General features: G+C 38.5%; 5 protein-coding genes across 5 annotated transcripts; 3 read left to right on the top strand and 2 right to left on the bottom strand.

Annotated features, from left to right (window-relative positions):
- Positions 1-9993: 9993 nt before the first annotated feature.
- On the bottom strand, positions 9994-14089 carry LOC139721390 (protein transport protein Sec61 subunit beta-like). The gene is made up of 4 exons (XM_071632701.1): positions 14009-14089; positions 12370-12470; positions 11327-11422; positions 9994-10756 (listed from the first exon to the last, which is right to left on the bottom strand). Exons 1-4 carry the CDS (start codon positions 14009-14011, stop codon positions 10669-10671), a joined length of 288 nt encoding a protein of 95 aa, XP_071488802.1. The 5' UTR covers positions 14012-14089; the 3' UTR covers positions 9994-10668.
- Positions 14090-21900: 7811 nt separating this feature from the next.
- On the top strand, positions 21901-25163 carry LOC139721388 (transmembrane protein 41A-like). Its single transcript, XM_071632700.1, has 4 exons — positions 21901-22046; positions 23000-23159; positions 23929-24090; positions 24988-25163. The coding sequence occupies exons 1-4, from the start codon at positions 21940-21942 to the stop codon at positions 25138-25140; spliced, it is 582 nt and encodes a 193-aa protein (XP_071488801.1). The 5' UTR covers positions 21901-21939; the 3' UTR covers positions 25141-25163.
- Positions 25164-43161: 17998 nt separating this feature from the next.
- LOC139721382 (phosphatidylinositol N-acetylglucosaminyltransferase subunit A-like) lies at positions 43162-56334 on the bottom strand. The gene is made up of 12 exons (XM_071632696.1): positions 56245-56334; positions 54924-54989; positions 54141-54263; positions 53227-53402; positions 52681-52796; positions 51749-51856; positions 48891-48997; positions 47911-47993; positions 46333-46418; positions 45406-45533; positions 44238-44393; positions 43162-43344 (listed from the first exon to the last, which is right to left on the bottom strand). Exons 1-12 carry the CDS (start codon positions 56332-56334, stop codon positions 43162-43164), a joined length of 1422 nt encoding a protein of 473 aa, XP_071488797.1.
- Positions 56335-57625: 1291 nt separating this feature from the next.
- LOC139721387 (ubiquitin-like modifier-activating enzyme 5) lies at positions 57626-69204 on the top strand. Its single transcript, XM_071632699.1, has 12 exons — positions 57626-58016; positions 59246-59291; positions 59960-60049; positions 60829-60938; positions 61797-61883; positions 62596-62677; positions 63267-63371; positions 64105-64232; positions 64878-65013; positions 65847-65925; positions 66833-66942; positions 69121-69204. The coding sequence occupies exons 1-12, from the start codon at positions 57775-57777 to the stop codon at positions 69202-69204; spliced, it is 1299 nt and encodes a 432-aa protein (XP_071488800.1). The 5' UTR covers positions 57626-57774.
- A 19324-nt stretch (positions 69205-88528) lies between these two features.
- On the top strand, positions 88529-111326 carry LOC139721381 (islet cell autoantigen 1-like; the record flags this gene model as incomplete). Its single annotated transcript, XM_071632695.1, has 11 exons — positions 88529-88620; positions 96230-96338; positions 97139-97211; positions 97520-97643; positions 99022-99220; positions 100072-100296; positions 103632-103751; positions 107923-108053; positions 108480-108682; positions 109628-109870; positions 110908-111326. Coding segments are annotated over 11 exons (1827 nt in total), but the record flags the coding sequence as incomplete, so codon positions are not given.
- Between the last annotated feature and the right edge of the window lie 12748 nt (positions 111327-124074).

Raw genomic sequence — 124074 nt, 5'->3', positions numbered from 1 at the left:
CATAGCTTATAACCGAAGCTTATAACAGTGCCCACCCCCCCCCCCCCCCAAATCAACCGCTTTTTCACTTCGAATGCTTTGGGACAACTATACACCTTCATGCCTCGCCACGTACGAAAGTTTGTTCGATTCTATGACTACAAGTAAAACACGCCAACTGCGTGTATGTTTACCTCTCCGTCTCTCCCTCTCCCTCTCTCCTCTCTCCTCTCTCCTCCCCTTCTCCCTTAAAGGGGAAGGCTAGTAACTGATCAGTGGGAATCAGTGGAAATGCTGGGAGATGATTGTTCCAATCCTTATGGGATTCATTCAAGAGTTCATTGTATATCTATTGTTGTGTGAAAATGACTTGCTTCAGAACGGTCTCATATTCAAGTAATGTGCAGTTTAATGCTTCCAGGTTAGCGTCCCTGGTCAGTGACGGAGCATTAATCTGCACATTACTTGAATATGAGACCGTTCTGAAGCAAATCATTTTCACACAACAAATGACCGCACTGTTTGACAATGAATTCGCATTTAATGCCCTTGGAACGAATCCTCTCAAAACTCCCCAGGTATTTCCTTCCTTCTTCTTTTCCTCGTATAAGTACAGTTGTGTTTGATTAAAAAAAAATCAACAACAACATCATCATTGGCACCATGCATGTAATGTGACTAATATGAACGACGAAAATGAAAAAAAAATGAAGCCTGGAAAAGCGACAACGAATTCGGGAAGTAATGCAAAATTTCACTCCACCTTCAGGTTAAAATTTACCAGAAGAATAATGTCAAACAAGGAGAAAATTTTTCTGTACATGTGGGGTGGAGATGGAAGGTTATACACTGTATTACCTATATACGTGTTTTCGCAAAACCGATATATCGGTCATACATTGCACATTGCACACAAGGAGAGGTGATTATACTTATACAGTCACTTAAAGATAGGCAACATCATTTCTCGTCGACGAAATATGGTATGCTAGAAAATGTCCCCAACTCAACCCCAATCCCCCCCCCCAAAAAAAAAAATAATTACAATAGAAATAGAGAGAGGACAAAATTTATTGCAACTGTAGAACAATATGTTGGGGAGGATGATATACTTTTCTTTCATTCAAGACAAACTATAATGAAGACGCAAATAGGAATCTTGGAACTCCGGATGGAATATCATTATACTTCATCTGATTTGAATACGTGGCATTGTGATGCCGGTTACAATTCGGTATTTCGAAGGTTCGTTATTCTGAAGGTTCGTTAATCGGTCTGAATATGAAAAAAAAAAAGATCGCCATACCGAAGGTTCGATAATCCGAAAACGAAGTAAGTTTCGTGATTCCGATGGTTCGTTAATGCACACCTTCTCATTTTCGGATTTACGAACCTGTAGAAAAACGAATCTTTATACATTTTGGGCTGAACAAATCTTCGGAATAACGCCACAAATGATCAGATTAACGATTTTTTTTTTCATTTTCGAATTAAAGAACATATCGGTAGGTATTATAGGGAATTTGTGTGTCTCGGAATAACAAACATTATAAAATTTTTGGATTAAAGAACCGTAGTAATAACGAACATTACCCGCCATATCGATATCATTGCTTCATGAAATCAGGAACTTACAAACTTAGATATTTGGTGCTATTGTGATAAACTGTCACTGTTCTGTTTGTTGATCAAAATCAAAGTCTAATTTTGCCTTTTCAAAGAAAAAAAGTAATTAACCCCCCCCCCCCCAAAAAAAAAAAATTAGGAGAGGAAAAAGTTGAAAACAATCGTGAATTTCCGAAGGTTGTGTCCTTAAATTATCCCCGTCCGGGAGGGGGGGGGGGGGTGGTTGTACTCCCGAAGTCTCCCCACCCTCCGGCTCCAAAACGTTCAGCGGCGCACAGCGAAAGACGAACATTTCGAACGTTTTGGAGTTTTCATCTTTCGTTTGTAGTAAGCTAAACACGTAGGGGCCTACAGGGTCAAGTTTAACGTGTTTTAGCAAGTGCATTGTACTATTCACATGTAAATGACGCAGAATGTGGTACATTATATGGTTCGTGGGTTCATGTTCGAGCTACATGAACCGTGATGTCATATAGCCATTCATCGCCATAGAAACTGGTTCTAGACAACCTGACAACCTGGCCCAAGTGTTTATGCGCACACCCGTTTCCAACCCAAGCTATAACAAAAGACTACACACTTCGATACTCAATAGAATGCTTGAATGCCATTATAATAACGACAATGTTATAGATCTTTATCTGTATACGATTTGCAAAACCTATTCCACAATGTGCCACGAGCTATTTCACCGTAAGTGGCGCTATGCGCAATAGCTAATCGGAGCCCGAAGGGATCTGTCAAAGCTACTACGTGTACCTACCCAAACTGTTCGTTGTACCCGATGAAGATGTCCGTATCAGTAGGTCCTACACCACAGAACTCTTACACATAGAAGAATCACTCGCCACCCGTTTTGTCGCCGTCGCTCGACTCATTGTCACGTGACGTCCGCCATTTTGCTTAGCGGAACTTTTTTGCGTGCAAATCCCAGCAGACGCTATCCACGTACAGTGACTGCATGTTGTACCGTGTTTTTCTGACGTTCCGAGACCCTGAGCGAGGCATTAGAATGCCATATTGTGCGGCTGTAAACTGCACAAATCACTTGACAAAAGGATTTGGAAACAGGTAAGTTTGACACCAAGCCATGATGAGAATAAGAAGTAAATTAATTCCCCAAGTAACGTTTAATTAGGCGGATCGGTCGTATGTTGGCTTTCTTGTGAGCGCAGTAGCAAAGGTAGTCCCAGACACTGGATTTTGTGTTTGCCGTCGACATATCTGTTTACCACCAACTACTATGCAAAATAAAAAAGATCAAGTAGGCCTAATTTAGGCCCTGGGGCTATATTACACTCTATACGTTGTGTGTTGGGGCAAACAGCTTTGTACATGAAAAAAGTGTAAATTTATGTAAATTTGAGCTTATGGGTGTAAACTTTACACGTAGATTTATTCTTGTCTAGCTAGTTAGAGTCACAGTACCAGTGCAGTGGTGGGCCAGTGTCAGTGTCAGTGACAACACTACAGTCGTTTAGATACTAGATTGTCTAGACTGACTGTGTACTCTAGTATTAAAGTAACCCCGGGACATTGCTTTCGCAATATGCAATATTTGTCATACATGTATTTGCGAGACTTGTCTTGCCTACATATTGTTGCGACGTTAACATTTCGTACTATACCATATAGTATGTTTTCACACTCATAAGGATTTCATTTTGAATTGTGCTTGAAGCGAACAAGTGCAAGTGAAATCTTGGATTACTGTATACAGTATTGCCTTTGATATTTTTTTTAATATTCTTGCCAGTGTCCATTATTCATGGTTTTATTTTGCTGCCATATTGTATGCTAAGTGATTGTACATGCATTTGCTTTCATGATATACAATACATGTAGTTGTCTTATTTGTGACACTTGTTTTGCCTACATGTACATACTTTGAGATACAGTGTAGTATGTTTTCACACTCTTTAGATTTCACTTTGAATTTCGTTTGAAGCAAACGGGTGCGTGTGAAATCTTGCATTATACAGATGTTCATGTATTGCCTTTAGTTGATATTGTTATGCCAAGAATGCATTTGATATTCTTGCCCGACAGTGTTCATTGTTTATGGATTTTATGTTGTTGCTATATTGCATGATAGTTGATTATACAGGCATTTGCTTTCGTGATATACAACATTTGTTGTATATCTGTGATACTTTTTTTGCTTACATGTTGTTACCAAATTATGTTTTCATACTACACAGTGTATGGGATAGTGTTTGTTAAACTCATTACTAAGGATTTAATTTTGAATCATGCTGAGCTAAGTACAAGTGAAATCTTACATTTACAAATGTATTGCCTTTAATACTGTTGCCAGGAATGCCTTTGGTGTTCTTTTCAGTGTTCATAATTCGTAGATTTATATTGCCATAGTGCATGCGGATCAACACAATAGGCCTATGTTTTCATACTATACCATAGTGCGTTTTTACACTCATTAGGATTTTCTTTTTGAATCACGCTTGAAGCTATCAAGGGCAAGTGAAATTGTGCACTATATTGATGTACTGCCTTAGATAATCTTGCCAGACAGTGTTCATTATTCATGAATTTTATGTTGTCGCCCTATTGCATGTCCATTATAGATGTATATGCATTTGATTTTGTGATTACAATAGTTGTCACAAATTTGCGACACTGGTGGTCTTGCCTATCATTTGCATAATATGTTCCTGACGCATGTACTGCCTGTGATTATAGCCGCCGTATTAGGTTTGATAATGGTACGTGTACTTCAAGCAAATGGTATATCACTGTACTGTGGTTGATTCTCAGCAATCAACTTTGACCTTGATAAATGTCAAATAAATTGTAAAAAATCAGGAAAATTAACTCTGTCCAACTTAACTTTCTGTTTTTTGTGGGAAGACAATCTTGAAAGGAGTTCATGCTTGTAATGTGTGTGTGTGTGAGTGTGTGAATACATATATATATATATATATATATATACATAGAAAATTATATATATATATATATACATAGATAATTATATATATATATATATATATATATATATATATATATATATATATATATAAACATGCGCTTAATTTCCTCGCCAGGATATAGCGTTTTAATGCCATTTTAGGTTTTAATGTCATATATATATTATACAGATAATTGTATATATATATATATATATATATATATATATATATATGAATAATATTGATTGAGTACCAGGTAGTCTACATGTTGGTGCAGCAATATCATGATATCGAAAGTAAAACAGAAACCAATTTCATGTTGATCACCAACAATTTATTTACGGCACACAAATATTTGAGCGATTCGCTCTTTCTCAAGTGTTGTTGCAAATCGCTCAAAAATTGGTGTGGTGAAATAAATTGTCGGTGATTAGCATGAACTCGATTTCTGTTTTATTTCATGTATACAGATATACAGTGTATACATGCCTATAGGCATATTGCTTCCTATACCAATATGTGCAATAGTGGTAACTACATTGTACTACACACTACTAATGATAATGATAACAGCAGGAATATAGATAATTAAGGTGGTGTTGTCTTCCAAATTTCTAATATGTTGAACGAGTGTCAGATGGGGAAGATGTATTACATGATCATATCCACAAATCATTGATTTTTACAACTGGACTGACTGGAAATTTAATTTGACCTGTTTAATGGGAGAAAAATCAAAAGCACGAACACACATCTTCTTACAATATCACTGGAGGGGGGAAAATGCAAGACATAGGGTTGAGAGGGGTATCAGAAAAATGGCAGGACACAGACAAGGACAGGCGCGCGTCTTAGATTATTTTATACCAAAGCAGATCACGTCTCCGAAGTCAAAGAGATCTATCCGAAAGGGGAAAAAACACCTGTTTCAATACAGACAACTTTCAGGGAAGAGTGTGAAATAAATAACATAAATGAGTACGTGAATCTGTGGTCAACGCTGGATTGAGAAGTACCAGTTTGACAGTTTACAAGTTCAAGTAAATATCAAGGGCTATAGCGGCTGTCATACTGTCCGATCAGTGAGTTGACCGTACCGTACTCGCGAGGAGCTGCGGAGGTACCGCTAAGCAACATGGCGGCGTGTGCACTGAGGCGTCACATCCGGGGTGCGCGGTGGCGACACCGAGCTCAGCGGGTTGTGAATGGGTGTGATTCTTCTATGTGTAAGAGTTCTGTGTCCTACACAGTTTGTTACACTTCAGTGCATAGAAGCATCGATGAAGAAATTAGTATATGAAGAGTTTGTTTGCAAAAACCGATAAGTCCATATTTGCCAAATAGAGATATTTGCGATTAAAGGTCAAGAAAAATAAAGAGAATAATAAGAAATTGTGCTTCTTTTGACCATAACTTCAAAAATGTACCTTCATATATTAAGTGACCAATATATCATTTAAAAGGTATTATTTTGTACTTTATGACAGAGACCGTACTGAAAAATCTTTAAAAATGGACTTACCAGTTTTTGCAAACAAACTCTTCACATTGTATTTGAGTAGGCCTAATTGCGTTGATGATTGTGTTGCTAATCTTCATCATAACAGCTGACGCTATCCAAAAAATTGACACATGGAACGTACTTACGAGGCAGAGTATATTCTTTTCTGTAGATGTACTAATTCACAAAATGCAGATACTCGGACGCGGCGAGGGCCTACATGAAAACAGACCTAATATAAGACAGCTACGGAATCCTTTAGTTTCGAGTATTAACACTAATCAGTTGTTAGTTGTAGCCATGTATTCAAATTATTGGCTGAGGTGATGATTTCCTCACCTCAAATGTCTCCTGCTGAAGTATGCCCTTTTTCTATAAGTGTATTATTGGAGTCTTGTGAAAATTAGCAATGATTACTTTAACCCTATCTCTGTCACGGGCCGATTAAATCGGCCCAATAACTGCAGTAGAAATGCTTCGGCCGATATCATCGGCCCTATTTTGATTGACAGATAACTTCAAAGGCTACGACACTACCACTCTATAAACTCATTTGTGATTGGCTGACAGTGTAAGGAAACGACTTCCAGCGTGAAAAAAGCTTCCCCACCTTTAACCAATCAGGAAAGCTTTCTCAAAGTCCAAGAAATTGTAGTGGCCCCACCCATGTTCATTTGCATTCAGACTGCAATGTATTGTGTACAGTTTTGCCATGTGTGGAGAACTTACACGAATCTGTATATGTGGGACTGTAATGGAGATCGCCGCGAGCGATGAAAAGATCGTACACGTGGGTCAATTTTCATCTATTTCATCTAAGTCAAAATAGTAAAACATGAAGTGAAAACATTCAAATTAGGGATTTCAACATCTCTGAATTCTGTGAAGGGGTATAGTTTCAGTAATATCGGCCTCATAAATGATCTGAAGAATAGATGAACACTGCACATTCGGTGCAGCAGTTGCAACTGTTTACTCAGCACTAACAGCAGTGCAATGGGTCTCTAGTTAGCCGGAGCCAGCGGGGCAGGTGTAGGGAGCAATAGGGTTACAGTAGCTTCCTGCTGGCGGCCTGAAGCTGTACAGTCTTGATGTTGGGGTATGTTTGACTGTTTATTATTATTACATGATGAAACCGTCACTATGCGAAACTTCAGTTCAATGCAGGTTTATCATAAAGAAAATGACTGCTGTGATAGTTAATTCTGTTTCAATAAGGAAAGTGCAGAAAGTCGTAGACTAGCATATGATGATCAACTGGAATGCATGGACACTCCAGCGTTGATATTTTCAATAACATTTTTTATCCTTAGATTATCTTATCATTATGGCATTATCATAGGACAAGATTGATATAAATTTGAAAGAAAAAAGCACAATTCAATTTATATTTTCAGCTTGACAAGTTACAAACACGCTTTGTCTACTTTCAGGCCAACATCACTCACAAAATCAGAAATTACACAAAATGTGTGAAATCTAGGTTGTAATTGCCACAGACTTTTGTTCATAAAATGAAAAGTACTGATGCTATTGATAGAAAAATCATAGCATCTGAAAGCTGAATAAATTCTCTACAACATCTATGAGACCTTTTTGAGATGCAAGCTCATGGTGTATGGAAAAATGAGGTGGTAACATGTAGAAATAAGTCTGCATTGATAATTATGTGACATAAGAGGGCGTCCTACTTAAAATTGAAGTGCGCCCTCACTCAGATTATTATGGAAAATGAAAGTTTAGACCATAAGCTTTCAAATGATGTATAACATGACACATTAATGTCAATAATAATAATCAGAAATGGCCATCAACAATCTTGTGTCTGTGCACTGCAAAATGTCTGAGCAGTCTGGCTACGGCGTATGTGACAGATATAGGGTTAAGGGAAATTGCAATTGGTAAACATTATTCCAAAGACATTTGAATAATGTTTTGTAAGTGAACTAATAAAAAAAAAGATAGTTGATGATATGTCATTGGCTCTTCTGATTTGCGTTTATTCTGTGAAAACATTCAAAACTTTAACAAATTTCATTCTGTCTTACTTGAAGTGTGATTCTACTGAATTGCTAATGTCTGCCATGCTGTTTGTCCGAGTTTACTTAGTCATAGAAATGTAATAAAAAACACAAAATGTCTGTGTGAATACATGTAGTCATGTGCAGATTATGCCCCCCCCCCCCCATTCTTCGAGTGCTTCCAACAGGCCATGACCATATTGACAATTTTACTTTTCTCACATGTCTTGTCAGCAGATGTTATATCAGCAGTGACCACAAGTATTATGCACATAGATGAGGTGAAGACATTATCACCTCGTACTACCATTTGCATCATATTACTTTGGCATTTATACTGTGATAATGCAGCAGTGGTCTTCTAGGGGAAAGGGTCTAGTTGCTAACTACTGTACTCAACCCTCAAGATTATTAGAATGCTGGTGAACGTATGTACGTCTACAAACCAATGGGAGAGTTATGTTGCGAGATGATGCTATTGGTTCTTCAAATTTGTTTGTGTGGATGTACCCGATACATTGCATGTATTTGTTTGTTCATTTGTTTATTTTTGTCATTTTGTAGGCGCACTGAGCCTCGTAGGAAGAGTGTATCAAACATTGTATTGTATTTTATTGTATTGTATTGTATTGTATTGTATTGTATTGTATTGTATTGTATTGTATTGTATCGTATTGTATTGTATTGTATTTGACACACAAACCTATACAATTCAATAAATTTCTTATTCTATGCCAAATTACAATGAAACTTCTACAAACCATTCTGTTGGTCTAGATTTACTCTATTCATTTAGGCCAACCTTAAAAAAAGGTGTGAAATCACACCTTAACTATGCAATTTGTATTTGTGACACAATCGAGTTGATTTAACTGTTCATTACATGTACTTTCAAGAATGGAGCAATAAACCCTGCATTGGGATGTTGAATCCTTCAAACATGAGCAGTGCACATAATCATAAAAAAAAGACTAATGCATACATTCTCCCTCTCAGGTTTTGAAAAGCAAAGTCTCTAGGAATTTTTACACCTGTTACAAAATGGACAATATAATATGTACATGTATTTGATGTGGGTTTTTAATAACTATATGTCATACGTGTATGTCATGTTTCCTCTGTGACAAAACAACCAAAAGCATCCCATAACAGACTTCAGGCAATACTTGTTACTTGCTCAAACAACTCAAAAGATAAAAAAGGAAGATGCATGTATTCTAAAATGACAAATAACATCTACTTTATTCTACAATTATGTACGTCCCAATATCTTTTATCACTGATATACTACAGCATACCAGCTTAATCAATTTCACATCAAATGAAACAATACAGATTGAAGATATTAAAACAAAATAGGAGAAATAAGTAGTGAAATGAAAGGGAATGTCTTGCAATATAATTTGAAACTTCAATTCTTCTTCTTCTTTTTTTAAAAACTGAATTACACTTTTTGCACTTTTCATGAATGTGTTTCTACATGGAAATTTAGATTTTCTTCATAAGAGTTTAGAAGGAATTACATAGTATTTATTCAGTCCTGTATTATGTTAACTGTCTCTTCTGAATCTTTCCATCACCTCAAATCATCCAAACTTGATACAGTGGACTCCCATTATAACGAAGTCCTCGGGACCAGCAGTTTTCTTTCGTTATATAGAAATTTCGTTATAACCGAACGAATAAACGCTAAAAAAACATAGAGCTGGTAATTTTGCAACATGGATTTTTATTTCGTTGTAACCGGAATTTCGCTATAACCGTGTTTGTTATAATGGGAGTGCACTGTATCATGACTTCTGAGGTATGATGCATTAATTATGACACCATCCAACATGTTCAGAGCACAAGCACAGCCAAATACACAGTCATTCAATGGACAAGGTGTATAATTACATTAAATTTCATTCAAATGAGAAGGACAAAAAGAAGAAGAAAGTCAAATGAGGCATCATGTATAATTGTCGGAAAATGTCCACAACACAATAGAGTGAGAAAATAGCGAAGATGTAGAGGTGAATCCGAAATTGATGGCAATTTCATGACAAATTTTGTGATAGAGTGCTCGTAAAATGAAAAGACATGTTCTGTAAAAGTGGATATTTTCATGCTAGTATATATATATATTTTTTGTGCTTGGCCAGGTAAGATGAACTTTGTGTGTTTTTATTTCTGTGGAATCAAGACATTAATTTATTAGAGGACCATATAACAAGCAAGAATATCTATGTGCCATTATTTTTGTGCTAGTTTGTGGTCACGTGAAATGCATGAAAATTTCCACTTTTACAGTATGTTAATCAAAAGCCACGTAACATAGATCGGTGACAGGCGTAGTTGTCCAAGACCACTTTACACAAAGATTTAAGTTCTGTTCCTCGTTCTCTCTCTCTCTCTCTACGTAGTCCATTCAATTTCCAAAGTCATTACGGAGAGCCGACATGATTTCATATTTTCGATCTTGCTCCTTTCTGCGAGTCCCTCCAGAGGGCGGGCATCAACCCTCCTCACATTCTGCTCTGGATCCAAACAAACACACGAGGAGGCGAAAAAAATTGGTGTTTTGGCATGTATGGCTGTATTCCTGCAATGCCGTGGCAAAAGATCTGCTCCTTTAACTGCGGGTGTACTTTCCCCAGATGTGCAGCATGAAGACCGAGGCAATGAAGATGAGGCTCATGACGAGAACTGGAACAGGCCCACTGAAAAAAACAGAACAGAAACAAACAACAAACATATGAATATTCATAATTATACCATATACATGTATGCCATATATTTTGCAAACAGAATACAAGTCATATTTCTCAAATTGCGAGACAATTCCAAAAATGGTTGAATTCATGAGAAGTTATTGATTTTCCACCTTGGAGACAATAATATATATAGTCCATTTGTCAAAAGGGAGGCAATTTTTTTTATGCAAGTTATCAATTTCCCAAATATCAGTCGACTCTTGAAATATGGGGAAATAAAAACACCACAATACATCCTGCGTACAAACATACTATAAAGCTAGAAACATTTGCAGTATGAAACTTTCATGAAATGCAACTGGCATTTAATGCATTGTGTAGACAATGGCTTCTTGTGAAATTTGCACCAGTTTCATGCACGTGAAAATTTCTGGTTGAATACAATGCAGTATGCACTGCATATCTACAAACAGATATGCAAACATACATACAATATTACATAAAAATATCATACATTATGACTGACCAAATAATTGATTAATATGAAAAAAATAAGTAAATTTTGAGCACACTCACACTTTGAGTCCTGGGGAGTCCTCAGTGTAGAACCGCCACATGCCGCCACTGTTTCCTCCCGCAGCACGCCCTCTTGTGGTGGCACCCCCAGTTTTCCTAGTATCAACAAATAAACAAAGATGATAAATACATGCTACCAGCAGAGGAAAACAAACAACAAGTAATGGAACAGACCAAACAGGAGCATCATTTTGAAAGTGCCAGTCAAGGTGCTTCACAAAATAGGCCAGATTAATAATTAATTCAATGTATCCATGTTTCTTGATACGATTAAATATTGTTTCGTGGGAAAAAATAAATACTATGTGAATGAAACTGCTGTTTCGTATCAAGACTCTTCAGTATTTGAAATCCAGTTTGCATGCACTCAGTAATTGATAAATTTAAGCATGTTCATATATGCTATCCACTTGTCACAGAAATAATGCATGTATACATATGTTATGAAGATCTGCATAAAAAACAATCATCTTGAATGTATCAGTAATACTCATTAAAAACCTAGTAGAATCGATGCTTTCATGAATAGCTTTTCAATTTACATGTACACAGACAGCACATTAAAATCAAGTCTCTTTGCAGTTAGTAAGTTGGTGCAATGTCAAAAAACAAGTATTAACCTTACATACCATCTTTTTGTTATTGTTGTTGCTCTGAATTTAGAAGATGCAAATGTTTTATCAAGTAATCACAGTTTAAGTCAGCAATCTCTCTATTGGACCTTGTCTATTTGCATATCAGTGAATGAAATCAACTCTGCAAAAGACACAGTCACTGCGAGTAAGCAATCATAAATTCCATATGACATGAAACATTTGATGTGCATGACTGTCACTATGGAAAGAGCATAAAAAGAAATCATAATATTTCAGCTTATATCTGTTCAATGATGTTCTCACTTGAACTGGAAGTCTGACTCTGAGCACGCTTGGCTAGCAACCCCATTGTGAGTTGTCAACCAATGCAAAATTCAACGCATACCCACAGCACTAACAAGGGCCAGGCATTACTGAATAAATGTACCCTCTTGTATGTTGACCTACCTTTGTCTGACCTGTGACCCTCCACCTGACCTGGGCGAGACAGATTTGGAAGGAGCACGTCCCCCTCCTCCTACAGAGGTTGAGCTTGGAGATGAAAGAGCCTGCACACACAAAAAAGATAAGCAAATACTCTCTGATGAATGACAGAGGGTACAACATACATGTATATCGATTCAAGGACATTCAACCAATACGAAATAGCATTTTGTACGCATATCACTTATCGATATGACACAATGTGAAAACATGACAAAACTACATAGACAATGAATGTCACAGAAGGGTGAAATATCACTGACAAAATGTTAATGCAATGTCTCATCAGCGATACTTCTGTACCAAATGACTTTGAAAATCTACAAAGTCGAAATACACCTTCATATCAACTCTACCAAACACTTATGCTATTTTCAGACTCCGAACTACATTCTGACAAATTTGTTTCTAAAACCACAATTATTTCTCTGCCTTACTTTATTTTGCTTTCATTCCATGATAAATAAAAATTTGAGGATGATGCCTGTTCATCAATCAAAGCCTGTGAAAGTGTGATCTAAAATAATATATAATGTACATGTACTTACAGCTGTATAATGTACCTTGCACTTGGAAGTGGGTGTAAAGTTAAAAACCAAATGTATGTGCCCCTTGGTGTTTATACATTTTCTGAGAATTCAGTGACTTATCACATATCACATTCAAATTACGATGCAGGAGAGGACAAAAATGTGCGTAGAAGTCACATGGCCTATACTACCATGTACATGTATACTGGCACATAAACAAGATCATATTCATGGTTTTTATATTAGACCTGCACTTATACTCTAATTTTATTCTTAAAACAGGAGCAGGATAAGTTGCCAAGATGACAGACTTAGGGCCGGAAGACTAACCCATCTCATGACTACAATTAGATTACACAGCTGGACATCTGGAATCTAGGTACATGTACATTTTGTAAATCTATTTCATTGTCTGACCCGACACTAACCACTGTGTAAAATTTACACAAGGCTACACAAATCGGCAATTCTGTTGCTAAGTAAACATGCTAAAAAATTATTTCCTCAAATCAAGCCATGGCCATGAATAAATTTACTGTTAGTCCAGTTTCATATTGTCCAATAAAACAAACACTTGAATTCATGTAAAATCACTAAAACCACACCGAATTTATCCCATCGTGGCCATCATGGATGGCCGATGGCATGGCTTGTTCAGCTTAGACAGAAAGATCCGTCTGTCCGGAGGACTCTTTTATATTTTGCCATTAACGCTGTCCTTGGAGGGGATCCGTGAAGCTAGACGCAGTCTCCGCGAAACATTCCCCGACGGACAGATACAGACCGATCTTTCGGTCAAGTTCAGCTCAGCTTCACTGGCTCAGAATTGCAGAAAAGACATGACACGTATGCACTACAACTTACACCAATTTGAACACATGGGACATACACAGTAACAGCTGCTTGCAAGAACCCGTCTGTACTGAGAAGTATTCCGAAATATACATCGAATATACAACATCAAACACACCAATCCGTTGAAAAATATAAATTCACACACAATATTCTACGCTGAATCCGAGAACATTTTACTGCATTCCTCCACACTTAAAACAAAAGGCCATATTTCTTACCATATCGGAGTTGTTTTCAGAAGCGTCACGACCGCAAGCAAAGGAAATTGACACGTCGAGCTAATATATTTTTCTCGTAGATGGCGCTCTCGAGATTGCGACTACCGCAAGGATGTTCCACTGACCTACACCAACTAAACCCCAAACAAGAACAAGAACAAGAACAAGAACAAGAACAAGAACAAGAACAAGAACAAGAACAAGAACAAGAACAAGAACAAGAACAAGAACAAGAACAAGAACAAGAACAAGAACAAGAACAAGAACAAGAACAAGAACAAGAACAAGAACAAGAACAAGAACAAGAACAAGAACAAGAACAAGAACAAGAACAAGAACAAGAACAAGAACTAGAACTAGAACAAGAACAAAAACAAGAACAAGAACAAGAACAAGAACAAGAACTAGAACTAGAACTAGAACAAGAACAAGAACAACAAGAACAACAAAAACAACAAACCGCAAACAAGTCAAATATAAAAACAGATCCCACTTGTAGGGAATAAACAATAATCCAGAATCTACAAGTAGGGCCTATCATTCTAGCGCCGACGGAGGGGAGCTATCAGTGCAAGTGCAAAAAGTTCCACCTGCTTTCCATAAGATATTATTCATTGTGACGATTCAATATTCATTTCTGCATTACTTGAGTAGATGTCACCGATGAGATAATACGATTTGTAACTGCTTCAAATGTGGATTTTTGTGTTAAATGTGCACAGTCTATGACCAATTGATCGTTAGCCCCAGGCCCCTACCCCTCACTAAGGTGGTCAACCACACACATTATGCTTGTTTCAGATTCGAAATAGAACTAATACTCCTTTTAACCCTCTATGTGCTACGTTTATTTCCTGTCCATAGGTATATGTGTGAAATCTATCCACATTTTGGGTCAAAGCACAGAAAGGGTTAAGGATACATGGGGATGGGATTTTGACTCCTTATCACAAGCTTTTGGAAGGGAAGATATAGCAAAACAGCATGACGTAGGCATACGTGGTGACGAAATGTCCAGCGAAAAGAGAATTAGCCCAGAATGCTTTGCAGCAAAATATGCACAGTAAAATACATTCAGGAGAACCGGCGGGCAAACACAAGAAGATGGATTTGGATTTCCTTCGGCGTTTCGAAACTATGGAATCGAAATCTATTTCAGGATTGTTTGGGAAAAATTTGAAAGCTACCCCTAATAAAAACATTTCTGGAAAATACTGAAGAGATCTGCCCATTTCTACGATGACCACCTGGGGGGGGGGGGGGGGCGTTAGGCATGTCATCTCTCTTTCCCCCTCTCTACTCAATATTCAATTCATCTATTTATTCAATCATTTTTTTGGTTTTCAATTTTCACCAGGGAAACAGTAAATATATGATGTGCTTTATAACTCGCTTGAAACATTTTGCTCAGCGCTACTTATACCATTGTACGTGGAATGCGAGAACGTGGTACGCTGAACTCGCTCTTAAAAGTTGTATTAACAGTATTATCATGTCATAATGATGTAAACAGTTGTAGGAGCTGACTCTTGTTTGTTTATTTGTTTCGTTTATTTTAGTCATTCGACCTGTCTTAATAACCGTCCCAGACTGACATATAGGCTATTCATACCTGAAGAGGTATACTCCTCCATGTTTGGATTTTCCAGCCTGATAACTGTCAAGACACTGAAAACAGCTCGACTCTTGCCCATATGATATTGTAAACATCCTTTATCTCAACAAACGTCTCTTAAAAGTCCTGTTTACCTTTTGGAGCAGTGAAACATTTTCAAGATATCACATTTGATGCATATGTGTAGGTCTGTTTTATCACAAAACATCCTACCATATAAAATTTTCGCAATAAAGCCTAAAATATAAGGAGATATCAGTGTTTTTCTCAGTAAACCATAGCTATAGACGGTTTAGTCTGGAAACGTTTTTTATTGTAACTATTGTTCACATTTTGTGTATTTAACGGGTCTAGGAACAGTACCCCCTGGAAAACCACCCTCCGGATAACTACCACCCGGATAATTACCCCCCAGGACAATTCCCCCCTAGGGCAACTACCCCCCCCCCCCCCGACAACTATACCCTCAAAGGGCAATTACCCTCCAGGGTAATTACCCCCTAGGACAACTACCCCCCGGACAACTACCCTCCTAGAGCAATCACCCCCCAGGGCAATTACCCCTTAGGAAAACTACCCCCTGGATAACTACCCCTCGGATAACTACCCCTGGATAACTACCCCCGCGGATAACTACCCCCTGGATAATTACCCCCCGGAAAACTACCCCCTGGATAACTACCCCCCGGAACACTACCCCCTGGGTAACTACCCCCAGGAGAACTACCCCCTGGGTAACTACCCCCAGGATAACTACCCCCCGGATAACTACCCCTCGGATAACTACCCCCCGGATAATTACCCCCCGGATAATTACCCCCCGGCTAATTACCCCCGGATAATTACCCTCCGGATAACTACCCCCCCCCCGATAATTACCACCAGGATAATTATCCCCAGGTTAATTACCCCCTCCTCCGATAACTAGACCCAAGATAACTTCCACCCGATAACTACCCCCTCCGATAACTCCCCATGGATGATTACCCCGGATAAGTAGGCCTACAACTCCCCCTCCCCTATAACTATCAAGAGGAAAATTACCCCCAGGACAGTGCACCACGTAAATTACTCCCTGGGTAACTACCTCCCGGGTCACTGCCCCCACCCCCCCCCCCCCGACTCTTACTTTTAATAAAAAGGATATCATTACTACAGAAAACGAAGTTCTTTGTATTATTTGCCAGGAATCATAAAGATGCCATACTGAGACATCATCTTATGAAAACAACATCTTAAGGATTTACGATTTGTATCGTTTGCATTTAGGACGATTTATGTACAAGCTTAATTTCTCCCTCTGTATTTTGACTCTATGTTCATAAAACACGAAGCTGTCCCTTCATATCCTACACGGTCATCCAGTAAATGTCAATGCCTTTAACCAAAACTATTTTCGCTAAATCTGTATTTTCTTTTACTGTTCCGAAATTTCGGATTTCTCTTGATAGTATAGTATAAAAGAAGTTTTAAGTTTGAATGCCTTTACCATTGAATTAAAGACATTTTGAAGAAATGTTACACTTCAGAATGAGTTATACTTTTTGCAATATTTTTCTAACCACAATCGTCTATCGTTTACCACAACTCCATGTAACAATTCTTTATTTTGAGGAGCTTATATCTCATGCCTCACGTGCCCTAGTTTTGAACCATCATCTTCCTCTTCCCTCTCGCTTTTCTCTGTCCACCGTGAAGGTAGTCTATTCTTGTCATTCATTACTCACCTTTCCTCTTTCTCTCATTACAAGGGATTTATCTCGTGTGTGTTCATGTGCAATGCACTCCCGTTAAACCGAAATGCTCAGGACCGGCATTTTTTTTTTTTCGTTTTAACGAAATTTCATTATAACCGAACAAATATAATATGCAATGTATAAGGAAAAGAAGGAAACCACGCATAAAAATTCTATTTGTTGAATCCTCATCATACGCTGGAAAGCTATGTGAGATGGGAGAATACCTTTTTAATTTCGTTTAAATATCACATTTTAAAAAGAGCATAAAGTTGTTTGTGTTGTCACACATGTGTAGAAAATGACGGTGTAGGATTTGGTTACAGTTCGCTATTCCAAAGGTTCTTTTCTTACTAAAGTACGTTACTCCGAAGGCTCCTTATTCCGAAGTTTCGCCATTCCCGGGATTCCGATGGTTTGTTTATCTGAAGGTTCGCATTTCTGAAGAATCGTTATTCCGAAAGTTCATGATTTAGATCAAAATAATATATTGTTCATTTTCCGAAGGTTCGTTGATCTGAAAATGAAGTGAGGTTCGTCATTTTGAAGGTTTATAAATCAAAAAGTGAGAAAGGTTCACTATTCAGAAAGTCCGTTGTTCCGAAGGATTTTTCATCCGAAAATGAAATAAGGTTCGTTATTCCGAAGAAATTTTGCTAATGAAAAAAAATGAGAAAAGTTAGTTATTTCGAAGATTTACTTATCTTAAGACGATTATAAGGATTGCAGTTCTTAAGTTTTGTTAGTGTACTCTCCTTTTTTTCACCATGGATTAACGATATTTTTGTAATGTTCCGATTAACGAACGTTTTGAATTCCTATCATGTTCGGACTAACGAACCGTATAAGAATGAGAATAAGGACCATATTTTATTATCGGATTAACGAACCTTTGTTATGGAATAACTCCAAAATGTGCTTAATATATTATTTCCGAACTATTACGGACATTTAGTTGTATCAGAATCTGTGTGTTTTGCATTAAAGGACTTCGGAACAATGAAACAAACCTTATCTGAATTCAGATTATTGTATTACAATAATGCAAGTTCCCCTCGGAAACTGTGCGTGATATACGGAGTGAACATTCAATGATGCGTTCGCTCATGCGGAGACGCTTTAAAAATGCATGTTCCGCTACGCATTTTCGAATGCGATCCGCATCTCGTTATAACGGAGCACATTTCCTTTATTTTTCTTTGTCAGTGGTGCTCAGAAAATACTTCGTGATAACGAAAATTTTGTTATAACCGTCTTCGTTATAAGCGAATTTTGTACCATAGACTTTAATGGCGATAATTTTGGGACCAGAAGTTTTGCTTCGTTATAACGAAATTTCGTTATAACCGTGTTCGTTGTAACGGGAGTGTACTGTATCTTTATTTGTGTTCTTCGTCTCTGTCTTAATTTGCTTTCTTTGCATTGTTTCATCAATTTTGTGACTATTTCACTGTTATACCGTTAACGCTCATTTCAGAATTGCCCTACTGCATCATTGGGCATTAACAACTAGTATATCAAGAATGTGGGAAGAGATTGTCACCTCCTTGGTATGATCACCGCAGAGCATTACCTCCCTTGACAATTACTCCTTATTAAAATTAGGCTCCAAACAGTCACCCCTCTTACAATAACTCTCCCCCAGAAAATTACGTTTCTCATTGTTATTTTCGAACAACGTTTGCTATTTGAATTGAAAAAAACAACAACAACCAAACAAACATTTTTTCACTACATATCGTCTGGTTTTGGTCGAGACCTAACTTCAGGTTTTAAACATCTTTTGGGTGAGAAAATTAGAAACCCCTTACGAAATATTAAAGAGCATGTTATTCCAAGAAGGATTCAAGTTTTTGTGAAAAAAAAAATACTCTTGAAATGGCCGGGATAAAACAGGGCAGCCCTATAATATAAAAAGGATTCTGTCAACTACAACTCTCTATAGATCTATTTAAAAAGAGGGTGCAGGACAAAAGACTTCGTTAACAACTAGGGATGTTTTGTAAAAAAAAAAAAAAAATACCGTTAATATTTTACTCTTTCTAATCAGACTAACTTATATTTGAACTGGATTTCCCCTTAAAGTGTCGAGAACATTTAATTTGAAAACTAGCACAATTCTACTGGTATGTAAAACAAGCTGTAATCTTACTCTTATGACAGATAAGGGCACCGTTTGGTAAAAGTTGCCAGTTATGACATCTTGTTAGTCTCTAATAATTTCAATAAAACCATGGGTTCTGCTTGATTGATAAGCTCGAGTCACCGACTTGTTACCATGGACCTGCTTTGATCGACCTACAACGATTGGTAATTGTGTGGAACTGACAGCTTGTCAGGACTGACTTCATAAAACCGTGCCTGGATCCTATCAGAAATTATGGCTTTATATCGAAGGGTCCCTCGCTAATGTTAAGGAAATATGAATTGCAGTGAAATCAACTCTCCTTTTCTTATGTTTATCTTCTAATGTGTTATAACGGTAGAAAATGACAAGCCAAAAGAGTAAATGATGACAGTGTAAGAGAAAGGTGCATCTTCTGATATGGTGTTATGAACTTATGGAAAAATTACAAAGGGTGGTACTTCTTTCGGGGGGGGGGGGGGGAGGGAGGGTTGTCCAGTAGGTAAGTATCAGGAGGGGGCGGGGGGGGGGGGGTATGGTTATGGGGGGGGGTAGTAATCCGGGTGGTAGTTATCCGGGGGGTAGTTATCCGGGGGTAGTTATCCGGGGGGTAGTTATCCGGGTGGTAGTTATCCTGGGGGTAGTTATCCGGGTGGTAGTTACCCAGGGGGTAGTTCTCCGGGGGGTAGTTCTCCCGGATACGGTATTGAACAATACTTAACGTCGATTATATAGATTCAATTAAATTTCAGTTTTGTCAGTGTGACCGCAAACTTCCCGCAAAACTTCCCACTCAAACAAGGGATATTTTCCCTCCCCCGCCAAACTTCTCGATCTTTTGCCAGTCTCAGCGCTAGAAACTAAAAGTTTGCAAAGTTTGTCATGTGACCTGTCCAGTCCACCACCCGTTTTCGGGCGGTGCCTCAGAAGCGTACTGCTATTGTGTTCTATGCAGGGGTTCATTGTTACGTCACAATCGCTAGCCATGAGACGGTGCGCTCTTTCTTCTCTTTCTTCTGCGCACGTGCAAGATCAAGATTTTTGGTTCAGTGTGAACGGATGACAAAATATACTACTACTACTACTACTACTACTACTACTAATAATAATAATAACAATAATAATAATAATAATAATAATGGGTACTTGTATAGCGCACAGGTCCACTTTTCAGTGCTCATGGCGCTTCAAAAATGAAAAGATAATGCATACATGTTCAAACATGTCAACAAAGAAGAAATGGCAAACAAAAAAACATATATAATACATACCAAATAAAGAATACAACATACACCAATTAAAAATACAATATTTTTCGGAACATTAATGACATATCGCTAAGACCTCAAAATATTCAATTAACATCTCGATCTTTTGCCAGTCTGACCGCTCCTTTAGAGACACCTTTCTCAATTTCTCTTCTTAGAGCACACGCACAACTTTATCTACCAATTAAAATATTAATTTCAAATGTTGTCAAAGTTTATCACTGTCTATATCTGGAGGACATCCAATATTGTATTCTCATCCCGGAGCATATGAATGACATACATGTATTATCATAATTTTATTAGTCAGTTGTCGGAGGGATCGTTTGTGCGATATTAGATTTCCCGATTTTGTCCGATAAAGAAGTCAAGCCTATACAACATAGATAGACCCTGTTCGGTTTGGGTGTTTTTTTTTTTCTTTTTAAAATGTCAGTGTCTATTCAGTTCAGTCATAACGGACTAGCGGTTGATCACAGTAGCTAGTCGTTTTCTTCAAATTTGTTATGTGCTTGTAAATATCTGAAAATAAACTGTATTATCCTATAAATAACAGTCTGCAAGAATCATCAGCCTATAATTGAAGGAGGCAGACTTAACCTGAAGAAGAAGGAGGAGGAGGAGGAGGAGAAGAAGAAGAAGAAGAAGAAGAAGAAGAATTCAAGAAGAAGAAGAATTCAAGAAGAAAAAGAAGAAGAAGAAGAAGAAGAAGAAGAAGAAGAAGAAGAACTGGGGGCTTCGACAGTTTTTTTTTTGTTTTGGTATGCCTATGCCTAACGACCGTGACATATCAATGCACCTTACTCATTGTATAACCCATTGAATCATCTTTTCTTCTTATTTCAGAGGTCCCCATTTTTTTTTTTCGTTCGTTGTTGTTTAAAGTTTTTTTTTTTGTCTTCCGACATACTCGTCGAGTTATGGATGTTTCGAAACTGAATGCATGCATACGTACACACACTACTACTAAGTAGTTTTTTTTTGTAGGTCTTTATTCGTCTACGACAACGTGATCGGGGTCATGTGATGTGTCACAAAACACACGTCACAAGTGTCTGGGCAATCAGCTGCTGCATGCGATGCAGCAGCACGCATGTTTACACTGTACACACTGCTGAATGACAGACCGACTGTCGTCCGTCAACGACGACATCACTTGGGCCCAATGCAGTGAAAACACGGACAAAATGGGGATTCTAATCTCAATTTCTGCCATAGGTAGCATTTTCATGGTAGCAACGTCTTGGTTGTACATTCTATCTATCAATTACCCATCGCAGTCGTCAAATTCAAGGTAGAATCTTCGTTTATCTTTATTCGGAGTCCTTTGTCGCAAGAGTGCAGTAATAGTAGTCCCGTGTACTTCTTACTATGTAGGGATTGTAAGCAATTTCTGCTTAAATACGATATACAACTCAATTCATTATCATACTCATTTGAGTCATAGGCCCATTTACCATGGCCATGCTCACAAGAAGATAAATTCAAACTAGAAATTCTCGAAAGGATGGTCACCGAATAGAAATATATATTAAATATCATGCGTGATGTCTTGCTACGTAAAAGAATGTTTGGAATCCGAAATAAAGAGTGAAACTCTTCTCATCTCGAATAATTGTACCGGTAACAAAAGTTTAAATTGAATATCTTTTGTATGTTGTGTTAATACAGTACTGTACAGTAGTGTATAATAAAATCCATTTGATTGCCTAACAAGCCAGTTGCAGTTTCCACATTAGTCCTAGTCTAAAGTCAAGATGTATTTGGGCGACTAAGTTTGTCTAAACGTCCACCATAATAGGATACTTTGGTAGCCAAGTAAATTACACTGGATTTGACAAACTTGTTACTATTTGAATTTACTAGTCTAGACCTATAAATACAGCCAGGCGCAGGCTGCTGGGCATGCCTTATAAGTCATTTACCTAGTAGGGGCCTAAAGCACAGCACAGCATACCATTTATTGCAACGTCAAGACGCTGGTGATCAAGCTAGATATAAACAACAAGGCACAGAGATATCTAGCAAGTGGGTGTAGATTTTTACATTTTTTCCCCTGCAGGTGGGACGTGACCCCATGTTGGGGGAGGGGGGGGGGGGGGGGCATATGGACAAGATCACAGTGTCTGGTGTTGTGCTTCACGTACAGTACTGTTGTCTGTGATGTGAACGAGATATTCTTTGAATGTCGTTACACAGATTTTATTTTATAACCATCAATCTTCCTTTTTCCCTCATTGAATGCAGTCATGTTGAACTCGGCTTTCCAAGTAACCTGGAGGAGTTGAAGGACACGGTTGACTTGCTCCAGCAGTACAAGAGTGATAATGTTGCATACATCATGCTGCTCTTCTGCAGTGCCTATCTGTACAAACAGACTTTTGCCATTCCTGGATCAGTGTTCATGGTAAGTCATTTGAAGGGAAAGTTTTTACAAATCATATATGTGGATTTAGTGAATATATAAACCTTACTGAAATGCTCAGCAAAAAAACAAATCAAAACAAAACAAAGAGGTCCTAATAAAAGTTGGGTCCCACCTTTTATTAAGGATGTGAAAGGGCAACTTTGTTTTACTTTGTTCTTGAATATCTCAGCCATTTCAAAACTGATTTTCATCAAATAAACTTTGAATTCCTCTTCTATGCTCTTTAACATTTCATAAGGGATTTTTGATTATCTGGCAAAAAATTGTAATCTAACTCCGCCATCTCAATAAAAACTATACCATCCCTTTAAGCTGTGCAATGAATGTAGTGATTACCGTATGCCTAGATCAACGTTGACTTTCAGCAGACTTTTTGCCTCTTCCAGTTAGATTTGAGTAGACAGACATGGTTATGGGGGTATTTGACGAAGAATTTAAGTTGACATTTAAAGGTTAGATCAACTTAAAATCATAGTATGCCACTGTTTTTTTTTGTTCAGTTTTATTTCATTTTTTTTCCACTAATCCACTTCAATTGTTGTTGAAATTTACAGGCAAATTTCTCTATCCCCCTTTTTTCTTTTTAATTTTGTGTATCAATGGCTGCATGTAAAAGTCACCAAAATGATCATTTTTATTTGGAAGTTAGAATATCATTGAAGACACACACAGCATACCAAAATTCTGTATGAAACAATCTCCAGAAAATGATGTATCCAACCTCATTTCCACCTTGTGCCACCCTCAGAACCTGCTGGGCGGTGCCCTCTTTGGTACGTGGCTGGCGTTTCCGCTGTGCTGCCTCCTCTCTGCCTGCGGGGCCACCTTCTGCTACCTCCTCTCCCATTTCTTTGGCCGAACACTCATCATGACCTACTGTGCCGAACGGGTGAAGCCACTACAGAAGCTGGTAAGTGATGTTTTGTATGGGTCTAGTAATCTAGGGCAATTATCACCTGGGCAATTACCCCAGACCCTTCCCCTGACCCTAACCCTAACCCTAAACCTAACCCTTACCCTAATCTTTATTCTAACCTTTAAATTACTAACCAGTATTTAGCTGGGGGGTAATTGTCCTGATTCGGTTGTGTGTGTGTGTGTGTGTGTGTGTGTGTGTGTGTGTGTGTGTGTGTGTGTGTGTGTTTGGTTTATTTGTCTGTTTGCCTATTAACCATTCAATCTTTATTTGTCTAAAGGAATGAAAATTTTGCTTGGGCATTACTGGCAATTAAAAATGTTGTTAGAACGTGAGCAGTACTGGGTATTCTAATTATGGGACAAATTATAAGGTAAGAATGGACACGAATATGTACACAACAGGCAAAACAACACAGATTACTGTAATGAAATACATCAACATCAAGTGCTTAGTATGGATCAGTTATGCAACTTCATGAGTAAGGAAGCTGAAAAAATGTTTTCTCAATGTATATATTTATGTTAAAGGCACACTCACCACAAGTTTTTCGCTTCTAAAGACGTGCCTCAGCATGTTAAAAATGATAGCATTGTTTTTCGTACATATGTATATTGTTTGCTGGAAATAAATGTAATTGCACAAAACTGAATGGAACTGAAAGTATTTGAAAAAAAGAAGTAATGAGAGAGAAGGTGACAATGAAGAATAACAGAACAGTCATCAGGGCATGAAGAAATCCATTGTCTGTTAATGGTAATTAATTTCTAACGAGTATATGGCAGAGTATTGCATCTTTGTCATGCTATAGAAACTGGCAATTGAAAATAGTATCATTACTGAATAATCACATTTAATTTCTTTCTTTTCTCTCTCTCTCTTTCTGTGCAGGTGCAAGACAACCTGGAAGGACTGTTTTTCTTTCTCCTCTTCCTGCGTCTCTTCCCCATGTCACCGAATTGGTTTCTCAACATGGCCTCTCCAATCTTGGACGTTCCTGTAGTCCAATTTTTTCTGTCTGTGTTTGTAGGTAAGATGCCATGATGATAACATTTCATTCATTCTTTTCTCATTTTCCCCTTACTGTAAAAGTGGTTATTTTCGCGCGAGTAATTTTTCGCGTTCGGCTGGGTAAGATTGATTTCGTGTGTTTCTAATTCCGCGGAATCAGGACATTAACTACTGGAACATACAGCATGCAAAAATATTTGCGTACTTTTGTTTTCGCGCTAGCGTCAGGTTGCGCGAAATGCGTAGAAATTTCCACACCGTGAAAATTTTCACTTTTACAGTATCTTCATGCTGATTGGGAAGGTGGTTTGCATATTATTCATTTGCACATTGAATATGTATGAGCAGATTCTTGCACCAGTCGTACTGTCATAGTTGTGAATGGAATTTGTATTTTTGTTCTTTTTGTTTTTCATGTTCCCACCAGAAGACAGAATGTAAGCAAGAATCAGCATGACATATGAGCCCTGTATTTTGAAGACTTCCAGCTGCTTGTCTGTTTAATATCAAGCATAACTCATTGGAAATGTACATGCTGAACAAACTTTATAATTGGTTGCATTGTTGACTCAGGCAAGAATGAGGACCTAATGACAAGCTGGACATGCTAGTCAGATACTATGAAAAATTGGTTGTGTATGCATATCTTTGAGGAATATGTGTAACATTCACACTTCTGTGGTTCTTGGTAACTCTGTATAGACCAGTTTTTCAAAATTTTATTTTTTATTATTCATTGTGGTCTTACCTGTGCGTATGCTAGAGTTAATCTTTCAATACAAAATCAGGATATATCTATAGTGTAATGCAGTTGTATTGCTAGTTCAATGATTTAGTTTGTGGATGGTTGTAAACAGTAAACTGCTATATAGTAAAAGAAACCAAAGAAATGAAGTGAAATGAGATTTTATGAGAACAATAGTGAGAGCTCCAGATAATCACAAACATTGATGCATGAGGGAATTGCTGTAATTTTCATGTTTAACACAGTGTTTTTCTGCCCTCACAAATTATCTTACACTACAGGTCTGATGCCATACAACTTTATATGTGTCCAAACGGGGTCGCTGCTCTCCGAAATCTCTTCAATAAAGGACGTTCTAACAACGGCAACAATGCTGAAATTGGCAACAATGGCAATTGTCGCTCTCCTACCGGGCATTTTATTCCGGAAACAGAAAGCCAAGATGAACTAAGAGGGTCGGTCTGTGTGTAAAACAGGGTTTTAATAAATGAATTAAATCATTCCATTTCTATGCAAAAGTCTAGTACCATTGAATGAGAATATACTCTGAAGGTGGTTTCACTTCTGATGTGTACTCTGGTGTAGACTTCTGGACATGTGCTGTTTGTATATTTTGGAGAAGAACAAAAATCAGGTATTTTCTAGATTGTTACTGAGACAAAAGAATTAGGTGCCATTTTGTAACAAAAGAAAACACAAAACCCCATAAAATATGAAGCTGTTTACTCAAAGCAAACTGTGCTTTTATTCTAAATGTCCCCACTGCCAAAAGAGGTTAGGGATACACACGATTCCTGCACTTTGTCTGAAATGTACCATGAAAAGCTTCGTTATGGAAGTCTCTTGATCAGTTTTTGGCGGTAAGGCAGGACTTGCCTAAACTGATTTAGTCTCTTGCGCCATGGGTTTGGATTTTGACATCTCACATCTGCTTGGAGAAGGTCATGCAGTACACTCTGCTAATAGGAAGCAGGGGTCAAAGGTTAAGCATACCATTTTGTTCACAAAACTATGCACACTCAATTCTTTCTCAACATGGTCATGTCTCTATTTGTCTGTGTAGTGAGATGTTGTGTGCTGCCGATGAGTCCATTCAGAGCCCTATGTACCTTTTGAATTAAATTGTTAAAGCAAACTTGTACACTCTTATAATCTATGCACTTTTAAACCCGATCATGTAGATTGAGGACATTACAAATACCTCTATAAAGACTGCTACATTAATGTCATAGACATGGCCTGTAATATTTGGTATATGGTATGTGGTATTACTGAGAAACCAAGTATTCTTTTAACAGTTTTCATTTTAGGAAACTATTGTAGAGTTCATCCATTCTTTACACAAGAAATCAGCTAAAATGACATTTTCACAAGACATCTTTCCTGACTGTTTTCAAGCAAGTGGGTTTTTATTCCCTTTGAATCTTCATATTAGGGAGAAGCAAAGATTTCACATCATCACTGAATTGTTACAGATAGCACTCACAACAAAAGAAGTCATGTGCAAATTCCTGTGAAATGACTGTAACAGGGGAAAAAAATAATCTGTTATTGTTACCCTACCCTGTTACAAGCCTTCTTTAGGAGATGTGCTACAGGTAAGGAAATAATTAATCATATCTGGAGGGTTGTGTAAATTCTAATAGGCTTTTATTCAGGGACTTCTAACAGTTGCCCTACTTTGTAAAATGACCTAGTGCAAAGTTCAGTTTGGTACAAGCCTTTTAACGCAGTGGTTAAATTATATAAAAGCTATGCAATCACAAAATTGTAATGGCAGCATTTAAGCTGCAAAATTTCCTCTAGTTTGCAGGAAGTACCTTCAATAACAAAAGTAATGTGCAATGTATGTTTTGACATGCAGGTATTTCATTATCACAAATAGTTTAGTGTATACATGTGTAGGTAAGGTCTTGGTTTCAGGGAGCAGTTTATATGATGGCAAGTAGAATAGGAATAACAGCCGTCAATGTATCTCTGTGCATCTTGCTGTTATTTTGCTAATGTGCTTGCCAATAATATATGACAGCTTTGTGTTTGTAATGTCAAAATTCAATACAGTGCACTCCCGTTATAACAAACACGGTTATAACAAAATTCTGGTTACAACAAAGTACAAATTCAGGCCGCAACATTATCCGCTCTGTGTATTTCTGTTGTTTATTTGTTCAGTTATAATGAAATTTCGATATAACGAAAGAAAACTGCCGGTCCCGAGGACTTCGTTATAATGGGAGTCCACTGTACTTTACATGGTGCCAATTGAGGTGATGTATATCCGACAGGCTTTTGACTCGTATGAGTGAGTAAAAATCTAAGATTTTCCATATGAGAGCAGGGTAGTGTAGTCAAATGTAATGAAGATTTACAAACACTGGTAGTGTCAAGAGTATAAAGTTTTAAAACAGCTTTTTGTTTTGTAAAATGAATTGAAAATGTCCTTTTGTGCTCAGGATTTGTATCATGAGAACACTCAGGAAGAAAGGACTGGGTACTATAACATGTTTTCTTCATCCCTCACACACGTACACAGTAATATATTTTTCTCAGACAAGCCATGAAGTGCTAGAACCCTGCCAGTAGAGAATTACAAATACAGCTGTATCATGTCATTTCATAGGCCGTCTAGGGTTTGTTGCCTGTGCTGTTTATAATGCATACTGGTACAGTACATCACGCAAAATCTGTGTGTATTATATCATTCATTATTTATACATAATGATAATAACATAACATACATGTAGCAATGCGCTATTGTTACTTTTTATACACTTGCACAAATTTTCAAATTCCAGTGTTTTATGTAAAGAGTCTTGTGGTGAAGTCCTGATAGAGAGTGGTTACACGCAAAATATTTCTGCATTTATCATCAGTCAATTATAATTAGTATGATTTAATTAATGATTATTTCTTCTCTTTACACTCGGCACAAGTAAAGGTAAAATGATGTGGCAATTCAGTTTTAATCTCCTTTATCTTTTTAGAATTGTTCATTTTCAAAGATAAACTGTGTGAAGTCTGTCACTAATTCAGTTTAATTCAGTTTATTGCAATATGGTACCAAAGAGCATTGACTGTAAAAAATGCACAGAGAGAGAGAGAGAGAGAGAGGGGGGGGGGGGGGGAGGGAGAAAGAGAGGGAGAAAAAATATTGTTTAATCCTTTTCTGTTGGTAACATGGAAACTGTATAATGTTGGAAATGACAAGGTGACGGATTGATTTTTGTTGTTTTGAATGACTAACTTAGTATATGGTTGTGTTACCCCATACTGCTTATTCTGCAGTATTTTTCTCTTTTCTCTTATTTTTGTCCTTAGCTGCTGTGTGCCAATTCAAAATGATTAAGAAGAAAAATCCCTATTCTACCACAGGTGATGTAGCAATTCAAACACTGATGTTTGGACTGTCTGCATATATTTCAGCTAATTGAGTCAATATCTGTTTTATTGCATGGGTCAATCTGAATCAGAATACTTTGACTGTTTTGCATATGTTCAACTTACCACTGAATTTTCTGTGGTAGCCAGTTTTGTAACATCACCATGACTGTATTCTACAGCACGCAGAGAACAGCTTCAGGCATGTCATCATGCAGTGCATATCCAAATGTTATTATTCGCCACTTCTATTAATTGTGCGTCCGTGCCCGTTGCAAACGACTTAGTTTTGTATCCTTGTTTTGACTACAACAGTTAAAAGATAAAAGATATGTGATGAGTACTCTTTCCTTTTTACAAATATCAAGTGGTCAGTAATCATAAGTATTTGACTCAGATGAAGGCAATTATTATAGTTTACCATACCATAGAGGTGTATCATATTCAAAATGTAATATTATTATTGTAATATATCAAATGGTAGAGTGTTGTTGCTACAAACCCGAGCTCCAACTACTACAGACTTGAGGGAAAACTTCTTCATTGCTATTCTCAGAATTTTGTCCAACCCGACTGGTCATCACATCCTGTGGTCAGTCTACACACCCTACCTCCCTAGGAGCCTAACCTCTCCCATAAACATTTCTGGATAACCTGTCTCCCCATTGTCTACCAGTGCTAAGTTTCTCCCCCATCATCCCCATCATGTAATATGTGAGTCACTGGTGTCAGTGACCCATGGATTGACAGTGGTCATTATTAACCTACTCCTTTATTTTATTATGATTTGAATCCCTCTATTTTGAATATTTGAATGTTGTAGATTAAGCCCCTCCTTTGAGTATAGATGTACTATAAAAGTGACCATGTGCTTTTGGAAAAGAGTTCTCTCTTTCACCCTCTTCGGGTAAAGACACACAAAGCGTTGGTCTCCCTTGCCATTCCTCTTTAGGGGCGATACTGTAAAACGAGAAATTTTCGCGTGCATTTTAATTTTGCGAATTTCACGAGCGCCAAAATTCGCGAAATTAAAATGCACGCGAAAGTTTTTGTCTACACTACATGCATTGAACGCCAGTGGCAATTCGCGAAAATTTCATGCCGCGAAAAAGGCTGTCAGCTCCAATTCGCGAAAATTTCATGCCGCGAATATATCATGTTTTACAGTATATGGCCGTTGGATGGGGAGTACACTATTGATATATCATATCTCTGTTACGCGTTAAATCCTCCTGTGATTCAATAAAGAGCCTGGAGTTGTCTACTTTGTATGAACTGGTCTCATGGTCTCTTCTGTGGAGCTGTATGTCGAGATAACATTACCAATGTAACACCGTCAATACGCCATCGAACATCAACACTAAAATAAAGGCGTTACATTAGAATTATATGACATTGTACTCTTTTACTTGAATTAAAAGCAGTTATTATAATACACAAATATTTTGTCTCAACCGGAAGTAGTTAATACGATGGAGGCTGTACCATATTTGATGAAACCAAATGTTAGCTTTGACAAAACAAGGCAACATGAAACTACAGTTGAACTGGTATTTCATTGTATAAATAATAATAATAATAATGATAAACCATATTTATATGGGGCATATCACAAAAATAGATTAATGTCCCTATGCGCATTGAAGGAAAAGGAACTAATAAATAGAAATAAGGAAAATAGACATGTGTGAGAGAGAGAGGAGGCAAAACAAGATGAAAAGTGACAGAGCTGTGATAAACATTGCTTAGTTTTAAACCTGGTCCACGGACATGTTCAAGAGATATGTTTTCAACAAACGTTTAAAATCATGTACTGTGTTAGTTTGCTTAACCCTAATCAGGCTGGGCTTTTTTTGACTATGCTATATCTTGGGGGGTGCGGATTCCGCCCCCCCTTCAGATCTCGCCTATGGAACGCGTGATCGCGCCGAAAATCGGCACAAGCGACGCCCGCGATGTATACTATCAAAATGTATGGTTGCTTTCTCCGAAAAATTTTTCTTATATTTTATATTAATTAATTATTTTAATTTATGCATAAAATCAGTTTTAGGCTCTAAATCACTTATCAATGCTCTAATTAAGCTAATTTCTTTTTAAAAATGTTTCTTGTATCATTCTCCTGAGACATAGGATAAAAAAAAATCTGTATCGAAATTAATTTCTTATGTATTTGATTGTTTTTTGGAATTTCTTATGTATTTCTTTGTTTTTCGACCTTTTGTTTTTGTTTGTTTTTTGGCCTAAATTTGTCACAGACATTTTTCGAAGCTTTATTATGCTAAAATAAATTGATTTCGTCCATTCTAAGTAAAGATATGAATTTTTATGTGAATTAATTGAAAAAACACAATTTGCATTGGATTTGTACACAAAATCACGTTTTGGAGCAATTTTGGGGTTGACAAATCTTTTTCGAACGGGCGTCGCGTCAAAACGGTACGCGCGGGCGCAACAATTTTGGTCTCAAAAGTTGCGCGATACTTGAAAGAAAAAAAGTCATGAAACATCGCGGCGGGAGCTTATCGCGCTGCGAAGATATTGCGCGAAACGTCGAGGGGGGGGGGCGGATTCCGCCCCCCCAGCCTGATTAGGGTTAAGATACGTGGGTAATTTGTTTCATAACTCTGCTGCTGCCAGTTGAAAAGATCTTGCGCCATAAAATTGCGTTGATATTGTGGGGGTGTACAACAGAAGTTTGGACTGAGAGCGAAGATTCCTTGCTGGACGATATTTTGTTATGAGCTGTTGGAGGTAAGTAGGACCTAGTTCTTGCAAACACATAAATACCATGATTAAGATCTTGAAATCAATCCGTTGCTTTACTGGCAGCCAATGCAGTTGTCTTAAAATTGGACTTATATGTTCATTGAGTCGAGTACGTGTAACCAACCTAGCAGCAGAGTTTTGTATTCTCTGCAACTTTTGGATTTCATTGTTCGGTAAACCATACAAAATGCCATTGCAGAGATCAAGACGAGACATTATGTGAGTGTGAACAAGTTTCTCTGTCGACTTTTTGGAAAGGAAAGGACGAATTGTTCCAATCTTGCGCAAGGCAAACGAGGCTGTTTTACAAATTTGATTCACATGGGCTGACAATGTTATATGTTTATCCAGTCTTACACCAAGGTTCCTGGCAGAGTCAACTGTCTGTATACAATTGCTATCAAATGAAATGCTTTCAATCCTACCGTATTGCCTGAATTTGCTTGTAAAATGCAAAATTTCAGTCTTATCTTCATTGAGTTTAAGACCATTGTGAACCGACCAATTTTTTATGTCGACCATACAGGCTTGGAGTTGCAAAATTGCTTCAGACTGATCACCTCTCTTTACCAGAATATATACTTGTGTATCATCAGCGTAAATCATACTATTTAGCTTGTGTGCACAGATAATGTCATATAGTGGGGCAATATAAAGCATAGTAATCATTCACAACTAAAAAAACAAAAAACAAAACCAACAACCATAAAGTGCATTCAATATCTTAAGACAGAAATATTGCACCCTTTTTTTTTTTTTCTGTGGGGTAGGTGTTTCCACCTTAAAGTAAAGTCATCAGTACAGTATCATAAGTTGAATGAGTAAGACGTTCATCCTTTTTGGTACACATCACATGTATTCATCTATGCCACACTCATTCTGAAAACTATGGTCTAATTTTCAAGACAGTGATTGCAATATGCATGCTCTACTATAGGTTGGAGATAACGGGCCCTTCATAGACAGTATCACTGCAAAACACACACACACACACACACACACACACACACACACACACACACACTTTTTTTTCTCCTTGATATTTATTGATTTCATTCAAATCATTTGTGAATCAACCCATTCTGGGTGTAACATGAACAAAAACAATACAAATACAACTCAAAACACATCCATTTTTGAATTAATACTGCCAAAATTTCTCTTCAACATAAATAACTTGATTATGAATCAATCCCACTGATAATTCTTTACACATACACACACACACACACGCACACACACACACACACACACACACACACACACACACACACACACACACACGCACACTCCACTCCATGCCCAAAGGACTGTGATCTCATCATTAAGCCTGTCCCACTTCATATAAATGCCCTTTCCCCGAACACAAACCCGAGAAGATCAAGCGCTCAGTAAATGTTAGTGCAGAATGTTATGTTGGCAACAAACATGTCTCCGAGCAAATCGATAACTGAGACTCTTGAAGTGGACTCAAATTAAGTTACCCAGTATTGGGAAAAAGACAAACAAAAACAATGGAAACAAACAGACAAACAAAACTTGCATCTTGACAGGCACACAATATCACCTTTTTATAAACTTTATTTAATCTATTGTGTTTTTGTTTTTTCTCAAATACAAAACAACCTTAAGACAAATATCAAAGTTGGCTTTGATAAACAGATATGATTGCATTCCATTTGATATAGTCTGAAAATGGAACAGAATTGCACTTCAGATAACAACAACAACAACAAAATACACCTGTGCTATTCCCGGGGAATTTGATAGAACAGAATTCTCGTATTTTGTGACCTGACACAACGATAAACTGGATATTGTAAGGTATAATTGTCATGGATTGTTGGTCCTCATTATACATGCAATGAGATTTCCTGGTATGCTGTTTCAACTGATGGCAGTTGTAAGCAAACGTAAAACCATAGTTTATCATTTCAAACATGGCAGTAACCATTAATGGGGAATTACTCCCAATTATAGACATGTATGGAATGAACAATATTAGTAGAAAACATCAGTGAAGTTGGAGGAAAATTTCTTCTAAAAGTTATTAATTCTTAAAGTTTTGGCGCCACCATCCCCAGATAAGAAGGCTACATTGTTTGTCATAGTAGTTGAGCACTTTAAGGAAAATATTTAAAGAAAATTCCACATGAATATTCTTTTTTTTTAAACATAATAACAGAGCACTTGACTCATAATACTTCAAGTGGCAGAGGGGAATAATACTACCCTTAACATATATCAGTCATAAGTTGAGTGAATGAGTAGTATTTTTAATGAAAAATATGAAATGTTGTGGAATTCTCTATATGCTAAACTTTATATAGTTCCATAACTGTGACATCACAAATTGTTGTAGAATTCTTATTTAGCATAAATGAAGCAATCATCATGGATGTAATCAATAAAACTATGAAAATTCATAATACTTGAAAACAGATTGTTCCATTTTCTTCAAGCTTCACTGATGTGTTCTTCTAATATTTTCAAATTCACTGAATCTGCATAATGTTTGGGGTAGATTCCCCTTTAATACAAAATGTACATCAGTTTTCACCATTTCCACACAACCATTCCGATCAGTGTTTGCAATCGATATATGTTATAAATATTGACATGGTTATGAAAACCTATAATGAAGCTGAGTGTAAACAGTTACTACATGTAGCAATTGGTGTTTAATTAAGTCCATAGCAGATGTGGCAATATGTTGGCTTGGATACGATATCATGATGTAAATTTGGTCACCCTGCGGTGACATGGTGGCAAAGTTAAGCAGTTTACCTCTCAGGTGCAGCACATTATTACACTATCTGTGCCTCTGATGGTGTGTTTTTAATACATTTCATCAAAACTTGCTACTGTCACTAAAACAATTTGTGACAAGAAATTGCCACACAATCTATTCGTTCCATTACAAAGAACGCAATATGGTTCATATTTTGAAAAGACAGTCATTTTAAAGACACATTTGAATGTCATTTTGCACATTCTTTATAAGCCCATAAATGGAGCTGATGTACACACAATACAGTCATCAAGTGTAGTGACAGATTCTTTCACCCCTCAGCTATCATGATTCACAAAAATCTGGTTTTCGTTTTTCTTGCACAGCTCAGGAACCCTGACCAGGGAACAGGAAAGACACATTATTTGGGAGTTGTGGACAAGAAGAAACAATAAAGGACTACATTCCCGGTCGACTTCAGCTGTAAATCTTGTCACACAGATCTCGTTGCTATGACAATGATCCAGAGAGAGAATCAGAGACTCTAATTCTCCCACTTTCAGTGGGAGATTATCTGTTGCTTTACGACCATTTTCTCCAAATCTCCTGCCTTCCTGCTTGATTTTGAATTTCTCCCGCGCTAGCTAAGTATCTAGTCCCACTTAGAATTTCAATGTAGATTTCTCAAGCCCTGCTGTAGTTTTGTCATATAAAATGTTCAAAATAAGATTAAAATGGCACCAACACAGCATATACATGTATTTGGTATAATCCCAGAGCTTCCAAAACCCTGAAGTGAACCCTGGGTCTTGGTTGCATTAGCCTTATGACAAGGCCCTCTCACTGTATGATGGCTATAATAGGTGAGCGAGGGGAGGTCAGCCTAGCGCGACAGCGCGAGGGCCTTTTGAGATCTGATTTACACATCATTATTCATGATGTAAGATATGTGTGATGTCGGCGAACGTGATGGAATGGTCAGCGTAGACGATTGGATACAGGACATGGACTATTTGTTGGCTGCTACACCCCAGCCCACGGTTCAGCATTTTTGATTTTGAACATCAGTCCAAGTGAGCAAACCCAAGAAGCCGCCTTCCATGAACTCAGACTAGAGTATGCAGACGGGAGTTGCCATGGCGTACGAGCGAGCCCATCGACAACATGAGGAAGTCGCCTTTTTTTTTGCAATCGCACTCGAGGGCATACTGTCGAATATAGAAGAGGCGCTATACAACGGCATACTGATGGGGGATAGAGATACAAAACTGACCACGCAGTTTATATGAGGGGCCTGTGTGATAAGGAGGTCCGGGTGAGGCTGTCACCAATGCAGCCTTGACTCATGATGTTTTGAGCCCTGAAGGATGAGATATGTCACCTTGCCAGAGAGAGGGCAACCAGGCGACATCTTGGCCAGGCTCGTCAAGGTGTCAACATCCAGCAAGGAAAGGTTGCAGAGAAAGACAGACAGACTGGAGATCCGGTGATGAGGGAAGTTCTGGGTCTGTGCAAAGATATGTGGAAAAACCAACAAGCTCATCTGTTCAGAATGGCTGATCTGGAGAGACAAGTGACGGCCTTGGAAACTAGACCACTGTCACAAATACCTGCTCAGTCCAAGCTACATCCCCCTCCCCCACAGAGGTCAAATGCCTGTTACATATGTATATCTGTGGATAGGAGGGACATTCTGCTTTTGCCATCACTCTGGAGGCGCTGCTGAAGAAGATAGAACAGGAACACCCTCAGGCAATCTAGCCAAACCAACGTGATGGAGTGCTCTCCACTCAATTTATGAGAGGACTCCGGGACGAGGAACTTCACCTCCGACTGGCCCCGATGCGGCCTCAAAATATGACATTCCGAGAGGAAAGGGATGAAGTGAGGATTATAACAAAGGAAAGGCATGCAAAGGGGTGGAAGATAGGAAACAAATTTGTGCAACAACCCGAGCCAACCCTACCGCAGCAAGATACCCAGGCTCAACTCCTGCACATTAGCCGTACGTCGGAAAACGTGCTAAAACTTGTCAAAAATATCTCAGACAGGCAAGAAGCAGCAGAAGAGAAACTGACCAGCCTGGAGGAATGAGTAGTGGCACTGGAGGTCAAGGTACCGGCACCTCAGCCCCAACAAGCAAACTGCTGGCAGTGCAGGCAACCTGGTCACTTCCGCTACAGTTGCCCACAGAACAGAACTCCAGACCCGAATGATGTGGCGAGCAGCAGGACGGACGCCCTCCATCATGCCCAGAATCTAAACTGGAGGACTGACCCTAACCGCCCTGACTTGACCAGGACCGATCCGACCACCATGGACTCAATTAATGTTTCAACGACGTCAACCCCTGTGATGAGGACAAATGACTTGGGTGTTGTAGGGCCAGCCAATGAGACACTGGTTACAATCAATGGCAAGGAGGTCAACGTGCTCATCGACTCAGGCTCACAGGTCACCACCGTATCCAAGGAGTTTTGGCGTACCCAACCTGGCCTGTGTGAACAACCCCTCCGGGCTGCTGACATATCTGTCTGGGGTGCTGACAACCACGAGGTACGTGTACTGGGGGTGATCGAGTCCAACTTATCTGTCTTGGGTTTCGAATACACAAAGGTCCCGACACTTGTGACAGCTACTACTAAGTACAAGCGTGATGTCCATTTGGTTGTCGGAACCAATGTCATCAGAGCTTTGGAGGAGGCCTGCCTGAGGGTACATGGAAGAGAGTCTTTCCTACATGCTGTAGGAGAGAAGAACTCTATCTGGAAAGCAGCTCTCATGCGTCTGGGAATGGCAGACGTAAGTAGAAAGGGAGATTTCATCGGGCGTGTGACTCAGCATGGGCGGCCTGTCCAGCTGATGCTGGGAGAACAGAGGACTGTGAGGGGTCGTGTGCATGGAAGGACACCATTTCCAGACTGCTGCAGTTCAGCTAATGGAGACCTGTATCGTTTTTGTGACAGTCTGAAATATCAGCGGCATGCCCAACACCGCTAGTTCCAATACCTCACTGGCCATACTCAGCGCTGTGAAGGAAATTCACAGCATTGAGTCACCCAAAGAGCAGCACCCAAACTAGCAGGCACCGAGCCAGATGCCACACACAGACTGTGACACATCTGAAAGTATGTAACAGAAAGTTGTTTTTCTGTTTCCTATTGTCATACTGGTACGAAGTCAGTACGATGAGTCAAAGATTCTATACGAAAAGTGTTTTAAAAAAAAACAAACATCTTGCATACTAGTAACTCCAGGTGAATACTAGGAAGGTTATGGCATGGAAAAGATTGACTCATTACATGTGTTTAAAGCATTATTTTGTGTAGTGTATATTGATAGTATACATAGACAGCAGTATTTTCATGCATACAGAGAAGGTCATATTTCACAGAAGCAGATTGTGGAAAGTTTCATGTGTGCAAGGAAATGCCACAGTGAACCAGTTGTTCCAATGTATGTTTCACACTTTTCATGAATAATTATGTACAGTACATGTGTGAAAGTACAAGCTGTACATAACATACATGTGTACCTTTTTAGAGCAGTAAGTTTCAAGCATGATGCATGAAGTATAATTATCCTGTTTTAGTGCATTACCACTATGTATGCATGTTTTGTACAAATTTAAATTGTGATATACAGCTACAATATGTTTTATTGTATGTTTTATAGTTCAGTGCAGGATTGTGACATTGTTTTGCAACAGAATATACACTTAAGTTTTTTCAGAGTGAACATTACCAATGCTCACAATGCACTGGAAACCATACAGACGTTTGTCACCCCCTGTAAACCACCTGTAAAGCTTGTATTCATGTGTATAGGTAGGATGTTGATCCGTTTTCAGAGTGAGAACATATTTAATGAGGTACCCGCATTCCGACATAGGTAATGAGGTTGTTGCGTAGCAACGTAGCCAGTGCTAGGTCGTTCTCATTTGTTTTTATGCATATTCCTTGAGCAAATTGCATACACGTCGCGCACGTAGCATGGCACTGCTGTCATGAATATTCATATACATTAACATGTGAATGTCGTTACAATCAATGTTCGTCTGCACTAACCAGTGCAAGTTTAATGGTATCATTTGTATAAACATGTAAAGGCGGTACTATGAGTTTTGCGATTGTGAATAAATCGCAGATGTTAAAGTCGATCACGGTAGAATTGGAATAGAATGGGTGCAGTCGCCGGCTGATATAAAATCGATGTAAAGTGTTGATCGATCAACAAAATTAATCAATTTCAGCAAAGATTGATTCTATGTGTTTAATTGTTTGGTTGAAGTGTGCACAGCTTGATAGTTTAGCTAACGATTTTATTCATTTGAAAATCCGACTTGAAAGTACCAGTATACACATGCATACATTGCACGTTGTATTATAAGTAAGTAAATCAAATACAGTAGCGCATATTCATTTCTAGTTTGTTAGAAAGTGTTGACCATCAAAGATAGGCACAACTTTCTTCTGTGAGGGAGATATGTCATGAATATGCATGTCGGTAAAAAGTGGGTGTGGCCTGTTCGGCCCATGTTGGAAGACAAGATGGCTCGAGGCTGGGACCATGCTGTCTGAGGAGGCGATGGAAGAATAAAGTTTTCGTTACTTGACATCTGATAGTATTGGTGGTGTCAATGTCAAGGTTGGAGTCTAGCCTTCAATGGTCAAAACTGCATCCATGGATGAATCAGCTGGATTCTCAGGTAACAAGTCAGCATCTGAGAAACCTATGAGAGTGACATCAGCAGTAGATAGTGCTGCTGCCAACTCTGGTGGTAGTGATACTACCATTTCGTGTCCTGTGGAACCTCAGCGAACCTCTTCAACAACTAGTATGATGGACCATCACATCCTTCATCATCTACAGCAGGGTCAGAAACAACATCAACAACTGTTGGAGACTATCACGATTTCCAGTGCTAACATTATGACATTTGATGGCAACCTGTTAAAGTTCTTCGAGTTCATCAAGTCTTTTGGCAGCATTGTTGGCAAGTCATTCCTGGATTACAACAGCAAGCTACTGAAGTTGTACCGCCTTGTGTACTGGGCCAGCCAAAGACATCATTCAGTGTTGTCTTATGATGCATCCACATGATGGTTACCTCCATGCCAGAACACCGATTTGGAAACCGGTTTGCAGACCGGTTTGGCAACAACTACAAAGTCAGTGATGCCTGGATTAAGGAAGGTAACAGAGGGTCGTGCTGTCGAGAACAGTCCTGAACATCTGAGGGATTTTGCCAATCAGCTAAAGACTTGTGCTGAGACATTAACAGCACATGACCATCACATCTCTAGATTGTAGAAAGAGCTGTCAGACATAATGCTCTTATGGATACTGGACCAACCAACTCCATGTCTTCAAGAACTCGCAGACGGACTGCAGGTCAGAGGGAAGCACAGAGTTACTTCGATGTCTACTTTGGAAAGATCCAACAGCACAATAAGATGTGAAGCTGTCACCCCAAAGGTTAGGGTAATCACAGCGGACCAAGAGATGAAGGCTGAATATCTCACTAGTCCAACTTTGAACATTAGTGTAGTGAATATGGCCAAAGAAGGTGACATCTTGAGAAACCAACACCTCTCAGGTATTGATATTCCTCTCATCGATGACAAGCAAGTGACCATGCTTATTGGACGAAATGTGCCTGAAGCGCTGATGCCTCTAGAAATCAATGCAGGTGCTCCTGATGAAGTTTATGCAGTAAGGAAAATGCTTGGATGGACATTAAAATGGACCACTTCAAGAGGTGAATGTTTTACAGAGTTTCAAAGCTTCATCCGGTTTTGTCTCTGATGCTGGCAACATGGCACTGGAAGAACATAAGACCAAGTTCTGAAAGCATGAAAGAACTGACTTTCTTCATCATGATGAAAGGAGAAAGTCTGTTAATGCTAAAAAGGCCGTAAAGACCTGGGAAGAAAAGATCTCCAGAGATGATGATCATTATGAACTTCCCATTTGATTTTTGAGAAGGGCAACAAACCTGAAGGAGTCGGGATCAGATGAGCTCGAGGTGAGAACAGCCAAAGGAAATGCTGGTACATTCACTACCATGACACAGGAGGATGCAATGGAGAACTTGCTCAACCACTACTCTTCATGGTACAAATCAAAGAGGGCAGTGTGCTGGATGTTAAAGTTCATCAGATTGCTGAAAACAGGACAGAAATGTGTGAAAAATGATCAGAATTTCACAAAGATCATTCTTGTGATTTAAAGGAGGCAGAGCTGCAGATACTACAGTAAGAGCAGAGCCTAAGTTAAACCTACAGATGGAGGATGGCCGAATCAGAGTGGATGGAAGACTTTGTAGATCATCACTTCCACTTCGTGCAAAACACCCTGTCATCCTTTCCAGAGGAAGTCATGTATCAGATCTGATCCTGCGAGAGGTACATGAGAAATCAGGTCATGTGGGTAAAAACCACATCTTGGCAGTTCCACATGAGAGGTATTGGCTTCCCAAGGCTGGTGCTGCTGTCAGGAGAATGTTAAGCAGATGTGTTCCTTGCTGAAGACAGAGGGCAAAGGTCATGCAGCAATTCAGGTTGTAAAAATCGGTTATTCAAAGGGCAAACATAAGGATGCTAATCAGATCTCAATAGGCTCTCGTGCTGTTGCACTTGGCTGGGCTTGCTTCGGTCGCACCCATTCGCTCACCACTATACACAGTGAGAGGGCCTTACTTGTAGCTCTCTCCTACTACAGATGATGCAACCAGCATACCACAAGCTGCTGGACCAAATAAATCAAACAGCCTCCGAAACAGCCTCGTGCTCTGAGGTCATGACTTGCGGTATGATCACATAATATTTTGTGCATGTTCGGGTAATCAGAGTTTTCACTTCGCTTGGGGGTCCAGGCAGGAGACAAATCTCAAGTTTAAAAGAAGCTTGGGGGTGGAGTCTCTGGAAAATGATACATAAATGTGACGAACATTACAAAGATGAGAACTGGCAGGGCAGGGAATATACAGAGTATTCTATCTGAATGCTCGGACATGCCATTGACAGAGGTTACGAGACCTTGAGATGATTCTTGGATGCCTTAAACCTCCCTAACAGAGTACTTCAAGCCCTATAACTTTAATAGTCTAATTTGCCCATTGTTTGCATATATTTATACAGTTCTTCCATGAGAAAAAAAAGCAATATATAAAACTGTAAATATAACAAAGTAACACATATAAAATAGTTCCTCTATTGCATAATCAAGTTTATCAAGTCACTGACTGGTATTTGGCAAACCCAAATACTATCACACATAACATCACAAGCATGGCTACTAAAGGCCTTGAACCAGTATTCACAAGTCTATCCTTCCTACGAATTGTCAAAGCAATGACTTACTTTTGGATCTTCAGCTGCAATTTCAAATTTGCGAAGTTATCTTCTTCCACAGATTCCTTCTAAAGCTTGGCCATAATATACAGGCAAGCCTACCCATTCATCAGGGGCAACCCTACACAAAAGTATTACTGTGGAACCATAGGAATCTTAGGATCATGTACATGTACATGATTACCCCTTCTCAGTGAAATCACAAAAAGGTGGTTTAAAATTTAGTTCATGGTTCATGAACAATTTCCATACATAAATAGCTCGCAGGTTATCAGCAAGTAACAGGCATACCTTACCTCTACATGTATGTATGTGCAGACAATATTAATTTTCTTGTTTGCAAAATACATTATCAATCACATGTTGAAAATAACCATGGAGTGAATCTAAAGCTTTTGATATTCTGGGCTTTTCTCACAAAATATTTGCACTGCTTGTTGCACAGAGCACGACTGCAGATGGACCACATGATAAACAAAACATGGCAAGGGTTAATTTAGCGCAGTACCATACACATTAAACCTACTTCCAAGAACAACCAATATACCGTATGTCCCCCCCAAAAAAATCACAACAGGACCCTCCGCAATGATAACTTTAAAAATAGTGAATCAATTAAAATACAAATTCAGGGTATGAAACTATTACTCATTGCCCACATCTTAAAGAAAACCCCATTAGATTTGCTTCAGTGGTCAAAGAGAAATGAGGAATATTGTAGAGCATGTCAGGAATCTCTTCCCTCCAAGTTCTGTCTATCGTGTTTACACATTAATGTGCAGTCCAAAGAGCATTCAAGTGCTAAACTTGGAAGAATCGGACTCATGACATGCTTTACAACAAGCCACATTTCTCTGTGACCGCTTAACCAAATTGAATGGGGTTTTCTGCAAAATAGAGCTAAGATGTTATGCTTTAAGACCCTGAAGTAGCATTTGGACAGTTTAATTATATCGGGTGTTATCACTGTGAAAATCCTATTGTAATTTTTTTTGGGACATACTGTACAGAGAAACAGAAGGTCATGGGACAGACCGCGACAACATGGCGAAAGTGCTGTGGTATTAATTGCACTGTCAGCTCGAAGCGTGCTCCGTACGACTTCCTTCACGCACTCTCCGCGTCTGCGACCTTGTTACTCTCCTCGTCACTGAATGTGTTGGTACCGCTCTTGTTTCATCACTGTCATAATCATCGACAAGTGATGGCGCCCTTGTTGAAGCTGAGGATAATGGCACTTCTGGCACCATATCTATGCCCTGAGAATGAAGATGAATGAAAAAATAAAATTACACTCCAGATTACACCTTTACCATAAATATTAACTTTGATTTACTTCTATGTGATATCAAGTGCATTTATCTTTCTTTGCAAAAGCACTTCTATTTATTTGTCTCTTCTTCATTATATAAAGAAACAAATACCTCTTCTCTTCCATATACATCTTTACCCTCCAGTGTTTCACATGGACTATATAAAGATGCATAAAAATAAATGCCCAATAATGACAATGATATTGCTATGATATACTACTTTGAACCAAAACACAGAATGTCAGTAGGGATGAATAATAAAAGGGTGACCCAACTCCTGATTCTGAGGTATACAACTTGACACATACATTTCATCCTATTACCATGGTTCCACGAATGTCTGGATACATGTGCATGCAGAGTTGGTGCCCACAGAACCACAGAAGTTCTGTTCTATCTCAAATCATGAATACTTTGGGAAAGTTTGACCAAAAACTATTTGGGTATCATAATGAATGATGGCAAACTCGCTACATAGACATCTGGTCTATTTTCTTCACAAGCTTTGGACAATTACTTCATCAAGAAAAGGCCGCAATGGTTAAATAGTTTCTAGGGCATTGTTGCTAATGTGACCTCAATTCTTCGGAAGATGTTTCCTGCCCCCGTTTTGTACAATGAGGGCCTGCTCCAATCAACAATGAAATACTGGCAACACACTGAACCAAATGTTGACAATTGTTTTCATTCACTTTAATGGCAACCAGCACATACATTTCAGCAATGTCGATGAAGAACAATTGCTCAATCAGTCGCAACATTTCAGCAATGTTGTGTGTATGTGCATATCTATGTCTAATGTGCATCTGTGATATGTCTCATGAGCGTGGCACCCTCACCGTTCTAGGAAGGAACCATTCTAGAAAGCAGTAGAGGATGAAATTGATGGCTGCGATAAGGATGAAAAACTTCCCCGCCCATATCCCACACTTGGAGTAGCAGTGTAGCCTCTCTCCCACGCTCAGTTTAGGATCATCCACGATGCTGTCATACACCTGTTGCAAACAAAGAGACAAATATCCGTATATGGATCAATTAGAAAGGAAATGCACCCTGCCCATGCATAGCCACCTTTACAATTTAAACTGGTTCCATAGAAACACCTATATGATACTGTATATGGTCCAATAAAAACACCTATTACATGATTTAACTTGGTCCCCTGGAAACACCTCCAGGATCTCTATAGGTTTAATAGAAACACCTACGGATGCTGATATTTATTCCCCTCCCCCCCCATAGAAACACCTATAAGATTTCTACTGGTCTTGCAAAAACACGTATGATATTTCCTTTGGTCCCATGGAAACACCAATAGGATTTAGATTGGTCCCATAGAAACATATGTAGGATTTCTAAGGTCTCATAGAAACAACTAAAGGATTTTTGTAGGTCCAACAGAAGAACCTATACGATTTCTATTGGTCTCATAGAAACACCAAGAGAATTTCTATTTGTCCAAAAATTTAACTAGCAGACAGGATGGTTTTTTTCTACTGCCATCTTATTGATACAGACATAGAAATTCTATGTAGGCCATTGCATACTTTGTTTGATGATGAAAGCATACAGTACACAGGGGCGGATCCAGGAATTCCATAAAGAGGGGGTGCCTTTACAAAATTAAAGGGCGGGGGGGGGGGGGGGGGGGGCTGCACGCAACCCTTCCCCATTTTGTTACAAAAAAATAAAGGGGGGGGGGGGGGCACGCGCCCGGTGCACTCCCCCCTGGATCCGCCACTGGTACAAACAAGTAAAACAGGTATGTAGGCTACACATTATGTAATACATTGTAAGACTTGCCTGAAACCCCACTGAGAAACTAGAATTTAGCGTGATGAATGTTTCCAGAAGAATAAACGATAAGATTAAAGCAGATGATACAAATGGCATGCCACACACTGAAAGCTTAACTCCGACATCATTTAAAGACAACTCCAGTCATTGTCTTTTCCAATTTCCCTTTCACACTCTCGCTCCAAAAAGTAAGCATACACCATGCCTTACCCTTTCCGTTCTCTCGGCTACATTCTGCCATGTGTAGACGTTTGCCATGCGATGGTAGACCTCCTCTGGGCTGTGGTAGCTCCCTTGCCTGTGCCTCTCAATTGCCTTCTCCAGGGCATTGACTATTCCTGTATGACACAATGATGAGGGTAACACTCAATCTCTTACAACACAATTTTTTTTTTACAGTTCAATTTTTTAAGAAGGGTTTGCACTTAAAGGAGTAGTATAATGGGGTTGAATGGGCATCCATTGTTAAAATATCACTTGATATACTGGATGGTAAAGACGTATCTGTACCTTATGCCTGGCTTGAAAGAATTGTGACAATCTCTTCAATGCCTTCCCATGACAATTTACAATCAAAAGCTTATTTGTTTCACTCCATCTTGTTACCTCCGCCAAGGAAGGAGTGTTTTCATTACCGATAGTTTGTTTGTCCGTGTGCAAAATAACTCAAAATGTTGTGAATGGATTTAGATGAAACTTGCAGGAAAGGTTGAGAGTGACACACGGAACAGGTGATTAAATTCTGGTAGTGATCTGGAAAGTTTTATGGATTTTATGAAGGATTTTCAATATTTGGCAGGTAGGGTCAATGAACTTGGAAGTCCAAGCTGCACATTTTTCAGGTTTTCAAACACGCACTATACTGTGTGCTGTAGTTTTGGCTAGGGCGTGGTGCGCTGCGCAGCTGAGGGTTGATGACGTAACAAAAGGCTTCTATATTGGGAAATCGGGCGATTTTCAGCATGCATACGTATGGGTAGAAATCACTGATCTCAAGATCATTGGTGTGAAGTACAGCTGCTTGGCGGAGGTCTGCACTCTCAGAGTGCTTCTCTAGTTTTCTATGGTTTGGTTGTTGTTTTTTTTGGTCTATCTTGGTATTTTCTGTGACAGTGTGCAGTCACAAAGCAATCTCACCTTTGACACTTGGCTCTGTCAGGATGATGAGATCCGGTGGAAGGACCTCAGGGACACCTCCAACTTTGGTACTTACAACCTGAAGTCTGCCAATAAAATGAACCAGTGATTTACACTCAGCCTTAAAGAAGACTAGAGCAGATGATGTACACTTACTACATAGATTGTTAATGTTATCATGAATACACAGTACCCATACAGGCCCAAGTGTAAACAGACTCAAATGATGCAAAGTAATATCGCAGGTGGAGCACCTTAGGTCTAATGTCTGCCGTTATAATGAAAATGACTTTAAAGGGACTGTACAGTACTGGTTGAGGTGGGGATTCATGTTTTGCACATTCCTAAATGAGATAATGAGAAACCTCTTATGAAATATGAAAGAGCATGTAATTCTAAGAAGGGTTTAACGTTTATTTGATGAAAATTGGTTTTCAAATGGCTGAGATATCCAAAAAAGTGATAATAATAAAAGGCGACATGCCACAACTTTATTAGGATCTCTTTGTTTCACCTTGTTTTTGGATATCTCAGCCATTTCAAAACCGATTTTCATCAAATAAACTTTTGATACCCCATGGAATTGCATGCTCTTTGACATCTCATAGAGTGGTTTCTGAATATCTTGCAAAACATTAAAAGCTAAATCCTCACCTCAACCAGAACTGTACACACCCTTTAAACACAATCCAACCCCATGGCCTCAATATCCAGGAGGGAAATGACTAACATTTTCTTTTTAAAATTCTTTGTGCTTTTTTCCTATTGCACATCTTTTATTCCATAATGATTCCTTCCTCTTGTCAGAGTCTCTTGCTGTTGCCATTTCACTCTTTTTCTTTCTTTATCCCTCTGTTGTTCCTCATCTTGTTTCATGTTGCCTCCCTATTCATCCCTATCTTTCAAAGGTTGCCAATTTGGTCCTCGGGATCATCACTGACCCTCCTCTGCCTTTTGTCTGTCTACCCTCCTTTAATCCCCCTCCCTTTACCTGTTGGGCTCCTTGCCCATGACCTCCAACCCTTCCCTTTTGTTTTCTTTTTTCTGTGTCCCTAGCCCTCCCCTGACTGTTCTTGTTGTGTGACGTCCTTATATGTGATTGCTGTCCCTGCCTGTTTGTCATTTTGCCTCCGACAAAGATTCTGCTAGGATCAAAAGCTCAGGCCCCTTTTGACCCCAAGATGAAAAAAATGTTGCATTATATCAACCTTAACCTCTATCACATTTGAAGTTTTAGAGCTGATGCTACAGAAAAAAGTAATAAAAAAGAGGGAAAATATTCATTAAGAAAGAATGAATTCATAAATCTCAGTTATTTCTGCTCAAGAAATGTGATCCTGAGCGCAGGTAATAAAATGCATCATCGACTTGACTCAGCTGGTTATCACTGAGGTCTTGGTGATAAAGTGATACACTCATATCAGCCATCAACCTGTACATAAAGGTCATCAGTCTTTGAAGGACATCCTTTCATTTCCTTCAGTGGCTGTTATACACACAGGTTTGACTATACTTTTCGACTACAAAAGCACTCCCTCAATAATCAATATGCCTATCTACAAAGGCTGGAGGACATACCCACAAAGAGTGGCCTCCACAATGGCGATGCAGAAGGCTTCAGTCAGGGATGCATTGATGAATATATCCCCTTGGTTCAAGACCTGTGGGAAATGTTGGGAATTTAAGGGGGGGGGGGTGGACAGAAAATTTTACTGACCGGTTGAGAAATGATATGTACTATCTTCCTTCAAACATCAGCTTCAATCAAACACAATCTACGGCTGCTGGAAAATGGTTGCAAAAATTAGATGTATAATGCAGTGTGTTCCTAGAACATGCCCCTTGTGCTAATGCAATTATTAGTCTGTTGCTACATGTATATGCTGGTTTCTGCAATGCATATTTTGTACATTTCATCTGTATTTGCCATTGGTTCAAAGCCCTGTAACTGTTTCTGTATATGCATCACAAGGAAATTTTTGAAAGACATCAGTCCCTCATTAGCTACCACACAAATCTTTGCTGCATTTTTATTTTTGCACTGGATTAAATAATGAACATGTACATATACTCTTCGCCGCAAATTATTTTAGAGATGTCATAATTTATGTTTTTTTTTTTTTAAAAGGGAATCACAATTTCTTTATTATTGAGCAAAAACCAAAACAAAACCCACTTAATTTCTACAATGATTTACAGAAGTACCTGGAGACTAACAAAGGGATGACATCATCACTGCAGTTTGGTGAAAAATCATGGAAAACTTTAAATTCCACAATTCTCTTACTTTTCAATCTAATTTTTTCAAAGACATTTTTACAGTTGTGGGTGTTTGACTTTACTCCACTCAATAAACTGACTTTAAACAGAAAGGAGTTTCCTATTGAGATTTCAATTTCAAGCACAGCCGGAGAGAGACATTCACAGTGGGGTGAGTAATTATGTCAATTCTATAAACTTTCAAACGACGCCTTCACAGTGGGGTAATATTTGACCCAACAATTTCTTCCTGTGCATTGCAAAGTGGAATCTACTTGAGACTGGTGTATCAAACTCACGTTCTGGACATTGGAATGTTCGACGGCTCCAAGCATGGTCACTCTCTCCTGGAGCTGGTGTTTCTCTCTCACCTCCTCTATGTCAATCCTCTTTGGTCCATCACCACCTTCATAACATAACAACAATACAGCGCATCTCTGTTATAATAAACACAGTTATAACAAAATTCTTGATACAATGAAGGAAAAATTAATGCCCCCAAATTACTGCATACGCTGAATATTTCGCGAGGTTTTTATTTTCGCGAGTCAGGTACTTTTCGCAAAATTAAAGACACACGAAAATATTGACCCTGATCCCGATGTGGATGTGACATACGCATGTACATTTCTCCATTCAGTACAGGACTCCACGATCGCGAATTTAACCACTCGCGAAATTGTCGGGAATTCCTGATTCGCGAAAATTTAGACTCGCGAAATATATGGCGTATACAGTATCATATCTTTTATACTTTGCTATACTGTTTGCCTACAAGACATTTCATTATAACTGAAACTAGAAATGTCGCTATGGCGACTGGTATGCCTCCGCCATAATGCATGATTCTCCTAATAGGTCTATAGTACATGTGGACAATGTGTGATTACATTTTCACAAAATTGGCAAAATATTAAAATGACATGTTTGTCACAAATGTATTGAATATTTACCTTCCTTCCCCTATGTTTAACTGGATGAATAGGAGAGCATGTATTTGGGGATTTAAGAACGTTAACTTGACTTTGACCCTTTCATAAGTTTATGCACTGAGTAATTTTCAAGGTATGGAGAAAAAGTGCAATTTCTGCATTGAACAGTAATCATTTTCATCTCGCCTTTGATTTATAAGAGAATCACTGTCAGGCAGAACATACATAAATATGTATTAAGTTTCAAGATAACTTGAGCGACTTCTGAGATATGGAGAAAGAAGTAAGTTCAGCACTTTCACTTGATCTTTGACCTTTTGACCTTTGACCTTCTTGGCAAAAAAAATCCCAGAGAATCTCTATTGGGTTATACATGCATACATCAAGTTAAAAAAAAAATAATCCTGCTGGCATTGCATACATTGTAAATATAAGGAAAATAGTAAAATTTTGAAGTATTGCCCTTGACCTTTGACCCCTGACCTTTGACCCCATGAACCCTAAATTCCCTAGATAACCACTGCCAGTCAGTACATGCATATATACTATGTTCCATGAAGATACCTTGAACAATTTCCAAGATACAGAGAAAAAAGTGAAATTTTAACATTTTACTTGACCTTTTGACCTTTTGACTTCATGACCACAAACTTTCACCAGAGAATCTTAATTGGGTAATACATGTATACACTAAGTTTCAAGAAAATATCTTCAGGCATTGCATAGATATGGGGGAAATAGTGAAATTTTAAGCATTTGACCTTGACCTTTTGACCTTTGACCTTGAGCATGTGCACCCAAAAGTTGATAGGCACAACTTCACCCCCTAATACACATACATGCCAAGTTTCATTAGGATACCTCAAAAGGTTCTGGTAGTTACCCTGTCCACAAAATTCATTACGGACGGACGGACGGACGGAAGGACGGACGGACGGAAGGACGGACGGACGGACAACCCGAAAACATAATGCCTCCGGCACCACTTCGTGGCGGAGGCATAAAAAACCCAAACAAACAAACAAACAAAAAATGCAAGTCCAGAGGACTTACATTGTAGTTATAACACGAATTGCCTGTAATAGACAAAGACAAAACATTGCAGCACTTCCTAGGCCATATGACGTTCATGAAATTCATGACATTATTGAGAAACAATTCCAAGTCCTTGTCAATTTTTGTATGAATGTTAATTTTGCAGATGCGTGACTGTGACTCTGTGAGAGAGTCTTGAATGAGTTTAACAAACAGCATCACCTAATCTCTCAATGTGGACAATTAATTTTCCTTTGTCCTTTTTTTTCTTCTTCTATTTTGGTGGTGGGAAGAGGAAAAATTGTTGGTGAAATCTGTGCTTCAAATCATTAATCTGCACAACAATTCTTTATCCTTATTAATTTTGAATAGAATATTCTCATGGAGCACTGTGCACAAAATAATATACAAATGATGCGCAGGATAGAGTGCGTTAGTGGAGATGTAGCGCACTCCACTAACGCCACTGAATAATCCTGTGCATCATTTGTTTTATAAAATGGGTCGAAACCTAATGGCATTTTTCACGTACCTTTGTGGGTCAATACCAGTCAAAGAGTCAAGATGTCCGAAGATGTTCGTCCCAACATTTACGCACGTTGCACTCGAAAATCCCGCACATATAAGTACTGTACGTATAAGAAATACGTACGCCACACATGTTATGCACACAAGAAAGGCCGGCCGGCAGCCCGAACTAGAAGTTGTTTACCGGATTGACAGCGCGTATAGTAGCGCGCGACGCACTTGTAACAACTGATTGAGTGCGCACTGCTAGTGTAAACATTGTAAAGTCAGGCCACGCATGTTAGTGAGAAATTAATGCAGGCACACGTGACTCATTTCAGCGCTTCCAATTGGCTACATTCTTGAACCCATTTTATAATGTATATTACTTTATGTTTACTGCAAACACACAACTATGGTATTGCTGTGATACCAAACTTGAGGTGTTGATAGTGGTTTCCAACTTTCCACTTCCTCCAGTGAATCCACTTCAATTGTTAACAATGCCTTGCTCTTGGAGCTGTCGCCTTTAAATAAGGAAAATCAAAATTTTGCCATAGTTTCACCTACTTGTTGAGAGTCTCTTCAAGTTGCTTCAGGAAAAAAACTTTTTTTACCACAAAAATGCCATGATTAGCTGTGGTCATATTCATCAAAGAAAACTGATTAAATGCAGTGCTCACCTATCAAGAAATCCACATCACTGTGCGCCTGGCAGATAATGGGAATGATGCCAGCCAGAAGGTCCATTCCTTTCCTGTAGACAAGACGACTGACGACTACAATGGTAACTAAAAAACAAAAGAAGAATAAATCATACAGGAACAAAAAGTGTGCATAGCAGTTGATGCTACTGTATGTGCTCAAATGGAATAGGTATGACATGAAAAAGTACTACCAAACATCACATATATGTATACATATATACGCACTGACACACACACAACGTACATACACAGACAAACACAAACACACCCAAATCGTCGCTGGGGCGACAAGACCTCGTATAGATCTACAAAATGTCAAATGTTCAGGAGAGCAAAAGAACATGGCATCCAAAGCACTGTATCAAATGGGATAGACATTCCTTTGACATGCCATGGTGGCCTCACTTTTGGGGTAAGACATCTAGGATTTGGACAGGACATCACTTACCTGATTATCTGACCATTAATCCAAAAAAGTTATTTTCACCAAAATTGCAGATAGAAGGTCTTGTCACCCCAGCAATGAAATATATGTTTTTCTCTCTATTATCTCAGGATATGTATTTCACATCTCCCTCCTTCTTCTTCTGGTTTTGCCCATGACCTTCCCTTCTGAAGATTATCATGTGCATCCCCAAACTACCGGTAGGTTGCGGGTCAGTTGCATCAGTGCAAGAGAATGGCTTGTGTGTGAATAAAAATATGATGGGGATCCACCTCTTCATTTGATGTTATTTTTCTCACCTTTCAATATTATCTAGGAAAAGTACTCTAGCTATCTTTAGATTTCTCCCATAACATCATTCTATGACAGGCTGTCTGGTAGACTGTCTGTCTGTCTGCCTATCTGTCTGTCTAAGTATTTGTATGTCTTTTCGTGTCTGTCACTCTCTATTCCTCCGACTCACTTCTGTCCCGTCTCCTCTTGGATGTATCCGGTTTGAAAACGGTGGGATCCACTGCATTTGAGATGACCGAGACCAGCCGTGGGGGCATCGACGCTCTTAACACTGTGTTCTCTTTACTGCAAATGAATAGAATAACAAGAAAAGACATGAGAAAGGAGATATATCATCCAGGTGCCTCATGACTTTAAAAAACTGCAGTATATCTGAAAATACAAAATGTGTTGGAGAACATTCATAGAATAATACATCAAAAAAATATTATAAAGTCCTATACGCTTTAGAAAAAGTGATAATTGTCCCTTTAAAGTTTGCTAATCAGATGAGGCAATGAAATCGCTGACTATTTTTGTTTCCTGGGTGCTTGTTTGCACATTAAGCATTAAACAGATGTACTAATCACTCCTTTGTCTATTATCTATGGTCCCTCATTAAACAATACTCATCACCAAATCACCAAAACTCCATAATAGCTGGATGTGGGGGATGTAAGTTCTTCTCCTGAATCCATTTCAAGATGGGAAAATTCAACACAGATGCTCATCTCACCTTGTGTGCGAGACGCAGATCACATGATTTACATCAGCCAATGAAAACTGCAGGATTGCGTTGGTGAGGATAGAGCTGGCGTCGGCAAAGCCAAAGAGGGAGTGGTCCGTGAAGACGGTCTTAAGGCCCATTGTCTTGGCATGGAACATGGCTTCATGGGCCATGGTTGAGAAAGACTGCACCCAACATGGACAAAAGAACAATTAATCTACAAGCTAACTACAAATGTGTACGCAGATAAACATTTGAAGCTTTATATTACAGTATGTGCCGGCCTCGGTGACAAAGACATGGATGACACCAAGTGCTCAGCAACATTTGTCAAAAAAAGCTGTGAGTGGTATTTCTATGAGATAAACATTTTCACCCTCACCCTTATAAAGACAACCCTCATTTCAAATGAAAGAACAAATTACATCTCCATCTGCTACATGTAAAGTACTAGTCAACTGATGAAATGTGATAGCCATGATTGTGGTCTATGGTGAATCCATTAGCTGAAAAAAAAAACCCTTGTGGTAGAATTTAATGGACACAGAAAAATCTTAATATCTAGGTGCACTGTGGTACATTAATTCATTGGATTTGTTCAGGTTAGATTACTGATTTAATTTCAGCTTGCATTTTTAGTAGCAATACCATCGACTGGGACAGCATTGATGAAAACAGTCATTGAACAATCTAGACCCTGTACAACAAACATATAGCATATATTTTGCACAAAATTTCTGCATTCACAAAGTTCATCGTCGAACAGCACTAGATTGCTGTCTACCATCAAGCATATTAACCCATTGAAGACCAGTCCCGAGTATACTCGTGCAGGTGTCTATGGAAAATGTGTGTTATAACAAAATCAAGTTGTCGTGAATGAGTGGACAATTTCTTCCCCTGGTTTATGATAAAGTACTCACTGAATGGCCATGAACAATTGTGATATTTTCTCTGATGAGAATGTTCCGGATCAGGGGCAGTGTCGTAAACAAAGTTGGCAGAATGCACTGGTTGTAGAAAGGCCCAAATGGCAAATAGTAGACCTAGAGCAGAATGAAAGATATCAAGAGAGTAGGATTTCAATACCAGGCATTATCTATATCATATTCTGAAATGAGTACTTATCACACTTATTCTCTGTCGGTAATACACAAACCACTGGTTAGACACCATATGTGAACTGTCAATAATTTCCAATAATTGCAACACTCTGTCTGTTGCTCTCTCTTTTTATGTATTAGGCTTTAAATTTTTTTTAACATTGATGCAAATAACTAATATCTTGAAACATATAAATTGCTAAACATTAACTTACAAGATGACAGAAAAAATGAACACACAAACTGGACAGTCAAAATGCTGGAAATTTCCTGAACGGCTGATCATAACTGTTTCCCTTTTTCTAGTCCTCACATTTCAGTTGAAAACAAAAACAAAAACAAAAACAAAAACAAAATATCATGGTGAACCTTCATCTGACCTCTGCATTGACAGAACAAGAAATATCAGTGATTGTAATTATGTGCAATTTTCACATGAAGCAACAAGCAGAAATGAGTCATCATTACAAAACAACAAAACAAAACAACAAATGACGACAACAACAGCAACGACAACAACAACATTAACCATAAATAATAACAAAACACACACAAAAATAAACCAAACCTTGGATTACGCAACTACGCAAAATTGCCACTCACCTTGAGGTAGTTGGTAAGGTACCTGATACCGGTTCTTTCCCCGTATGCATGGGTAATTACAATCACCTGGAAACAATAAATCAAATGAGCACATGATATCAGTCCCACAATATGCAAAGCAACAGATTCTGTCAACATGTGAATCATTGCAGAATTCATTAATCCTCAGTATCAGACATATGGCTTTGCAAAAACAGTTTCGAAGCAAAAGTGGAAGTACATAAAATAGACTATAATGATGCTAAAACATATACAGGATCTGGTATATAATGTACTTTTGGTAACATCTAGAACATAGTTTCTTTTCTATCTGAAAGCACCAGAGACTCCAACTCTCCCGCTTTCTACGGGAGATCTCCCGCCAAAAGCCAATTTTTGCAAAATCTCCCGTTCTCCCGCTTGAGATTTAATTTCTCCTGCCCTGGCTCTGTGTCTCCCGCTTGAAATGATTTCTTACTTATTGTCATCGTATGTTGAAAAATTAGCCTTAGATAGCACGACAGAGCATCTAGAACCCTAGACCTAGACACCGGCCACAATGAACTTCACGCTTCGCGCACATCAATGCTGGAGTCTCCCGTTTGCTAGGGGTTTCAGGCAGGAGAATCTCCAGATCAGAAGGTGCTTGGGGTGGGAGTCTCTGAAGCACATACAGAAATTTTTCATTTAATTTGCTAAGAAAAGAGAGAGACTAAGTCTGCTCCTTCCTCATCAGCCACCCCCCCCCCCCACTTTTTTTTTTCCCATCTGTATTTTCCTTCCATAGATTGAGGATGCTGGAAATGCAGAGGATAATGACATAATGATATGACAGACTGATGTCATATTTCCTCTTTTAGGCTTCCTAGAAATTATAAAACCAGCTGTGCAGATCAGAGCACTAAAAATAAAAAACAAAACAAAGAATAAACAAACAAACAAACAAACAAACAAACAGACAAACAAACAAAGTCAAAACAAAACAAAGTTGAATAATAAACAGAATTTGAATAAGAAAACAAAAAATAATTAGCCTGGGCATGCAGTTTACAGGGGCGGATCCAGGAATTCCGTAAAGAGGGGGCGTGTTTACAAAATTAAAGGGGGGGGGGGGGTGCACGCACCCCTCCCCCCATTTTTTCTTTTTATTTCTTTTGTTTCAACAAAAAATAAAGGGGGGGGGGGGCGTGCGCCGGTTGCGGTCCTCCCTGGATCCGCCCCTGAGTTTAGCAAACACATTTTAACCCATTGAGGACGGACTGATTTTGCTCTAACACACATTTCCCATGGACACCTGCTCGAGTATTCTCGGGACTCATTTAGCATCTGCTGATTTACGTACCTTGTGACCTCTCTGAAGGAGACACTGTGACAGCTGGTATATGTGACTCTCAACACCTCCAGTATTTGGGAAGAAGAAATCTGAAACCATGCTAAGAATGTGAAAAAAAAGACATACGAAAAGGAAGAGAGAAGGAGATACAAGACACATTTGAGATAAACTGTTTGATTAACATTTTTGAAAAAAAAAAAAAACCTAGTAGAATATTACATTGGTCATTGCTAGCATCATTATCATTAGACAGAAAGATCCGTCTGTCCGGAGGACTCTTTTGTATTTTGCCATTAACGCTGTCCTCCGTAGACAGACGGAAGGTTGTAGTACCCATTGCTGTGTGGAGGTTCTTAACCACTGTCTCTATGGAAAATTGGGTGAGGTACCTCACCCTTCTCGATTGCGTCTAATTCACGGCCCTAGGTCGGCAAATTTAAGCTTGAATAGTTAAATCAACTATTCAAGAATAGACTACACTCACCAGATTAATGAATAATCCAATATTTCGGTAGAATTTTCAACGCAAAACACACATCAACCAGCCCGTCGCGTCGTCACGTTCAAACTGCAGAAACATACAGTATGAATCTATTAGCCAATCACATGCGAGGTAGTTTCTTCGTGTTTTTTTTACTAAATAAAGTACCTCGCATGTGATTGGTTTACAGATTCAAAATGGCGACCTACGGCTAGCGAACGGCGATGTTGCGATATGGATAAAATTTCTGCATTATAACCGCGTTACTGTGAGTATTTCGATTGCAAAATGTGAGAAATTAACCCCAAATATTGCGGCATAATATGTCATGTCATGTCAAACTTGTTTGAATGTAAAAAAGCTGTCTGAAATTTGGTTTATCGTAACGTTTGATCTGTGCGCTACTGCCACACAGGAGCTGGCATCATTGACTTCGGTCTGTATACGGAGGGGATCCGTGAAGCCAGACGCAGTCTCCGCGGAACATTCCCCGATGGACAGATACAGACCGATCTTTCGGTCAACATTATCATAAAAAAAGTGTTTACTGTCCGAGTGTTAGCATTCCATTATTGCCATTAACAGATAAATTTATTATGACCATGATCATGATAATGACAGTCAACATCAGGAAGGTTCAAGATGTAAGTGAATTTGTAAAATTTAAAAGTGCAAACAATTCACTTTTACTTTCTTTTTTAATGCCTTCACACATTTCTCCTCATTTCAGCTGTTCATTTCTGCTACTGTCATCATACACTAATTACAGTACACGGGACTACAACATTGGTCAAAACATGTATTTCAGTACCTGGGACTGAACTACAAAAGTCTAACTAGCTGCAACTCACCACACGTTATGCTTCATTTCTCTCAACTGAACGTTCAGTCCGTGAAAGGAACGAATCTGGATGAAACTGTTCAATAAACTTTCAAGGCTACAGCAAACCGTTTTATATTTTTTGCCGGCTTTCTTCTCTTTAGGGACATATTTCGAGGCAGAGTGGTGGTGACCGTGACTATTCGCTTTCCTTCCGGTGTGTGCGTGCGGTGTGTGCATGCACAGCAAAAATTGTAAAGGCAGCTGGAAAGTGGTAGAGCAACGAACATATGTTTTCTGTGGTTTGACCAAAAACAAAGTGATTTTAAGCACGAGCATGGCTTCCCTCGAAGAACTTAAAGCGAAAATTGAACAACTTGAATCGGAACTTAAAATAGAAAGGGAACGAAATGAAAACCTGGCGGGAAGAGGGAGGATAGAAACAATGAGCGCCGAAGTTGTTGACAGCAATCCCTACAGGCAAGTCTGGGATTTCAGTCCCACGTGTTTAAAAGTGTGTGAGTGAGGAGAAAATGTGCTAAACATAGACCTCTAATTGGGTCTAGTCTAAAATTTATAGCCACTGTCAATCATAGTTAGTCTCTACTGTGATCAGTGTTGAGTGTGCGACTTGAACGCAATTTTCAAATGTAGCTTTAATTTGTTGACAGAAGATATTTGTAAATTTAGAGACAGACCAGCTCAGTGTGATCCCGATGGCTATGCAGCGCGATGGACTAAAGATGGAGGAATGATCTCGACTCTCTAGGTTCTAGCTCTTCGGATCTTCAGATTTTTTTTTTTTTTTTTAAATCTTGTTTCCTCTCCCATGAATGGCATGATCCCCGCAGAATTCAGAACCCACAGACCCAGGCCCAGTTACTACGTAATGTGGGAAGGAGCAGTGCAGTTGCCAGAGGACAATATCATGTCAATGACAACAATGGATCAAATGTTGTTTGGCTTAATGGCTGTAAATTAACTTATGTCAGAATTTCCATCAATTTAAAGGTATATAGACTGTATACCCGGTAACTGTAGTCCATAATTTACCTCAAATCAAAGCTATGGTTTTTAAAGAGTCGAGTAACTCAGACTAGTCAGAGCATGAGCAGTGGGTGTGGTGAGCAAGACGTGAACAGAAATTAGAGAACAGAGATGGCATTGCCAGAATCTACACTACAGTTTGATTTTCTTTGTTTCCTCAGTGCAGTGCAGGAGACTCGTAAGGAACAAAAATCCTTTTACATGATTGTAACATGAACAGCAATCATGCTACCTTTGTTATCTTTTTGTCCTCTTCATTTAGTTCTTAATAAAGGAACTAACGTCAGTTAGCTTTTGTCTAGGTTATCTGAGTGATAATTAAAATAGGACACTGAAAAAATTTGTTGAAATGTTGTCTTTTCACATCATTTGATTGTCACCCAGTACTTATTTGTGTGGTACTCTAGAAATGTCATGGTTGTATGACCAAGATGTGCCTGTGTTGCAGCATCTTTTGATGTTTTGAAAATTCTCTGAAAGTGTATCAGATCTAAATACTTTTTGAAAATGAGGAAGCGAAAGGAGGCAAGTCATTACAAAAAAGCTTTGATGGATGCTGGAGTTTCTTTCAATTGTTGTGTGGTTTTAATCTTTCACTAGCACATGCTTTTCATAATTTCGAAATGTGATACGATTTTCCCTCCTTCTTTATCTTTCAACAGTCGCCTTATGGCACTCAAAAGGATGGGCATTGTTGACAATTACGAGGTAAGTACCGGTCATGCTGTTTCAGCCGGAGTCATGCTTCTTAGTTTGTTTCTAAAATGTGGCTCATGGCGTCCTATTTTAAGCAAAATGAGAGTGCAAAATACCCATCTCAGAAAATCCTTTTTGCTTGCTCCCGGTTTCCAGGTTGAACAATATCATCACAGCATGAATATTATAAGCAAGTTAGTCACTCTTCCTGGATGATTAATAAAAGAAAGAAAATAGCTCCAGGTCAATTTTGTTTGTGCTTTTTTATTAGTTGTTCATTGTTTTTGCATAAAGCCAAACAAAATGAAAACTGATGTGTAGCTACTTATCAATGGACATTTCAAGAACTTTCCTGGAACCAAAAGACCGATGACTATTTTTTCTGTTGGTCAATCAGTAGAAAGGATGCATGAAATTCATGCATGATTCTGTATTTTGCCTGAAGAGTATAGTCCTTGTTGAAGAAATGGTTCTACCATAGCAGAGATGCCAACTGTTACTTTTTTTGCAGCATAAATTTGTATATTAATTTACTACAAATGTCTATTGTAGGAAAGGTAGAAAGACTGTTTTCCAATGAAAATATGACTTTTCAGCCCTCAGAATATTGCAATGCTGTTTGGTTAGCATCACTGCCTTGGTAAAGTGATCACATTAAACAATTCTGTCCTTTTCAACAGCGGATCCGTGATTTCACTGTTGCTGTGGTCGGTGTTGGTGGTGTTGGCAGTGTGACAGCAGAGATGCTCACCCGTTGCGGAGTCGGAAAGGTAGTGAGGAGAAATGATAATGTGAAAATCACATAAACTTTGATTCAATGTCTATTAATGTGAGAGGACTAAGAATTACCAATAGTTTCAATCAAGTGAAATTCATTTTGGAGATAAAAACAAATGTTTTGTGTGAAGCAGTGTAAAATGGAAATACATAGCACACCAACAAGGATTGATGAGGAAAAAAGACAAACTACCAGAATGTGTACCTGAGTAAGTCAATCATTACATCTCTTAGTGCCCCAAAGAACCAATGTGGTCATTTAGCTATGAAGTTCTCTTGTTTTTATCACTTTCACAATGATTTATGTTGACTTTATATGTCAATGGTTTGATGTCTTTAGTCTTTTAGGATGTGTAGAATGTGTGTATGTGTGTGTGTGTATCTTTACCAGAGAGATATCGGAAAAGGCTGAGTAATGTTGATGGTGACCACTGATGACCAATATTTTTTCACCATCATCTTTAACTGATAATAATTCTTATCATTATCATGATCATTATGATTAGTAAGATTTTTATGATTGATAAAATTTTGATGTTGATGATAATGGGATCATTATAATCATTATTATTGTTGTCATCATCATCGTGTGTAGTAGTCATTGCAGGGTTACCATTATTTGGTTCATCTTCATCAATATCATCATTATTACAATAGATTTTCTTGATTTCTTGACTGTGTTCACACATTGATGAGAGGTGGTTTCTACAACATTTTTATTTTGTATTGTCTTGTATCAGAACTCTGTGTGGTCTTTTTTTCTTCACTTCAGCTGCTCCTGTTTGACTATGACAAGGTAGAGCTGGCCAACATGAACCGTCTCTTCTTCCAACCACACCAAGCCGGGATGAGCAAAGTCCAGGCTGCTGAGAAAACACTCAAGTGAGACTTGGGTCAAACCTGGGCCCCGTTTTATAAAACTTGTTATCAATAACAAGTTACTATAGTTGTTATAAGCTAATGAAATCCTTGCATCTGATTGGCTGAGAGCAAATTTGTCATAGAAATGTGGCAGTTGTTACTGATAACAAGTCTTATGGAATGGAACCCTGGTCTACCAAGGAGGAATGACCACATGGACATTCTCTTGATTATGAAGACCTCCATGTCCAGATCGTTTAAAGAGATTGTACCTCACTGCTGTTTATAAAGGGATGAGGATGTATTGAATTGCATCAGATTGATGGAAGTGGGTGAAATAAAGGTAACAGAGTCTGTAGATAGAAATTCAGCTAAATGATCAGCTGTGGTGCTTGTAGCTGTTTACATATCAGTGTACTTGATGTAGTATATCTCTCACAAAAGAAAAGGAGAGTTTGAAGGAAATGCCTAGGTATAAAGGAAATATGTGCTTTGAAAGGTTTAAATCATGGAGAAATGATATGGCTAGGAAAAAATAAAAAACTGCTTAGCATATTTTATTATTATGTTTTAAATGATGGACAAAATGTTGCTGTCAGGAATGAATACATGTAGGTGGAAATGCCTATTAAAAAGCCTAATTCTCAATGTTTATTTATTTATGCTTTTGTTTTTCACATGTTGTAATGCTGTGATATCCAATATGTCATATTCTAATGCCATTCAGATATGATCCAACTTCTGATTTTTACCATTAATGAGGTATCAATGAGACAAGTGCATGAGAATATGGATAACTTTATCATTGCTAGTAATAGCATGGTGTTTTGCATTAAAGATTTCTTTTCTGTCTACTTTTATAATTTCATTTTCTTTCAGAAACATCAATCCAGATGTGGAGTTTGAGACCCACAATTATAACATCACCACCATGGAAAACTTCAAGCACTTCATGAGTCGAATTCAGTGAGCTGTTACTCCAATTTCTTTGACAACAAAATTAGTAGATATTATGGCGAAATTTTTAATGTTCATGACACACATTATTGCTTGAAATTTTAACAATTTATCTTTTTTCTTTTTCATGTCTTATCTGATTATTAAGTGTGACCACATTATTTCAGCTCTTGGATTGTTATTTTTTGATTATTCCGAGAGAACCTCAGTTTGAATGGATGAACAAGTTGAAACTGTGCACGTACATGTAGCAATAATTGAATAACCAAAGCACACAGCCAGAATGACGATATAGGGGGTTGAACAAAATGAACATGCACTTTGATGGGAAGATTTTATGTTTGAACTCTCTGGGTCATTGAGCCTTTGAATTGACATAATCTGTGACCTGTTTCAGTGTCATACAGCTGAAAAGTATTATATTTATTTGTATGTGATATCATATTGTTTTACAAAGCAAGGCTTAAGAGAGTTGAGTACAGAGCATATGCTGTCACCCACCTGTAAACGTAGTGACAAGGTTGTGTGAATATCCCATTTCAAAATTTGTTCCATATATCCACTTAATCTACCCACTTGATGCGCACAACATTTTTTAGCCAAGCCGATTAGAAGGAGAATATTTACACGTGCTAGTTATCAACATGTTGTCTTTGTTAGCCTTCTCTAAAATTTGTGTGATAAGGACTTGATTTCATATTCTGAATCCCACTGTCTCTAGGAATGGTGGATTAAAAGGAGGCTCGGTCAATCTAGTCCTGAGTTGCGTGGACAACTTTGAAGCGAGAATGGCTATAAACATGGTAAGTTTGTCCTTTAACTGCATAGCAAACAGTCGATATGGTAGATTCTCAACTCTACATAATGCAAGTGGCAAGTGGAAAAAATGTGATTTTATGTTGTTGACTGAAAGTTTTACATAAATCCAAGCTGTGCAATCAAGGCATTGTTTGTCAAAAAGCCTTGTAGTCTATGGTCACAGGATTATGTGACTGTGTATTGAGAGGTTCTAGGAAGTTCTAAAGTATAGATTGTTTGTCCAATCACTTAGCATTATGTTTTACTCATGTTAAGGTGTTACAGTACCCCCAACCATTCCAATTTGTATTATTTTAGCAAATATGATTTTGACAGTAATACTAACCAATGGAATGCTAATGACAGTAATGATGTATTTCAATATGAAAGTCTACTTTAATAATGTCTTTAAAAAAAACAACTTATTTGGTATGTTTGCTTTTGTGCAGTTGACTCCTTTTGTTGTTGTTTGTTAGATAAACTTTCTTTTGTGAAAGAATTCAGACAGTGCAGTTACGTCACTCTATAACAGTATCAGAACGACACCCATTCAGAAGTTCTAACTAAGTCTGCTGTAAAATTGGTAATTTCCAGGCATGCAACGAGCTTGGCCAGCACTGGATCGAGTCCGGAGTCAGTGAGAATGCCGTCTCGGGTCACATTCAGCTCATCAAGCCTGGAGAAACAGCTTGTTTTGCTGTGAGTGTGCACTTGTTTGTCCACAGCTCCTCTCTCCATCTTCACACATATTTCAGGCAGTCATTATGTCATTTATCTGTAGGCGATGGATTATTATTTACCCCTACCTAATCCGCCTCCACCACCCCTTCCCTCAAAGTATGAAGGGGATATGTTGGAGTTAAATTAGTTAGTCAGTCTCTTGATCCATTGCAATAAATGTCGCTCTGCCAACTACTCCCTTAATGTTTCGGTGATTTAAGTGAAACTTGATATGCATAGTAAGTGTAAGAAGTACAAAATGTGTAAGGCATACTCTAGCCGTATATGGGGGCAAGGTGTTTATGAGGCAACCAGGAACCGTGGCTAAAATCTGTCCTGTCAAAAAGCTATACCGTTAAAGTATTGATCATGATATTTCTAGCTTGATCTGTCTCAGTCTATGCTGCATTATTGTTTTGAGTATCTACACTATATTATATGTAATAAATCCTGAAGCATTCTGTAAAACAATGAATGTTCGTGTGCATTCTAATTTCACGAATTTTGCAAGAGCCAAGATTCGTGAAATTAAAATGCATGCAAAGTTCTCTTCTACATTGTATGCATTGAATACCAGTGGCAATTTGCAAAAATTTCATGCTGCAAAAAAGGCCGTCAGCTCCAATTTGCAAAAATTTCGTGCCGCGAACATATCTTTTAGCTGATGTTGGAATTTGATCATGTGCAATATCCTTCTAACATTTCATCCCAGTGTGCCCCTCCCCTCGTAGTGGCGGAAAACATTGATGAGAAGACGCTAAAGAGAGAAGGCGTGTGTGCAGCCAGTCTACCCACAACCATGGGTGTTGTAGCAGGTCTCCTTGTACAAAACACACTCAAGTAAGTCAAGGTTCTTCTGTCTAGTTTCAGTAGTTTCTAAGGCATTGGTAGCCAATACAAATTTTAAAGTTCAAATACTCTTCTGTTGAGGTCCTCTTGATCTGTATTTCAAAATTGTCGTAAGTGGAGGGATACTTTGGGTACAGTGCACCTCAAGTTTTAAATGTTGTGGGCCTCTTTGTGTGTGTTTGTGTGGGTAGCCAGTACAAATTTAAAAGTTCTAATGCTCTTCTGTTGAAGACCTTTCGATTTCAAAATTGTTGTATTAAGTGGACTACTACCTTGGGTACACTACCCCTCAAGTTTTAGATGTTGTGGACCTCTTTTTTAACCTTTCCAAAATTCATTAGATTTAGTTCAGAAGATGGCATCACATATCAGAAGAGAAAACATATACATCAAATCTATTAGGAGTGGAAAAATACATTGACTTATTTAAAATTTGACTTGACCTATTTAAGTACCGCGTTTATCAATCTTAGTTTGGATTTTCCTTGCAACAGTTGAGACTAAACCTACTTGACTAAACCTACCTCATTGCAAAAGGTACCTAGATTTTTGTTTTGACTCAGCAGAGAAGAGAGAATAAAAGATCTACAAACATACATGCACTGTCTGTCTTCTTAACCCCCCAACCTCACTCAGGTATCTACTAGAATTTGGCAGCGTGACACACTACCTTGGTTACAGTGCCCTCCAAGACTTCTTCCCGACAATGTCCATGAAACCCAATCCAAATTGTGATGACAGCTTCTGCAAAAAGTGCCAAGAAGAGTACCAGGTATAATTGAGAAGTTTCTTCATGATTCTGTTACTGCAAAATAAATGGCAGTATCTGGAGCTGAAAAACAAGTCATGTTTAATCACAACAAAATGTTTCATTGAAATTCTGTCTCTATGTACTTACTTGAGTGAATGAATGTGCCAAGTATAAAAGTAACTGAATATGGGATGTTTCATGATTTACAGTGTCATACCTGTGTGAAAATGAAACTGTCCCAATATTCTATTCATTCTGTATTGTGCACACTCATGCTATGAATAGTTACATGATATCTGAGTGAATGAATTAAAAACATGTGAATCTAATTTGACCTAAAGACTTGTCATTGACCAAAGAAAAAATGCAACTTTTACAGTATCATTTCGCTTCCATGCAGAGTGCATCCTTCATGGCTTGAGGAGATTAACACACTGCTGAATGGTTTGTGCACAATATTTTTAGCAGTTGCTAGAAAAAGACATATATTGAGGCATTTTTCTAGATAGAGAAAGGTTTGGTTTAGCTTCATTCAGTTTTAGTTCCATACAATGCTGCAACATCCTGACGCAAAAGTTACTCAATGAATATCTGTTTTGCTATAACAGTTCAGAATGTGTACATATGAAATCTAGGAAATTCAAATCTTCGGCCAAACAGGAATGTATTCGTAGATATACAACTGTTACACCAGTGTGTGGATTGTGTCTTTACAATGGTTGTAAAAATGATATAGAGAAATGCTCAAAGTGGCGACTTGCGTAATACACATTCCACTAGCTGTAATGTCACTGGCGCTATTGAACCATTGGTGACTCCTCTTGGTTTCATTTCTTTTCATATTTGTCCTGCAGAAGCAGCAAGCTGCCAACCCAACTGTGGAGATGGAAGAGAAAGAGGAGGAGGAAGTCTTACATGAGGCAAATGAATGGGGTGAGCTATGTCTATCTGTCTTACTGTGGGTCATGCCCTGTGCCAAAAATTGGAGAGTGGACTGGAAGTGAGGAGAAAGAAACTTTGAACTAGAGGGGCCATCAAAGGCAGCAGACCCAAGCCTTAGCGGTGCTACAGAGTAGTTGCAATACTAGGAGTATACTATGGGGTAAAAACTGCAAGGTCACATAGAATTTCTTACATCACTCTCACCAAAACACTGTACAATGAAAAAGAGTGCGAAGCGGTGATCTTGACATATATGGCTCTGTGTCCAAATTTTGCCCAAGACTTCAAATTTTGCCCAGTGAGTAAGCATACGCACTGCAGTGTGACTGGGACCAAGCAAATTTTTTCCGTGATTGAGGAATGTTCCTCCAACGAAAAAAAAGAATCAATATTGATATGAAAAATCACCAAATACAGGCCATTTTGTGACGACGGAAAGCGAACTTTCACAAAATTTTCACAAATTCAGAAGGACTAGTCCCTCAAATAAACATAAATTTCAGAATTCTTACAAACATTTGAGCAGGGAAGTCCGTCGTCTGCGAGTTCTGTTTTCATATGTTAGGGGAAAATGTTCTGAGTGGTCACCCCATCATACTCTACTATGGGGTCAAAACTACAAGGTCACACAGAATTTGCAGGGGTCAACTGATTATCACCAAAATCTAATTGATTCTTACCTGTCACTATCCAAAAATTCCCTGAACATTTGGTGCAAATCTGTTCACTTGTTATCTTGTACACAAACAAACAAACAAACAAACAAACAAACAAACATACGGAGCCTTTACATAACCCCCTGCTGATTTTCATCGGCTTGGGTAATGAATGCCAGTTATTTTGTAGTTCAATTTGTGCTAATAGCAGTCTGATGTCACATTCATTTGGTATCTTTCAGGTATTGAGCTAGTATCTGAGACCAGCGTAGATGAACTATCGAGTAAACCTGCTCCTGAACTAGCATCTGGCATCTCGTATGCCTATGACAAACCTGCAGAGGACTCTACGGTAAGGGCTATCTTCACTGTCTGTTGTTAGTTATGCTTTATTGTTTTGCCCCTGTGTAGTTGTCTCTAATCACTGACTGCAGTATGAAATTTCTACACCTTCTGTTATCCTTTCTCTTTAACCTTCATTGTCCCCGCCGAACGAGTTCGAGCAGGGGACTATGAAACGGACTCCGTACGTGTGTGTGTCCGTGTGTGTGTCCGTCCGTGTGTCCGTCCGTGTGTCCGTGTGTCCGTGCGTCCGTGTGTGATCAAAATCTTCAATTTGCTACTTCTCTGTCATTTATGAGCCAATTTTGATTCTGTTTGCTTTATATGATAGCACTATGTGGGAGCTTTGAAACTTCTACACAGAATTTCAGTTGTGACCTTTGACCTTGACCTTTGACCTATATTGCATATTTTCCTACGAAATGCTACTCCTTCGCCATTTCTAACCCGATTTCGATTCCGTTTGCTTTATGTGATGGCACTAGTTAAGAGCTTCAAAACTTCTACACAGAATTTTGACCTTTGACTTCTTTGACCTTTGACCTTGATTTTTTTACCTTTATTGTACATTTTGCTACAAAATGCTACTCCTTCGCCATTTCTAACCTGATTTCGATTCCGTTTGCTTTATGTGATGGCACTAGGTGAGGGCTTCAAAACTTCTACACAGAATTTTGACCCTTGACTTCTTTGACCTTTGACCTTGATTTTTGACCTATATTGTACATTGGCTACAAAATGCTACTCCTTCACCATTTCTAACCCGATTTCGATTCTGTTTGCTTTATGTGATGGCACTAGGTAAGGGCTTCAAAAGTTCTACACAGAATTTTGACCTTTGACTTCTTTGACATTTGACCTTGATTTTTGACCTGTATTGTACATTTTGCTACAAAATGCTACTCCTTCGCCATTTCTAACCCGATTCCGATTCCGTTTGCTTTATGTGATGACACTAGGTGAGGGCTTCAAAACTTTTACACAGAATTTAGACCTTTGACTTCTTTGACCTTTGACCTTGATTTTTGACCTATATTGTACAATGGCTACAAAATGCTACTCCTTCGCCATTTCTAACCCGATTTCGATTCCGTTTGCTTTATGTGATGGCAGCAGGTGAGGGCTTCAAAACTTTCTACACAGAATTTTGACCTTTGACTTCTTTGACCTTTGACCTTGATTTGTGACCTGTATTGTACATTTTGCTACAAAATGCTACTTCCGGCGGGGACATATATTACACACCGCGTAATTTCTACTTTTCCTTGTTCATTCTGTGTTGATTCTTCTATCTGTGTGGAAGAATCTTCTTTTACCCTTTTCACTCTTATGTGTTTCCAGCAGGATAAAAATGAGCATCTAGGGAATGTGATTCCTGCATTTTGGTTTATTTGCTATTGAACAGTGGGATAAAATAGAAATTGGCAGTAGATGAAAGAATTATTGGCCAAGTTTAATACATCATGTTACTTATCTGCTGATAATGTTGAATGACTCCCTGCCTATCTATCTGTCTCCGTTGTTTTTGATTTTGCTCTATATTTCTCTTCACCTATTCATATTTACTTTCCTTCCAAGTGTGATCCCTTCCAATATTCTTAGGCTGTATTCAATCTTCCATGTATGATTAAAAAAATGTTTTGTCCAAACTACTAATTCTTGCATTGAGTTGTTTTTATTGCAAGTGATTGACAAATTGCCTTTCATCAACGTAAATATTGGGCTATCGGGCGGAAGCTTGATAGTCTTGTAGATTTGACGTCTGTTTAGCAATCAGGAGGTCATGGGGTCGAATCCCACATGAGTGTGTATGTCCATGACTTTTTGTCATGGCTGCTACTCAGTGCACTGAATAATTGGTATTTATTTACGTCAATGAATAGCAATTTGTTAGTTACAAAAATGTTTTATGTTTATGCTTTCAATGGTATGCAGTCTCTTTATATTTCTTATGTCTTTTATGTCATCTCAAATCAAACTGCCTCTCTTATTGTGTGTGTTGGAATGTATCTTTACCTTTGTGTGTTTGTAAATTTATGTTTTATCTGTCTGTCTTTCTGTCTGTCTCTGATTGGCTTTCTAACTCTGTTTATCCTTTAAAATATTACCTGCTTATATAATGTTTTGTCTACCATGATCTTCAGTGTTGTCTTGACAGAATCCATTCTCCATTCCTGATTGTTTCCAGGTTGCAGAGCCCACGGAAGCCACGGCCGCTGAAGATGATGGAGAATCCCTGGAGGATCTCATGGCAAAGATGAAGAGCCTGTAAAGACCACCTGTGTATTCCTTGCCTCTGTAAAAAAAAGATTAAGTTAAAGAGACACTATATGCATCGTATTATCGGTCACAAGAATTCAACCCCTCTGCCACGGCCTTTTGTCATGTGTTAAACACGATTACTCTGTGTAGATTATTCCCTTTCCCATATTCTTTTTTTTTTTTTGAAAATCAGTTCTTCTTATAAAAGAAAGTGTTATGACTACATGATATTTGCTATTCAAAAACACAGTGAAAATCAATTTAGGCCCATTTTGGATGCCAAAGAGAAAGGATATGACATAAAGCAGACAAATCAACGATTGTAATAATGCTTGCACTGGTTCGAGAGCAAATCTGCAGGGTCCTGTTGCATAAAAGTTGAGATCAAACATAAGTCAGAAAATCAAGCGTAAGTCTCTGAATACTCAGTTCTGATTGGCTGATACCTGACTGGTATTTGATTTTCTGACTTATGTTTGATTGCAGCTTTTTATGCAACAGGACCCTGCAGCTGATCTGATTTTGTCTCAGGCTGGCTTTCCAAACCTGCTTGGTGGTTTTGACAAGTTAAGAGAACAGTCTGTACTAACTGTAGAATAATAGAACCTAGTTTTTTTTTTTCTCTTTTTCTCTCTTTGCATGTAGGCACAAGACAAAACTCTTGGGCCCAAATCACAAATTTGGTATAAATTTAAACCATGGTTTATGCAAATTTCTTCTGCGTAAATACAATTGACAGATAACGTTTGCCAACAGACATTTAGTAACAAATGCACATTGATACGCGAATCTCAAACGTGCGCCTATTTCACTCTTATTTTAGACCATGGTCTAAATTTGTACTATGGTCTAGGTTTTTAATAAACCAAGTTTAAACCACCTTCGTGAATTTGAGCCTTGGTGTTTCCCTCTTCTTCTTGCTGTCTTCATCTCTTGCCTAATAGAAATTGAAAGCCTGTTGGCAAAGGCCAAGTTTTCCTTCATTCCTTGACAAGACCTATTGCCTGGTGGTTGCATTTAGCAAGATAAAATGACCGATTGTGTGATTAATACATTGGCACTTTCTTTATCCATACTTTAATTGCTGTATCTACTTGACAGTGGCAACCATTTTTTATTTTTTATTTTTTGCATTAATTTTAATTGAAGAACATGATCTAAAATAAAATGAGTGCTTTTAGTTACAAGTTTAATTCAAATAAACCTATCATTTCTTAACATTTGCCTGTGATTGTTATTTTATCATCATTATTTTTTATAGTAATTTTCATTTCTCCAACCAACATTCCATATAAATGTTCGCACTTGACATTGCATGCTATGAAATATCAAGGTCAACATTAACTGCTGTGTTCTGAGGTAGTGTATGCTTTAAGATGTAGCAAAGCATGTTATTAACCAGTGAAAGAAAAATACCTGGTACTTGAAATAGATTACCAGATGTAGAGTTATAATCCTATATTGCAAAGTTTGCTTCTTCGGGGGAATGGTCTTGATAAGCTCTTGTGCAATAGTATTATTGCTTAAAAGTTTAAGTCAGGCGGTAATAGAACAATCATGGTCAAAGTGTTATACTGAAGTACATGAAGATAAAGTTTGTAAGCCAAAGACTTATAGGAGATGTTTCAAATGCATTCAAATAAAAGGAAAGGAAATCCATGGAACACTGTCTGTTCTCTACCCAAAGCCTGTCAACAATTTGCGGTGAATAATGACTGCCAATTTTTATAGTAGGTGGAATTTGGTAAAGACAGGGAGGTTTTGACAAGACTGTTAGAGGACTGGTAAGAAACCTTTGAAACAGTTTGTTTCCCTTTCCAATATAAGTATGATTTGATTATGAATTTTAATTATGTGTTATATTTCCTATTTTTAAAGAGAGGAAAGTCACCCATATCATGCAGGTCTGGTGAAGAAAAAGTATGAAAATAAAGGGAAGATATTGGTAAATGTGTATGCACTTTAATATATTACTGTGGATTTCAATTGTGCAGCTAATCTTCAAGCAGATGGATGTTTTTTCAAAGTCTTCCTGATTGTTATTATTTATTGAAAACATAAATACATGTAGTTCTCATTTTGTTAGCCCCTACTGTTTTTTTTTCCCAGTTAAGTATTGATATCCTATAACTGTACATGTTCTCTGCATTCTCTGCAAATAATCGCTTTTCAGAAAAGAAACTTTTGTGTATGGTGGGTTGAGCATCAGATGTCATTCAATCCCCATGCACATTGACATTTTCAATCTTCTTCCGATTATCAGTTTATCTGTATCTGCACAATGTGTTTACTGTGTAGTACTGTATTTTATGTGCTGTTTTTGGAACCTATTGTAGCAACCATGGCTTGTGTACAACATAGTTTTGCTTGCACAAATTTGGGACTGTGCAATTTTAGATTCTTTTTTTTTTATGGGTGCTCATTATTAATGTAGGCATTTGGCTGGCAAACTGTCCCTAATGATTGTCAGTGTAATCAGTTATTTGAGTGCTAAAAGGCTTGTAATGCTCTGAAAAACCTGAGGTGTAAGAAAAGCCCTTTTTCCATTTCTGTGAAGTCATTGGATGTTCGTAATGTTACCTGTATTTGAAATGAAGGGAAGCATCTGATAACCTGTTCATCATCATTAACCGGGTAAACCACAATTTGTGTCTGGTCAAAATGGCCATACACAAAGTTGCATTTAATCTAATCCAAGCAATGCATGCTAATTTATGGTGTTTTTTTTGTGAACAGAATACCATATAATATAGTAATCTATGACATGGAGGTCACCAAGCAAATATGCTTCTGGTTTTTTTTTTTTCTATATGTATCCTCTGCATGCTTATGTAGCATTCTAAGGATTTTATTTCTGTATTACATGTCAATGTGTACAAAGCTAAGATATCATTTAATGAATTTCAACTCTTAGAAAGAAAATAAAATGTTGCCAGAGTACTGCAATGCATGTAACATCTTTTTGGCCAAATTGTGTGATTGTAGTGCCATGCATCATAATTATGATAGCACTCAGCAATATCATACCAAAACCCCAAAGGTCCATTATGAAGACTCCAGTTGCCTATCAATACATGTGTGTTTTAGTCTCTCTTTATCTTTGTGTTATTTGTTGGGCCAACTCTACTCTTTCTCTCTCCCTCCCTCTCTCTCTCTCTCTCTCTCTCTCTCTCTCTCTCTTCTTTGGATCGTTCAGTCACTATATTTTATGGTGTTTCATTCCTATCTTTTTTATGTATTGATCTCATTCAAACTCGGCATAAATCATATTTTCTTGTCTATCATAGAAATGTACTTTACACAAAACTGGTACATATAAATATAAACACACCGACATTACTCATACTCCACTTGAAAATGCAAATACCCAAAGCAGAACAAAACAAAATAAACAAACAAAAAACAAACAAACAACAAAATGAACAAACAAATAAACCCCAATCCCGTTATGTATAGATAATATGTAAATAATATAACTTTATCAGAAGTTTCAGATTTGTTTTGACTAAAGATGAACACACACACACACACACATGCACCCACACACACACACACATGCACAATCTTTGAAAACGTGACCTTTTATGAGTCGTGTTTGTTTGTTTGTTTGTTTGTTTTTTTACCCCAAACTCTTCATAGATGGAGTACTTAAATGTTAGCTGTCCTTATCTTGTTGCCCCTTCTTGCTCTTATTTGCATTCAGTTGTCTTCAGACAAAAGGGACTCTCTTGATTGTCTTATTTCTTCTGTAGGCAGTCATGTGGTTTGGTTTTGTGGCCACAGGCATTATGAGATCGTCACCTGATAGTATCACGTGAACAGATTGAATGCTCTGTTGGTTTGTGGCAGCAGCTTGCTGTTTGTGTGATGCTAGTCCTGAAAAGAAATGCAGCTTAGAAACAATGTGTGTGTGTGTGTGTGTGTGTGTGTGTGTGTGTGTGTGTGTGAATTGATGTACATATGAAGAGTTTGTTCGCAAAAACTGATAAGTCCATATTTGCCAAATGGAGATATTTGCCATTAAAAGTCAAGAAAAATAAAGAGAATATTAAGAAAATTTTTGCTTCCTTTGACCATAACTTCAAAAATGTACCTTGATATGTAGTGACCAATACATCATTTAAAAGGTATTATTTTGTACTTTATGACAAAGACCGTACTTCAAAATCTTCAAAAATGAACTTATTGGTTTTTGCAAACGAACTCTTCATATGACACACACACACACACACCAGTGGCGGATCCAGAGGGGGTCGCACGGGGTGCGCGCCCCGTCTTCATTTGCTGTTAAAACAAAAGAATTAAAAAGAAAACAATGAGATGAAACCCGGAAATAGCGCCAGAAATATTGTTTGCGCCCCCCTTTACGGAATTCCTGGATCCGCCCCTGCACACTCACACACACACACACACACACACATATGTATGAATATATACAGTGTATAATGTATTATTATATATTTATATATAATAAAAGAAATGAAATATTTGAGTGCAGAAACACATGTCATTTTCAAAGTTTCTAAAGAAGTAAAGGTCATCGTCAAATATAGAAAAATAAATTATTCTGAGCCTAAGTATACTACTTGTTACATAACAATAACTATATTTGAAGATATATAAAAATTATCAAAATAATTATGATAACAATAGTAACAGTGCTATATCTACAGAAATGCTCAAAGTGCTTAAAGACATGAGAATGGAAAATTTTACGTATATAAGTATATATTCATAAAATATATCTCCTATCTATTTTTATATTAGAGTACAGAAGCGCACGCAAGCTTCTATACTCTTTGGAAAACACACACTCGAGTCCTCTTTCGTATTTTCGTCACTGAACGCTGACGATCCACCTGTCCCGTGTTATTATTTCTTTATTTGGTCGTAGATGGCGCTTGTCAAGTCATCGCCAAAATAGCCTCCACATCATCGAATGTGCTACAAATTACTGTAATATGCTGGCAATTTCTGACGCACCTGAAGAACAATTTCATCTTCTGAAAGGATGCTGTGATTTATATTTATGGTAAGGTATGACGGAACCTATTTTCCAGTATGTTAGTTGTCTTAAAGTCCCTTGAATGTCCTTGAAAGATGCGTACGTACGTACCGGTACAACAACCACGGATCCTGATGAAGCTGTACGCCTGTAGTGTACTGTAGGTAGATCTTGGTGCACTGCTGCGTTTATGATGAGTGCATATGATTTGTTTTTCTAATGCAAATGCCAAAGCCAAGGACCAGATCAGGGAGGTGAGTCCATATAATGCATATTGTGTAGGGTCCTAGAACTAGTACAGTTGTAGACACTACAGTAGCTTGTAACGTAGGCTGTAGCTACTACATACAGGTGTAACGTTAGAGACCACTACTTGTTGACTATTTTAGAGTGAACCCACTGTTGAATCTAATGTAATAAATATAGCTAGTGGGGAATGCTGTCGGCGCCAGGGGGGAGGTAGTGTGGGGTAGTATCAGTAACTTGTAAGATCAATTGCTTGAATTAGTGTCAAGGCCTAACTGTTAAGGCTACAGCTTGTAACGTTACGAGTTGTACCATTGCATTGGATGAGATTAATTGTGAAGAGAGAGTGAAGAAGGAATGAATGACGGAAAGGGACTAAAACTATTAATGTTGTGTGCCAGGTTGGTAGTATTACAAGTAAGTAAAGCAAGAACACAATTGATATTAGATGGGTGATTTCCAGAGATGCCAAGTTGAAAAAACTTTTATGAGTGAGATTTTTATGACTCGTTGTCTCGGGGCTCGCGCGCATGCGCACGCGAAAGAGGAGGGTGTCCCCCTCCCATGGTAGGGAGCCTTTTTTAATTATTAGCTCTTAATGATGCTATCTGGTGCATACTTAAGTGACTATTTTTTACTAATTTTGAAAGGCAAAAGGGAAATATACCTTCAATTGCAACTATCACTTTAATCCTTTGAGCTATGCTCCTTATTTTTGGCCCAAATTGCAGACTTCACCAGATGTATGAGAAAAATGGGTGCCATGCGTGAGATCATGAGACAGACCCTAAATGCTTGAGTCTCACGCAGAATGCGTGAGACTTGGTAGCTCTGGATTTCAAGTTTGATTCCAACTTCTCGCAAAACTTTCCACAAAATTTTTCTTGTCAAACTAGTTTTTTTTTTTTTTTTTTTTTTTTTTTTAATATTTCCTGGACCCCCACCAATCTTCTCGATCTTTGGGCACTGTAAACGCCAGCAATCAAAACTTCATGAAGTTTGTCATGTGACCAGTCCACCATGTGATCTGTTTGAGCCCAGTGCTACCGAAGCACGCAGTTGCGATGTACGTGTGTGCATTGTTACATCACAATCACCAGCTGTCAGACGGTGTGCTCTTTCTTCTTGTGCAATGAGCACTCGTGACCAAAACTTCGAAAACTTGAAGATCGAGAAGTTTGGCTGCAAGTGTGAATGGACTCGTAAGCAAACTTCATGAAGTCTTCGCAATCTTAAACATTGCAACTTTTTGCCAGCGTGACTGCGGCTATTGAGCTGAGTTTGTGACCATTGATGTTTTCTGCATTCATAGAATCCATGTTTGATATAACTTCCTCCTAAACGTTAATGGTTGTAGACAATGCTATAGGAATGTATCATTATATAGCAGAATAATTGCCAGTTGAGTACCTATTTGTTTATATTTAAAGTCATCATCAATATCAGGTTTCTTTAATAGTTCATATTTTGTCTTGTATTACCACATGCAGCCTTTGAACGGATAGCCAGCACACTTTCTGCGGAGGTTGAGAGTGGGGAGCTTGATTATCACTTGCAGTTTCTCTCAGTAAGCGGCAATTCATTCAGGCAAGATGCACAGTCAGAGGTAAGTATCCAACTTTTGACTCAGAAATATCACTGGTCATGATTGTAACACTGGTACAGTATGTGAATTCACTCATACATTGGAAGCCTGCTATGCATGTTCTGAACACAGCACAACCATCACCTCTCTGGTAATGAACAATTGTATACCTTCTATTTCATGAGTATAGAACTTGGTGAGTTGGGACTGCAAAGACAATTTTGTGCATCTACAGCTGTAGTTCAATTCACAACAAACCTATACACAGAATGATATTAAAGTAGGTGACTGAGTGAGAAAACATTATTTTTTTTTTCAAGTTCTAAACGCTCTCCACAGAAAGCAATTTCTTGCCTTGAAGATTCAGTACAGTTCATTTATCAATATATCATAGAGACGATACTTCTTTATGTTGTAAATTTTGTAAATGTGTATTGATCAACTTTCAAATTTTAGAACAATTATATAGCTGTACAATATTCTAAAGTGACTTGAAAAAAAAGAAACTTTTCCAAACTACAAAATGTATGCAAACACTTGACAGAGCAGCCTTTTGCAGTAGATACATCACAATACCATTTTGTGTTTTTGCAGACTTGACTTTAGAAAGGAAGTTACATGCTGTATGCACACATTGTATTCATTGCTTGTGTGTTGAAGACATATAATAGCATCTATTCTTGCCTGACATGACCTGTTAAAATGTGAAAAACTGACCTATTAACAGCAGAAATTTTGTTAAAAGTGTTTCTCTTACTTGGTGATAGTCAGCAATATTTGTAGTGACAGAAATATTTCAGCTACAAATCTTTTTAAAAGATAACATCTCTACATTTTACTTCATACTCTCTCAGAAATTTGGTTATCTTTAGGGTCAACCTGTCAGATATCCTGGCCTTCCTAAATAGCTTGTGTTTGACAATACGAATATAGTAAGTGACAAATGATGTGAGCTATTAAAATTTGACAGCAAGTGGAATACAGCCGTACATTGATATGAAGTTTCTCTTCAAAGACAAAACTAAACAGTGCTCAAAGTACAGTTCTATGTAGAATTATTTGATTACATGTACATGTAGGTGTACAGAAGAACATAATTCTAAAGCTTACAGCATTTTTAGCTCACCTGAGCCAAAGGCTCAAGTGAGCTATTGCGATCGCCCTTCGTCCGGCGTCCGTCGTGCGTCGTGCGTCGTGCGTCGTCCGTCGTCTGTCGTCCGTCGTCCGTCGTCCGTCGTCCGTCGTCCGTCGTCCGTCGTCCGTCGTCCGTCGTCCGTCGTGCGTCGTGCGTAAACTTTTTACATTTTCATCTTCTTCTTGAAAACCCCAAGACCGATTTTCATCAAACTTGGCAGGTAGCATCCCTAGGGGGTTAGGAACTCAATTTGTTAAAATGGGCACCATGCCCCGCCCAGGGGGCCCCCAGGGGGGCCCAAACCCCCCAAAATTAAGGAATCTGTAAAAATCTTCTTCTCTAGAACCAGAAGTGATAGAGCTAAGTTAATACTATGAGTTAGTACATTGATGACTGTAGTTTCAAGTTTGTTCATGGCAGAATCAGGGGTGCCCCCCTTGGGACCCAGGGGAGGGGGGTGGGGAAGGGTTCTAATGGGGCCTAAATTGTACATTTTCATCTTCTTCTTGAGAACCCCATGACCCATTTTCACCAAACTTGGCAGGTAGCATCCCTAGGGGGTTAGGAACTCAATTTGTTAAAATGGGCACCATGCCCCACCCAGGGGGCCCTCAGGGGGCCCAAGCCCCCCAAAATTAAGGATTCTGCAAAAATCTTCTTCTCTGGAACCAGAAGTGATAGTGCTTAGTTAATACTATGAGTTAGTACATTGATGACTGTAGTTTCAAGTTTGTTCATGGCAGAATCAGGGGTGCCCCTCTTGGGTGGGGGGGGGGGGGGGGGGGGGGGGGGGGTGGTTGGAAGGGTCCAAATGGGGGCCTGAATTGTACATTTTCATCTTCTTCCTGAAAACGTCATGATGGATTTTTGTCAAACTTGGCACGTAGCATCCCTAGGGGGTCAGGATCTCAATTTATCAAAATGGGCACCATGCCCCACCCAGAGGGCTCCAGGGGGCCCCAATCCCCCCAAATTAAGGAATCTTAAAAAAATTGGGCCTTTATTGTACATTTTCATCTTCTACTTGAGAATGCCTGGTCAAATTTTGGTGGAGCTGTAAATAATTTAGATTAGTGACTGCGTGAAAGGTGAACTTGCGATACTCAGGTGAGCGCTAGACCCGCGGGTCTCTTGTTGAAAATGATATAGAATGACATTTAAATCATTATGTAAACATTTCTAAAGATGGTGCTAGAGATTAAGCAGCGTAATCATTAAATGTTTACAGGTTATCTCATTCCATGTTTTACCTAAGCTACTGAACTATGCTATGTAAATTGTAAACCAATCCTGTCAAATATGGTCATGATATTCTATAGCCCTGAGAGCCCGGAAGATGGACCCCTGGTGGAACGGTCAGTATCTCCTTTCACTTGACCGCACCATGCACGAAAAATATTGAGACCACTTGTTTTTGTTTTGCTGTGTAGCTCATCACAGCCATTAGCGTTTTGTGTGTTTGATTTTTGATTTTTTTTTTTGTCATTCACAGTTTGGTTGATTTTCAAGTGCAAAGATTGTTTTAATGTGTGGTTGTGTGTGCATGATGTGTACTGCATTCTTCATGGTGTAGAATTCTTGGCTGTTCATTATAGGAAAAGGTTATTAATCTGTTCAATGAATTCTGAAATGAAATTTTCTAAAACTTTTTTTTTTTTTTGGGGGGGGGGGGGCAGATTGATATGACCAGGTTGATGACCATGTTATCAAGGGTATGTAGAATGCAAGATATCCTCAAAATTTCACCACATACTTAGAGGTTTCATTTGTTTGGGTTTTTTACAGCTTTTTTCTACCCTTTTTAAAGAGTATTCAAGGATATTTTGGTACAAAGAGAACTTGGCAAAGGCATGGAAATGATTTCCAAAGGCAAATACTTATGCTTTTTTCAAATTTTCTGAAAAATTATCTATCATATACTTAAACCTTTGCAAATGACTAAATGGCTTTAGTGCTTTACACAAGTAATTTAGAACACAAGTATTGTCAAATTATTATTATTATTATTATCATTTATTTATTTATTTATTTATTTATTTATTCATTCATTTATTTATTTATTTATTCATTTATTTATTTATTGATTTTTTTTTTTTTTTTTTTTGGAGGGGGGTTCCATCTCATAAAAGGATGATACATGTTACACTGTATTATTTAAGGTTTATGCCACACTGTTTGCTGTGATGTTTAATCAGCTGCATTGGGTTTTGTAAACTAATTGTGCTTGATCAATGATCACACACCCATCCTACACACCTGCTCATCCAGACATACATGTTGAAAGTGAAAAAAAAAGTAGTTTCTGGAAATTACTTCAATTGTTTGTTCAAGTGCAAGTGTAGTGAACATAAAGAATTGAATAAGTTCTCTATGTGAGCTAACTACAATGTACATGTAGTGGGTATGTAATTGTTCATCCCTTAATAAGTGTTTGTGGTTGACCTCTTCATCAAATGATACATGTAGCTAGACTGTTCAGACCATTCCTCCTCCCTTACCCCCCCCCCCCCCCCCCTTCCCTTTATTGATAGTACCCATGGTTTTTCATAATATGTGGCTCGGGAATGTGGAATTCAGAGAGGATATTACTATTATTTTTTTTTTCTGACTGGCCTGAGTGTGATCATGTACAGCTTTACAGTTTAGTGAACAGTTTTAGTTATTGTACAGCCAATCCAGTATTCAAATTTTGTTTTAAGTCTCATGGAAAAGCAAGTAATTTTAATATGGAAAGTGAGGGAATACTTCATAACATGTGCATACATTGTTTTGCAAGTTTCTTAACTACCTATCCCAGCAATTTGTTTCTTGGGAAGTATGATATATTATGAGTTTTAAATGCCCTCCTCCCCCACCCCCAACCCATATGATATGATATGCTTCACTTTAGTGTCAAATGCAGTTGGTATTCTGTAGGCAAATTGAGATTATTTTGGCTGTTTGTTTGTTTGTTTGTGTGTTTTTACCTTTAATAGCAAGAACAAACTTGTGTCAGATGTAATCATGCAATGATTTGTGAGGGATGTACGAGAAATGTACCTGCAGTACAGTATTCTTTCAGAAACTATAGTCACCTTTGGTCCAGATGCACTTGCATTTCTAAAACCTTCAGTGTCTGTTTTGAACAACCCAGCAGTGGAGCAGATGGAGTGCTACTGTAACTTGATTATTACATGTTCTGCCAGACAAAGTGAAAAAAATTGGAGTACCTGTTAATATCCTTACTGCTCCTTTTATAGCAGGTGGAAGTTTGGAAATCATATATTTCATTTTGTAATGAAAGTATTAAAAAATATGAAAACATACCACAGTATTGATATTTTCAGTCACAATCCAATGCTGAACTTTATTACTCAGTTTGACATACCGGTATCACTCCTTTGGTGTAACATGCAGTTATCCTATTCATTGTCTGTGTATACATTTAGATACCAAACAAACACTAAGTAATTTTTTTATTTTTTATTTTTTTTTTTGCAGTTGCATTGTTCTGTTTGTAGAATACCATTATGTAGGTCAACCACTATGCCAGTGATTGCCTTTTAATAGCATAACAGTTGAGTGTTTTCTTCATTTTCACGTATGAAAGGCTACTGGTTATTAAGCATTATTCATGTCAAGCTACATGTACATTAGCAGTTTTGTGTGTGTGTGTGTGTGTGTGTGTGTTTATTGTGCATATTTTATTTTATTATTATTATTTTTTTTTTAGTTTTGTGCTATTTTTGCTGCCAAACTCTTTTCATTTACTGACAAAATAAAAAGACTCACAGATTGCAGTTGCAAACATACAGACTTGCTGTGTTTGCAATAAATATCATCAGATTTCTGCAGCCATAGTGTACACTGTAGATTGCAATCAGCCCCCTCAGGCTTGGATACATAATGTTGTTGGAATAGTTGTTGCAGTGTCGTAGTCGACATTAACTCCTTGTGAAATGTTAAACACCTCATGATGTCCAGATGTGGTATGATATATTACATGTATACCTTTTGAGCCAGCGTACAAGTGTTTGGTATGTCCAAGGAGTTACTACAGACCTGGGTCCCGTTGCTAGAAACTTTGCGTTTAAACGCAACTTGCAACTGATTGTCACCGGCCAATCAAAATCATTGTTGCATGCATGTCTTCTTAATAGGGCAGACCCTGAGCCAATCAGAATGGTTGTTTCAAAATTAGCAATTATTTGCAATTGATTGCAACTTTCTTGCAACGGGGCCCAGAACTCCTTGGTGTGTCACAGGTAAGGAAGTTTTCATGAGAACTTTTGGGAATATTCATTGAAATCACAAAAGGGCAGCTTCATTTCCAGATTGTTATCTCGGCATTAGGATGAAGTTTGACCCTCAGGGTTGTAAATACCTCAACAATCAAGCTGTGGTACTTTACCTCTTAATTTTATACCACATAAGATTGGCTCTGTTGCAGCCATATGATCACTAGAAGATTTTGGAAACAGTTGGGTAAAGTCTTTAAACTGTAAAAAAATAACGAACTGTAAAGTGTGATGAATGAGCATTCGAAGACTTCTCCTGTGTCTGAATTGCTGGTAAATTATGCACAGCCCCATAGTCTGAGCTGAAAAATTTCATGCAGTATTTTTTCATCTTACTTGCCAGGGCTCGACATTAGTGGTTACCTGGTTGTCGGATGGCCCAGTGGCCCAGTGGCCTGGTGGCCCGGGGCCACTAAAAATTGATGTCGGGCCGCCAATTTTCCCCAAAAGCTATCTTGTGGTGGGTAGATTGGGCACTTAATATTTAAAATGGATTATCATACAGTGTGTATGTCTTGTTTATTTCAGGCCACTACATTTCCTTTTTGGGCCACCAAAATTTAAGATTTAAAGATTTTAGTAACCCAAATGAGCCACCAGTACAAAAATGTCTCCTTTTTAATTGATAGAGTTACCATCTACATCTGTACATGTAACACTACCCACACGATCCACAAACTGTGGTCTTTGAGAAGTGTGTGAGGTCAAAGGCAAACAGCCTATTGATGATTATTATTTGCACACACAAACACACTGGTATAGAGGGTTTGTAGCTTGTATACGGTAAGTTCATTGTCACTGACTCTGCCACATGGTTGATCCTAAATGGGAGGAGCAGTTCAGTGACTTGATGGTACCATCACCAAACCTCAAGCTTCAACCCACCCCTTGTTTGTTGCCCATTGTCAAGTGCTCTGTTTTGCTAGTGTGTGATTGGGTGTATGAACTCTTGAGGCTCAGTATCATTCACATTCGATTTATCATAGAGTGTTTATTGTTGGTCATAGTATGACATTCAAGATAGCTGATGTTGTGATTGAAACTGAAAGTAGAAACTGAAACTATTCCAAGCAGTCAACAAACCTTCATGTGGTGTCTTGTCTGTATTTGTTTGATAATTCCAAAACATCACATTGCACCATTATCTCCCACCTTTCATGGACATTGATACATAAGTAAGCTGTAGTAATTTCATCCTTCGAAAACAAAGAATGGTGTCAAATTGAGTCCTTCATGCTTTATATCTGTGTAATTTTCACTGTAGGCCTACAGAGTTTGCTGCAAGTTGAGCATTTGTTTGCCTCTGTTTACTTTATAATAGTTGATTCTTGTTATTAGAAATGACGCAATTAAAAGTGTATCGTTGGTACAAATTTATATACTGTATTGCATAATCAATAATTACATGCAAACTCTACAGAGGTTTAGCAAGCAAGTTTTGTCATAAAAGGTTTCTTGACGGAAAGAATATTCTTTATGATTAATTTGATTTTGCAGGGTATTCCAAAGTTCTATGTTGTTGTTGTTGTTTTTTTTCTGTACATACACTTGTACATATAGTCAATAGGTTTAGGTAACTTGAATTAGCATCTGAATTGTGCAAATTAATGACTATTGCATGTAGGCCCTATGTATAGTGTGTGTGTGTGTGTTGTGTGTGTATTTCTGGTCTATTTGTTTTCACTGTCCAATGTATTCAGTAAGTGATTATCAGATGATAAAGTTCAGTGATTTCTTGTTAAGATGCAATCGATCAGAGCTGCAAACTTGAATATTTTTTTTCGTGCATTTAGTATGCTTTTTCTTCATTGAAATATAAGAAAATGCTTCAGAAGTATGCCTTTTTTGCCTTAACATGTTTTTTCCCCTTTTTTTCTGCTCATTAGTATTTTATTAATAATCTGAAGAGGTTACCAGCCCTCTGCTACTTCCTTGTACTAGCATTTCAAATTGTAAATCAAGCCTTACTTTCTTGATGCTCTAATGCACATTTTTATACCAGCATTTCTCCCTCATGTTAATTGAATTCAAACTCAAAGCTTCTCTCAGTGTGTATGTTTGTGTGTGCATGTGTGCAATGTACGGTATGCGTGTGTTTGTTTTCTTTGAAAGTGAGAATCCAGTGCACTGTACATGAGAAGGTGTTACTGTTGGTGTGGTAATTTGAGCAGAGTATCATAGCCTTTTGACAAGGCCCTCTCACTGTATGATGGCTTTAATGGGCAAGCGAAGCGAGCCTAATCGAGCACGACATTGCGAGGGCCTTTTGAGATATGCTTCACACATCATTATTCATGACACATGAACCCAGTTGAATAGTCATATTTACATGTTCTGATCGACCAATGGAATGGCGTGCTCCCCATATCCTCTGTCTTGGTGTTGTCCAACCTGTTCGCATGCATCACTGACCACCCATAGAGGTTTGGTTTGGTGAAAATGACTTTTGGATTTTAATGGTCAGATACTCAGACCCCGTTTACAGTGAGTGAAAAGGCCGGGCTCGGCTGTGGCCGAGCCCGGCCTTCATATCACTGTAAACGCCCTCCACTGTAGACGAACAAAATTGCGGTGCCGAGTATCGCAATTGAGGCCGGGTTCGGCCGCGGCTTGGCCCGGGCTTGGCCCAGCCCTGCACTGTAAACAGGGTCTCAGTTAAATGATGTCCTGTCCAAATCATAGCTGTCTTACCTAAAAAATTGAGGCCCCCACAGCATGTCAAAGGAATGTCTATCCCATTGGATACAGTGCTTTGGCTGCCATGTTTTTTTTTTTTTTTTTTGGCTCTTCCGAACATTTGACGTTTTGTAGATGAGAGGTCTTGTTGCCCCAGTGATGCTACGCTATTGCTAGGAATGATGACAAGGATGATAGTGATAATACCCAGTACTTGTAACCCAGTGTCATGTGCATACAGTTCAGGGTTCTCGCCAGGAATTTCTTGACGCTTGTTGGCATTTATGTGCGCTGTTCTGGGGGTGGGTACGCTAATGCTCAATACAACACAGATAAATCGCCGCTAAAATGCCACTAAATGCGACATTTTCACGGAGATGTAATAAACGTTGTGAGGGGCATATTCTCACAGAAACAATGCAGAAACTCCATACCTTTTGTTAGCGGCAGTTCCTAAATAATAAATGAAAGAGAAGTAGGTGCCGATGGTGGAGGTTCCGATTTCTTTTAGGCCTTTCCTGTTTCACTGTTGCAATAATTAGCCGCCTCTGCATCGCAACAACGCGAGCCGTGTTGCTTTCTCGCCGTCTGCTTGACCACGTGGTAGGCCTATTGCATGCAGATGCGCGAGAAGCGATCGAGAACTTTCGGGACATCGTTGCACTTTCCTTTCTGGGTATACTGCGGTAGTTTGGCCGTGACATCGAAGAGATATCATACAAAAATGTAATGATGGTCATTATTCCGAAGGTTTGTTTAATCATAAAATGAAACGATTCATTACTGAGTACTTCGAAGGTTTGTAATCGAAAACAACAACAACACCAAAGGTCCGTACTACAGATGAATGTTCAAAATAAAACTGATTTCGTTCGAAGATTAACAAGCATTTTTACTTTATTATTTTCCGATCAACGAACCTTCAGAAAGGAATCTATCATCTATCATCGTTATTGCTTCAGAATAACAAACCTTCAGAATAAGAAAACACCCTTTTGGGGCCGTTGTTGTATTCCGAAATTATACTGGCAGAACATTCGAAATAACAAAACTGATTTCGTTTGGATATAAACGAATATTTTCTCCTTTATAATTTTTCTATTAACGATCATTCAGAATTAAGAATGTAGAGTATTATTTTGCCATTATTCTTTCGGAGTAACGAACCCTGAGGGTAAGAAAACTGTAACCGTTTTCATTTCTTCTTTATCGTTTTCCGATTAACGATCGTTCAGAATTAAGAATCTAAAGTATTATATCGTTATTCTTTCGCAGTAACGAACCTTCAGAGTAAAAGAAAACTGTAACCGTTTTGGGGCCGTCGTTTTATTCTGAAATTTCACTGACGGAAACGTTCGAAATAACAAAACTGATTTCGTTGTGAAATGAACGGACATTTTTAAAAATCATTTTTGGATTAACGAACCTTCAGAATAAGGAATATAGCATTATTTTTTCATTAATCTGTCGGAGTAACGAACCCTAAGAGTAAGAAAAGTGCAACTGTTTTTTGGGCAGTTTTATTCCAAATTTCACTGGCAAAACGTTCGAAATGACGCACTGATTTCGTTTTGAAATTTACGGACATTTTTCTTTATTCAATTTTCGGTTAACGAACCTTCAGAATAAAGAATCTATTATTATTTCATCATTATACTTCTGTCGGAATAACAGACCCTTATAGAGTACGAAAACACGCTGTTTTGTGCCGTCGTTTTATTCCGAAATTTCACTGACAGAAACGTTCGAAATAACAAAACTGATTTCGTTGTGAAATGAACGGACATTTTTTCTTAATCATTTTTTGGATTAACGAACCTTCAGAATAAGGAATATAGCATTATTTTATCATTAATCTGTCAGAGTAACGAACCCTAAGAGTAAGAAAAGTGCAACTGTTTTTTTGGGCAGTTTTATTCCAAATTTCACTGGCAAAACGTTCGAAATGACGCACCGATTTCGTTTTGAAATTTACGGACATTTTTCTTTATTCAATTTTCGGTTAACGAACCTTCAGAATAAAGAATCTATTGTTATTTCATCATTACTACTTCTGTCGGAATAACAGACCCTTATAGAGTACGAAAACACGCTGTTTTGTGCCATCGTTTTATTCCGAAATTTCACTGACAGAAACGTTCGAAATAACAAAACTGATTTCGTTGTGAAATGAACGGACATTTTTTCTTAATCATTTTTTGGATTAACGAACCTTCAGAATAGGAAATCTAGCATTATTTTATCATTAATCTGTCGGAGTAACGAACCCTCAGAGTAAGAAAACTGCAACTGTTTTGGGGCAGTCGTTTTATTCCAAAATTTCACTGGCAAAACGTTTGAAATGTTGCACTGATTTCGTTTTGAAATTTACGGACATTTTTCTTTATTCAATTTTCGGTTAACGAACCTTCAGAATAAAGAATCTATATCATTACTACTTCTGTCGGAATAACAGACCCTTAGAGTACGAAAACACGCCGTTTTGTGCCGTCGTTTTATTCCGAAATTTCACTGGCAGAACGTTCAAAATAACAAAACTGATTTCGTCGTGAAATGAACGGACATTTTTTCTTAAACATTTTTGGATTAATGAACCTTCAGAATAAAGAATCTAGCATCATTTTATCATTAATCTGTCGGAGTAACGAAAAAAAAAGAATCTTGGTGGCGATAACTGATGCTGGTGTAGAGAAAAACAAAGACAGCTCGCTCAAAAGATGCTTCCTTCTTTCAGTTTATTTTCTCCCCAGTCATTCCTATCGTTCTCCTCCCATGAACCCCTGCCATGCAGGGACGATGAACAAACAAAATGTTACCGATGCTGCAATGAAAAAAGAAGAAGAAAGAAACACGTCCTCAAAGCAAATTATCTACACTTTTCAAGTTGAACAAATTGATGTTCGTGATGAAGAATAAAAAAAAGCACGACCTCAAGCAGTGGGGAAACTTGATATCATGGCTTGTGGAAATTTCCATGAAATTTCCACGAAAGCCAGGTGTCAGATAAAGAATGTCGCGCGTACTGCCACCTTGCTTCAGTGGTCGTAAACAGCGTGTACATAGCATGTAAACCAACTGGGAACATTGATGAATGATCATCATTTATTTTCTGCCCGTGAAGGCCCCCTAACCCACCTTTTAACAAACCAAGCCAGAAGCACGTGGAGCATTACGTATACGTTGAACTTGAAAGACCATCATGACAGAATTACTATAAATTTCGGCCCGGAGAAGGAAAATGGAATATTCACGAATGACGTTTACAAATCCATAGAAATTGAAAAGGCTAAAATGGAACGCATGGCTTTTTAGATTAAAAAAAAAATAACCCACTGAAACTACCAAAACCTAAATAACAATTTTCATTTGCTTACTCCATCGCACGATCTTTTTTTCTTTTCTTTTTTTAACGAAAAATGGAGTTAATTTTCTCTCTGCGGCAATGCTTTGAACGCATCTAATTTTGCGTCATTGCCGATGGCCAGCTTCCTAAAGAATTGATACGAATCCTTTCAAATATACGAAACAAAGTCTAAAGATCCTGGATCCTGGCGGTGAATTTCGGTGGTATCATAAATCCTGCTCACTATCAAAATTTAATCATCTGTTCCTTGCGCCATTTTACCAACCAACTGTTCCTGAAAATTTCAGGAATCTGTTCCCAAATTTTGACTTATTTTGCGAATAGAGAGACAGACAGGCAGACAAACTAACAAACAAACCAAAGCAGCCAAAAAAAAAAATACAACCTTTGGCGGAGGGGGGCATGCATTTCATATCGTTTGTTTTTGCGTAACCCGACAACAAGCGTGACAACAAGCGAGCACGTGTCAGCCTTCTTGATCCTCAGCCTCCTTCGGCCTCCGAACCTCTCTTTCCGTCCTCTCTCTCCCTCTCACAATACACTGTACCTTTGTACATGCAGGCGGCTGTAAGTGGCCGGCTGGGTGCTTGTGCATGTGTGTGTGGATCCCAAATCAGAGCGCATGTGAGTGAGCAAGTGTGTGATGTGGTGTGTATCAGCAGGGAGGTGAGACCTCCCTGGTATCAGCTAGTACGTCGCTCTGTTGAGCCGCGTTGTTGGCGACTGCGTGGGTAAATTTTTGCGCTTGTATAAGTATGTAAACTGCTGCTGCTTTCAACATCTAGCTTCTTTTCTAGCCAGATAATAAAGACTGAAAAAGGCGAGAAATTGGTCCGAACTTAGCTCGTCAAGCAAGTTACCCTTGTCGGCAAGTTCACGCGTGGTGTTACCCTTGTCGGCAAGTTTTACCCTTGTCGGCAATTGCTTCTTCAAACCGCACGCTTGTCGGGGCCGACAAGGGTGATATACGCTGGCGAGATCCCTGCAGTTGCTTATTGGCTTGTTTGTTAATTTATTTTCACTACATATGTTTTTTTTTTTTTTCCATTGACAGGTCCTGGGATGGAGGCTACTCTTCCTCGGCCTATGACAAATATGTCCAGGAGCAGACTGGTCCCAAGAAATCAGTAAAAAACAGGTATTGCACAGGGTTTCCACTGATTTCTATATGTTCTTGTCTGGGGAAGCAAAAATGAGAGGTTTGGCAACCATGTGTATTTAAAGGACAAGTTCACCTTCATTAACATAAGGATTGAGAGAATGTAGCAATATTAGTAGAACACATCATTGAAAATTTGACGAAAATCGGACAATCCGTTCAAAAGTTATGAATTTTTGAAGTTTTTGTGCAGTAACCGCTGGATGAGAAGACTACTGCAGTGTGTGAATAACTTAGATGTCACATGCGTACAACAATGTAAGGAAAATATAAAGAGAATTTCACAAAATTTCATCTTTTGAAAAAAGTACACATTCCCCCGACTCGTTACCGACAAATGTTATGGGTAATATTATTCCCCCTGCCTTTAGAAAGAGGCAAGTCAAGTGCTCTTTTATTATGCGAAAATAGTGAAAATATGTTGAATTTTCTTTACATTTTCTTTACACTGTTGTACGCATATGACTCACAAGCTGTAGTAGTCTCCTCATCCAGCGGTTCCAACACAAAAATTTTAAAAATTCATAACTTTTGCATCGATTGTCCAATTTTCCTCAAACTTTCACTGATGTGTTCTACTAATATTGCTGCATTCTCTCAATCCTTATGTTTATGAAGGTGAACTTGTCCTTTAATCATTTTCTTACATCTATTTCAATTTAGTAATTCTATTTATTCTTTAATAGAACACAAATCAACAAGGTATACAGGTGAGATGATAAAGCAGTGACATCAATCTGTATTTTTTTCTTTTTTGTTGAAAATGGGGTACCATTGACCGTGACCCAACCCTGGTCCCACAGGCCCCACCCCCCCCCCCAACACACACACACACACACACACACAGACAAATGTTCCGTGGCCCCTGTCTACATCGTATCCAAAGTCCCTGGCACAGAAATGGTTAAGAGCCGTGGAGCCCTGGACAGCCTTTCCCATTGTCACTTTCGGTTTATCAAAAGATAGACTGCATTCACAGATCTGATTAATCACTCTATGTCCCTGTCTTTACCGATAGAAATAGAAGATTTTTATGTTATATATATATGCATATTTCATACCCCTAACAATGGAATATACAGTATGTTCCCCAAAAAAAATTATAATTGGATTTTCGCATTGCTAACACCCAATATGATTAAGCTGTCTAAATGCTACTTCAGGGTCTTAAAATATAACATCTTAGCACTATTTTGCAGAAAACCCCATTCAATTTGGTTAAGCAGTCACAGAGAAATGAGGATTGTTTTGAAGCTTGTCATGAGTCTGATTCTTCCAAGTTACTGTAAAAGTGGATATTTTCGCTCGACTAATTTTTCGCGCTTGGCTGGGTGAGGAGAGTTTCGCGTGTTTTTAATTCCGCGGAATCAAGACATCACGCACAGGAACATATGGCAAGCAAAAATAGTTGCGTGCTTTTATTTTCACGCTAGTTTCTGATTGCGTGAAATGCGCGAAAATTTCCACTTTTACAGTAGCACTTGGATGCTCATGGAACTGCATATTAATGTGTGAACACAATAGACAGAACTTGGAGGGAAGAGATTCCTGACATGCTCTACAAAATTTCTCATTTCTCCTTTACTACTGAAGCAAATCGAATGGGGTTTTCTGTAAGATGTGGGCAATGAGTTATAGTTTCATACCCTGAAATTGCATGTGGATTGATTCACTATTTGTAAAGTTATTGTTGCGGAGGGTACCATTGTAATATTTTTTGGGACATACGGTACAAGTAATGCGTGCCATAAAAGTGAAAGACAGAGAACCCTCAGGAGAAGCAGATAAAAGCAATATACTGACAGGTTTATCACAATACATGTAAAAAGCAAAAAGGAAAGAAACAAACAAACAGAATAAAAGAACAAAATTTCATATTGCTTTGAAGCTAACATCTTATTACATTTTGCACACCTGCAACATGCAATGAAATATAACACCTTCAGCTGCATCCCTATGACAATGCAAAAAAAAGAAGAATCCATCAAAATTTTTATAAGGTAAACAAATGTCATAAAAATGCTGGAAGGCCAAGAAACGTGGTTATGCCCATGGAACATCAGACTTGCTACCATTATGATATTCACTGCTTTAATAATGCTGAGTTTACCCATAAAATTTTTTATTAAGTGTCAGTTGTCGATTTACCTGGTACAAAAGTATCATGAATCACAGTTGCGCTGCATTGAATCGCAAGCCTGTGATAAGTACTCATGCAACAAGAATGATTGACAGTCTGGAATCCTTGTTACATTGATCACATTAAACCCATCATTTCATGTGCAAACGAGTGTATATAATGAATAGATAATAGACTTAATCCCCCCCCCCCCCCCCGAACATATGCTCTTAAATATATATCTCCAGCAAGGGCGTACTCATAGATGCCTGTGTAGGCATTATAATTAATTATATTACAGCACTCCGCATCAGCCCATTTTGCATGTTAACATGCTGTAGGCTGCAGAGTGATAACATCTGGTTTGCACCACTGTATTCTATTCCTCTCATTTGCTCTGTCTGGCCACTTCTTTTGTTTTGTTGTGTTTTTTTTCCTTGTAAAACCTTCACCCTGACCAGTGCAAGAAGCGATTTTTGTTTTTTCTTGGTTTAAATATGCACCCTTCCTTTCATCTGTCCTTCCATCCTACATGTAGATCTTGTTTTTGCAAGTGAAGGTAATAAGGGTGTACGTGTATGATTCATTTTCTTAGTACGTGCCCCAGATATTCCTCAAGGTCAAATGTCAAATGTCACTGAATGTTGGTTAACAATAAAAGGAATTGCTGCTGCAGCTTCATCTCGAGAAATTGCTAGTGGTACAAATGTATCATGTTTTGGTAAAAAGGGTAGAAATGAACAGACAAAATTGTCCACAAAATAATTGTGACAGGTCAAAGGTTATGCACTTTTGCTCACAAAAAAAAAGGAGGAATAAATGAAAGACAGTTTTATCCATTATTACCTTAATAGGAATTCACAGTTGCCTGAATCTGATAGTGTTGACAGGTCTAGGTTCACTAAACTTTGGTTGGAACCATCACAAACTGTGTTGTAAATGTTATAGCTTGGAATGTCTGTGGTGATATTGTGTGGCTGGAAAGAAGAATATGAATGAATGATGAATCACCTGAAGTGAATGATAGCTAGGTTAAAGGTCAGAGGTAAAAGTCACAGAGTAACTGTCTATGCTGAATGTTATTTTCTGGCCATACTGTAAATACCATAAGGTTTAAGTTACATGATGTGAGTTGGTGTAATGGATGAAAAACAAAATAGAAATATTTCTATTGTGCAGCAAGGATTGAATTTCAAGCTGTGGTCATTGGTCAAGATCAATGAACCTCATCAAATGTAAAGTGAAGGGGTACTGTAAAACGAGAAATTTTCGCGTGCATTTTAATTTCGCGAATTTCGCGAGCGCCAAAATTTGCGAAATTAAAATGCACGCGAAAGTTTTTGTCTACACTACATGCATTGAACGCCAGTGGCAATTCGCGAAAATTTCATGCCGCGAAAAAGGCTGTCAGCTCCAATTCGCGAAAATTTCATGCCGCGAATATATCATGTTTTACAGTATACACCTATGAATGGCAGATGTGGTGATTATGTGAGAATCAGAAGCATCCTAGTCGGCTGTGCACAATATCCTAATTGCCCTAGTTTGTCTGTATTTACCACATCTCCTATTTTGGTACTACATGTACATTGTCAACTGGTACACAAGACTTTCATACGTTTTACATTTATATCAGAAATCCATCTGCACAAGCTTTTCAAAGTTTCCTACCCAGTGCAGTTTCCATTGGTTGAATTAGGACTTCCATCTTCTAGTCTTTTATACAGTAATCGAGAGAGCTGTTTTTTGTAACGCTATCTCCTCCGAAGCCGTCGGCTCCGGGCCGCCCAGACCGGTGCCGTCGGCAGCGGGAGGGTCTCTTCTATTGGGTAGGCCAGGTTTCGGCCGCGCTCCTCTTCCGTGTCAACGTCGAGAGCGGCACAAAAAACAAAGAAAAACAAAAGACAGACAACAACATGCAGCGTTTGCGCGTACGCACACACACGCACACGATGTATACGGGTTATATACAGCTCGCGCCAGCTGGCAGGCTCAGGTCGCACACTCTGAACTCTATACAATCTGTGGTCGTTCGCCCAGCTGATCGTTCGCGGAGACATGATACACGCACTATGGGTACCGGGTGAGGGCAATACTGTATATCGCGGGTACGGGCAATATACAGTATCGCGGAGAGTGTGGTGTGTATGCATTGAGCCTGTCGCTGTGTTGCATTGCATATCATGATGCGTTCTTGGTACACGAGAAGCTACGAATGCCGTATTTTATTTCGCGAAACTACAGGATCCTGTGCAGCTCAGCTACGTCATTTAGTTTACTCTCAAGTCGGGTATGATTGTACTCAGACTGTTTAGCAGTGATCTCGACGGCTAAATATCCACTTAAATTTTGTCCTTGCCGATCGTGCCCTTCCATATCAGATATACAGGCCTGCGACTGTGTATGTATTGACGATGGTTACACGAAACACTTTCTCAGTGCGGGCTCTCATATGGTAATACACGGCTCGGTCATACAAGGGCATTTACGTACAGTTCGCCATTGGCGTGCCCAAATGAAAACAGCGAATACTGTTATTTTATTGTATTCTGCACAACTACAAGCGTACAGGATACTATGCAGCTCAGGTACGTCATTTAGTTTGCTCTCAAGTCGGGCATCATTGTAGTCAGACTGTTCAGGACGGCTAAATATCCACTTAAATTTTGTCCTTGCCGATCGTACCCTCCCATATCAGATTACACGCGCCGCTGTTCATTCGTTTACTGCATGGCTGCTGTAAACATGAATATTCATGAGACGAGCGGACGCGGGGGAAACCCTCGCTTTGCTGACCGCCTATTTTTGAAGTTACAAGTGGACATCAATGTGTCGTTCTATGGTGCATCAAACCAAGTTTTGGTGATAAAAATTAAAAAGAGGGAGCAAATGACGACGAAAATATTCTTCTTTCTCCCTTAACGCGGGAAAAGAAATATTAAAGAAAAAATACGAGGCCCTGAGACCCATGGATTCCCATGGGTGCCTACTTATTAAACCTAATGACTGTGATCTCCCCCTTCCCAAATATAACAATGATGATTATAATGATAATATAATAATAATGATAATAATAATAATAATAATAATAATAATAATAATAATAATAATAATAATAATAATAATAATAATAATAATAATAATAATAATAATAATAGTAATAGTTATAATACTAATAATAGCAATATTGATGATAATAATGGTGATTATGTACAGTCTGAAGCAGAAGAAGGACATTAATGATTATGATAATGGTAATAAAAATGTACAGTCTGGCGAAGCAGATAAACTGGTGGTTCTATGATCCATATCAAACCAAGGTTTGGTGATAAAAACAGAAAGAAGAGAGCAAACGAAGACGAAAATATTCTATTTCTCTCAGCACAACAGTAACAAAAACACTAGGGGTCTAGATATGAAGCAGTCCTACTCAGCACAAGAATACGTATGTTAGTGCAGTGAAGCAGTTTTGGACAGTTTGCGCAGGACTGTCTTCAGAAAAGCTTTTTATCAATAGCAGAAAAATGGGGGGAAACAGATTTTTACAATTCTTAACAAATTATATTTTCGTCTCCCTTGGTTGATCATCCCTATATTATGACTCTACTCTCTCCTCTCCCTTAAATAATAATAATAATGTTAGTAATAGTAATAAACATGATTAAAACACTAACAATAATACACTGAAATAATGATAATAAGAGAATAGGCCAATGCAAATGAATGGGGAGGGGTGCTATGATCCATAACTAAGAGTGGGCGGAAGAGACGCAAACAGGTACTTGATTGTTTTAATGTTTAAAATGAAATATCAATGATAATGAAGCTATTTGAAATAAGTAACCTTGAGAGTAACTTTGACATGACGGAAAAAAAGATTCACTATCCTTGACCGATGAACTTTTTTTCTTAATTCCCTTGAGTTATCCCCACATCAATGAATTATATAAAATGATAATAAAACCGAATGACTATGATCTCCCCTCCTTCTAAATAATAATAATAATCATAATCATAATCATAATCATAATCATAACCACAATCATGATTATAATGATAACAAAAATGAACAGTATCAATGAGATAAACAGGCGGTTCTAGATCCATCAACCAGGGAGGTGAAGTTTTGCTTATGAAAACAGAAATGAGGGAGCAAGAATGAAGACGAAAATATTCTTTGTGTAATCTCTCATGTAACGTGGTTGAAGAAATATTAAAGAAAGAATACGAAGCCCTGAGACCCGTGGATTTCCACGGGTTTCTAATACTTATAAAACCTAATGACTATGATCACAATAATAATATAGCAATAGGGGCATAATAAGAGTAATAATATGATGATAATAATGATGATGTTTAGTCTGAAGCAGATAAACGGATGGTTCTATGATATACACTGTATCAAACCAAGTTTTGGTGATTAAAAACAAAAAGGAGGGAGCAATATATTTTTCTCTCATAACGTGGGAAAAGAAATAGGAATGAAAAAAAAAAATGCGAGGCCTTGAGACCAGTCGTGGATTCCCTCGGGTGCCTGCATGGATGCAAGGGCAGGGGGGTAATATCAAAGTCATAGTGTCAATAGTTCAGACGGGAAGAATCTGTGGGCAGAACATTCGGAAAATCTCATAAGCTTTTTTGGTGATTTTTCCCTGAATGTTTGTTTGTTTGTAGGCACCTATATTTGTTTGTTCTGCGAGGGTGAAAATGTGTGTGTGTGTGTGGGGGGGGGGGGGGTGGCGGTCATGGGTAGAAGAGAGCACAAGTAACGAAAGAATGAGAAAACTGAGAAAAGTGTGCAAAATCGTATATGAGAAAAAAATAAAACCCCTCAGACCCGTGGATTTCCACGGGTGCTGCTAGTGTCATTATGATTTCAAGAAGCAATTTATTTTGCAGCAATCTGTTCATCTTGTTGGTTCATGATAAAAATCCTGGAGTGCTGTGTTAAAGAACCAGTCATCTATCTTTGTATTTGCTGGTAGTGTGAAAATTACTCTAATTGAATAAAATGACATTGCATACATCATCCTTTTCTTTTTCTTTACTCATCTTCAGGATATCACTTCATCATAACATTGTGCTGTGGGAAACCACGTATAGTGTACATGTACCTTATATTATCATCATGGGTACTTGCAAAGTACTTCTTTGTTTTCAGAAAAATGTTTACTCTCGTGCTTTGTATCCCTATGTTTAAAAAAAAAAACAACAGCAAAGAAAATTACGTGTGGTGATATAACCTACTGTAAAAGTAAAAATTTCGCAGTGTCGACATTTTCGCGCAACCAGAAACTAACGCGAAAATGAAAGCACGTTAAAATTTTTGCTTGCCATATGTTCCAGGTTAGTTGATGTCTTGATTCCATGAAATTAAAAGCACGCGAAACTCATCTTACCCGGCCGAGTGCGAAAAATTTGTTGTGGGAAAATATCCACGTTTACAGAATCTTGTCTTGTCTTGACCAGAATGCAGCAGCAGTACTGGGTGACCAAGCAGACGATGATCAAGAAACTGGGGAGGAAGGAGGACGAGTTCGTCGTTGCGGGAGATGCTGAACTGGACGCCAAGCTGGAAGTCAGTGAAAGCTTTCGCGTCTCAGACTCACACCTATATCACTTTCATTAAATCCACCAGAATAGTAACAAAAGAGAAGCATCATACATGTACAAATTATGTAACACATTCACTGTGACTTAATAATTCCATTGAAGGAGACATTCTGCTCTTTGTGTTGTGCAACAGTTTAATAGCCCAAGAAGGCTGCAATGACACCCTTTCTTCCGTAATACTGCTTCAACTTGATCTATATTTTTTTGTGCCCCCCCCCCCCCAACAATCATTGTTATATTCATAGTTTTCCGGCTCACATACATATTGCAATATTTGATGGTAGTTTGTAGCAGCATGCAAGTCTGCAATCAAAAAATATATTGGGTATTGTTCAGTCAACCATTTAGCCTCAATGGTTGACCGGTTTGATGGAATTTCTTTTACATTACCATGGCTGAACCAGGGCTAGAGTGCCTCGATTGATGCATAAGCCTGAATGTTGGACAGGCAATGGCAAGATTGTATGTTGAATGTGAGAGACACAGATGACAAATAGACTGGTAGGTAGATTTAAACAACTCATTTGTGGGTAGATGAGTAGAAATATATGAGTTGTGCAATTGCATGTATGTACAAATACATTCAGAATTTAGGTATGGAGCTTGCATAATGAATATCTACATTAGTGTGGTGAAGAGAATGGGCCAAGAGAAAGTCATTCAAATACATTGTGTATGGATACTCATAAACAGATACACCTTTTTTGAATGCGAAATATCTGGCTTTCATGTCAAGTGTACACTATTTGTAACATATATTTCCAGGTATTCAAGTCCATTCAGAGCACATGTATGGAAATGCTGAGGATTCTTGAGAAGTATCAGGACAATCTTTGTGGTAAGTGAGAACAAGCAAATTCATAAATAACCTAAAATAAAACAACCAAATCAGCATGGTTATGTGTAGGTAGTGCCTATAGGTGAATTTGGAAAAACAAAATGGACATCATCCTCTCAAATGGTTATATTAATGCTAGTGCCTCTTACTCTAGGTGATTTCTGAATGTGTATGCAAGTTTATACACACTTACATGTATCTCTGTTAGAGTACTCCATGCTGTCAAGAAAGTCATATTCGCTCATGTCCAGTGCAACAAAACACTCAAACAGTTTGATTATCATGTCATCTTTGTGACTTGGATACAGGGCTGTCACAAGAGGAGGGGGCCATGGGGCGCTTTCTGAAGCAGAGCAGCAGCGTGGACAAGACGCGGGCAGGCAAGATGATGGCCGCCGTCGGGAAGGCACAGACCAGCTCATCAGAGCAGAGGTATCGCCCTGAGAGTCCAATGTCCTTTCCTTTGTACCTCAGTCGCATTTACTGTCGAGTTTTGTCGTATTATTGAAGTAGACGTATGACAACTTCCTGAAGTAGAAATGTGATTGTATCGCAGATAAAGCTTTGGGAAGCACAAACAGGAAATCCTGATTTGAATCCTGCATGGTGAAAACATCCTCTTGCAAGATGTGTTACCCATGATATCCTAGGAAAAGGGATGCCTGATGTTTGTAAATGAGATGACAATCGCAGACCCCTCTGGATGGTCATTGCTATGATGCTTTAAGAGGCTACCTGGGGATTATCATGGAACTTCACTGTATTTCTTTGTAGTCCCTTCAGGTTGTGTGTGTTTGTGTGTGTGTGTGTGTGTGTGTGTGTGTGTGTGTGTGTTTTGTTTGTTTGTTTGTTTGTTTTTTAATGATTTAAAAGTACAAATGAAACAACAATGCTTTGAAGGACTGGTCTACCTGAATATTTGCGTGCATTGAGTGATTACAGCAACGTTAGTAGAACGCATCAGTGAAAGTTTGAGGAAAATCGGAAATTCCGTTCCAAAAGTTATAGATGTTTGAAGTTTCAGCGCTGCCATTGCTTGATGAGAAGAATGCCACAGTTTCTGAAGTCATATGTGTTGATCGATATAAAGAAAATTCCACAATTTATTTTTCTTTTTTTTTTTTTTTTTTTTGGGGGGGGGGGGGGGTAAAAAAGTACACATTCCCTCAACTTGTTACCGATGTATGTTAAGGGCAATATTATTCCCCCAGCCTTCTGAAAGAGGCAAATCAAGTGCTCTTTTATCATGCGAGAAAAGTGAAAATATGTTGAATTTTCTTTATTTTTCTTTATATCATTTACACGTGTGACATCCCAAAGTGTAGTAGTCTTCTCATCAAGCGATGGTGGTACTGAAACTTCAAAAATTCATAACTTTTGAACAGATTATCCAATTTTCCTGAAACTTTCACTGATGAGTTCTGCTAATATTGCTGCATTCACTCTATCCACACATATATTAAGGTGAACTTGTTCTTCAAAGGAATTTGTTGTCCAAAGTGACATCATAATAGGAAGTATCATCATTTTGATTCTTCTTGAAAATTTTCTACACACTTGGCAGGTATTATAGCCAATGTGATCAAATATACAATGGACAACATGCCTCTCCCAAGTTTGCTATATTTTCCTATGATAGGTAATAGTCTGTAAGAATGTGTGGAACATGAACTTGTAATACTTTTTGTTCTAGACCCCTGGGTCTCTTGTTTAACATCCTTTGAATCGGGAAGTAATTGTGATGTTACATGACATTCCATACCTCATGTCCTGAACCATAAACCCATGTATGCTTTGTCATAAAAAACAGACTAGCGTTACGCCCTCCGTTGGCCAGGCTGTACCAGGAGATCGAGACGTTCCGCTACCGGGCCATCTCGGACACCCTGATGACCATCAACCGTATGGAGGGGTCAAGGCTGGAGTATAGGGCGGCCCTGCTCTGGATGAAAGACATCTCGAAGGAGCTTGACCCAGACACCTACAAACAGCTGGAAAAGTTTAGAAAGGTACTGCACACAGGAGCAGCTCTGCTGTATCATCTACAAACATTACATTGTTTAATTCCATGTTAGATTGGCATATTCGTCCATCTGGTACATTACGACCATTTGTCAAATATATTGATACGTAAAGTGGCACGTACTTTTATAATTGAAGATGCAGTAAACCTCTTTCGACCTCTCTTTGGAGGAAGCTGGTACCTCCCATGTACCTGCCACTCAAACATGGGATTTTTTTTGTAAAAAAACTATATCCAAGAAGAATTGTTCTCACAGGAATGTCTTGTTTTTTTCTTGGATGTTGCCTGCTGCCTTAGTAGATGATATCATTGAAGTTTGCTTTATTGTTTTGAATAACTTTGTATGTAGTCCAACTAGTTCTTGTTTGTTTTGTCATTTCGGGTTTAAGCCTAGGCAATAAAGTAGTAATTGCTGTAAAGGTTATATCTGACAACAGCAACCAATAATCTGTCATGTATTTTCCATCTTACTTATTAATACTGTAATAGTGGAAATTTTCGCGGTGTTGAAATTTTCGTGCATTTTGCGCAACCAGAAATTAGCACAAAAATAAAAGCTAGCAAATAATTTTGCTTGCCATATGTTCCAGTAGTTGATGTCTTGATTCCGCAGAATAAAGAATACACAAAACTCTTCATACCCAGCCGAGCGCAAAAAATTAGTCGTGAAAATATCCACTTTTACAGTATTTTAAGATAGTATTGATATTTCTGTGGGTCTCATATGCAAGTGAGACCCCAGTCTTGCTCATTCCGTGCAAATCTGTTGATGTGAGTGAAACTCAGACCTCTTTGTTTCCGCTCTCCCCCTCCCCCACCCCCCCCAAAAAAAACCAGGTCCAGGCCCAGGTGCGCTCCACCAAGGCGCGCTTCGAACAGCTGAAGAACGACGTGTGCCAGAAGGTGGACCTGCTGGGGGCCAGCCGCTGCAATCTGTTCTCCCACACCCTGGCCTCCTACCAGAACACCCTCCTCCACTTCTGGGAGAAGACCTCCCGCACCATGGCGGCCGTCCAGGAGGGCTTCCGCGGCTACCAGCACTACGAGTTCAACATGCTGAAGGTAAGCGGACGTGGAGGTCCACATGGGGACTCACTCCCCCTTCCCTTTTCTGTTCCCCTACCCCCTCTCCCTCACCCCTACCAACCAGAAAGTGAAGTTCAAAGAATAAAGATTGTGTCTCAGTAGTCAGTCACATATATCGCAAGTCTCTCAAAGAATCTATATCACAGAACAAAACAAGCAAGTGAAATGGTCCGTCAAGTTGCATCAGGATACATCAGCATTTGGTGCTGTGGGTTTGGTCTTAAATCATAAACCATAAATACATGAATCAGTGCTCCTTGTGTTTGAACCATCAAGCCAATATTTTTATGAATAGAAAAAAGGAGTATAACAGCAGAACAGGTGAAACTGCAATTAATAATGAGTAAGGAGTTCTTGTAACTTTTACCTGATTTGTTCTTACCTTCAATACATTATAGGACTGTCTACCTTTTTGCATAGGGCTGATGTCTGTGAAAAATTTGGTGGCCTATTTCATTTAGATTCAGGAGAACAGAGGAAGGAAATAATACCCCAGATAGTTTAGATTGTGGAAGAATCTTAATTTTGTACTTGCTAGGTTTGCGCGTAGTATACAAGTTAGTCTGGCTGAGTGTGAGTCTTGTGTTGTCATTTTGTGATTACATGCTGTCGTACATGCAGTGCAGTAGTTCTACCCCAATGGCTAACATGTGTGTATGCGTGTGTGTGTTTGCCTAACACTCTGGTGAATAGCAAACCATAGTCTTTGTATTCAGACTCTATACATATATGTAATTTCCTTGTTCCCTACGATGGATGTGACACCTTTCTCATTGTTGTATAAATGCTGCTAAATGTTTTCTTGTATTTTTCATTAAGTTTCAGCTTCCAGCTCTATCTCCTCTCGTAGTTTTATGATTTGTGTGTCTGTGTGTGTGTGTGTGTGTGTGTGTGTGTGTGCCGTTCTGTTCCCTATCCCCAGATATCTTCTGCTGTATGCTTCTTTGTGTGTTTCATCACAGAGATTCAGTACTGTTAAAGGTATTGTTTACCATTGGGAGCAGTGATTTGAAAAATGTTCAAGACATCACATTTGATGCAGTTGTATCACAAAACATCCTACCATATAGAAATTTTGCAATAAAGCCTGAAATATAAGGACATATCACAATTTTCTCAATAAACCATAACTGTAGACGGTTAGTCTAGAAACATTTTTTTCATAACTATTGTTTACATTTTGTATATTTAACAATACTTCACATTGATTATACCGTATGTCCCCCAAAAAAGAAGAAGATTACAACGGGACCCTCTGCAATGATAACTTTTAAAATTTAGTGAATCAATCCAAATACAATTTCAGGGTATGAAACTATAACTCATTGCCCACATCTTAGCAAAAACCCCATTCGATTTGCTTCAGTGGTCAGAGAAAAAAGTTAGGAATTTTGCAGAGCATGTGAGGAATCTCTTCCTTCCAAGTTCTGTCTATTGTGTTTATACATTGATATGCAGTTCCAAGAACATCCAAGTGCTAAACTTGGAAGAATCAGACTCATGACATGCTTTACAACAATCCACATTTTTCTGTAACCGCTGAACCAAATTGAATGCTGTTTTCTGCAAAATAGAGCTAAGATGTTATATTTTAAGACCCTGAGGTAGGATTTAGACAGTTTCATCTTAATGGGTGTTATCAGTGCGAAAATCCGATTGTAATTTTTTTTGGGGGGACTTTCTGTACTGATTCAAATTTTTACATTGGTTGTTTCTATCCCTAACTCACATTTTAGAACTATTTTGAAGCAGTAAAGCTGGGTTTTTATTTCATGTGCAAATGGTAAATTGAATTAAAAGCAAGCTGATATTGCTCATAGGTGCAGTGTCGCAATAGACAAGGAAACAGTTCCTTGAAAGTACTGAAGAAACAAGTCTTGTGCTTCGTAATGTTTACACTATACCTACAAAGTGTTCTTTCAACACAACAGACAGGAAATCCTGCGCAATGAAATATGAACACTTCCTTCAGGGTGTTGACAGTGTAGTTCTGTTTCTGACAAAGGATCAACACATAGAGAGAAGTTTGCTCTGCGTGTGATTAAAACATGTTAAATCTCAGACTTGCATCGCAAGTGTATAAAATGCTTGGTTAGTCCATATCTCTCCTAAATCACATGTACTAGTTTCAAATACATTATTCAGGGAATCGCGTTGAAACCAAAAGGAGCGTGTAGCTCTCCCAGATCTCTCAAAAGAACTTCAGTCAATTTATCTTTATTTTAGCTGTGCAAGTCAGTGTGTCTTCTTTAAATATGTTATTTGTTTATTTATTACTATCATTATTATCATCATTATGTGTGTGTGTCGTTGTTTTTTTTTTTACTGTTTTTACCATTGACTGCCAAAGCAGTTAATTTCCAGTCCAATCTTTAATCATTATGATATTGTGGCTTAAAGTAACCATACGATTGTAGGTGATTGTATGCCCATGGTCACAAAATTACGTGCCTTATATTTCAGTCACATGTGTTGTACTCCGTAATATACATGTGTAGCTACATTGTGTCTGTCGTTCTTCAAGAGAAATCCTTGGGGGATTAATTCTTCATCCTGGAGAAAGCTAGGTAATTCAAATCCTTGTTTAAGTCTGAACTTCTTATCATTGATGGGCTTCATTAGCTGTGAAGTGCAATCGAAAGTTGCTGCAAAGAGTCATAAATCCTCTTGATTTAATATCAACCATGTACCATTTGTAGGTACTTAGCTTTGGTATTGACAATCATGTAATGGGATGTTTATAATCTCTATGTCTTCATCAACCAACAATTTATGATAGTGATGCATAGAGTGTTTATGTTTTCTTTCTTCCGGCAGCCTTCTACACTGCCTTGACCCTTTGCACCCTGTATCAGTATTTGATCACAGAAACATATGTGTACAATGTTGTACATTTAAGGAAATGATGCTGTGAGGATTCCTTTACAATTTTCAGAACAGAATTTTTAAATTCCTCATGGCCCCAAGAAGTACACTTCTTTATTTTAATTCTATACAATCTGTGATCTCAAAGAAAAGAGATTGCACTTAGGTTTTGTCCAGTATTTGGGCAATGCAATGAGTTGCTCTACATATTTGCTAGGAACATGAAGAGCGGAAGAAGAATAATGTTTGCTGGAAAGTGTTAGTGTGTTCTTTGCAGAACGTTCTCCCACCGAGTTCATCCCACTGAGTTTATCCTACCGAGTGGCTGTAATGTGTGATGAAGTACCCCATGTGCCATAGATATCCTCCACCCCAAACCCCACATTAACCCTCTAGTAGCCCTCTTGTGAGTAGTTTGTCTCGTGGCCCTTTGTTCCGCTTCGTAGGAGTTGTCGGAAACGAGCAAACAACTCGCGGAGCTGACGGGCGCAAAGGATGTCGCCCCCGATTGGGACGCGGAAGAGGGATCCGACGAGCGCAGAAGCCGGGAGCGATTAAGATCAGATGTAAATTGCTTTGTCTGTTTTTACTGGGGAAAAGTGTATCATACAAAGCAAGCCTCATTTTATTTCATCCACCTGCATTCACTACTCTTGTTTCATGGTCATATTGGTGGTGGTATAATCATGCATTCTATTGTATTCAGCTTTGAGTCCCTGCCCTTTATTGTTTGATAATGATATTCCTCCTGTGGTTCCGTGCATCCTATCATTTTGAAATGTACACCATACGATATCATGTGATCTTTCCCTGTTACACCCTAGCCATGTCTTTTTTCCTACATTTCGCTCATCCAATCTTGCAAAACTTGTATCATGTCTGTTGTTTGTATTTACGTTGTGCGTTTTGTTTTGTCTGGTACTCTTGTTGCACAGTAATCCTTTATTTCCCTGTGGGTATCTTGTGCTAGCAGTAACAATTCAACATTTGCAATATCTTGTCGTGTACAGCATGTGTCTTCATATTTTTTCTCTGTCTGTATGAAGGTTCATAAATTCTGTCTTTACTAGCATATTGCTTTCTTGTCTTTCTTAATTTTTTGGTCATAATGCTGGCAGTATATTGTCAGAAAAAAGAACTTGCCCTTATCTATATACATGTATAGCATCTGTCTCGGTGTAATTACTAGAATGATATTAATCCTGTACTAGTATTGCACCACCCAGCTAAAAAAAGTGTAGTATAAATCATTGTGATGCACATTGTACAAATAAGGCACATTACACAGTGCATTTCATAGTAAGATTTATCCACCTGATTGTAACTTTCAAAAAGTCAGTACTGTGTGTTGTTTGTCTTATAAACAAATACTCTGTAGTGTACACTGTACTTCAGGTAAAACTGTAGGTCCTATCCTACAGTTGTGTTTCTTCACATTATTTTGTACAGCTACAAAGCAATAATGAGAAATTTGAGAAAATCCTTGTGTTTACAAGAGAATGACTGACTAGTGCATGAGTTGCATTTAGTCTCATTAGTTAAAGGGGAAATCCAGTCCAAAGATAAATTAGTCTGATAAAAAAGAGTAAACTCTTACAAATTCAACAGTAAAAATTTGACTTAAATCAGATGAAAAATAAGGAAGTTAGAAAATTTTGAAGTTTTGCTTATTTCTGCAAAACAGTTCTTGTACAGTGGATATGAATACGCAATTGAGTGGGCTGACCATGTCATACCCTCACATTTTTCCATTGATCGTGTACAAAAAATGACGAAAATTCAATGTTCCTGTCATAGAAGTCTAAAACATGATGTTATTCCTGGTTGAATAACTTCAGAACAGTGATCAGATAGATATATCAGGATTTGAGCCTTGGGCATAATTGCGTTTGAATGAAAAACGGGAAATTTCAAAATTTTATGTATAAACTATAGGGCAAGTTGTGAGGGTATGACATGCTCACTTTTCCATTTGCATATAATTGACCGTTCAAGAACTGCATCCTGAAAAATTTGCGAAACTTCAAAATGTCATAACTTCCTTATTTTTTTACCCGATTTCAATCAAAATTTTACAATGAGCTCATAATATTTTACTCTTTCTTATCAGACTAACTTATATTTGGACTGGATTTCCCCTTTAAGACCACTCTCATGCTCTGCATCATGCACAATCAATCCTGTGCACATATTCACTGAAAGCAATATTTGAGGGTCGGAACATGTTAATGGCTAAACTCACCAACGTGGCTATGCCTTATATGACTTTGATTAGTGTCTTTTATCCTCTTCTTCAAAAGCCACTGCAGTAATTGCAATAACATGGACTTTGATTCATATGTTGGCCATTTAAGAGCAATTTGTCAAAGACCTGCCACTATCCAAACTTGCAAGGATGGCTAGAATGGGCCGATTCCTAAAATTTTAGTATCTGAGCCTCAGTGAAGAACCTGGCTGTCATGTGATTTTAGCAAAACTTCTATTAAAGGCTGTTGAGTTTGTCTTATCTATTATTATACCCCCGCCAAACGAAGTTTGAAGGGGGTATATAGGAATCAGCGGACGGTCGGTCGGGCGGTCGGTCGGGCGGTCGGTCGGGCGGTCGGTCCGTTGCAAATCTTGCGTCGCGAACTACTTCCTCAGTTTTCAACCGATTCCCATAAAACTTGGCACAGATGTGTGCCTTGGGTTGTAGATGTGCAAGACGTATTTTTTGACAGTACCCAAAGTATGTTGCCATGGTAACGGCATATTATGGGCAAAAATGGGTACAAATCTTGCGTCGCGAACTCCTCCCACAGTTTTTGATCAGTTTTTATGAAATTAGGTACAGATGTTCATCTGAATATGTTAATGTGCAAGACACATATTTCCGCAGTGGCAAAAAGTGCGTTGCCATGGTAACGGCATGTTATTGGTAAAATATAGGGCAAAATGCTTCATGGCAAAACTGCTTCATCAGTGTTCTTCCAATTCTCATGGAATTCATATTGAATGTTTGTCTTAGGATATAGGTCAGCATGACACATTTCTTGACAGTGACAAAAAGTATGTTGCCATGGTAACAGCTCACATATTATGAGCCAAAATGATGGAAAATTTTGTGTTGCAAACTACTTCCTCAGTTTTTGCCCAATTTCCATGAAATTTGGTACAGATGTGTGCCTTTGGTTGTAGATGTGCAAGACACATTTTTCGACAGTACCCGAAAGTACGTTGCCATGGTAACGGCATATTAATGGCAGAAGATCAAGGAAAGATCTTGCGGATTTAACTACTTCCTCAGTTTTTTGACCAAAGCTTATGAAATGTTGTTTGGCGGGGGTATAACCAGTCGCTGTAGCGACATTTCTAGTTTCAACTGTAATGTTTGGTTAAAATCAGTTCCTCTAATTGCCAATTGTTTTTACTCTATACTGTGTGATAATTTCTGAATCATATCTTCATGGAATGATTATTTTATCCTTTCTTTCAAATTTAGTCTCTTGATTTTATTTTTCTCTCCCACTCTTTCTTTCCTCCTCTCTGTCTTAAGTCCTCTTTTTTTTTTTGGGGGGGGGGGGGGGGGGAGGGGGGAGGGGAAGCAGATGATCACTGCGTGTGTAAACATACCACCTCACCTGTATTCTTCAGACCCCCGCCCCCTCGGCAAAAAAAAAAAAAAAAACCCCAAAACAAAAAACAATATTATTTGTTTTCAATTGCCGTGGTCATGATGTGAAATCCTATCTCCTATTTTCTAGTGCTCTTACAGTTACAACTAAACTGCGACGTGAAAGATGCGTTGCGATAGCATGCTCTTGTGGTAACCTTTACACAAGTTAGAATTTGACATCTCATCAGTTGGAAGCTGGCCGTACTTTGCTTGTGTTTTCTCTTTCCCTCTCTTTTGGCATTACTACAAGAAGGAATGGTGCCTGCTGAAATATATCATTTGCTTCTTTCTTGATATTCTTCTTTAAATACATATGTTCCAATAGCGCAATCAGTCACACACACAAATCTACGTAAGAAAAGTTTTGATACCTCTTGTGGTTACTTGTTACATTGTAGATCAGTGTCATTCAAAACCAGTAAATATAGAAGTACCAAGTGTGTATCCAACACTAACAAGTCTCAGAAGTACCAATACACTGATCTACTGAGTCTGGTAGAGCACACCTTTGTTCACCGAATCTCTTTGATAATCTTTTGTGTGAAGGATTTGTTTCAGTGTTGATTGATGCACATTTTGATGAGCAATGACTCGTGGCTTTGTTGCTGTAATTCTATTTCTATTTCGTAAGCACTCAGAGTATTCATTCTCACAGACTGATTGTTGTTGCATAACAGCATTAGTCTTGATTGTACATTACAGTCATACCAGTTTGTTTGTTTATTTATTTATTTATTTATGTACCTCTCATAGGATGTATATCCCTTCAAGCATGTACAATAGCTATGTTTGGAACAGGTCCAACCAAATAAAAACGATACATTCACAACAACTTACCTTGTATCAACAATTAGATTGTACCACATACATATAAATGGCAACAACCAACCAATACCAAACTTATACCACATACAAGAGGAGAGGACAATCGCATATCTGAATATTTACAATTGTATTTTTAAACTGACACCCATTCCAGCAGCCATTGCATGGTACACTTGGTGTGTTTTCGCTTTGAAATGCTTCGCAACGGTCATTCTCATTATTGGAAGTTATGTAAGGACTTCATTCATTACCTGCAGGACCTCACACAAACAAGCAAACAACTGGCAGAAGAGACTAACCCAAAGAGGGGCAGGTCAAGTGTCGATGACACACAGGAGGTGACGGAGGAGAACAAGGCCAGAACAGACGAACAGGCTGCCAGGGAAAGGTGAGTTCTGCTCCAACATTTTGGTTGTCATAGAAACAGCACAGTCTAGGTCTTCTGCTGATTACCTACAACTAATTTAATTCAAATCTGAATGGTGAGGGCACTTCAGGACTTCAAGTTTGGTACACCGACTTTTATAATAATTTCACTCTTATGATCTCAAAATACTCCAAATTAACTCACTGTCCTGACAAATTGCATCAGTCGGACAAGTTTCTTGGTAGACCCTTTCGATATATTGCAAGCAAATTCAAAATGGTGGAGGATGAATTTTGAGCCCTTCTGACAACTGTATTTTACCTTTAACCCTCTGAAGCACCACAGACTCAAAATCCTATTACTACTGCACTTGATTGTCTTGCCTCTGGTTGTGAAAGAGTTAATGTGACAACACCATACAACTCCACTACTGCCTCCAATCTACAGACTGATTTCACTGAGCGATGATCCCGAGCATCTGATGGGGAACGGCGGCGCCCACCTAGACCCGACAGGCAACGGCCTCCATCCCCGGGTGGGGCAGGATTTTGGGGCGGACCTCCTCGGTGGGGACGAAGGCCTGTCGGAGCAGGAGAGAACAGCCTTCATGAACCTCATAGGGGGTCAGGATGGGAGTAAGGAGGAGTTTGGTAAGTTAGCCGAAAAGATATGACCCTCTCGGGATAAGCGTATCAAACCCCCCTCGGCATTGCTTACAAGCAAGTCTCTAACTTGAATGACCAATGTGTTCCCTGTGGCAACTAGAAGATACTGTATAACAAATGATACCTCATCCCTCAAAATATGGACCACTCTTAAAGTGATATAGATTATCATTCATTCAGTGGGAGTGTAACTCCGAAATTGTTATAAATCACGGAACTGGAAAGGGAACTTACGTCGTGCGACGTTTCGCCAATTAACAATCAGCTTCTTCTGGCGTCCTTCCAGTGGAAGAATGGTCCTTATATGTGTGAAGTCGTGCTGGAATTTTGCGCACTGATGTGCATTGAGCTCGTGAAAGACGGCTTAGAATCTTTTGGATCGCCCGGTCGCACCTTAAAGAGACCAACCACTCATTCAATAACAAGGATGTGGGGGTGCTTGACAGCGAGGCCCGTTGGTTTGAACGAGGCGTAAAAGAATCAATTTGGGAACGAGTGGAGGAACCCAGTCTCAACAGGAAGGGGGGCCTCCGTTTCAACCGTTCACATGCCTGAGATCGGCGATCCAAAAGATTCCGAGTCGTCTTTCACGTCTTTCATTGGTATAGAAAGAAGGAATAAGAAAGAAGTAGAATGGGAGTGATGCACTCAAGCTGTACATGTGTAGTACAGATTTCATGCTAAATTTCTCCTTCTACTTTAGTCCTTGGACACCCTTTTGCTTGTACATTTGAATTATAGCCGTGATAAAGATCAATTATAGACCAAATGAAAGCTTAGTGCTTGTGTAAAAAGAAAAAGAAAATATATTTAGTTCTTATAAACTGCCATAACTTCCATTCTCCCTCCCCCCCCCCCCCCCCCCCCCCATTAGCACCATGATAACAAACAAACAAGTGTGAAGAAATAATGTGGATCTTGTAACTGCAGGTGCCTTCACAGGGGCTGACCTGCTGTCTGGGAACAACGATGACCTCAAGGACGAGATGGACCTCCTGAACGAGATCCTCAACACGCCCTCTACTGTACCCGCAGACGAGACGACGCCCATGGGCGGGGCCCTGCCAGGAGACGGTAGCATAGGCGGGCCCGGTGAGGCAGGGCAGAGTAGGGGCGGTTTCATGCCCTCGGACCTCCTGGAAATCACGTCGATGATGAGTGAGATGCCTACAGGTGAGTGAGTGGTCATGACCTGGGGGGTGTTTCATGAAGCATTTTGCTTCATGAACTTGCTCTCAGCCAATTAGATGCAAGGATTTCAGTTGCTTGTAACAGTTTGTCAGAAAAATATCCGACCAAAATGCTTCATGAAATGCCCCCCCTGGCCTTCATTGCTGGACCGTAGAGGCTTCTGGCAGTGCATCATGTTCATGGGACCAGTGGCACTCAGGGGTGCCAGTTTTCAGGCGTAAGCACAAAATCACACCCTGGCAGTTGTTTTTTCAGACACCTCTGTATGCAGAATAGCTCTTTGTAGATTATTTTTGTGTTTTGATTCCCTCTCATGCATTCATATTACTAATTAGATCCTTTGACGAATATCTCGTTGAAATTTTCTGTCAATCAATTTTGCAAGAACAGTATGATTCAAAGCAGGCATCCACTTCGGTATTGATAAAGGGAACCATTGCTACATCCAGAATTTGTTTCATGTCTATGATGTATGTATATGGTGTGTGTGTGTGCATGGATATGTACAAGCAGTGCTGTGGTCTTGGAAGCACGTCTTCCTGCTTTAAAATTTGTCGGCCTGCAGTTTTAAATTCCCTCAGAGGGAAATAATTTCTGAGTCAATGCAGAAATGGATAGTCCAGTGTCACCATTCTTTAGACTGAGATTAAAGACAGTGTGAATTACCAAAATTTCACCCCCATATGTCTGCAATGCCTGAAGGTATTTTCTTGAAATGTAGTGTATATGTATATGAATTGCCAGGTAAGGATTCTCTATAGAAAGTTTTAGGTCATGGGGTCAAATGTCAAAGGTCTAGTGAAAATGCTAAAATTTCACTCCTTTTTCCATATCTCAGAAATGTTCATAATTCCTTCATTGGCAGAATGGTGTGAAATAGTGGAGGCATACCAGTCACCATTGCGACATTTCTAGTATGTGTGTGTGTGTGTGTGGATGTTGTCATCAAATACACTACAAGTATTTTCAACTTACGTTGTGTTCTCTATCCCCAACCTTACCCACTTCTTCCTTCTCAGGTTCACCCGCCACCACTCCCCAGGGAGGCCCCAACGTTCCACGACCGGCTCCACCCCAGTATTCCGACCTCTTTGCCGACCAGGCCACCACTGCTGCTGCCGCCGCCGCCGCTGCTGCCACGGCGGGTACCGGGACGGCGTCGGCTTCCACCAACAAGGCGGACTCAAGCAAGCCGCAGGCGTTCAAGAAGGGCCAGAAGACAGACATGTCGGCGTGGTTCAACCTATTTGCAGACCTCGACCCTCTCGCCAACCCAGACGAGATCGGCAAGGAGGAAGGGAGCGAGGTGGAGAGCAGAAACTGTTAGCGCACCTCACCTGCATCGAACCTTCATCTGACTATTTCATTTCACGGAAGTGTGGTGCCACGTACCCTTAACTCGTCTGCAATTTCCTAGCAGTTTGATGTCATATTGTTTCTTCTCTTAATTGTTCAGGATAGTCTCTGTCCAGACAAAAACAAAGAAAAAAACAAAATCAAACAAACTTGTGAATTAGTAGCAAGTTTATTCACTTTGTCTGACCGGCGTTGTGGTATTGGTAGCAATGATTGTGGTAAGATCTATGGTATTTGTGAATCATTTTGAATAGAAAACCATACCAGATTATTGGTCAATTTGGGTGGGTCAATATACATAATAATTGCATATGTTTAAGATTTTTTTGTTTTAAGGAATGAATGTGCACACCCAGATGTTCTTCGAAGTTGGACCTATAGGTTATCAGCATTGCTTGCAAAGTTCTTGTGTAATGATGCTCAAAAAAGTGTGAAAATGTTACAGTACTTTCTTCCCGCGTAATATCATTCATGTAATTTATAGAGCTGCAATTCGGAGTACTACGTGTATCCTTGACCGAGACTGATGAGATTCATCGGTCATTTTCAGCAGTACTCCGTCATATCTTTCTCCCACTCCCCGAGATTTGTATTCAAGAGAGAGGCAAGGGCGAGTTGAGATGTTTCTGTTAGTGAAAGTTAAACATTGCTACCATAACTTGCGAATAAAAGGGCTAAGATGTGTTCCAAGGGCAGGTGCAAATAGTGCACAATTTCTCTCCCCCCCCCCCCTTCCCAAAACAGACAAACAAGCCAGCAAGCTACAGAGAAAGTAAACATACACAAATACAAACAAACAAGAAATGGGGCAGTCAACATTGCTTTCAGCAATCATGTCATTCTGGCATCCCACCTCCGCCGTTTGTGGAAATACTGGTGTCGGTCACACTTGTTCTCAGGCCTTCCTAGTGCGGATTTTCCCGATTGTTTTACCCTGTCCCAGATATATCTACATAAAACTTACAAAAATTTATGTGAAGTATACTGTATCTGTTGTGTGTTTACCAACTTGTTTGTTTGTTTACGATGTCATACCAGTCTGTTATGCAAAGATGAAAGATGAGGAAGAGTTTTTGCCGATCTTTAACTGACGTGCGACTACATGGTCACGAGTATGCCTTTTACACTTGGGGTAATTGATGATTGGTGTCTCTTCTGCCTTTTTCACCCAGTGATTAAGTGTAAGGTTTTCTTTTGATGTGACTCATTTTGCGGATGAGTTTTGACACAATTTCTTCAAACCTGCAATATTATCCTCTCATCCAAGTCCCAGCACCTCAACTTGTTCTTTTGCCGTACATTAAAAATGTTTGTCCAGTACCTTTCTTCCACTTCTCCTTTGTCCACATCCAATGGAAATACCACCTGGTCCACAGGGCTGCAAAATTTCACCGTCTTTCGAGCATCACTTGCGACGGTACACAGTGACTCATTTTCCTGATCCCCTGGTTGCTATTTGTATTCACAGTATTGGGGAATTTTACGTGGGATATGATATACATACAAAGCTAGTGAGAAGTCTCATTGCTACATGAGTCACACTTAGAGTTTTGAAAAATTGCGAGATGGCTTGTAAGTTTATATTTGTGATTCATAGTCCCCACTGGCAGAACAAATCTCCTCAATTTCTTGAAGTTTGATAATGAAAAAAAAAAGGAATTAAAATTTAACAGCTTGCACATGTATGTTTTCACCGGTGATTTAGTGTCTGTATTAGCAAAACAAAACACTCTGAACTTCTTAGACTTTAGAAACCTGCAATACTACAGTGCAATTGTCACTAACCCTATTTACCTTTCTTGATACCCTTGTACATGCTGATTGCATGGAGACAAGTTTTTGTTGTTGATGTTGTTGTTTTTGATCCTCACCACATCGTACCATGTAATGTTGCAAACGAATAACTCTTCATCATCCCCCCCCCCCCCCCTCCACAGTACTCATCGTTTTAGCCAGCAGATACTAATTTATAAATGAAACTGAAGGGGGATATGAGTAATTCAAGCATACGCCCAATATTCATTTCATTCTTGTTCATCACAGTCCTGTCTCCTTGGATTTTTGTAATCCCTGTTACTGTCTGTTTGCAATCAGCGTATCAAGAGTGTATCGGGGGCATTTCTCATCGGTTTCCACGCCAACAGACTCGGGCCAGACTCAAGTGGTTGAGAAATGAAGGTGAAACTCGAGAACCTGCAGAGCTTAGCATAACATGCTAAGTACTTGCCACTCTAGCAGATATCATATTGTCGTCCAGTACGTTTGTGCAGGGATCAGTGCGAGCTGTGAGGCCTTTAACCTAGCAGCATTGATATTTTGATTGGCAAAGAGCAATGCATACACTTTCCCTGTGACACTTTCTCATAATGCAAAATCATGAAATGGTTTCAGTCCTTGTTAGATATTAATCGTCAAAACAAGGCAATAATCTGTTAGTCTGGGAATAAGAAAAAACCAAAAACAATATCTGTAATGCTTTAATTGGGTCATGCAAAGCTGTCTATTCAATTACAGTAACTATGATTCCCTATGATCTGCACTCTTAAGCAAAAGGAAATAGTTCGAATAAGATGTGTTCATACACTGGGGCACACAATTCCAAGTAAATGATAAAGAATGATCTTCAGAATGATAAAGATGATGTGTAGGTTTAATACTCTTCTTGCTCTCAATCCACATGACCAAATGTTGAACATTGACCTCTTCAGAATTTGCCCCTTTTGAACGTCGCGCCGGGATTATGAATATCTTTTCCACTCCGTCACCTCCCGTATCTATCCTGTCAAATTGATCACTTTATACACAGACAATACTGCGAATATTGTTTTTACTACCTGACAAGTATAGTGCCTACAAGATTGCCCCTTTACAAAGGTCCTCCCACACAGTATAAATGCACCTTCAGAGCAGAAAGGATGTATGTGTTTGTAAACAATGAATTATTGTTCACGCAAGGTAGCCAAGGAAAACTTGATATTGAAATGCAACTGTGTTGAAGTGTAACTGAATTTTTGAAGAGGTTGGCATAAAATAAGTGTACATTTGTAGTTGCAGAGGTTTTTTTTTTTGTGTGTGTGTGTATGGGCCGTGTAATAACACTCTCTCTGGATAACAAATTCCCTTAATTCTTGAAATGTAGTTGACTTGAATGAGGGCTATGGAAAAAAAAAACAAGGAGAAAACACTTGAAGAATAAAGAGTATGGGAATGATATTCAAGTTATGCCTGCACCGCTGCACTGAAATGAGGCAGCCTTTCAAACAACAGGAGGCGCTTTGGTGCAAGCAAGGAGGTATGAGAGCAGACCTCCTTGGTGCAAGTCCGTTGTACATGGTTGTTCAGATGGGCAGTATGATTATTGATGGGTTACCCATGGCTCATTGTGTGCAGTACAGTATTCTTGAACGCAGTATTCCATGAAAACGCGTTTGACTTTTTAGGTTTTTTTTTTTTTTTTTTTCGCCATCATGTTATTTTGGGGAGAAAAAGAAGAGAAGAGTCCTCAGCTGCAACAACCAAACACAGAGCTTTCAAAAGGCCACCACTCTGTTGCAATTTTTGCAATATTCCTGTTGATTGTCTGAACGTGCACGACATTGTTAAATCACTCGAAAGCAAAACTCGAGAAAGAAGTTGGTACATGATTCATTTCAGTTTTGTATCAATGTTTTTTTCCTTAATCTTTTTATTCAGGTCTATCAGATTTCACTAGACTCTCGCAAAGTTTTTAATCGTTACTTGATCCATTGTGCCACTGTTCGACATTACATGTTACTCACGTACAAGGAAGCGTACTAATGAAAATGTGCATTCTGTTGAAATACACTGTAAGTAGTTTGTCCTTGTACGATATTATGCACACGTACCACAAAAGCTGGTTGCCAGTGCCATGCACAGTTTGGAAGAATGACATTGTCATTATGAGGAAATGTAATGATGGGATTTTCTGTTTATTTTTCATTTTTTTTTTTTTTTTTAATATTTGCAAGACTCCTAGAGCAGACACTCTCTCACATGCTACTATTGGAATGTGAAATACTACATGGGGCTGTCAATCACAATAACCATTACTTTGTGGGTCTTGTGAGAAATTTGTGTGGACTGGTCTGGTGGATATCATGGATATAATATGAAGAGTTTGTTCGCAAAAACCGATAAGTCCATTTTTGAAGATTTTGAAGTACGGTCTCTGTCATAAGGTACAAAATAGTACCTTTTAAATGATATATTGGTCACTACATATAAAGGTACTACATTTTTGAAGTTATGGTCAAAAGAAGCAAAAATTTTCTTATTATTCTCTTTATTTTTCTTGACCTTTAATCGCAAATATCTCCATTTGGCAAATATGGACTTATCGGTTTTTGCGAACAAACTCTTCATGTACAGGGCAGGACAAGGGGAACAAGTAACAAAAATACAAATTGCACATGCCACATTGCCAATGCAAACTTGGCACTATTGAGGATTCAAAGACCTCTTTTTGTAACACCGATTTTGTTGTTTTATTTCACAAGGACCCCGATAACCAGATGCCAGTATGGAGTATTGATATGACAGTGATGATGTAGTTATATATTTAGTGCAGATGGGACTTTTTTGTCCTTTTCCCCAGCATATAGCTGAAGCAGACGACACGAAGACGAGCTGTGCAAACTTACACCAGCATCACATGTATGAAGAGTTTTATTGCAAAACGAACTCTATTCTTGTTCCTTGAGATATTTGTGATTAAAACTGCTAAAAAACAAATACAATAATAAGAAAATACAGGATTCTTTAATCATAATTTCTAGAATATTCCTTGTTATGTCACAAGTAAGATATTACTGGAAAGGTTTCATTTTTCGCTGACTTACTTTGAAATGTTTAAAAATGGCGCTTAGCTCAATTGGCAATAAAACTCTTCATATATAAAGCAAGCATAGCTTCTCTCTGACAGGTAGAATGAGATATGATTTAACTTTACATACAGAGAAGTTTTCCTAGATCACGCAGGGTGTGTGATGTTGTAGATAGAAAATGTAGATCAGTGGAGAATGATTATATTTTTTATTGATGGAATAGAGTGTTGTTGGTTACATTCAATTCAACTTCCTCTGTGACTACACAGCGTATGTAGACTGACCATTGTATATCTTTAAAATCGACTGTGTTCGAATGTACCGTGCCAAGATGTTTGTGGAGCTTTTATTTGCTATGTACACTTAATAGGGAAAACAACTACCTACTGGTTTGCCAAGATTTTTCAGTGTTTGTTAAAACTATATGTGCAAACGTAAGTGCAGTATCTTTGCTGGCAAGAAGAAGATGTTCTTTTTACCGCCTGATTCGAAAAGAAATGTTTGATGAGAATTGCTCGGGTGTTTCTATGCCATTCTTGTGTGCAGGGATGATACTTCTGAATGCATAGATAACCGATATGACTGTATGTAGGTGTTATTGGTTTTTTTTTTTCCGCTGTTAATTTTGTTCGGATTTCATTGTCTCATATGATAAATTTTCCACTCTTGACTGGCCCTTTAAGCCATGAAACAGAAGTTCCATGTTTTCCGAAGTCATAGGATCATAATTGATGTTTTGGCAGTCAAAGCAAAATGATTACATGTTGGTCGTTAGTGCAAAATTATCCCGGACAAATTTCCAATTTCCTGTTTTGATGTTGCACATTTAACAAAGTTTTCGGGCTAAAAACAAACAAACAACAGTAACACAAACAAACTTGAGCTGTATGGGTTCCACACACTATCATCAGTGTCTGAAGTAGTACGTACAGTTGTATGTGAATTGAAGCTATGAATATTGTGGTTGAAAATGGATGACGTAATGCTGAAAAAAAAGTGAACTTTGGTGAGTGACTATGCCCTAGATTTTCCATCGACAGTACTGTTAGAATAAACTGAATCAGAAACATTTCAATAGCAGGTGACATGAGTTCAGAAGCTAAACTGTAAAACATGATATATTCGCGGTATGAAATTTTCATGAATTGGAACCAGTGGCCTTTTCCACAGCATGAAATTGTCACAAATTGTCACTGGTATTCAGTGCATATAGTGTCAACAAGAACTTTCACGCACATCTTACTTTTGCGAATCTTGGCTCTCGCGAAATTTGCAAAATTAGAATGCATGTGAACATTCCTTGTTTTACAGTATCTTTGTAGATGGGGAAGAAGTGCTGATGTATCTGTTCATGTACTCTAGTGTGGAGGGTACCAGTATTTCATGGTTAGAGGTTTTGCAGCTATTGCCATGGCAAATTGTGGTAAATTGTAATGATTGTGTTCAGACGTAGTGATTTCAGTTCAAAGTCCATTGCTTGTTTCCTGCGTGCATGACTGTGTTCCGTTGATGGGCGAGAAGAGGGCTGGTCACCAGTTAAACTTTGCTTTAATGACTGAAATGCAAGCCATGGTCACCTGCTGACCCAGAGCATATGATTTTTAATCACGATCCATTTCATCATCGAAGGATTCATGTCATTATTTTCTGGCTCAGTGTTGGCACTGTGAGGCATCCGTGAACATTTAGGATGGACATAAAATTTATATACTGTAAAAGTGGACATTTTCGCGGGACTAATTTTTCGTGCTTGGCCGGGTCGGAAGAGTTTTGCGTGTTTTTAATTCCGCGGAATCGAGACATCACGCACAGGCACGTATGGCAAGCAAAAATATTTGCATGCTTTTATTTTCGCGCAAGTTTCTGGTAGTTTCTGGTTGCGCGGGAAAGGTGCGAAAATTTCAAAACCGCAAAAATTTCCACTTTTACAGTAGTAGCAAGCAAGAAGAAGATTCAGGTATTGTGAAGATAGAATGATATACAGTAGTAATGAAGTTTTGATTGTTCCAAAACCTAGTTTACAAGAACAGGATAATGACAGCCATTTGAAGGAATGACCATGGCGATACGGCAGTCAGATGAGTGTAAAACTTCAATTTTTTTATGCAACCTCCAAGGAATGGAGACTAAGTCTATATTGTACAGGGGAAGCAGACTTTATATCAACGTGAGCAGTCCTCTCAGTAGGGATGTCTCGGAGCATTGTTTATTTCTCAAGTGTGAATGGTGCCAGGTGGAATATTATACATTAGCCTATTTGTGGGATGCAGATTGCAAATCACAAAGTCAGGGGGGCATATCATGAAGCATTTTGTCCGACGAAGTTGTCGGACAAATTTGCTCTCAGCCAATCAGATGCAAGGATTTCAGTAGCTTGTAACAGTTTGTCAGAAAAATATCCGACCAAACTGCTTCATGAAATGCCCCCCAGGTCTGTTGTGATAGAAAACTTTCTTCAAAAGCAGTGTACAGATCTTTTCTCCTACAAATATGGCCAAGATTGGCAAGTTATATGTTGATAGAGGGGAAAAAAAAAAGGTTATCAAAGGGTGTGCAGTCCATATCTTCTTAAAATGCTGTTTTGTTTTGTTTCAATTCAATGTTTGATGGCCTTTTAGTATTGTTCTATGGTGTGTTCAGGCAAGGTGTCTGCATGCATTTAGCTGATGTATTAGAGGTGTATGATTTTGGGGGCTTTTATGTTTGTATTAATCAAGGGGATGTGCATTGTTATGTCTTGGGAGTCACAGTGTAATTATGCCCTTATTATTAAAAGTATTATATATTACTTTTGTGCAATCTTACTGTAGTAAAGTTGTAGGGGAAGGAAAAAAAAGTATTTGTGATAATCTCCTTGTTCTCTGTGTATATACTTGGTCCTGTGCCTGATGTAGAATAGGGTTCGCTGTTTTGAAGCTATGTATCGGCTTAAGTACGCTTTGAGTATTTATTGGTTTCTAGGTTTCACTTTATGTTGCTAAGTAAAACTCTATTCTGCTTTACCTACTTTTCTTCAGAAGTGGCCGTAAGTGAAACCCTTTATGGCATTGGTGGTGACCGGCTTTTTGTATCTTTTTTCTTTTTTCTTATATATGTTTTTTCTTTGACTGCCTACTTGTGATACCCTATTAAGTGGCTTTTTATTGAGTGGGGAAAATGCGATGCCCTTTGTCTGCCGCACTTAAAGGCATAATTTACTATTTGCAGAAGAAACAAGAACCCAACATTAGTGCTTTAAAATAGTTCTAAAATGTGAGTTAGGGATAGAAACAACCACTGTAAAAATCTGAATCAATGATCGATGTTAAGTATTGTTAAATACACACAATGTGAACAATAGTTATAATAAAAATGTTTCCTGACTAAACCGTCTACCGTTCCGGTTTTATGAGAAAAATACTGGTATCTTCTTTATATATCGTAGGCTTTATTGCAAACAATTTATATGGTAGGATGTTTTGTGATACAACAGACCTACACATATGCATCAAATGTGATATCTTAAACATTTTTAAAATCACCAATCCCAAAGGTAAACAGGACCTTTAATGTGCAAATATGTTTATGCACTCTTGAAGCTCTTGTGTAGATTCAGACAAAAATTATCCTCCCTCCATTTATCGCCTCCTCTTATGAGAAAATAATCATACAAAAACTCAAACTCACATTGAAAGATAGGATTCCCTCCCCCCCTTACCTTCTGAAATAGTAGCAAATGATAGTGAAAAATTATCTGATAAAGATACAGCACCGAATCACAAAAATGCCATGTCTGGGACTTGGTTGGTTAAAAAAGAAAAAAGAAAAAGAAAAAAAAAAGTCATGTAATGGCGCATCGTGAGGTGGGATGGGAAAAGAGAGTTTAGGCAAAAGATAAGGAGGCCTTTATGAACTGAAGTCCTGTGCAGAGATGAGAACTAAAATGCCAGTGAAAATGGGTTTGTTAAAACAACAGTAGTCTTGTTATTTTCAATACATTGACAGAGTCAAAACCTGTTGATCCTGTTTTCACAGAAAACGTTCCTCTGTTTTTCACTGCACCAACTGATGTTAATGGAGCCGCATTTAGAAGGTGGTGGAAATGGATGAATATAATGCTTTGCGAGATAAGTATTCATGTTTTAACAAAACCTTGTCCAACAGTATCTAATCTCCGTTGAATTAAATTATTACGCTGTAGACATTCTACCATTTTGACTGCGTTGCTTGTACAGGAAGCAAAATGAGTGTAGACCATGCTACTTGTACTTACGATGAACACAGTTGTACCAAACTACAGAGCTGGTAATTGTTATTATTATTATCATAATTTATTCGGCTTTCAATCACAAATATATTACATTTTTCGAAATCAGAACATACACTGGAGTGGTAATTGTGATGCCCATGGTCAATTAAGTACCATGCACCCCCTTGCACATTTTTGATTGTCAAAATTATTCATGAAGGAGTCTTGACAAGAGGCTATGTGTAATTGCTGCAGTGCCCTTACACTACATCCTGTCAATAAAAAGAATGAGAGAGATAGAGAAAGAGATTGGGAGAGAGGGAGAGAGAGGGGGAGAGAGAGAGGGGGGGGGGGGCGGATGAGAGCAGGATGAGGGGTAGTACATTGTAGTTTAGCCTAGAGGGAAAAAAAAAAACAATGTACAGTGTAGTTCATGATGTGTTAAAGAGACACTTTATTTTCAGCAACTTCAAGTATATAGTTGTGCATTGTACATTCCAGAGGGATTACATTTGTGGTGACTTGTCGCTAGCTTTGTTTTAATTTCTTTAATTTCTTGAAACATGGGCGATGGTGGCCTGACATAGCACATGACTTTGATATATTATGTTTCACAATCCAAAGCACATGACTTTGATTATGTTTCACAATCCAAAGCCACGAATAATGACATATGAGTCCAGTATAAACTGTGGCTGTGTTTATTCTTTTTCCCTTCTTGTGAAAGTTGGTGTCCTTTTACATTTGGTTTTCTGTAAAGTATGTTGGGATGTCTAAAGAACATTCCCTTATAATATACAGTGCAGATTTGCAACTCCAATGGTGGTCTTTAGTGTTGTACGTCAGCCATTATTTGCTGTTAAGAGTAGGTGTGTGCATGTAAATACCGACTTCTACTTTGCTACAGATGTGAGGGAAATTTAGTATTAAATATGATGACAATTTTATTTTCTCTCTTTTTGACAACCATACGATGCTCTGCAAAGAATATTGATGATGTAGAAGTTCTTTCTCTCTTTGTGTAAAGTTGATATTTCTGGTATTCCTTGTGCGTACACTTGTAGATTTTGCATTCCTTTCTCTCCTGAGCAGCTTTTCGATTCCCACACTATTTCGTGTCTCACTTGGTCTCATCTGTCACAGAAATTATGCATTGGAACAAAACTCCTTCTGTTAGAATGCGTAAAAATAGTCTCCGACAATTTGTCTGTATGTACTACATGTAGTTTGGTTTATATGAATCTATGATATTATATGTATATGAATACACATACATGTACTTTGAATACAGAGGAGAAGGCATGAGGCGGAATAAATGAATGAAATTACAGTTTACAGAGGAAAACCAAGATTGTGTGTGTCTTATCCTTTTGAATATGCATTGGATGATGTCAGTCATGAATATGCATGATTTCCCTTGTGGCTTTCAAGAAATAGAGTGAGTGTCTTACCCTTTTGAATATGCATGCTTTCCCTTGTGGCATTCAAAAAATAGAGTGAATGTCTCCTCCTTTTGAATATGCATTGGGATGATGTCAGTCACAAATATGCTCGTTTTCCCTTGTGGCTTTCAACAAAAAAAAAAGCGTGTGTGTCTTATTTAAAAAAAAATATGCAATGGGATGATGTCAGTCAGAAAAATGCATGTTTTCCCTCGTGGCTTTGAAAAAAAAAAGAAGTGTGTGTCTTATTTTTTTTTTTGAATTTGCAATGGGATGATGTCAGTCATGAATATGCATGCTTTCCGTTGTGACATTCGCGGACAGGTACCTGCATACTCCTGGACCTAGTAACTGACCTGCACGGCGAGAAGCGTTCATGGTCAGTGGTCCGGTCAATGATTCGGATGCTCAAGGGCATCGGAGCGAGGTTGCCAACTTACGACCTCTCTTTAATCTTCACAGACTGATCCATTCATGGTCAGTGGTCTGTTGATGATTCAGTGTGCAAGGGTACTGAAGCAAAGTTGGCAGACTTATGACCCCTTTTATCTGTGCCTTTCATTGACTGCAGAGTTGATGGTGTGTATTCAGTTACAAAAAGGCTGAGAAAAAAAAAGAAAAGAAAAAAAGGTTGTACTCTATAGAGTTGTTTGTCCTCTCAGTTTGCTTTGCATGGATGGTTTGATTTTGTTTTGTATTATACTCGAGGGTTGCAATGGTACAATTTGGCCATAAGCGAGTAGATGTGAATGAATCTGATGAGCAGGAGACAAAAAAACAAACAAACAGAAGAACAGAATGTTCTACATTGTGAAAGTATGTATAAATGATAAATTATACACATTCATTCATTAATGCTCAGAAAAAATTGCCATTCGGGTGTAGTCATACTAGTGTAGTCATGTGAACATAATTTCAAAAGAGGTTGGTACCTGTACAGTTGTGTGATAATCATTATCAGCCTTGTAAAACATAATGATATTATTCTTGGATGTCAACCATATGAAAGGTGGTTTTTTCTGTGTCTCCAAGCTGGCAAAGAAATGGCAACTGTGGTGAGTGGTATAGTGTAAACTAGCTATATCAGGTAACCAATAATGTTAACAAGAAAGTGAAATATGAAAATAAAGTAAATCATCAAAGTGAAGATGGAAGCTCGCATTCCCATAGCAAATTGAGATACAAAGATATTCACATTTATCCCCCCCCCCCCCTTCCTTGAAGAAAAAGGGCATTATACCTGAATAGTTTGTTATACAATCCCTTTTTATACAATTTGGTGGGAGCGGTGCTATTCCCAGTACCCCTGGTTCCCTGGGGATCTATTCATCACGTCTCGTACCTGGTCACTTTGTGATTCGAGCCCACCGAACCACGAAGGCCTACCTTTTAATACTTGTATGCTAGTTGCTTTCACGTGCACCCCTTTGAAGGTAAAGTAATAGACAGAAAGTTGATTTGTGAACCATTTGAGCGTGGCGCTTGCATTGTGCATATTGCAGAGGCAGGTACCAATGAAAGGACATATGGCTGTGACTTTGAGGCATATGACATGATCAAAGCCGATGTATTCCTTGCGACTCTGTACATGTTGTCCCCGTGTACATATACATGTGTGACAAATGATCACATGACAGTAGCGAATCCAGGGGGGAGCGCACTGCGGGCACACCCCCCCCCCCTTATTTTTTTTTTTAAAACAAAGAAATAAAAAGGAAAAAATGGGGGGGGGGGGGAGTGCGTCCCTCATCCTGGAATTCCTGGATCCGCCCCTACATGATGAACTATCACAATCACGTGGCAATGTCTCTTTGTTCCATCTCATTGGTGAGGTCACAGGTCAGTAGAGGATGAGCCATTAAGAGGCTTGAAATTAAATGCGCTCAGAGCTGCGAAGTTTCCCCCGATTCTCCATACAGGCGGCTTCCTGAAATCTAAAATAAGTGACCATGTCCTTATAGCAACAGAATATCCAATAGCCTCCCTGATGTTGATGTTATATTCACCTATCAAGAGCATGGAACAATCATATTATGTTCCTGACTGGTCTTCAGTATCTCTTAGATTCAGTCTGTTAATGTTGGCTGCCCTCTACTCTCCTAATGCATGTGTGTCAGTGTATACTTCTTATACTCACTCGACAAGGACATTTCAGACAAATTTATAGACAGACAACGTATGGTCTTGGGGTGCTAAGTGCCAAGTGTGTAAACAATGTTTGTCTCTTTTATGTAGAGGGGAAGCTAACATGTCCAAAGTTCATCCACCTGAACTGGGTTAAAGGATGACTAATAGGGAAATAGATAGATAGATATA

The sequence above is a fragment of the Diadema antillarum genome, unplaced genomic scaffold (genome assembly GCF_040938485.1).
Source record: "Diadema antillarum isolate AM-2024a unplaced genomic scaffold, OU_Dant_1.0 scf00000142, whole genome shotgun sequence".
Taxonomy (NCBI): domain Eukaryota; kingdom Metazoa; phylum Echinodermata; class Echinoidea; order Diadematoida; family Diadematidae; genus Diadema; species Diadema antillarum.
This window is presented reverse-complemented; position numbering and strand designations above follow the sequence as displayed.

Coding starts and splice junctions, on each gene's coding strand:
- LOC139721390 (XM_071632701.1), bottom strand. Junction 11,423..12,369: donor GGGTCACAGGTCAGACAAAG/GTAGGTCAACAT, acceptor TGTTGATACTAG/GAAAACTGGGGGTGCCACCA. Junction 10,757..11,326: donor GACTCCCCAGGACTCAAAGT/GTGAGTGTGCTC, acceptor TGTTTTTTTCAG/TGGGCCTGTTCCAGTTCTCG.
- LOC139721388 (XM_071632700.1), top strand. CDS start 21,940: ATGGGGATTCTAATCTCAATTTCTGCCATAGGTAGCATTTTCATGGTA. Junction 22,047..22,999: donor TCGCAGTCGTCAAATTCAAG/GTAGAATCTTCG, acceptor CATTGAATGCAG/TCATGTTGAACTCGGCTTTC. Junction 24,091..24,987: donor TGAAGCCACTACAGAAGCTG/GTAAGTGATGTT, acceptor CTTTCTGTGCAG/GTGCAAGACAACCTGGAAGG.
- LOC139721382 (XM_071632696.1), bottom strand. CDS start 56,334: ATGGTTTCAGATTTCTTCTTCCCAAATACTGGAGGTGTTGAGAGTCAC. Junction 54,264..54,923: donor ACCTTACCAACTACCTCAAG/GTGAGTGGCAAT, acceptor ATTCTGCTCTAG/GTCTACTATTTGCCATTTGG. Junction 52,797..53,226: donor ATCTGCGTCTCGCACACAAG/GTGAGATGAGCA, acceptor ATTCATTTGCAG/TAAAGAGAACACAGTGTTAA.
- LOC139721387 (XM_071632699.1), top strand. CDS start 57,775: ATGCACAGCAAAAATTGTAAAGGCAGCTGGAAAGTGGTAGAGCAACGA. Junction 59,292..59,959: donor GCATTGTTGACAATTACGAG/GTAAGTACCGGT, acceptor CCTTTTCAACAG/CGGATCCGTGATTTCACTGT. Junction 66,943..69,120: donor AACCTGCAGAGGACTCTACG/GTAAGGGCTATC, acceptor GATTGTTTCCAG/GTTGCAGAGCCCACGGAAGC.